Raw genomic sequence first — 144179 nt, 5'->3', positions numbered from 1 at the left:
ATGGGGTCTTAATAAACTTGTCTTTTACCTTTTCCAGTGTCCGTGCCAACTTCTATACTAAGGTGTTAGAGAGTTTAGCAGAGTATGAAGGCCTGATTTGAACCCAACACCACAATTCTTGCACGCTTTGGCCTCGATACTAATGAAATACAAGATCCCCCTAAAAGGCACAGCGATCAGAGCACTTATCTGCCACGTACTCGCACTACTGCTTTTTCACGGATGGACTGGTGTCGTCTTTCCACCTTGTAAGCATTAATTTCATCTCCATTCAAAGCTATTAAATGAACCTGTGAAAGACAAGTCTTGCTCTACTCCCCTTGTCTGCCTTAATTGTTCTTGCTTATTCCTATTGAAGTAAAGGGAAAAACGACCAAAGACAAAATGCAAACAGAAAAAAAAACCACCAAGATGCAACACAGAAGCCAGACTTTAAATGTCAACGGTCACTTCATTAAACAATCTCAGAGAAAACTCTGAATGCAAATCTTACTAGGTAAACAAAAGACTCTAGAACCTCATGCCTTCATTAGGAGGCAAATGTAAAAAAATGTACCTACTTCACGCATCAATATCTGTGCTCCAAACAGCTCTTTATTGTTAACTGGTGAAGTTAACACAATACCACGAGGCTGTGAACAGAAAAGACTGGACAGGTTGTGACCCCCGCACCTCTCCCCAAGCTCAAACCTATCCCCAGGGAGAAACCTTCCCAACAAAGTTCCAGCTTCACACTATTTTCCAAGCAGACAGGCTGAGCTTCACACTATTATCCAAACAGACAGGCTGGCAATTGTAACCCTATCCCAAAAATTAGGTACTTATCTGGACACGTGTCGCAAGCCGACTCACTGCCACCACTCAAAGCTCTTTAGATCAATGCCATTAACTCAGGTTATATAGATGTGTGACAAGTAGCCCATTCAATTTGGTCGTCTCTCCACTACAGATCATAAGTGCATGGATGCAACTCAAATAAGCAGAGACTATTTTATTCCAGAGTATCATTGTGGCACACCATTACGAGGCATTCAAAAGGTGGTCCTTTTCATGTAGCCTGTTCAGAATAGAAAAAAAAAGCACACACAACATACAAAGCAAAAGCACATTTAACCACCACATGCATTTTGTGACCCAACCAATCCACTCTACTACCCTTAACTGTATTAGAAAGGTGCTAGAAAGCAAGCCACACAATAAAGCCACTCAAAATTACATTTCGCATTCTTTTGCACGACTACTCAATTTTGACAAACACAAATTGCCAGACATTGTTGCAATTTACTTCAAAGCGGACTCTATTCACTTGTATCTTTAGGCTATCCATCATTTAGAGAATTATTACACTTGCTACATGCAAATTACGCAAACCTTCTGATAATATAGCTCTTGCGTGACACATTTGCAGGACAAAAATCAGCAGTTTTTAATTCGGATTACCTTCTATTAACATTTACCTCATCTCTTACGAGTGCTGCTTTCTCATCCAAGAGCTGTAATCGTGCAGTGTGCTTTGTAGAATCCAATCCTGTCTGAAGCAAAGAGTTGCACACAGACTAATCCATTCACAGTAGTAACTCTCAACCACTTTTTTCCACGTATCCATTCAAACGACTGATGGTGAAGTGAATTTAACTTAATGCTTTAAGAATGTAGATTTGATGCACTCGTTACTTTCCTTTTGATTAATTCTACTTGTGCGATCCTGACCAAGCACACGCATTTTTTTAGTGAACATTTCTCATACTGCTTATACAGTCACGCCACTGTTCGCTGCAAACTCCAACCACTGCATATTTGGAACTGAGTGATATTTGATTTGAATTGGTCTCACATTGATCCAGAATTCCATTCTGCTTGCATCATGTTATCTGGTTGCAAAGTTTTGGTTGCAAAATTCTCTCCCATTAGCCTCTTCGTGGTCTTGTTTGGAGCTCCAATGCCTGCTCTGAAAAATGTCTCAACAAGAGAAAGTTTTGGCCGCCCATCCCCATAGTAGGCAAGGGCAAATCCCTCCCCAACATCACAAATGTTCAATTGTTTATTATCTTGGTTGGCTCAAAAAGGCACACTATTTCGCTAAAGAGAAAAGCATCCTTCACAATTCCAGCCAATTTTGAAACAATCCATCATCTGCAGACTTCATGAAAATGAATTAGTTGAAAATACAACAGACCTGAACTACACCTGCTTGTCCCTTCAGAAGTCTCCTTATTTGGGCTGCTGCTTTATAGAGGATACCACTTTTTCAAGTTCCTGCTATGGGTAGAAAAATAAGACAACTCCTCCAACTCTAGCCGGGATCATTCTTGCACGCTTTGGCCTTGATACTAATGAAATACAAGATCCCCCTAAAAGGCACAGCGATCAGAGCACTTATCTGCCACGTACTCGCACTACTGCTTTTTCACGGATGGACTGGTGTCGTCTTTCCACCTTGTAAGCATCATTTTCATCTCCATTAAAAGCTATTAAATGAACCTGTGAAAGACAAGTCTTGCTCTACTCCCCTTGTCTGCCTTAATTGTTCTTGCTTATTCCTATTGAAGTAAAGGGAAAAACGACCAAAGACAAAATGCAAACAGACAAAAAAAACACCAAGATGCAACACAGAAGCCAGACAATAAATGTCAACGGTCACTTTATTAAACAATCTCAGAGAAAACTCTGAATGCAAATCTTACTAGGTAAACAAAATACTCTAGAACCTCATGCCTTCATTAGGAGGCAAATGTAAAAAATGTACCTACTTCACGCATCAATATCTGTGCTCCAAACAGCTCTTTATTGTTAACTGGTGAAGTTAACACAATACCACGAGGCTGTGAACAGAAAAGACTGGACAGGTTGTGACCCCCGCACCTCTCCCCAAGCTCAAACCTATCCCCAGGGAGAAACCTTCCCAACAAAGTTCCAGCTTCACACTATTTTCCAAGCAGACAGGCTGAGCTTCACACTATTATCCAAACAGACAGGCTGGCAATTGTAACCCTATCCCAAAAATTAGGTACTTATCTGGACACGTGTCGCAAGCCGACTCACTGCCACCACTCAAAGCTCTTTAGATCAATGCCATTAACTCAGGTTATATAGATGTGTGACAAGTAGCCCATTCAATTTGGTCGTCTCTCCACTACAGATCGTAAGTGCATGGATGCAACTCAAATAAGCAGAGACTATTTTATTCCAGAGTATCATTGTGGCACACCATTACGAGGCATTCAAAAGGTGGTCCTTTTCATGTAGCCTGTTCAGAATAGAAAAAAAAAGCACACACAACATACAAAGCAAAAGCACATTTAACCACCACATGCATTTTGTGACCCAACCAATCCACTCTACTACCCTTAACTGTATTAGAAAGGTGCTAGAAAGCAAGCCACTCAAAATTACATTTTGCATTCTTTTGCACGACTACTCAATTTTGACAAACACAAATTGCCAGACATTGTTGCAATTTACTTCAAAGCGGACTCGATTCACATGTGCCTTTAGGCTATCCATCATTCAGAGAATTATTACACTTGCTACATGCAAATTACGCAAACCTTCTGATAATATAGCTCTTGCTTGACACATTTGCAGCACAAAAATCAGCAGTTTTTAATTCGGATTACCTTCTATTAACATTTACCTCATCTCTTACGAGTGCTGCTTTCTCATCCAAGAGCTGTAATCGTGCAGTGTGCTTTGTAGAATCCAATCCTGTCTGAAGCAAAGAGTTGCACACAGACTAATCCATTCACAGTAGTAACTCTCAACCACTTTTTTCCACGTATCCATTCAAACGACTGATGGTGAAGTGAATTTAACTCAATGCTTTAAGAATGTAGATTTGATGCACTCGTTACTTTCCTTTTGATTAATTCTACTTGTGCGATCGTGACCAAGCACACGCATTTTTTTAGTGAACATTTCTCATACTGCTTATACAGTCACGCCACTGTTCGCTGCAAACTCCAACCACTGCATATTTGGAACTGAGTGATATTTGATTTGAATTGGTCTCACATTGATCCAGAATTCCATTCTGCTTGCATCATGTTATCTGGTTGCAAAGTTTTGGTTGCAAAATTCTCTCCCATTAGCCTCTTCGTGGTATTGTTTGGAGCTCCAATGCCTGCTCTGAAAAATGTCTCAACAAGAGAAAGTTTTGGCCGCCCATCCTTATAGTAGGCAAGGGCAAATCCCTCCCCAACATCACAAATGTTCAATTGTTTATTATCTTGGTTGGCTCAAAAAGGCACACTATTTCGCTAAAGAGAAAAGCATCCTTCACAATTCCAGCCAATTTTGAAACAATCCATCATCTGCAGACTTCATGAAAATGAATTAGTTGAAAATACAACAGACCTGAACTACACCTGCTTGTCCCTTCAGAAGTCTCCTTATTTGGGCTGCTGCTTTATAGAGGATACCACTTTTTCAAGTTCCTGCTATGGGTAGAAAAATAAGACAACTCCTCCAACTCTAGCCGGGATCATTCTTGCACGCTTTGGCCTCGATACTAATGAAATACAAGATCCCCCTAAAAGGCACAGCGATCAGAGCACTTATCTGCCACGTACTCGCACTACTGCTTTTTCACGGATGGACTGGTGTCGTCTTTCCACCTTGTAAGCATCATTTTCATCTCCATTCAAAGCTATTAAATGAACCTGTGAAAGACAAGTCTTGCTCTACTCCCCTTGTCTGCCTTAATTGTTCTTGCTTATTCCTATTGAAGTAAAGGGAAAAACGACCAAAGACAAAATGCAAACAGACAAAAAAACCACCAAGATGCAACACAGAAGCCAGACAATAAATGTCAACGGTCACTTCATTAAACAATCTGAGAAAACTCTGAATGCAAATCTTACTAGGTAAACAAAAGACTCTAGAACCTCATGCCTTCATTAGGAGGCAAATGTAAAAAATGTACCTACTTCACGCATCAATATCTGTGCTCCAAACAGCTCTTTATTGTTAACTGGTGAAGTTAACACAATCCCACGAGGCTGTGAACAGAAAAGACTGGACAGGTTGTGACCCCCGCACCTCTCCCCAAGCTCAAACCTATCCCCAGGGAGAAACCTTCCCAACAAAGTTCCAGCTTCACAGTATTTTCCAAGCAGACAGGCTGAGCTTCACACTATTATCCAAACAGACAGGCTGGCAATTGTAACCCTATCCCAAAAATTAGGTACTTATCTGGACACGTGTCGCAAGCCGACTCACTGCCACCACTCAAAGCTCTTTAGATCAATGCCATTAACTCAGGTTATATAGATGTGTGACAAGTAGCCCATTCAATTTGGTCGTCTCTCCACTACAGATCGCAAGTGCATGGATGCAACTCAAATAAGCAGAGACTATTTTATTCCAGAGTATCATTGTGGCACACCATTACGAGGCATTCAAAAGGTGGTCCTTTTAATGTAGCCTGTTCAGAATAGAAAAAAAAAAGCACACACAACATACAAAGCAAAAGCACATTTAACCTCCACATGCATTTTGTGACCCAACCAATCCACTCTACTACCCTTAACTGTATTAGAAAGGTGCTAGAAAGCAAGCCACACAATAAAGCCACTCAAAATTACATTTTGCATTCTTTTGCACGACTACTCAATTTTGACAAACACAAATTGCCAGACATTGTTGCAATTTACTTCAAAGCGGACTCGATTCACTTGTGCCTTTAGGCTATCCATCATTCAGAGAATTATTACACTTGCTACATGCAAATTACGCAAACCTTCTGATAATATAGCTCTTGCTTGACACATTTGCAGGACAAAAATCAGCAGTTTTTAATTCGGATTACCTTCTATTAACATTTACCTCATCTCTTACGAGTGCTGCTTTCTCATCCAAGAGCTGTAATCGTGCAGTGTGCTTTGTAGAATCCAATCCTGTCTGAAGCAAAGAGTTGCACACAGACTAATCCATTCACAGTAGTAACTCTCAACCACTTTTTTCCACGTATCCATTCAAACGACTGATGGTGAAGTGAATTTAACTCAATGCTTTAAGAATGTAGATTTGATGCACTCGTTACTTTCCTTTTGATTAATTCTACTTGTGCGATCGTGACCAAGCACACGCATTTTTTTAGTGAACATTTCTCATACTGCTTATACAGTCACGCCACTGTTCGCTGCAAACTCCAACCACTGCATATTTGGAACTGAGTGATATTTGATTTGAATTGGTCTCACATTGATCCAGAATTCCATTCTGCTTGCATCATGTTATCTGGTTGCAAAGTTTTGGTTGCAAAATTCTCTCCCATTAGCCTCTTCGTGGTCTTGTTTGGAGCTCCAATGCCTGCTCTGAAAAATGTATCAACAAGAGAAAGTTTTGGCCACCCATCCCCATAGTAGGCAAGGGCAAATCCCTCCCCAACATCACAAATGTTCAATTGTTTATTATCTTGGTTGGCTCAAAAAGGCACACTATTTCGCTAAAGAGAAAAGCATCCTTCACAATTCCAGCCAATTTTGAAACAATTCATCATCTGCAGACTTCATGAAAATGAATTAGTTGAAAATACAACAGACCTGAACTACACCTGCTTGTCCCTTCAGAAGTCTCCTTATTTGGGCTGCTGCTTTATAGAGGATACCACTTTTTCAAGTTCCTGCTATGGGTAGAAAAATAAGACAACTCCTCCAACTCTAGCCGGGATCATTCTTGCACGCTTTGGCCTCGATACTAATGAAATACAAGATCCCCCTAAAAGGCACAGCGATCAGAGCACTTATCTGCCACGTACTCGCACTACTGCTTTTTCACGGATGGACTGGTGTCGTCTTTCCACCTTGTAAGCATCATTTTCATCTCCATTCAAAGCTATTAAATGAACCTGTGAAAGACAAGTCTTGCTCTACTCCCCTTGTCTGCCTTAATTGTTCTTGCTTATTCCTATTGAAGTAAAGGGAAAAACGACCAAAGACAAAATGCAAACAGAAAAAAAACCCACCGAGATGCAACACAGAAGCCAGACATTAAATGTCAACGGTCACTTCATTAAACAATCTCAGAGAAAACTCTGAATGCAAATCTTACTAGGTAAACAAAATACTCTAGAACCTCATGCCTTCATTAGGAGGCAAATGTAAAAAATGTACCTACTTCACGCATCAATATCTGTGCTCCAAACAGCTCTTTATTGTTAACTGGTGAAGTTAACACAATCCCACGAGGCTGTGAACAGAAAAGACTGGACAGGTTGTGACCCCCGCACCTCTCCCCAAGCTCAAACCTATCCCCAGGGAGAAACCTTCCCAACAAAGTTCCAGCTTCTTACTATTTTCCAAGCAGACAGGCTGAGCTTCACACTATTATCCAAACAGACAGGCTGGCAATTGTAACCCTATCCCAAAAATTAGGTACTTATCTGGACACGTGTCGCAAGCCGACTCACTGCCACCACTCAAAGCTCTTTAGATCAATGCCATTAACTCAGGTTATATAGATGTGTGACAAGTAGCCCATTCAATTTGGTCGTCTCTCCACTACAGATCGTAAGTGCATGGATGCAACTCAAATAAGCAGAGACTATTTTATTCCAGAGTCTCATTGTGGCACACCATTACGAGGCATTCAAAAGGTGGTCCTTTTCATGTAGCCTGTTCAGAATAGAAAAAAAAAAGCACACACAACATACAAAGCAAAAGCACATTTAACCACCACATGCATTTTGTGACCCAACCAATCCACTCTACTACCCTTAACTGTATTAGAAAGGTGCTAGAAAGCAAGCCACACAATAAAGCCACTCAAAATTACATTTTGCATTCTTTTGCACGACTACTCAATTTTGACAAACACAAATTGCCAGACATTGTTGCAATTTACTTCAAAGCGGACTCGATTCACTTGTGCCTTTAGGCTATCCATCATTCAGAGAATTATTACACTTGCTACATGCAAATTACGCAAACCTGATAATATAGCTCTTGCTTGACACATTTGCAGCACAAAAATCAGCAGTTTTTAATTCGGATTACCTTCTATTAACATTTACCTCATCTCTTACGAGTGCTGCTTTCTCATCCAAGAGCTGTAATCGTGCAGTGTGCTTTGTAGAATCCAATCCTGTCTGAAGCAAAGAGTTGCACACAGACTAATCCATTCACAGTAGTAACTCTCAACCACTTTTTTCCACGTATCCATTCAAACGACTGATGGTGAAGTGAATTTAACTCAATGCTTTAAGAATGTAGATTTGATGCACTCGTTACTTTCCTTTTGATTAATTCTACTTGTGCGATCGTGACCAAGCACACGCATTTTTTTAGTGAACATTTCTCATACTGCTTATACAGTCACGCCACTGTTCGCTGCAAACTCCAACCACTGCATATTTGGAACTGAGTGATATTTGATTTGAATTGGTCTCACATTGATCCAGAATTCCATTCTGCTTGCATCATGTTATCTGGTTGCAAAGTTTTGGTTGCAAAATTCTCTCCCATTAGCCTCTTCGTGGTATTGTTTGGAGCTCCAATGCCTGCTCTGAAAAATGTCTCAACAAGAGAAAGTTTTGGCCGCCCATCCTTATAGTAGGCAAGGGCAAATCCCTCCCCAACATCACAAATGTTCAATTGTTTATTATCTTGGTTGGCTCAAAAAGGCACACTATTTCGCTAAAGAGAAAAGCATCCTTCACAATTCCAGCCAATTTTGAAACAATCCATCATCTGCAGACTTCATGAAAATGAATTAGTTGAAAATACAACAGACCTGAACTACACCTGCTTGTCCCTTCAGAAGTCTCCTTATTTGGGCTGCTGCTTTATAGAGGATACCACTTTTTCAAGTTCCTGCTATGGGTAGAAAAATAAGACAACTCCTCCAACTCTAGCCGGGATCATTCTTGCACGCTTTGGCCTCGATACTAATGAAATACAAGATCCCCCTAAAAGGCACAGCGATCAGAGCACTTATCTGCCACGTACTCGCACTACTGCTTTTTCACGGATGGACTGGTGTCGTCTTTCCACCTTGTAAGCATCATTTTCATCTCCATTCAAAGCTATTAAATGAACCTGTGAAAGACAAGTCTTGCTCTACTCCCCTTGTCTGCCTTAATTGTTCTTGCTTATTCCTATTGAAGTAAAGGGAAAAACGACCAAAGACAAAATGCAAACAGACAAAAAAAACACCAAGATGCAACACAGAAGCCAGACAATAAATGTCAACGGTCACTTTATTAAACAATCTCAGAGAAAACTCTGAATGCAAATCTTACTAGGTAAACAAAATACTCTAGAACCTCATGCCTTCATTAGGAGGCAAATGTAAAAAATGTACCTACTTCACGCATCAATATCTGTGCTCCAAACAGCTCTTTATTGTTAACTGGTGAAGTTAACACAATACCACGAGGCTGTGAACAGAAAAGACTGGACAGGTTGTGACCCCCGCACCTCTCCCCAAGCTCAAACCTATCCCCAGGGAGAAACCTTCCCAACAAAGTTCCAGCTTCACACTATTTTCCAAGCAGACAGGCTGAGCTTCACACTATTATCCAAACAGACAGGCTGGCAATTGTAACCCTATCCCAAAAATTAGGTACTTATCTGGACACGTGTCGCAAGCCGACTCACTGCCACCACTCAAAGCTCTTTAGATCAATGCCATTAACTCAGGTTATATAGATGTGTGACAAGTAGCCCATTCAATTTGGTCGTCTCTCCACTACAGATCGTAAGTGCATGGATGCAACTCAAATAAGCAGAGACTATTTTATTCCAGAGTATCATTGTGGCACACCATTACGAGGCATTCAAAAGGTGGTCCTTTTCATGTAGCCTGTTCAGAATAGAAAAAAAAAAGCACACACAACATACAAAGCAAAAGCACATTTAACCACCACATGCATTTTGTTACCCAACCAATCCACTCTACTACCCTTAACTGTATTAGAAAGGTGCTAGAAAGCAAGCCACACAATAAAGCCACTCAAAATTACATTTTGCATTCTTTTGCACGACTACTCAATTTTGACAAACACAAATTGCCAGACATTGTTGCAATTTACTTCAAAGCGGACTCGATTCACATGTGCCTTTAGGCTATCCATCATTCAGAGAATTATTACACTTGCTACATGCAAATTACGCAAACCTTCTGATAATATAGCTCTTGCTTGACACATTTGCAGCACAAAAATCAGCAGTTTTTAATTCGGATTACCTTCTATTAACATTTACCTCATCTCTTACGAGTGCTGCTTTCTCATCCAAGAGCTGTAATCGTGCAGTGTGCTTTGTAGAATCCAATCCTGTCTGAAGCAAAGAGTTGCACACAGACTAATCCATTCACAGTAGTAACTCTCAACCACTTTTTTCCACGTATCCATTCAAACGACTGATGGTGAAGTGAATTTAACTCAATGCTTTAAGAATGTAGATTTGATGCACTCGTTACTTTCCTTTTGATTAATTCTACTTGTGCGATCGTGACCAAGCACACGCATTTTTTTAGTGAACATTTCTCATACTGCTTATACAGTCACGCCACTGTTCGCTGCAAACTCCAACCACTGCATATTTGGAACTGAGTGATATTTGATTTGAATTGGTCTCACATTGATCCAGAATTCCATTCTGCTTGCATCATGTTATCTGGTTGCAAAGTTTTGGTTGCAAAATTCTCTCCCATTAGCCTCTTCGTGGTCTTGTTTGGAGCTCCAATGCCTGCTCTGAAAAATGTCTCAACAAGAGAAAGTTTTGGCCGCCCATCCCCATAGTAGGCAAGGGCAAATCCCTCCCCAACATCACAAATGTTCAATTGTTTATTATCTTGGTTGGCTCAAAAAGGCACACTATTTCGCTAAAGAGAAAAGCATCCTTCACAATTCCAGCCAATTTTGAAACAATCCATCATCTGCAGACTTCATGAAAATGAATTAGTTGAAAATACAACAGACCTGAACTACACCTGCTTGTCCCTTCAGAAGTCTCCTTATTTGGGCTGCTGCTTTATAGAGGATACCACTTTTTCAAGTTCCTGCTATGGGTAGAAAAATAAGACAACTCCTCCAACTCTAGCCGGGATCATTCTTGCACGCTTTGGCCTCGATACTAATGAAATACAAGATCCCCCTAAAAGGCACAGCGATCAGAGCACTTATCTGCCACGTACTCGCACTACTGCTTTTTCACGGATGGACTGGTGTCGTCTTTCCACCTTGTAAGCATCATTTTCATCTCCATTCAAAGCTATTAAATGAACCTGTGAAAGACAAGTCTTGCTCTACTCCCCTTGTCTGCCTTAATTGTTCTTGCTTATTCCTATTGAAGTAAAGGGAAAAACGACCAAAGACAAAATGCAAACAGACAAAAAAAACACCAAGATGCAACACAGAAGCCAGACAATAAATGTCAACGGTCACTTCATTAAACAATCTCAGAGAAAACTCTGAATGCAAATCTTACTAGGTAAACAAAAGACTCTAGAACCTCATGCCTTCATTAGGAGGCAAATGTAAAAAATGTACCTACTTCACGCATCAATATCTGTGCTCCAAACAGCTCTTTATTGTTAACTGGTGAAGTTAACACAATCCCACGAGGCTGTGAACAGAAAAGACTGGACAGGTTGTGACCCCCGCACCTCTCCCCAAGCTCAAACCTATCCCCAGGGAGAAACCTTCCCAACAAAGTTCCAGCTTCACACTATTTTCCAAGCAGACAGGCTGAGCTTCACACTATTATCCAAACAGACAGGCTGGCAATTGTAACCCTATCCCAAAAATTAGGTACTTATCTGGACACGTGTCGCAAGCCGACTCACTGCCACCACTCAAAGCTCTTTAGATCAATGCCATTAACTCAGGTTATATAGATGTGTGACAAGTAGCCCATTCAATTTGGTCGTCTCTCCACTACAGATCGTAAGTGCATGGATGCAACTCAAATAAGCAGAGACTATTTTATTCCAGAGTATCATTGTGGCACACCATTACAAGGCATTCAAAAGGTGGTCCTTTTCATGTAGCCTGTTCAGAATAGAAAAAAAAAAGCACACACAACATACAAAGCAAAAGCACATTTAACCACCACATGCATTTTGTTACCCAACCAATCCACTCTACTACCCTTAACTGTATTAGAAAGATGCTAGAAAGCAAGCCACACAATAAAGCCACTCAAAATTACATTTTGCATTCTTTTGCACGACTACTCAATTTTGACAAACACAAATTGCCAGACATTGTTGCAATTTACTTCAAAGCGGACTCGATTCACATGTGCCTTTAGGCTATCCATCATTCAGAGAATTATTACACTTGCTACATGCAAATTACGCAAACCTTCTGATAATATAGCTCTTGCTTGACACATTTGCAGCACAAAAATCAGCAGTTTTTAATTCGGATTACCTTCTATTAACATTTACCTCATCTCTTACGAGTGCTGCTTTCTCATCCAAGAGCTGTAATCGTGCAGTGTGCTTTGTAGAATCCAATCCTGTCTGAAGCAAAGAGTTGCACACAGACTAATCCATTCACAGTAGTAACTCTCAACCACTTTTTTCCACGTATCCATTCAAACGACTGATGGTGAAGTGAATTTAACTCAATGCTTTAAGAATGTAGATTTGATGCACTCGTTACTTTCCTTTTGATTAATTCTACTTGTGCGATCGTGACCAAGCACACGCATTTTTTTAGTGAACATTTCTCATACTGCTTATACAGTCACGCCACTGTTCGCTGCAAACTCCAACCACTGCATATTTGGAACTGAGTGATATTTGATTTGAATTGGTCTCACATTGATCCAGAATTCCATTCTGCTTGCATCATGTTATCTGGTTGCAAAGTTTTGGTTGCAAAATTCTCTCCCATTAGCCTCTTCGTGGTATTGTTTGGAGCTCCAATGCCTGCTCTGAAAAATGTCTCAACAAGAGAAAGTTTTGGCCGCCCATCCTTATAGTAGGCAAGGGCAAATCCCTCCCCAACATCACAAATGTTCAATTGTTTATTATCTTGGTTGGCTCAAAAAGGCACACTATTTCGCTAAAGAGAAAAGCATCCTTCACAATTCCAGCCAATTTTGAAACAATCCATCATCTGCAGACTTCATGAAAATGAATTAGTTGAAAATACAACAGACCTGAACTACACCTGCTTGTCCCTTCAGAAGTCTCCTTATTTGGGCTGCTGCTTTATAGAGGATACCACTTTTTCAAGTTCCTGCTATGGGTAGAAAAATAAGACAACTCCTCCAACTCTAGCCGGGATCATTCTTGCACGCTTTGGCCTCGATACTAATGAAATACAAGATCCCCCTAAAAGGCACAGCGATCAGAGCACTTATCTGCCACGTACTCGCACTACTGCTTTTTCACGGATGGACTGGTGTCGTCTTTCCACCTTGTAAGCATCATTTTCATCTCCATTCAAAGCTATTAAATGAACCTGTGAAAGACAAGTCTTGCTCTACTCCCCTTGTCTGCCTTAATTGTTCTTGCTTATTCCTATTGAAGTAAAGGGAAAAACGACCAAAGACAAAATGCAAACAGACAAAAAAACCACCAAGATGCAACACAGAAGCCAGACAATAAATGTCAACGGTCACTTCATTAAACAATCTGAGAAAACTCTGAATGCAAATCTTACTAGGTAAACAAAAGACTCTAGAACCTCATGCCTTCATTAGGAGGCAAATGTAAAAAATGTACCTACTTCACGCATCAATATCTGTGCTCCAAACAGCTCTTTATTGTTAACTGGTGAAGTTAACACAATCCCACGAGGCTGTGAACAGAAAAGACTGGACAGGTTGTGACCCCCGCACCTCTCCCCAAGCTCAAACCTATCCCCAGGGAGAAACCTTCCCAACAAAGTTCCAGCTTCACAGTATTTTCCAAGCAGACAGGCTGAGCTTCACACTATTATCCAAACAGACAGGCTGGCAATTGTAACCCTATCCCAAAAATTAGGTACTTATCTGGACACGTGTCGCAAGCCGACTCACTGCCACCACTCAAAGCTCTTTAGATCAATGCCATTAACTCAGGTTATATAGATGTGTGACAAGTAGCCCATTCAATTTGGTCGTCTCTCCACTACAGATCGCAAGTGCATGGATGCAACTCAAATAAGCAGAGACTATTTTATTCCAGAGTATCATTGTGGCACACCATTACGAGGCATTCAAAAGGTGGTCCTTTTCATGTAGCCTGTTCAGAATAGAAAAAAAAAAGCACACACAACATACAAAGCAAAAGCACATTTAACCTCCACATGCATTTTGTGACCCAACCAATCCACTCTACTACCCTTAACTGTATTAGAAAGGTGCTAGAAAGCAAGCCACACAATAAAGCCACTCAAAATTACATTTTGCATTCTTTTGCACGACTACTCAATTTTGACAAACACAAATTGCCAGACATTGTTGCAATTTACTTCAAAGCGGACTCGATTCACTTGTGCCTTTAGGCTATCCATCATTCAGAGAATTATTACACTTGCTACATGCAAATTACGCAAACCTTCTGATAATATAGCTCTTGCTTGACACATTTGCAGGACAAAAATCAGCAGTTTTTAATTCGGATTACCTTCTATTAACATTTACCTCATCTCTTACGAGTGCTGCTTTCTCATCCAAGAGCTGTAATCGTGCAGTGTGCTTTGTAGAATCCAATCCTGTCTGAAGCAAAGAGTTGCACACAGACTAATCCATTCACAGTAGTAACTCTCAACCACTTTTTTCCACGTATCCATTCAAACGACTGATGGTGAAGTGAATTTAACTCAATGCTTTAAGAATGTAGATTTGATGCACTCGTTACTTTCCTTTTGATTAATTCTACTTGTGCGATCGTGACCAAGCACACGCATTTTTTTAGTGAACATTTCTCATACTGCTTATACAGTCACGCCACTGTTCGCTGCAAACTCCAACCACTGCATATTTGGAACTGAGTGATATTTGATTTGAATTGGTCTCACATTGATCCAGAATTCCATTCTGCTTGCATCATGTTATCTGGTTGCAAAGTTTTGGTTGCAAAATTCTCTCCCATTAGCCTCTTCGTGGTCTTGTTTGGAGCTCCAATGCCTGCTCTGAAAAATGTATCAACAAGAGAAAGTTTTGGCCACCCATCCCCATAGTAGGCAAGGGCAAATCCCTCCCCAACATCACAAATGTTCAATTGTTTATTATCTTGGTTGGCTCAAAAAGGCACACTATTTCGCTAAAGAGAAAAGCATCCTTCACAATTCCAGCCAATTTTGAAACAATTCATCATCTGCAGACTTCATGAAAATGAATTAGTTGAAAATACAACAGACCTGAACTACACCTGCTTGTCCCTTCAGAAGTCTCCTTATTTGGGCTGCTGCTTTATAGAGGATACCACTTTTTCAAGTTCCTGCTATGGGTAGAAAAATAAGACAACTCCTCCAACTCTAGCCGGGATCATTCTTGCACGCTTTGGCCTCGATACTAATGAAATACAAGATCCCCCTAAAAGGCACAGCGATCAGAGCACTTATCTGCCACGTACTCGCACTACTGCTTTTTCACGGATGGACTGGTGTCGTCTTTCCACCTTGTAAGCATCATTTTCATCTCCATTCAAAGCTATTAAATGAACCTGTGAAAGACAAGTCTTGCTCTACTCCCCTTGTCTGCCTTAATTGTTCTTGCTTATTCCTATTGAAGTAAAGGGAAAAACGACCAAAGACAAAATGCAAACAGAAAAAAAACCCACCGAGATGCAACACAGAAGCCAGACATTAAATGTCAACGGTCACTTCATTAAACAATCTCAGAGAAAACTCTGAATGCAAATCTTACTAGGTAAACAAAATACTCTAGAACCTCATGCCTTCATTAGGAGGCAAATGTAAAAAATGTACCTACTTCACGCATCAATATCTGTGCTCCAAACAGCTCTTTATTGTTAACTGGTGAAGTTAACACAATCCCACGAGGCTGTGAACAGAAAAGACTGGACAGGTTGTGACCCCCGCACCTCTCCCCAAGCTCAAACCTATCCCCAGGGAGAAACCTTCCCAACAAAGTTCCAGCTTCTTACTATTTTCCAAGCAGACAGGCTGAGCTTCACACTATTATCCAAACAGACAGGCTGGCAATTGTAACCCTATCCCAAAAATTAGGTACTTATCTGGACACGTGTCGCAAGCCGACTCACTGCCACCACTCAAAGCTCTTTAGATCAATGCCATTAACTCAGGTTATATAGATGTGTGACAAGTAGCCCATTCAATTTGGTCGTCTCTCCACTACAGATCGTAAGTGCATGGATGCAACTCAAATAAGCAGAGACTATTTTATTCCAGAGTCTCATTGTGGCACACCATTACGAGGCATTCAAAAGGTGGTCCTTTTCATGTAGCCTGTTCAGAATAGAAAAAAAAAAGCACACACAACATACAAAGCAAAAGCACATTTAACCACCACATGCATTTTGTGACCCAACCAATCCACTCTACTACCCTTAACTGTATTAGAAAGGTGCTAGAAAGCAAGCCACACAATAAAGCCACTCAAAATTACATTTTGCATTCTTTTGCACGACTACTCAATTTTGACAAACACAAATTGCCAGACATTGTTGCAATTTACTTCAAAGCGGACTCGATTCACTTGTGCCTTTAGGCTATCCATCATTCAGAGAATTATTACACTTGCTACATGCAAATTACGCAAACCTGATAATATAGCTCTTGCTTGACACATTTGCAGCACAAAAATCAGCAGTTTTTAATTCGGATTACCTTCTATTAACATTTACCTCATCTCTTACGAGTGCTGCTTTCTCATCCAAGAGCTGTAATCGTGCAGTGTGCTTTGTAGAATCCAATCCTGTCTGAAGCAAAGAGTTGCACACAGACTAATCCATTCACAGTAGTAACTCTCAACCACTTTTTTCCACGTATCCATTCAAACGACTGATGGTGAAGTGAATTTAACTCAATGCTTTAAGAATGTAGATTTGATGCACTCGTTACTTTCCTTTTGATTAATTCTACTTGTGCGATCGTGACCAAGCACACGCATTTTTTTAGTGAACATTTCTCATACTGCTTATACAGTCACGCCACTGTTCGCTGCAAACTCCAACCACTGCATATTTGGAACTGAGTGATATTTGATTTGAATTGGTCTCACATTGATCCAGAATTCCATTCTGCTTGCATCATGTTATCTGGTTGCAAAGTTTTGGTTGCAAAATTCTCTCCCATTAGCCTCTTCGTGGTATTGTTTGGAGCTCCAATGCCTGCTCTGAAAAATGTCTCAACAAGAGAAAGTTTTGGCCGCCCATCCTTATAGTAGGCAAGGGCAAATCCCTCCCCAACATCACAAATGTTCAATTGTTTATTATCTTGGTTGGCTCAAAAAGGCACACTATTTCGCTAAAGAGAAAAGCATCCTTCACAATTCCAGCCAATTTTGAAACAATCCATCATCTGCAGACTTCATGAAAATGAATTAGTTGAAAATACAACAGACCTGAACTACACCTGCTTGTCCCTTCAGAAGTCTCCTTATTTGGGCTGCTGCTTTATAGAGGATACCACTTTTTCAAGTTCCTGCTATGGGTAGAAAAATAAGACAACTCCTCCAACTCTAGCCGGGATCATTCTTGCACGCTTTGGCCTCGATACTAATGAAATACAAGATCCCCCTAAAAGGCACAGCGATCAGAGCACTTATCTGCCACGTACTCGCACTACTGCTTTTTCACGGATGGACTGGTGTCGTCTTTCCACCTTGTAAGCATCATTTTCATCTCCATTCAAAGCTATTAAATGAACCTGTGAAAGACAAGTCTTGCTCTACTCCCCTTGTCTGCCTTAATTGTTCTTGCTTATTCCTATTGAAGTAAAGGGAAAAACGACCAAAGACAAAATGCAAACAGAAAAAAAACCACCAAGATGCAACACAGAAGCCAGACAAATGTCAACGGTCACTTCATTAAACAATCTCAGAGAAAACTCTGAATGCAAATATTACTAGGTAAACAAAAGACTCTAGAACCTCATGCCTTCATTAGGAGGCAAATGTAAAAAATGTACCTACTTCACGCATCAATATCTGTGCTCCAAACAGCTCTTTATTGTTAACTGGTGAAGTTAACACAATACCACGAGGCTGTGAACAGAAAAGACTGGACAGGTTGTGACCCCCGCACCTCTCCCCAAGCTCAAACCTATCCCCAGGGAGAAACCTTCCCAACAAAGTTCCAGCTTCACACTATTTTCCAAGCAGACAGGCTGAGCTTCACACTATTATCCAAACAGACAGGCTGGCAATTGTAACCCTATCCCAAAAATTAGGTACTTATCTGGACACGTGTCGCAAGCCGACTCACTGCCACCACTCAAAGCTCTTTAGATCAATGCCATTAACTCAGGTTATATAGATGTGTGACAAGTAGCCCATTCAATTTGGTCGTCTCTCCACTACAGATCATAAGTGCATGGATGCAACTCAAATAAGCAGAGACTATTTTATTCCAGAGTATCATTGTGGCACACCATTACGAGGCATTCAAAAGGTGGTCCTTTTCATGTAGCCTGTTCAGAATAGAAAAAAAAAGCACACACAACATACAAAGCAAAAGCACATTTAACCACCACATGCATTTTGTGACCCAACCAATCCACTCTACTACCCTTAACTGTATTAGAAAGGTGCTAGAAAGCAAGCCACACAATAAAGCCACTCAAAATTACATTTCGCATTCTTTTGCACGACTACTCAATTTTGACAAACACAAATTGACAGACATTGTTGCAATTTACTTCAAAGCGGACTCGATTCACTTGTGCCTTTAGGCTATCCATCATTCAGAGAATTATTACACTTGCTACATGCAAATTACGCAAACCTTCTGATAATATAGCTCTTGCTTGACACATTTGCAGGACAAAAATCAGCAGTTTTTAATTCGGATTACCTTCTATTAACATTTACCTCAACTCTTACGAGTGCTGCTTTCTCATCCAAGAGCTGTAATCGTGCAGTGTGCTTTGTAGAATCCAATCCTGTCTGAAGCAAAGAGTTGCACACAGACTAATCCATTCACAGTAGTAACTCTCAACCACTTTTTTCCACGTATCCATTCAAACGACTGATGGTGAAGTGAATTTAACTCAATGCTTTAAGAATGTAGATTTGATGCACTCGTTACTTTCCTTTTGATTAATTCTACTTGTGCGATCCTGACCAAGCACACGCATTTTTTTAGTGAACATTTCTCATACTGCTTATACAGTCACGCCACTGTTCGCTGCCACTGTTCGCTGCAAACTCCAACCACTGCATATTTGGAACTGAGTGATATTTGATTTGAATTGGTCTCACATTGATCCAGAATTCCATTCTGCTTGCATCATGTTATCTGGTTGCAAAGTTTTGGTTGCAAAATTCTCTCCCATTAGCCTCTTCGTGGTCTTGTTTGGAGCTCCAATGCCTGCTCTGAAAAATGTCTCAACAAGAGAAAGTTTTGGCCGCCCATCCTTATAGTAGGCAAGGGCAAATCCCTCCCCAACATCACAAATGTTCAATTGTTTATTATCTTGGTTGGCTCAAAAAGGCACACAATTTCGCTAAAGAGAAAAGCATCCTTCACAATTCCAGCCAATTTTGAAACAATCCATCATCTGCAGACTTCATGAAAATGAATTAGTTGAAAATACAACAGACCTGAACTACACCTGCTTGTCCCTTCAGAAGTCTCCTTATTTGGGCTGCTGCTTTATAGACGATACCACTTTTTCAAGTTCCTGCTATGGGTAGAAAAATAAGACAACTCCTCCAACTCTAGCCGGGATCATTCTTGCACGCTTTGGCCTCGATACTAATGAAATACAAGATCCCCCTAAAAGGCACAGCGATCAGAGCACTTATCTGCCACGTACTCGCACTACTGCTTTTTCACGGATGGACTGGTGTCGTCTTTCCACCTTGTAAGCATCATTTTCATCTCCATTCAAAGCTATTAAATGAACCTGTGAAAGACAAGTCTTGCTCTACTCCCCTTGTCTGCCTTAATTGTTCTTGCTTATTCCTATTGAAGTAAAGGGAAAAACGACCAAAGACAAAATGCAAACAGAAAAAAAACCACCAAGATGCAACACAGAAGCCAGACAATAAATGTCAACGGTCACTTCATTAAACAATCTCAGAGAAAACTCTGAATGCAAATCTTACTAGGTAAACAAAAGACTCTAGAACCTCCTGCCTTCATTAGGAGGCAAATGTAAAAAATTTACCTACTTCACGCATCAATATCTGTGCTCCAAACAGCTCTTTATTGTTAACTGGTGAAGTTAACACAATCCCACGAGGCTGTGAACAGAAAAGACTGGACAGGTTGTGACCCCCGCACCTCTCCCCAAGCTCAAACCTATCCCCAGGGAGAAACCTTCCCAACAAAGTTCCAGCTTCACACTATTTTCCAAGCAGACAGGCTGAGCTTCACACTATTATCCAAACAGACAGGCTGGCAATTGTAACCCTATCCCAAAAATTAGGTACTTATCTGGACACGTGTCGCAAGCCGACTCACTGCCACCACTCAAAGCTCTTTAGATCAATGCCATTAACTCAGGTTATATAGATGTGTGACAAGTAGCCCATTCAATTTGGTCGTCTCTCCACTACAGATCGTAAGTGCATGGATGCAACTCAAATAAGCAGAGACTATTTTATTCCAGAGTATCATTGTGGCACACCATTACGAGGCATTCAAAAGGTGGTCCTTTTCATGTAGCCTGTTCAGAATAGAAAAAAAAAAGCACACACAACATACAAAGCAAAAGCACATTTAACCACCACATGCATTTTGTTACCCAACCAATCCACTCTACTACCCTTAACTGTATTAGAAAGGTGCTAGAAAGCAAGCCACACAATAAAGCCACTCAAAATTACATTTTGCATTCTTTTGCACGACTACTCAATTTTGACAAACACAAATTGCCAGACATTGTTGCAATTTACTTCAAAGCGGACTCGATTCACATGTGCCTTTAGGCTATCCATCATTCAGAGAATTATTACACTTGCTACATGCAAATTACGCAAACCTTCTGATAATATAGCTCTTGCTTGACACATTTGCAGCACAAAAATCAGCAGTTTTTAATTCGGATTACCTTCTATTAACATTTACCTCATCTCTTACGAGTGCTGCTTTCTCATCCAAGAGCTGTAATCGTGCAGTGTGCTTTGTAGAATCCAATCCTGTCTGAAGCAAAGAGTTGCACACAGACTAATCCATTCACAGTAGTAACTCTCAACCACTTTTTTCCACGTATCCATTCAAACGACTGATGGTGAAGTGAATTTAACTCAATGCTTTAAGAATGTAGATTTGATGCACTCGTTACTTTCCTTTTGATTAATTCTACTTGTGCGATCGTGACCAAGCACACGCATTTTTTTAGTGAACATTTCTCATACTGCTTATACAGTCACGCCACTGTTCGCTGCAAACTCCAACCACTGCATATTTGGAACTGAGTGATATTTGATTTGAATTGGTCTCACATTGATCCAGAATTCCATTCTGCTTGCATCATGTTATCTGGTTGCAAAGTTTTGGTTGCAAAATTCTCTCCCATTAGCCTCTTCGTGGTCTTGTTTGGAGCTCCAATGCCTGCTCTGAAAAATGTCTCAACAAGAGAAAGTTTTGGCCGCCCATCCCCATAGTAGGCAAGGGCAAATCCCTCCCCAACATCACAAATGTTCAATTGTTTATTATCTTGGTTGGCTCAAAAAGGCACACTATTTCGCTAAAGAGAAAAGCATCCTTCACAATTCCAGCCAATTTTGAAACAATCCATCATCTGCAGACTTCATGAAAATGAATTAGTTGAAAATACAACAGACCTGAACTACACCTGCTTGTCCCTTCAGAAGTCTCCTTATTTGGGCTGCTGCTTTATAGAGGATACCACTTTTTCAAGTTCCTGCTATGGGTAGAAAAATAAGACAACTCCTCCAACTCTAGCCGGGATCATTCTTGCACGCTTTGGCCTCGATACTAATGAAATACAAGATCCCCCTAAAAGGCACAGCGATCAGAGCACTTATCTGCCAGGTACTCGCACTACTGCTTTTTCACGGATGGACTGGTGTCGTCTTTCCACCTTGTAAGCATCAATTTCATCTCCATTCAAAGCTATTAAATGAACCTGTGAAAGACAAGTCTTGCTCTACTCCCCTTGTCTGCCTTAATTGTTCTTGCTTATTCCTATTGAAGTAAAGGGAAAAACGACCAAAGACAAAATGCAAACAGACAAAAAAAACACCAAGATGCAACACAGAAGCCAGACAATAAATGTCAACGGTCACTTTATTAAACAATCTCAGAGAAAACTCTGAATGCAAATCTTACTAGGTAAACAAAATACTCTAGAACCTCATGCCTTCATTAGGAGGCAAATGTAAAAAATGTACCTACTTCACGCATCAATATCTGTGCTCCAAACAGCTCTTTATTGTTAACTGGTGAAGTTAACACAATACCACGAGGCTGTGAACAGAAAAGACTGGACAGGTTGTGACCCCCGCACCTCTCCCCAAGCTCAAACCTATCCCCAGGGAGAAACCTTCCCAACAAAGTTCCAGCTTCACACTATTTTCCAAGCAGACAGGCTGAGCTTCACACTATTATCCAAACAGACAGGCTGGCAATTGTAACCCTATCCCAAAAATTAGGTACTTATCTGGACACGTGTCGCAAGCCGACTCACTGCCACCACTCAAAGCTCTTTAGATCAATGCCATTAACTCAGGTTATATAGATGTGTGACAAGTAGCCCATTCAATTTGGTCGTCTCTCCACTACAGATCGTAAGTGCATGGATGCAACTCAAATAAGCAGAGACTATTTTATTCCAGAGTATCATTGTGGCACACCATTACGAGGCATTCAAAAGGTGGTCCTTTTCATGTAGCCTGTTCAGAATAGAAAAAAAAAGCACACACAACATACAAAGCAAAAGCACATTTAACCACCACATGCATTTTGTTACCCAACCAATCCACTCTACTACCCTTAACTGTATTAGAAAGGTGCTAGAAAGCAAGCCACACAATAAAGCCACTCAAAATTACATTTTGCATTCTTTTGCACGACTACTCAATTTTGACAAACACAAATTGCCAGACATTGTTGCAATTTACTTCAAAGCGGACTCGATTCACATGTGCCTTTAGGCTATCCATCATTCAGAGAATTATTACACTTGCTACATGCAAATTACGCAAACCTTCTGATAATATAGCTCTTGCTTGACACATTTGCAGCACAAAAATCAGCAGTTTTTAATTCGGATTACCTTCTATTAACATTTACCTCATCTCTTACGAGTGCTGCTTTCTCATCCAAGAGCTGTAATCGTGCAGTGTGCTTTGTAGAATCCAATCCTGTCTGAAGCAAAGAGTTGCACACAGACTAATCCATTCACAGTAGTAACTCTCAACCACTTTTTTCCACGTATCCATTCAAACGACTGATGGTGAAGTGAATTTAACTCAATGCTTTAAGAATGTAGATTTGATGCACTCGTTACTTTCCTTTTGATTAATTCTACTTGTGCGATCGTGACCAAGCACACGCATTTTTTTAGTGAACATTTCTCATACTGCTTATACAGTCACGCCACTGTTCGCTGCAAACTCCAACCACTGCATATTTGGAACTGAGTGATATTTGATTTGAATTGGTCTCACATTGATCCAGAATTCCATTCTGCTTGCATCATGTTATCTGGTTGCAAAGTTTTGGTTGCAAAATTCTCTCCCATTAGCCTCTTCGTGGTATTGTTTGGAGCTCCAATGCCTGCTCTGAAAAATGTCTCAACAAGAGAAAGTTTTGGCCGCCCATCCTTATAGTAGGCAAGGGCAAATCCCTCCCCAACATCACAAATGTTCAATTGTTTATTATCTTGGTTGGCTCAAAAAGGCACACTATTTCGCTAAAGAGAAAAGCATCCTTCACAATTCCAGCCAATTTTGAAACAATCCATCATCTGCAGACTTCATGAAAATGAATTAGTTGAAAATACAACAGACCTGAACTACACCTGCTTGTCCCTTCAGAAGTCTCCTTATTTGGGCTGCTGCTTTATAGAGGATACCACTTTTTCAAGTTCCTGCTATGGGTAGAAAAATAAGACAACTCCTCCAACTCTAGCCGGGATCATTCTTGCACGCTTTGGCCTCGATACTAATGAAATACAAGATCCCCCTAAAAGGCACAGCGATCAGAGCACTTATCTGCCACGTACTCGCACTACTGCTTTTTCACGGATGGACTGGTGTCGTCTTTCCACCTTGTAAGCATCATTTTCATCTCCATTCAAAGCTATTAAATGAACCTGTGAAAGACAAGTCTTGCTCTACTCCCCTTGTCTGCCTTAATTGTTCTTGCTTATTCCTATTGAAGTAAAGGGAAAAACGACCAAAGACAAAATGCAAACAGACAAAAAAAACACCAAGATGCAACACAGAAGCCAGACAATAAATGTCAACGGTCACTTCATTAAACAATCTCAGAGAAAACTCTGAATGCAAATCTTACTAGGTAAACAAAAGACTCTAGAACCTCATGCCTTCATTAGGAGGCAAATGTAAAAAATGTACCTACTTCACGCATCAATATCTGTGCTCCAAACAGCTCTTTATTGTTAACTGGTGAAGTTAACACAATCCCACGAGGCTGTGAACAGAAAAGACTGGACAGGTTGTGACCCCCGCACCTCTCCCCAAGCTCAAACCTATCCCCAGGGAGAAACCTTCCCAACAAAGTTCCAGCTTCACAGTATTTTCCAAGCAGACAGGCTGAGCTTCACACTATTATCCAAACAGACAGGCTGGCAATTGTAACCCTATCCCAAAAATTAGGTACTTATCTGGACACGTGTCGCAAGCCGACTCACTGCCACCACTCAAAGCTCTTTAGATCAATGCCATTAACTCAGGTTATATAGATGTGTGACAAGTAGCCCATTCAATTTGGTCGTCTCTCCACTACAGATCGCAAGTGCATGGATGCAACTCAAATAAGCAGAGACTATTTTATTCCAGAGTATCATTGTGGCACACCATTACGAGGCATTCAAAAGGTGGTCCTTTTCATGTAGCCTGTTCAGAATAGAAAAAAAAAAGCACACACAACATACAAAGCAAAAGCACATTTAACCTCCACATGCATTTTGTGACCCAACCAATCCACTCTACTACCCTTAACTGTATTAGAAAGGTGCTAGAAAGCAAGCCACACAATAAAGCCACTCAAAATTACATTTTGCATTCTTTTGCACGACTACTCAATTTTGACAAACACAAATTGCCAGACATTGTTGCAATTTACTTCAAAGCGGACTCGATTCACTTGTGCCTTTAGGCTATCCATCATTCAGAGAATTATTACACTTGCTACATGCAAATTACGCAAACCTTCTGATAATATAGCTCTTGCTTGACACATTTGCAGGACAAAAATCAGTAGTTTTTAATTCGGATTACCTTCTATTAACATTTACCTCATCTCTTACGAGTGCTGCTTTCTCATCCAAGAGCTGTAATCGTGCAGTGTGCTTTGTAGAATCCAATCCTGTCTGAAGCAAAGAGTTGCACACAGACTAATCCATTCACAGTAGTAACTCTCAACCACTTTTTTCCACGTATCCATTCAAACGACTGATGGTGAAGTGAATTTAACTCAATGCTTTAAGAATGTAGATTTGATGCACTCGTTACTTTCCTTTTGATTAATTCTACTTGTGCGATCGTGACCAAGCACACGCATTTTTTTAGTGAACATTTCTCATACTGCTTATACAGTCACGCCACTGTTCGCTGCAAACTCCAACCACTGCATATTTGGAACTGAGTGATATTTGATTTGAATTGGTCTCACATTGATCCAGAATTCCATTCTGCTTGCATCATGTTATCTGGTTGCAAAGTTTTGGTTGCAAAATTCTCTCCCATTAGCCTCTTCGTGGTCTTGTTTGGAGCTCCAATGCCTGCTCTGAAAAATGTATCAACAAGAGAAAGTTTTGGCCACCCATCCCCATAGTAGGCAAGGGCAAATCCCTCCCCAACATCACAAATGTTCAATTGTTTATTATCTTGGTTGGCTCAAAAAGGCACACTATTTCGCTAAAGAGAAAAGCATCCTTCACAATTCCAGCCAATTTTGAAACAATTCATCATCTGCAGACTTCATGAAAATGAATTAGTTGAAAATACAACAGACCTGAACTACACCTGCTTGTCCCTTCAGAAGAAAACAAGTTACTTACCTGTAACTTTGGTTCCCCAGTATTGGTAACTTTCATAGATTCCCATGCTTTGTATCATTCCCCGTCGTCGGAATGGGAGCCTCGGTAGTATAAAAAATCATAGAAACAAAAGAGAAACCTAGGCCTAGGCCTCATCTCATTTTGTATTCTATCCACCTCTTTTTGTGAAAAAGAGACCAAACTTTTGCCAGGACCAATCAGAGCAGCCTCACCCTCTAGAACCTTCCTGAGAGAGCTCAGAGCCTCAGATTTTCGTAGCCGTTGTGCAAACAGCCACTAACTCTGTAAAAGGATGAGCTTTCCCAGGGGAGGTGGGCGGGCGCATGGGAATCTATGAAAGTTACCAATACTGGGGAACCAAAGTTACAGGTAAGTAACTTGTTTTCTTGCCCCAGTATTGGAACTTTCATAGATTCCCATGCTTTGTATCAGAATAGCTAGCAGTACAGCACCATGAACACATTTTGTAAATACATGGCATCACATAACCATAGAAAAATACATAAAGTACAGTAAAAACAAACAAAATGTGCTCACCAGGATGGAGGGATCGTAGGGAAAGCTCACCTCTCAATGAAACAGATTACGCAGGACTGCCTGGCCAACAGCCGCATCATCTCGTCCTGCAGAATCCAGGCAGTAGTGTTTCGTGAAGGTATGAGTACTGCTCCACGTTGCTGCCCTGCAGATGTCTTTAATGGCAACTCCCGAAAAGAGAGCTACAGATGAAGCCACCGACCTCGTGGAATGTGCACGGACTCTGCCGTCCAGCGGCTTGCCCGCTTCCTGATGACAGAATTGAATCGCACTGGAGATCCAGCGGGAAATGCCAGTCTTTGCCAAAGGCAACCCCTTACGAGGTGCACTGTAGGACACAAACAACTGAGTAGACTTCCGAAAGGGACGTGTGCGCTCCAAGTAAAACTTTAAGCACCGTTGAATGTCCAAAGAATGGAGCGTACGCTCCGCAGGTGTAGAAGGATGTGGAAAAAATGTTTTCAGAATCACCGGTTCATTCAAGTGGAACTCAGATGGCACTTTCGGGATGAATTTGGGATTAGTCCGAAGAACCAGACCTTGTTTAGTAAATTGCAGGAATGGATGCACTATGGAGAGTGCCTGAAGCTCACTCACTCGTCTAGCCGATGTTAGAGCTAAGAGGAGTGCTAGTTTCCAGGAGAGGAACTTTAAGTCTGCCTTGTGAACCGGCTCGAACGGAGCTTTCATGAGTTGAGCCAAGACAAGGTTGAGCTGCCACACTGGTGGAGGAGGACGAACTGGCGGATACATCCGGAATAGGCCCTTCAAGAATTGTTTAACCACCCTAGAGGACCATAAGGAAGGACCTGCCGAACCGCGTCGAAACCTTGATATGGCCGCTAGATGCACCTTTACTGATGAATGTGCCAAACCAGACTTAGCCAGAGATAGCAAATACGGCAGCAACTGATGAGGTTGGGAAGTGTAAGGATGGAGACCTTCCCGTTGACACCACAAGCAGAATCTCTTCCATTTTGCCGTGTACGTCTTGTTGGTACTTGGTGCTCTGGCATGAGCCAAGACCTCTCTGCATTCTTGAGACAAAGCTAGATGACTGAATTCTCTGTGTTCAGGAGCCACGCCGTCAAGTGGAGGGATCTCGGATCCGGGTGGAAAACCTGTCCCTGACTCCTGGACAAGAGGGACGGAATGGGCCTCAAGTGAATTGGAGGAGCTTGGGAGAGTCGCAGCAGTTCTGTGTACCAGAATTGTCTGGGCCACGCTGGAGCAATTAGAATCATCCTGCAGGGTTCCGCCTTCATTTTCTTGAGAACTCGAGGAATGAGGGGAATGGGAGGAAAAGCGTAAAAGAACGCGCTGTACCAGGCCATCGAAAGAGCGTTCCCTAGGGACCCCCGATGGTGAACCTTGCTTGCGTAGAACCGGCATTTGGCGTTCTCCGGCGAAGCAAAGAGGTCGATGGTCGGCATCCCCCAAACTGAGAACACTCCGTCGAGAATGGATTGATTCAACTCCCACTCGTGAGTCACTTCCGTCTGGCGACTCAAGGCGTCCGCCTTGACATTGAGAGTTCCCGCCAAGTGCTCGGCTCTCAGAGTGATGTTGTTGTGAATTGCGAAATCCCAAATCCGTTGAGCTTCTGCGGACAGAGTCTGCGATTTGGTGCCTCCTTGTTTGTTTACATAGTGCATGGCCGTCGTATTGTCCGTCCGGACCAGCACTGAGCGATTGCCCACTCTGGGTAGAAAAGCTTGCAAGGCCAACCGAATGGCTGTCAGCTCCAGGAAATTGATATGGCACTGCCGCTGTCCTGGACTCCAATGGCCACTGACTTGAAGCTCTCGGAGCACTGCACCCCAGCCTTCCAACGAGGCGTCCGTGGTCATCACCATGGGTGAAGGAGAAATCCTGAATGTTAGGCCTTGGGCGAGATTGCTTTTCTGAAGCCACCATTCGCTCGCTGTTCTCATTGCTGATGTTACGACAACCCTGTCGTCGAACGACCCCTCTGCTTGGCGCCATTGCTTGTCCAGCTCCTCCTGTAGAGGACGCATCCTTAGCCTGCAATGCGGTACTAATGGTATGCAGGAGGACATCGATCCGAGAAGGGATTTGTATTGGCGGACCGATAGGACCTTGCTGCGGCAGAGTAGTTGAGCCGAAACCATCAATTTTTGTTGTCGCTCTTCTGAGGGACGAGCCGTACAATGCGTGGTGTCCAGTACGGACCCCAGGAATCTTGCAGATTTGGAAGGCAGGAGGACTGACTTGTGTTCGTTCAACTGAAGGCCCAGGCAGCGGAACAAATGGAGGCAAGTAGACACGGCTTGCGAAGCGTCCTGGAAAGATGGTGCCTTGACGAGCCAGTCGTCCAAGTAAGGGAAAACTTCGAGAGATTGTCGTCGAAGGAAAGCTGCCACCGGTGCCAATACTTTGGTGAACACTCTCGGTGCCGATCGAAGGCCGAATGGAAGCACTTTGAACTGGAAATGGCTCTTTCCCACTGTAAAGCGAAGGTATTGTCTGTGAGCTGGGTGTATTGGAATATGGAAATATGCGTCCTCTAAATCCAGCGACGCCAAGTAGTCGCCTGGATTTAAGAGAGGAAGAATTTCCTGGAGAGTGACCATCCTGAAGGAGAGCTTTACGAGATAGGTGTTGAGCTCCCGAAGATCGAGGATGGGACGCCAAGTGTCTTTCGTCTTCCGCACTAGGAAGAATCTTGAATAGAACCCCCGGCCCCTCTGAGAGAGCGGGACCGGTTCTATTGCTCCTTTGAGGAACAACTGGTGGGCTTCTAGATGTAGTAATCCTAGATGTCCTGAGCGGATGGCGCCCGGAGCTCGTGTTGGAGGAAAGTCGTGAAACTCCAACGTATGGCCACTCTTCACTATGTTGAGGACCCATTGGTCCGATGTTATTGACATCCAACTGTCCAGACAAAGGGATATCCTGCCCCCCACTGATGTGATCGGGAGGGGAGGAACAGCAGGTAGAGCCGGGAGGCCGCTATTGTCGTTTGGTGTTGTCACGGCCTTGTCGCTGTTGACGGCCTCGCGGAGGGTTGCGAGAGAAAGATGCTGATTGCCCTTGTCGCTGATTCGAGTAATTGGGTTTATATGACTGGGAAGACTGCGAGGAAAAACGTTGTTGGTTTCCTCTGTAAGATGTAAATCCTCTCCCTCGTGCGCCCCTAAAGGGGACCTTGCGGTAGGTGAGAGAGCCCAAGGACTTTGCTGTGTCTGTGTCCTTCTTAATATTCTGTAGGGTATCATCCACATGCTTCCCGAACAGCATCTCCCCATCAAAAGGGAGGTCTAGGACTCTGTTCTGGACCTCCTGACGAAACCAGGTGGCCTTCAGCCAACCCTGACGCCGTAAGACGGCGGAGCCGGCCAAGGCCCGGAAGGCCGTGGAAGCAATGTCCATTGCGCAGTCAATCACTTCTGCAGACGATTTCTCTCCTTCCGCCAGCACCTTCTTGGCGTCCTCCTTAGTGGGCTCAGGTAATAGGTCCACGAAGGGTTCCATGTCGCACCACATCTGGCGGTCGTAACGGCCTAAGATGGCAAGGGCATTCGCCGCTCTAACCAGTAAGCTGGCCATAGAGGAAAATCGTTTTCCAACATTATCCAGACGTCTGCCGTCTTTGTCCGGAGGAGTGGTCAACGGTGTGGACGGATTCTTTGACTTGCTTTGTGCCGCCTGAGAAATCACCGAGTCAGGCTTTGGCTGACCAATAAGGCAAGCTGGACTGCCTTCAGGAGCTTTATATTTCTTCTCCAGTCTGGGGAGGACTGGAATCACCGTGGCAGGACTCTGCATGATCTTCATGCCCTCCTCCCATACATGCTCTATAATGGGAATAGATTTGACAGAGCGTTGGTGTTGTTCCTTAAAGTCATAAAGGAAACATTCCGATTCCTCTCTTGAAATAGGTAGTCCAAACCTCTTAGCAGCCCGTTCCATCAGATGATGAAAACCCCCTATATCCACCGGAGGGGAGATGGAAGTGTCACGACCAGCAGCATTTGGGTCTTGCGGGTCAATGTCCCCCTGATCCGGGTCAGGGTCCTGTAAAGGATCCATCAAGGGATCCACTGGAACAACCTCCTCATCCGAAGAGGTATCCTGATGGGCATCGGGCAGTGGTACGGGATCTGGTGTGGGAACCCGGGCCAAAGGTGTCACTGGCGGTGGTGTGGAGGGTACCACCGGAACACTAGTAGCCGGCTGCACTTGCGGCTGTGGTGGAAGTGGAAAAAACGTAGTCTGTCCGGAAGGGTCTGACGGAAACCTTTTACGATAATCCTGAAGCATGTCCTGAAGATCCGAAATGAGAGAGGAGGGCATGGCTACCATGCCTTGTCCCAAACTCGGCGGATGTCGCTCTTCCACAACATAAGGATGTAGTTGTTGGCCACCTGCCTGGTCGAAATACTCCTCCGTGTCCGTCTCCTGCAACTTTACGTTCAAGTCCGAGGGACTATAGGCAGGTCCATAATTGTCCTGAAACTCATCCTCGTCAGACTCATCATCTAACAGCATTGTCGGTAGATGGGAAGAGACTCGTCGCGGAGACGTCATCTCCGGCGTGATTTTCATTCTCTGAACTGGAAAATGCAATTTTTGGACCGTCGACGGTCTCGTCGACGACGCCGTCGTCGTCGGAGCATCAGTTACTGTAACCGTCGACTGCACCACAGCCTTCGTCGACACAATCCTCGTCGTCGATGGGACCACCGTCGACGGTCTCGTCGACGAACTCGTCGTCATTATCATCGTCGTCGACGTGGAAGCCGTCGTCGTCGACGTCGTCGACGTAGTCTTCGTCGTCGTTGCGGCCGTCGACAGCGGCCTGCTAGTCGTCGTCGACGTGGAAGCGATCATCGTCGACGAGCTCGGAACCTTGAACGTCGACGAAGTCGTCGTCGTGGACACCACTACCGTCGACGAGCCCGTCGACGGAGCCACAGAAACAGCGGGAACTTTAGCCAAAGTCACAGCCGTCGACGTACCTGGTGTTCTCGTCGTCGACGGACGCTGTTTTTTCTCCGGCCCAGATCCTGACGTGCCAGTAGAGTGTTTATCACTGGGCTTGATCTTTTTGGACGGAGGAGAAAGGATCACCACCTCCTTTTTGTCCTTTAAGGCTGGCACCACTGCTGTAGCCTGTCCCTGCCTCTCCTTTACACTTTCGTGAGGAGATTGAAGGGGACCAGCCCTCTCAGACCTGTCAGAGATCTTGTGAGGGGCTTTAAGAGGGGGCTCAGATGTCGAAGAACCAGGGGGAGACCTACCCCTCTTCTTTGATCTTTGCGAGGAAGCAGCAGACACGGAATCCTCCTCATCCGAAGAGAGCACCTCCTTGCGTGTCTTCATCTTCTGAAGCCAGGTAAGTAGCCGGCCTTCTCTGTCCCGAAGAGTCTTGTTCGAGAAAGTCCTGCAGATCTTGCAGTCTGTGGCCTTGTGGTCAGGATATAAGCAATAGATGCAATTATCGTGCTTATCCTCCACAAAAAGACGTTTTTTGCCACAAGAGGCACAGGACCTGAATAAGGCCTTCTTCTCCTTGTCAGACATGACGATTTGAAGCAGAAACTTGAAGAAATAAGTAGAAAAACAGTGAAAACTGAGCAGAGCTCAGTGGAGACTCCCTAGCACAACGTGCGGTAGAAAAATCTGAGGCTCTGAGCTCTCTCAGGAAGGTTCTAGAGGGTGAGGCTGCTCTGATTGGTCCTGGCAAAAGTTTGGTCTCTTTTTCACAAAAAGAGGTGGATAGAATACAAAATGAGATGAGGCCTAGGCCTAGGTTTCTCTTTTGTTTCTATGATTTTTTATACTACCGAGGCTCCCATTCCGACGACGGGGAATGATACAAAGCATGGGAATCTATGAAAGTTCCAATACTGGGGCAAGTCTCCTTATTTGGGCTGCTGCTTTATAGAGGATACCACTTTTTCAAGTTCCTGCTATGGGTAGAAAAATAAGACAACTCCTCCAACTCTAGCCGGGATCATTCTTGCACGCTTTGGCCTCGATACTAATGAAATACAAGATCCCCCTAAAAGGCACAGCGATCAGAGCACTTATCTGCCACGTACTCGCACTACTGCTTTTTCACGGATGGACTGGTGTCGTCTTTCCACCTTGTAAGCATCATTTTCATCTCCATTCAAAGCTATTAAATGAACCTGTGAAAGACAAGTCTTGCTCTACTCCCCTTGTCTGCCTTAATTGTTCTTGCTTATTCCTATTGAAGTAAAGGGAAAAACGACCAAAGACAAAATGCAAACAGAAAAAAAACCCACCAAGATGCAACACAGAAGCCAGACATTAAATGTCAACGGTCACTTCATTAAACAATCTCAGAGAAAACTCTGAATGCAAATCTTACTAGGTAAACAAAATACTCTAGAACCTCATGCCTTCATTAGGAGGCAAATGTAAAAAATGTACCTACTTCACGCATCAATATCTGTGCTCCAAACAGCTCTTTATTGTTAACTGGTGAAGTTAACACAATCCCACGAGGCTGTGAACAGAAAAGACTGGACAGGTTGTGACCCCCGCACCTCTCCCCAAGCTCAAACCTATCCCCAGGGAGAAACCTTCCCAACAAAGTTCCAGCTTCTTACTATTTTCCAAGCAGACAGGCTGAGCTTCACACTATTATCCAAACAGACAGGCTGGCAATTGTAACCCTATCCCAAAAATTAGGTACTTATCTGGACACGTGTCGCAAGCCGACTCACTGCCACCACTCAAAGCTCTTTAGATCAATGCCATTAACTCAGGTTATATAGATGTGTGACAAGTAGCCCATTCAATTTGGTCATCTCTCCACTACAGATCGTAAGTGCATGGATGCAACTCAAATAAGCAGAGACTATTTTATTCCAGAGTCTCATTCTGGCACACCATTACGAGGCATTCAAAAGGTGGTCCTTTTCATGTAGCCTGTTCAGAATAGAAAAAAAAAAAGCACACACAACATACAAAGCAAAAGCACATTTAACCACCACATGCATTTTGTGACCCAACCAATCCACTCTACTACCCTTAACTGTATTAGAAAGGTGCTAGAAAGCAAGCCACACAATAAAGCCACTCAAAATTACATTTTGCATTCTTTTGCACGACTACTCAATTTTGACAAACACAAATTGCCAGACATTGTTGCAATTTACTTCAAAGCGGACTCGATTCACTTGTGCCTTTAGGCTATCCATCATTCAGAGAATTATTACACTTGCTACATGCAAATTACGCAAACCTGATAATATAGCTCTTGCTTGACACATTTGCAGCACAAAAATCAGCAGTTTTTAATTCGGATTACCTTCTATTAACATTTACCTCATCTCTTACGAGTGCTGCTTTCTCATCCAAGAGCTGTAATCGTGCAGTGTGCTTTGTAGAATCCAATCCTGTCTGAAGCAAAGAGTTGCACACAGACTAATCCATTCACAGTAGTAACTCTCAACCACTTTTTTCCACGTATCCATTCAAACGACTGATGGTGAAGTGAATTTAACTCAATGCTTTAAGAATGTAGATTTGATGCACTCGTTACTTTCCTTTTGATTAATTCTACTTGTGCGATCGTGACCAAGCACACGCATTTTTTTAGTGAACATTTCTCATACTGCTTATACAGTCACGCCACTGTTCGCTGCAAACTCCAACCACTGCATATTTGGAACTGAGTGATATTTGATTTGAATTGGTCTCACATTGATCCAGAATTCCATTCTGCTTGCATCATGTTATCTGGTTGCAAAGTTTTGGTTGCAAAATTCTCTCCCATTAGCCTCTTCGTGGTATTGTTTGGAGCTCCAATGCCTGCTCTGAAAAATGTCTCAACAAGAGAAAGTTTTGGCCGCCCATCCTTATAGTAGGCAAGGGCAAATCCCTCCCCAACATCACAAATGTTCAATTGTTTATTATCTTGGTTGGCTCAAAAAGGCACACTATTTCGCTAAAGAGAAAAGCATCCTTCACAATTCCAGCCAATTTTGAAACAATCCATCATCTGCAGACTTCATGAAAATGAATTAGTTGAAAATACAACAGACCTGAACTACACCTGCTTGTCCCTTCAGAAGTCTCCTTATTTGGGCTGCTGCTTTATAGAGGATACCACTTTTTCAAGTTCCTGCTATGGGTAGAAAAATAAGACAACTCCTCCAACTCTAGCCGGGATCATTCTTGCACGCTTTGGCCTCGATACTAATGAAATACAAGATCCCCCTAAAAGGCACAGCGATCAGAGCACTTATCTGCCACGTACTCGCACTACTGCTTTTTCACGGATGGACTGGTGTCGTCTTTCCACCTTGTAAGCATCATTTTCATCTCCATTCAAAGCTATTAAATGAACCTGTGAAAGACAAGTCTTGCTCTACTCCCCTTGTCTGCCTTAATTGTTCTTGCTTATTCCTATTGAAGTAAAGGGAAAAACGACCAAAGACAAAATGCAAACAGACAAAAAAAACACCAAGATGCAACACAGAAGCCAGACAATAAATGTCAACGGTCACTTCATTAAACAATCTCAGAGAAAACTCTGAATGCAAATCTTACTAGGTAAACAAAAGACTCTAGAACCTCATGCCTTCATTAGGAGGCAAATGTAAAAAATGTACCTACTTCACGCATCAATATCTGTGCTCCAAACAGCTCTTTATTGTTAACTGGTGAAGTTAACACAATCCCACGAGGCTGTGAACAGAAAAGACTTGACAGGTTGTGACCCCCGCACCTCTCCCCAAGCTCAAACCTATCCCCAGGGAGAAACCTTCCCAACAAAGTTCCAGCTTCACAGTATTTTCCAAGCAGACAGGCTGAGCTTCACACTATTATCCAAACAGACAGGCTGGCAATTGTAACCCTATCCCAAAAATTAGGTACTTATCTGGACACGTGTCGCAAGCCGACTCACTGCCACCACTCAAAGCTCTTTAGATCAATGCCATTAACTCAGGTTATATAGATGTGTGACAAGTAGCCCATTCAATTTGGTCGTCTCTCCACTACAGATCGCAAGTGCATGGATGCAACTCAAATAAGCAGAGACTATTTTATTCCAGAGTATCATTGTGGCACACCATTACGAGGCATTCAAAAGGTGGTCCTTTTCATGTAGCCTGTTCAGAATAGAAAAAAAAAAGCACACACAACATACAAAGCAAAAGCACATTTAACCTCCACATGCATTTTGTGACCCAACCAATCCACTCTACTACCCTTAACTGTATTAGAAAGGTGCTAGAAAGCAAGCCACACAATAAAGCCACTCAAAATTACATTTTGCATTCTTTTGCACGACTACTCAATTTTGACAAACACAAATTGCCAGACATTGTTGCAATTTACTTCAAAGCGGACTCGATTCACTTGTGCCTTTAGGCTATCCATCATTCAGAGAATTATTACACTTGCTACATGCAAATTACGCAAACCTTCTGATAATATAGCTCTTGCTTGACACATTTGCAGGACAAAAATCAGCAGTTTTTAATTCGGATTACCTTCTATTAACATTTACCTCATCTCTTACGAGTGCTGCTTTCTCATCCAAGAGCTGTAATCGTGCAGTGTGCTTTGTAGAATCCAATCCTGTCTGAAGCAAAGAGTTGCACACAGACTAATCCATTCACAGTAGTAACTCTCAACCACTTTTTTCCACGTATCCATTCAAACGACTGATGGTGAAGTGAATTTAACTCAATGCTTTAAGAATGTAGATTTGATGCACTCGTTACTTTCCTTTTGATTAATTCTACTTGTGCGATCGTGACCAAGCACACGCATTTTTTTAGTGAACATTTCTCATACTGCTTATACAGTCACGCCACTGTTCGCTGCAAACTCCAACCACTGCATATTTGGAACTGAGTGATATTTGATTTGAATTGGTCTCACATTGATCCAGAATTCCATTCTGCTTGCATCATGTTATCTGGTTGCAAAGTTTTGGTTGCAAAATTCTCTCCCATTAGCCTCTTCGTGGTCTTGTTTGTAGCTCCAATGCCTGCTCTGAAAAATGTCTCAACAAGAGAAAGTTTTGGCCACCCATCCCCATAGTAGGCAAGGGCAAATCCCTCCCCAACATCACAAATGTTCAATTGTTTATTATCTTGGTTGGCTCAAAAAGGCACACTATTTCGCTAAAGAGAAAAGCATCCTTCACAATTCCAGCCAATTTTGAAACAATTCATCATCTGCAGACTTCATGAAAATGAATTAGTTGAAAATACAACAGACCTGAACTACACCTGCTTGTCCCTTCAGAAGTCTCCTTATTTGGGCTGCTGCTTTATAGAGGATACCACTTTTTCAAGTTCCTGCTATGGGTAGAAAAATAAGACAACTCCTCCAACTCTAGCCGGGATCATTCTTGCACGCTTTGGCCTCGATACTAATGAAATACAAGATCCCCCTAAAAGGCACAGCGATCAGAGCACTTATCTGCCACGTACTCGCACTACTGCTTTTTCACGGATGGACTGGTGTCGTCTTTCCACCTTGTAAGCATCATTTTCATCTCCATTCAAAGCTATTAAATGAACCTGTGAAAGACAAGTCTTGCTCTACTCCCCTTGTCTGCCTTAATTGTTCTTGCTTATTCCTATTGAAGTAAAGGGAAAAACGACCAAAGACAAAATGCAAACAGAAAAAAAACCACCAAGATGCAACACAGAAGCCAGACAAATGTCAACGGTCACTTCATTAAACAATCTCAGAGAAAACTCTGAATGCAAATATTACTAGGTAAACAAAAGACTCTAGAACCTCATGCCTTCATTAGGAGGCAAATGTAAAAAATGTACCTACTTCACGCATCAATATCTGTGCTCCAAACAGCTCTTTATTGTTAACTGGTGAAGTTAACACAATACCACGAGGCTGTGAACAGAAAAGACTGGACAGGTTGTGACCCCCGCACCTCTCCCCAAGCTCAAACCTATCCCCAGGGAGAAACCTTCCCAACAAAGTTCCAGCTTCACACTATTTTCCAAGCAGACAGGCTGAGCTTCACACTATTATCCAAACAGACAGGCTGGCAATTGTAACCCTATCCCAAAAATTAGGTACTTATCTGGACACGTGTCGCAAGCCGACTCACTGCCACCACTCAAAGCTCTTTAGATCAATGCCATTAACTCAGGTTATATAGATGTGTGACAAGTAGCCCATTCAATTTGGTCGTCTCTCCACTACAGATCATAAGTGCATGGATGCAACTCAAATAAGCAGAGACTATTTTATTCCAGAGTATCATTGTGGCACACCATTACGAGGCATTCAAAAGGTGGTCCTTTTCATGTAGCCTGTTCAGAATAGAAAAAAAAAGCACACACAACATACAAAGCAAAAGCACATTTAACCACCACATGCATTTTGTGACCCAACCAATCCACTCTACTACCCTTAACTGTATTAGAAAGGTGCTAGAAAGCAAGCCACACAATAAAGCCACTCAAAATTACATTTCGCATTCTTTTGCACGACTACTCAATTTTGACAAACACAAATTGACAGACATTGTTGCAATTTACTTCAAAGCGGACTCGATTCACTTGTGCCTTTAGGCTATCCATCATTCAGAGAATTATTACACTTGCTACATGCAAATTACGCAAACCTTCTGATAATATAGCTCTTGCTTGACACATTTGCAGGACAAAAATCAGCAGTTTTTAATTCGGATTACCTTCTATTAACATTTACCTCAACTCTTACGAGTGCTGCTTTCTCATCCAAGAGCTGTAATCGTGCAGTGTGCTTTGTAGAATCCAATCCTGTCTGAAGCAAAGAGTTGCACACAGACTAATCCATTCACAGTAGTAACTCTCAACCACTTTTTTCCACGTATCCATTCAAACGACTGATGGTGAAGTGAATTTAACTCAATGCTTTAAGAATGTAGATTTGATGCACTCGTTACTTTCCTTTTGATTAATTCTACTTGTGCGATCCTGACCAAGCACACGCATTTTTTTAGTGAACATTTCTCATACTGCTTATACAGTCACGCCACTGTTCGCTGCCACTGTTCGCTGCAAACTCCAACCACTGCATATTTGGAACTGAGTGATATTTGATTTGAATTGGTCTCACATTGATCCAGAATTCCATTCTGCTTGCATCATGTTATCTGGTTGCAAAGTTTTGGTTGCAAAATTCTCTCCCATTAGCCTCTTCGTGGTCTTGTTTGGAGCTCCAATGCCTGCTCTGAAAAATGTCTCAACAAGAGAAAGTTTTGGCCGCCCATCCTTATAGTAGGCAAGGGCAAATCCCTCCCCAACATCACAAATGTTCAATTGTTTATTATCTTGGTTGGCTCAAAAAGGCACACTATTTCGCTAAAGAGAAAAGCATCCTTCACAATTCCAGCCAATTTTGAAACAATCCATCATCTGCAGACTTCATGAAAATGAATTAGTTGAAAATACAACAGACCTGAACTACACCTGCTTGTCCCTTCAGAAGTCTCCTTATTTGGGCTGCTGCTTTATAGACGATACCACTTTTTCAAGTTCCTGCTATGGGTAGAAAAATAAGACAACTCCTCCAACTCTAGCCGGGATCATTCTTGCACGCTTTGGCCTCGATACTAATGAAATACAAGATCCCCCTAAAAGGCACAGCGATCAGAGCACTTATCTGCCACGTACTCGCACTACTGCTTTTTCACGGATGGACTGGTGTCGTCTTTCCACCTTGTAAGCATCATTTTCATCTCCATTCAAAGCTATTAAATGAACCTGTGAAAGACAAGTCTTGCTCTACTCCCCTTGTCTGCCTTAATTGTTCTTGCTTATTCCTATTGAAGTAAAGGGAAAAACGACCAAAGACAAAATGCAAACAGACAAAAAAAACACCAAGATGCAACACAGAAGCCAGACAATAAATGTCAACGGTCACTTCATTAAACAATCTCAGAGAAAACTCTGAATGCAAATCTTACTAGGTAAACAAAAGACTCTAGAACCTCCTGCCTTCATTAGGAGGCAAATGTAAAAAATTTACCTACTTCACGCATCAATATCTGTGCTCCAAACAGCTCTTTATTGTTAACTGGTGAAGTTAACACAATCCCACGAGGCTGTGAACAGAAAAGACTGGACAGGTTGTGACCCCCGCACCTCTCCCCAAGCTCAAACCTATCCCCAGGGAGAAACCTTCCCAACAAAGTTCCAGCTTCACACTATTTTCCAAGCAGACAGGCTGAGCTTCACACTATTATCCAAACAGACAGGCTGGCAATTGTAACCCTATCCCAAAAATTAGGTACTTATCTGGACACGTGTCGCAAGCCGACTCACTGCCACCACTCAAAGCTCTTTAGATCAATGCCATTAACTCAGGTTATATAGATGTGTGACAAGTAGCCCATTCAATTTGGTCGTCTCTCCACTACAGATCGTAAGTGCATGGATGCAACTCAAATAAGCAGAGACTATTTTATTCCAGAGTATCATTGTGGCACACCATTACGAGGCATTCAAAAGGTGGTCCTTTTCATGTAGCCTGTTCAGAATAGAAAAAAAAAAGCACACACAACATACAAAGCAAAAGCACATTTAACCACCACATGCATTTTGTGACCCAACCAATCCACTCTACTACCCTTAACTGTATTAGAAAGGTGCTAGAAAGCAAGCCACACAATAAAGCCACTCAAAATTACATTTTGCATTCTTTTGCACGACTACTCAATTTTGACAAACACAAATTGCCAGACATTGTTGCAATTTACTTCAAAGCGGACTCGATTCACTTGTGCCTTTAGGCTATCCATCATTCAGAGAATTATTACACTTGCTACATGCAAATTACGCAAACCTTCTGATAATATAGCTCTTGCTTGACACATTTGCAGGACAAAAATCAGCAGTTTTTAATTCAGATTACCTTCTATTAACATTTACCTCATCTCTTACGAGTGCTGCTTTCTCATCCAAGAGCTGTAATCGTGCAGTGTGCTTTGTAGAATCCAATCCTGTCTGAAGCAAAGAGTTGCACACAGACTAATCCATTCACAGTAGTAACTCTCAACCACTTTTTTCCACTTATCCATTCAAACGACTGATGGTGAAGTGAATTAAACTCAATGCTTTAAGAATGTAGATTTGATGCACTCGTTACTTTCCTTTTGATTAATTCTACTTGTGCGATCGTGACCAAGCACACGCATTTCTTTAGTGAACATTTCTCATACAGCTTATACAGTCACGCCACTGTTCGCTGCAAACTCCAACCACTGCATATTTGGAACTGAGTGATATTTGATTTGAATTGGTCTCACATTGATCCAGAATTCCATTCTGCTTGCATCATGTTATCTGGTTGCAAAGTTTTGGTTGCAAAATTCTCTCCCATTAGCCTCTTCGTGGTCTTGTTTGGAGCTCCAATGCCTGCTCTGAAAAATGTCTCAACAAGAGAAAGTTTTGGCCGCCCATCCTTATAGTAGGCAAGGGCAAATCCCTCCCCAACATCACAAATGTTCAATTGTTTATTATCTTGGTTGGCTCAAAAAGGCACACTATTTCGCTAAAGAGAAAAGCATCCTTCACAATTCCAGCCAATTTTGAAACAATCCATCATCTGCAGACTTCATGAAAATGAATTAGTTGAAAATACAACAGACCTGAACTACACCTGCTTGTCCCTTCAGAAGTCTCCTTATTTGGGCTGCTGCTTTATAGACGATACCACTTTTTCAAGTTCCTGCTATGGGTAGAAAAATAAGACAACTCCTCCAACTCTAGCCGGGATCATTCTTGCACGCTTTGGCCTCGATACTAATGAAATACAAGATCCCCCTAAAAGGCACAGCGATCAGAGCACTTATCTGCCACGTACTCGCACTACTGCTTTTTCACGGATGGACTGGTGTCGTCTTTCCACCTTGTAAGCATCATTTTCATCTCCATTCAAAGCTATTAAATGAACCTGTGAAAGACAAGTCTTGCTCTACTCCCCTTGTCTGCCTTAATTGTTCTTGCTTATTCCTATTGAAGTAAAGGGAAAAACGACCAAAGACAAAATGCAAACAGACAAAAAAAACACCAAGATGCAACACAGAAGCCAGACAATAAATGTCAACGGTCACTTCATTAAACAATCTCAGAGAAAACTCTGAATGCAAATCTTACTAGGTAAACAAAAGACTCTAGAACCTCCTGCCTTCATTAGGAGGCAAATGTAAAAAATTTACCTACTTCACGCATCAATATCTGTGCTCCAAACAGCTCTTTATTGTTAACTGGTGAAGTTAACACAATCCCACGAGGCTGTGAACAGAAAAGACTGGACAGGTTGTGACCCCCGCACCTCTCCCCAAGCTCAAACCTATCCCCAGGGAGAAACCTTCCCAACAAAGTTCCAGCTTCACACTATTTTCCAAGCAGACAGGCTGAGCTTCACACTATTATCCAAACAGACAGGCTGGCAATTGTAACCCTATCCCAAAAATTAGGTACTTATCTGGACACGTGTCGCAAGCCGACTCACTGCCACCACTCAAAGCTCTTTAGATCAATGCCATTAACTCAGGTTATATAGATGTGTGACAAGTAGCCCATTCAATTTGGTCGTCTCTCCACTACAGATCGTAAGTGCATGGATGCAACTCAAATAAGCAGAGACTATTTTATTCCAGAGTATCATTGTGGCACACCATTACGAGGCATTCAAAAGGTGGTCCTTTTCATGTAGCCTGTTCAGAATAGAAAAAAAAAAGCACACACAACATACAAAGCAAAAGCACATTTAACCACCACATGCATTTTGTGACCCAACCAATCCACTCTACTACCCTTAACTGTATTAGAAAGGTGCTAGAAATCAAGCCACACAATAAAGCCACTCAAAATTACATTTTGCATTCTTTTGCACGACTACTCAATTTTGACAAACACAAATTGCCAGACATTGTTGCAATTTACTTCAAAGCGGACTCGATTCACTTGTGCCTTTAGGCTATCCATCATTCAGAGAATTATTACACTTGCTACATGCAAATTACGCAAACCTTCTGATAATATAGCTCTTGCTTGACACATTTGCAGGACAAAAATCAGCAGTTTTTAATTCAGATTACCTTCTATTAACATTTACCTCATCTCTTACGAGTGCTGCTTTCTCATCCAAGAGCTGTAATCGTGCAGTGTGCTTTGTAGAATCCAATCCTGTCTGAAGCAAAGAGTTGCACACAGACTAATCCATTCACAGTAGTAACTCTCAACCACTTTTTTCCACTTATCCATTCAAACGACTGATGGTGAAGTGAATTAAACTCAATGCTTTAAGAATGTAGATTTGATGCACTCGTTACTTTCCTTTTGATTAATTCTACTTGTGCGATCGTGACCAAGCACACGCATTTCTTTAGTGAACATTTCTCATACAGCTTATACAGTCACGCCACTGTTCGCTGCAAACTCCAACCACTGCATATTTGGAACTGAGTGATATTTGATTTGAATTGGTCTCACATTGATCCAGAATTCCATTCTGCTTGCATCATGTTATCTGGTTGCAAAGTTTTGGTTGCAAAATTCTCTCCCATTAGCCTCTTCGTGGTCTTGTTTGGAGCTCCAATGCCTGCTCTGAAAAATGTCTCAACAAGAGAAAGTTTTAGCCGCCCATCCCCATAGTAGGCACGGGCAAATCCCTCCCCAACATCACAAATGTTCAATTGTTTATTATCTTGGTTGGCTCAAAAAGGCACACTATTTCGCTAAAGAGAAAAGCATCCTTCACAATTCCAGCCAATTTTGAAACAATCCATCATCTGCAGACTTCATGAAAATGAATTAGTTGAAAATACAACAGACCTGAACTACACCTGCTCGTCCCTTCAGAAGTCTCCTTATTTGGGCTGCTGCTTTATAGAGGATACCACTTTTTCAAGTTCCTGCTATGGGTAGAAAAATAAGACAACTCCTCCAACTCTAGCCGGGATCATTCTTGCACGCTTTGGCCTCGTTACTAATGGAATACAAGATCCCCCTAAAAGGCACAGCGATCAGAGCACTTATCTGCCACATACTCGCACTACTGCTTTTTCACGGATGGACTGGTGTCGTCTTTCCACCTTGTAAGCATCATTTTCATCTCCATTCAAAGCTATTAAATGAACCTGTGAAAGACGAGTCTTGCTCTACTCCCCTTGTCTGCCTTAATTGTTCTTGCTTATTCCTATTGAAGTAAAGGGAAAAACGACCAAAGACAAAATGCAAACAGAAAAAAACCCACCAAGATGCAACACAGAAGCCAGACAAATGTCAACGGTCACTTCATTAAACAATCTCAGAGAAAACTCTGAATGCAAATCTTACTAGGTAAACAAAAGACTCTAGAACCTCATGCCTTCATTAGGAGGCAAATGTAAAAAATGTACCTACTTCACGCATCAATATCTGTGCTCCAAACAGCTCTTTATTGTTAACTGGTGAAGTTAACACAATACCACGAGGCTGTGAACAGAAAAGACTGGACAGGTTGTGACCCCCGCACCTCTCCCCAAGCTCAAACCTATCCCCAGGGAGAAACCTTCCCAACAAAGTTCCAGCTTCACACTATTTTCCAAGCAGACAGGCTGAGCTTCACACTATTATCCAAACAGACAGGCTGGCAATTGTAACCCTATCCCAAAAATTAGGTACTTATCTGGACACGTGTCGCAAGCCGACTCACTGCCACCACTCAAAGCTCTTTAGAACAATGCCATTAACTCAGGTTATATAGATGTGTGACAAGTAGCCCATTCAATTTGGTCGTCTCTCCACTACAGATCATAAGTGCATGGATGCAACTCAAATAAGCAGAGACTATTTTATTCCAGAGTATCATTGTGGCACACCATTACGAGGCATTCAAAAGGTGGTCCTTTTCATGTAGCCTGTTCAGAATAGAAAAAAAAAGCACACACAACATACAAAGCAAAAGCACATTTAACCACCACATGCATTTTGTGACCCAACCAATCCACTCTACTACCCTTAACTGTATTAGAAAGGTGCTAGAAAGCAAGCCACACAATAAAGCCACTCAAAATTACATTTCGCATTCTTTTGCACGACTACTCAATTTTGACAAACACAAATTGCCAGACATTGTTGCAATTTACTTCAAAGCGGACTCGATTCACTTGTGCCTTTAGGCTATCCATCATTCAGAGAATTATTACACTTGCTACATGCAAATTACGCAAACCTTCTGATAATATAGCTCTTGCTTGACACATTTGCAGGACAATCAGCAGTTTTTAATTCGGATTACCTTCTATTAACATTTACCTCAACTCTTACGAGTGCTGCTTTCTCATCCAAGAGCTGTAATCGTGCAGTGTGCTTTGTAGAATCCAATCCTGTCTGAAGCAAAGAGTTGCACACAGACTAATCCATTCACAGTAGTAACTCTCAACCACTTTTTTCCACGTATCCATTCAAACGACTGATGGTGAAGAAAACAAGTTACTTACCTGTAACTTCAGTTATCCAGTATTGGTATCTTTCATAGATTCACATGCCTGAATCATTCCCCGTCGTCGAGGCGGGAGTCCCACGGTAAATAAAAAAGCAGTGCCAAAAGCACTTTGCAGTAGTAGGCCCTAGAAAAAAGGCCTGAGGCCTATATTATAGTAGCCTATCTACCTCCTTATGCTAAAAGACCCAAAGTCTTTGCTCCAACCAATCAGCTCACAGCACCCTCTAGAACCTTCCCTGCAGAGCCAGCTCTCCTCAGATTTTCGTAGCACAAGTGGGAACAAGTATCCCAAACTAAGAGAACTGACTCTCCGGGGAGGAGGGTGGGTTGCATGTGAATCTATGAAAGATACCAATACTGGATAACTGAAGTTACAGGTAAGTAACTTGTTTTCTTATCCAGTATTGGGGTATCTTTCATAGATTCACATGCCTGAATCAGAATAGCAAGCAGTAAGCCAGGCAAAGTCGGTTGCGGATGGTGGGAGACTTATTGCAGTGCACCCCCATGAGTGTATCGTCAACAACCAACAAACGCTTAGAGATTGAACCATTACTACATCACGTTCAAGTTCAACATTGACATTACTCATTTTCTTTCTGGAAAGAAATCTTAGGCATCATACAACAAAAACACAACATGTTAAATGCTTTCATATATATATAAATACAATCTAATAAAAGCATATACTTTAAATGAAATAAGTGAACATCAGTACCTGAACATACTCCTTATGGAAACAGGTGACGTAAAACAGCTTGACCTACTGCCGCATCATCCTGATTTGCTGATTGTAGGCAGTAGTGTCTTGTAAACGTGTGGACATTCTTCCATGTCGCAGCACGGCAAATGTTCTCAAGCGTCACTCCTGCAAATAAAGCCGCAGACGCTGCTACAGCTCTTGTGGAGTGAGATCGAACAGACCTTGTCAATGGTCGATTAGCCTTGACGTGGCAGAATTGAATCGCGGATGCGATCCATCTGGAAATTGTGGCTTTAGTGACCGCTTTCCCCAAAGTATTTTGACCATAAGCCACAAACAATTGATCTGATCTTCTCAAAGTTTTGGTTCTCTGAAGATAGAATTTTAAGCATCTCTTGATGTCTAAAGAATGCAATGTCTTTTCAGCCGGGGTTGACGGGTTTGGAAAGAAAACTTTCAGCTTTACAGGTTCATTTAAATGAAACTGGGAAGGCACTTTCGGTATGAATGTTGGATTTGTTCGTAAAGTGACATAGTCCTGGGAGAAATGCAAAAAGGGCTCCTTTATAGTGAAAGCTTGAATTTCTCCCACTCTTCTTGCGGAAGTTAGCGCCAATAATAAAGCAACCTTCCATGTTAAGAACTTGAGGTCGGCTCTATGGATAGGCTCGAACGGATGTTTCATCAGTTGTGATAGAACCGTGTTGAGCTCCCATTCCGGTGGTGAGGGCTTGACTGGTGGATAAGCCCGGAACAGACCTCTCATAAATTGCTTGATTAGCGATGAAGAGCAGAGTGACTGAGCATTGGTCCTCTTTCTGTACCTGGATAAAGCCGCTAAGTGGACCTTTATTGATGAAAAAGAAAGGCCAGATTGCGCTAAGTGTAATAAATAGGGCAATATCTTTTCTGCCGGTGCCTCTATAGGGTGCAAAGCACTAGAGATGCACCATGCGCAAAAATGAATATGCTACTTACCAGTATGCATCTGTTCTTGGCATGTAGGGCTGCTAACATTCATATCTTAGCATTAGATCGCCGCCTAGTGTTGGGCTCGGATGATTGCACATTGTTGTCCTGGAAGAGTCTTCGAAGTATCCTGAGATAGGTGGCTCCTCCCCTGGACTACAGTGCGCATGGGCATCGGCTCCATCCCCAGATTGTTTTTCGCCATTGTGGCAGAAGATGGAGTGAAAGTGTAAAGGATGTCCATGCTAATGAATAAATACAATAGTATATCTGCAGCTGCGACAGGCACCGGGGAGGAGGGCGGGCGATATGAATGTTAGCAGCCCTACATGCCAAGAACAGATGCATACTGGTAAGTAGCATATTCAGTTCGAGGCATGTGGGCTGCTAAATTCATATCTTAGCATAGAATACATAGCAGTCCCTCCATCAGCGGCGGTTGCCCGTGCCAGCTGCAGAAACCTGAAAAAGTGTTTTGAGAACAGCCTGTCCTACAGCAGCTTGCTGTTTGGAATGCACATCAACACAGTAGTGTTTTGTGAAGGTGTGTGGTGTGACCCACGTGGCTGCTCTGCAAATGTCCTCCAAAGGAATGTTCCCCAGGAAAGCCATGGATGCCCCCAGTTTGCGCGTGGAGTGCGCCCTGGGGGGTATTGTTAAAGTGCGCTTCGCTTTCTGATAACATATCTGGATGCACTTAACAATCCACCTGGCTATCCCTGCCTTGGAGATTGGGTTGCCTTTGTGTTGTGGTGCGAAGGCAACAAAGAGTTGCTTTGTCTTTCGAAAGTGTTGTGTCCTGTCTATGTAGTACATCAACGCCCTTCGTACATCTAAGGTATGGAGCATCCTTTCCGCCACCGTTTGCGGGTTTTGAAAGAATGCTGGTAAGTCAATGGTCTGATTTAGATGAAACTGTGACACCACCTTAGGAAGGAATTTAGGGTTAGTGCGTAGCACTACCCTATTTGGGTGAATTTGAATTAATGGCTCTTGTATTGTGAGCGCTTGCAGCTCACTGACACGCCTCAGAGACGTAATAGCTATAAGAAAGGCCACTTTCCACGTAAGGAATTGGAGCTCACACGAGTGCAGTGGCTCAAATGGTGGTCCCATCAGTCTGGTGAGAACGACGTTGAGGTTCCACACCGGAGCTGGTGGTGTCCTTGGGGGAATGACTCTCTTCAGACCTTCAAGGAAGGCTTTAATGGCGGGCACTCTGAAGACAGAGAGGTGCTGCCTGTTCTGAAGATAAGCCGCTATGGCTGATAGATGTATCCTAATGGAAGTGTACGCCAGATTGCACTTGTAGAGATGTAGCAGATAGCAGATGATGTTGGGGATAGATGCATCTAGTGGGTTGATGTCATTGGACGTACAGTAGATGACAAAACGCTTCCACTTAGCAGCATAGCATGCTCTAGTAGTTGGTTTCCTCGCCTCCTTGATGATACTCATGCATTCTGGAGGTAGGTTAAGGTATCCAAACTCTAGGACTTCAGGAGCCAGATCGCCAGGTTGAGCTGTTGTGGATCTGGATGCTGAATGTCTCCATGGTTCTGCGTCAAAAGACTGGGCGTGAGGCGCAGTCTTTGATGCGGCACCACTGAGAGCTCGAGGAACGTGGTGTACCAAGCCTGGCGTGCCCACGTTGGAGCAACCAGGATGAGAGTCATGGAGTGCTGCCTTAGCTTTCTTGCGACCAGCGGTATTAGAGGGGCTGGCGGAAAAGCGTACGCAAATTTGCCTGACCAGTTCATCCATATCGCATTCCCCTGCGACTGTGGGTGAGGGAACCTGGCGGCAAAGAGTCGGCATTTTGCGTTCTCCTTTGTGGCAAACAGGTCTATCTCCGGATGACCCCACTGCTGGAAGTACGGGTGGAGAACAGAAGGGTGTATCTCCCACTCGTGCATCTGATGGCTGTATCTGCTGAGCAGATCCGCCATCTGATTGTCCTTTCCTGGGAGGTGTTCTGCCATGAGGAAAATGTTCCTCTGAATGGCCCACTTCCACATGCTCTGAGCCAGATGAGACAGCTGTGGCGAGTGGGTGCCTCCCTGCTTTTGAATGTAGTACATCGCGGTCATGTTGTCCGTCCGGACTAGCACGACCTTGTTGCTCAGATGTACAATGAAGGACTTGAGCGCCATGAAGATTGCCATCAGTTCCAGATAGTTGATGTGCATCTTCTGTTGCTGCGTCGTCCATAGTCCCTGCACTGTGTAAGTGAGCACATGAGCTCCCCATCCCTGGAGAGATGCGTCCGTTGTCAGGATAATCTGCGGCACAGGCTCTTGGAACAGTCGGCCCTTGCAAAGGTTGTGTGGAGTCCACCAATGCAGAGAGTCGTATGCCCGACTGGTAACCAACACTAGGTCTGTCAATTGCCCACGAGCCTGTGTCCACTGATTCGCTAAGCACTCCTGGAGCGGGCGCATATGCAACCGTGCGTGAGGGACTATGAAGATGCAGGAGGCCATCATGCCTATCAACTGCATGAACACTCTCGCTGGCAGGGAGTGTCGTGGTCTGAATCGTTGGATCAGCGACTGAATGCTGTCGATTCTGACTTGGTTTGGCTGAGCCATGGCTGTCAGGGTGTTGATCGTAGCACCCAGGAACTGCCGGACATGTGCCGGCTGAAGATGCGATTTTGGGTAGTTCAGGGAGAAACCCAGATCGTGAAGCAGGCGAATTGTAGTCGACATGTCTGCGGCGCACTGTTGCTCTGACTTGGCTTGTACGAGCCAGTCGTCTAGGTATGGGTAGACATGGATATTCTGCCTCCTGAGGTGCGCCGCCACTGTCGCTAGACACTTGGTGAACACCCTCGGGCTGTTGTGACTCCGAAGGGTAGGACTTTGAACTGGTAGTGCCTGCCTTGAATAGTGAACCTGAGGTATTTCCTGTGTGACGGGTGTAGTGGAATGTGGAAATAAGCATCCTTGAGATCTAAGGTTGCTAAGAAGTCTCCCTGGTTTAGCAAGGGAAGAATCTGCTGCAGTGTAAGCATGTGGAAATGTTCCGATAGTATGTACAGGTTGAGGGGACGTAGATCGAGAATGGGCCTGAGAGAACCGTCCTTCTTTGGAATAAGGAAGTACAGGGAATATACCCCTGTGCCTTCCTCCCCCACCGGCACGAGCTCGATTGCGCCTTTTTGCAGCATCGCCACCACTTCCTGCTGCAATAAGTGCAAGTGCTCTGCGGACATAGGCCTTTGCCTTGGTGGGATGTTGGGTGGAGTGGATTTCAACTCTAGGCAATAACCATACTGGACTAGTTGTCGCACCCACCTGTCTGTGGTGATGTTTCTCCAGACGGGCAGGAACTGCTGCAGTCTCCCCCCGACAGGTGTTAGGTGGTCGGGGGGCAGTGACAGAGAGTCACTGTTTGCTTGGAGTAGAGGCGCGGGAGCTGTTGTTTCCTCTGCCGCGACCTCTGTTGCTGTTATTCCTGTAACCTCCCTTGTTCTGTTTAGTGAACGAGGATTGCGCCCCACCTTTGGAGAACTGGGATTGTTGACCCATCTGTCCTCTGGTGACGCCACGTGCACCTGAGCGACGAAAATTGCTGCCACGAAACTGTTGGGACTGTAGGGCCCCCATAGACTTAGCAGTTTCTGTGTCTTTCTTTATTTTCTCTAGGGTGGTGTCAACATCCGGACCAAACAGACTATCAGGATTGACTGGCTGATTAAGAATTGTTGTCTGAATATCCTGCTTAAACCCTGAGATGCGGAGCCACGCTTGTCTTCTCAGCATAACGCTAGTGTTGATAGCCCTAGCAGCTGTGTCCGCAGCGTCAAGTGCACACTTGATGGCTGCGTTTGATATTAGCTTTCCTTCCTCAATAAGCATTTTGGTGCCTTCTTGGAACTGTGGGGGCAGGTGTTGTATAACCTGTTCTAGGGTGTCGTAGTGCGCCCTATCGTAACGCGCCAGGAGCGCCTGTGTATTGGCTATGCGCCAAAAGTTTGCTGCCTGTGCAGCTACTCTTTTGCCTCCTGCCTCTAGCACTTTGGACTCCTTATCCGGGGGAGGAGCTTCACCCGTTGTCTGGGAGTTGGCACGTTTCCTGGCATTGGCAACCACAAGAGAGTCCAGTGGCAATTGTCCCCGGATGTAGGCGGGGTCCGCAGGTGCAGGCCTGTACTTCTTTTCAATGCGAGGGTTGACCACTCTCGCCCTCGTAGGCTCCTTAAAAATGTCCCCAGCATGTTTGAGGACACCTTTCAGCATAGGAAGTGTTTTTACTGTCCTTTCAGATATTGCAAAGGTGTCGAAAAGGAAGTCTTCCTCAACCGGGTCGGCATGCATGTCCACATCATGATTGGCCGCCGCCCTTTCAATTAGTGCATGAAATCCTGCTGAGTCCTCAGTCGGGGATGCACGTGCATTAAAGGTCTGCGGGTCTTGGCCCACACCTTGGGTGTTCTGGTCACCAGTGTCATCGTATGAATCCGGTTGTACATCAGGTTCATCGATAGGGAAATTGTACTGCTCATCCTCATCATACCCCTCACCCACAGAGTGTTCTGGGGAGGGAGTGGGGCTCCGTCTTGGAGGAGGCTGGATCGGTTCCGTGAGGCCTGAGGCGTCAAGGGGCACCCTCTTTTTCTTCAGTGGGATGATGTAGGAGTCCACCGGCTCAGAAGTGATCTTCCTTTTATAGAGTGTCAGCTTGCCGGTGGCAGCATCGATGAAACGCTCTGAATCGTCTTCCGATTCGAGTACACGGCGTGGAAGAGGGTCAGCCAGCGAGGAACCCTGTTTCGGAGCCGATTTCGTCGAAAACGCTTTCGGCGCCTCCTTAGGTGGCAAGAGAAAGAGGAGTTTTCCAGAAGGCTTTGCCGGAGTGTCCTTTTGCGGCTGCGGTGATGGCATCGGAGCCGATGGAGCAAAGGCTTTCTCCCTGATCCACTGCAGTGACTCCGCAATGGGGGACGGTACACTGCCAGTGGGTTTCGTCGCCGACAAGGATGCTTTGAGCGGTCCCTCGGATCCGACTTCTTCGTGGGCCTTGTGCGTTTTGGGCGCGGAAACCGTCTTCGGCACCTCCGATTCCTGAGGCCGGGGCGCAGACTTCTTGTGCGTAGCCTCTTTGGAGCCGACCTTGGCGGGCTTGGACGGCGCCGTAGCCGCTGATCCGTGCCGACCATCTTTCTTGGAGGCCCCTTCCTCGGGCGTCGGTTTCGATTTTGGAGCATCGGAATCGACAGACTTCCTCGGCTTCTGCGGACCGGAGGTCGACGGAGCCGATGGGGCGACGGGCACCGATTTCTTCACTGGCACGGCAGCCATCTTAGGGACACTCGAGTCCTTAGGTTTCAGTTTCGATTTCGGGTCGGCCATTTTAGGTGTTGACGACCCCGATGGTTTCAGTTTCGGTTTCGAAACAGCGTGCCCAGCAAGTGAGTCCGTAGCCGGGCCTGAAGGCGGGGCTGTGGCTTGCGGCAACGGGTCCTGGGTAAGGCCGACAGGCGATCCCGTGTCCCGGTCGGTATCTTCGTAACCTTCAGGGCAGAGCTCGTCCCCCGAGCTGTCTGCCGCGGCCCCATAAATCTCATCGTCGTCTCCTACCTCTTCGACGTATTCGAGGACTTGACCCGCGACTCCGTCGTCGTCTCCCGGATCCGCCTCGACCTCCGTCTGTGATGGGGAGATTTGTAGATGGTGACCCTGGACCTCTTCTTCCTGGTCGCCGAAGATGTTCTCCGGATCCGGGGCCGCTTGCCTAGCTTCCAAGCGCACCGCGCGCCGAAGCTTGAGAGTTTTCTTGGAGCGGAACTGTGCACAGGCCTTGCACTTGCCGTCGTCGTGGTCCGGCGAAAGGCACTTGTTACACACGGGGTGTAGATCGATGTGTGGGTACTTGGACCCACAGAGCGGGCAGTACTTAAACGGGCTCCGCTCCATGTCCGTAAAGGCTTGCAGTCGTGTCGCGATGAGAAGGCCTCAAAGTTCAGAGAGCGAAGAAAACTCCGCTTATTCCGGCTCCAAGAGACGGAAGACTCGAGACCGTGCGCAGACAATACCGACGCAAGAAAATCGAGGCCTTTTGGCCGCTAAAAGGTAGTTTTACTTGGTTCCGACAGTAAGACGTCGAGACCACATCCGAACCCAATGGCGGAAAAAAACAATCTGGGGATGGAGCCGATGCCCATGCGCACTGTAGTCCAGGGGAGGAGCCACCTATCTCAGGATACTTCGAAGACTCTTCCAGGACAACAATGTGCAATCATCCGAGCCCAACACTAGGCGGCGATCTAATGCTAAGATATGAATTTAGCAGCCCACATGCCTCGAACCGCTTCCACTTGAGACGATAAGTCTTTAATGTACTCTGGGCTCTTGCCTTCTCTAGAATGTCCCGGCATTCCTGAGGAATTTGAAGATGCTCAAATTCTAAGAAGTTAGGAGCCATGCGTGCAATTTCAGTGATTGAGGATCTGGGTGAAGTACCTGACCCTCGTTGCGTGATAGTAGCTTCGGAACTACCCGCAGCTTGATCGGTGGCTCCTGAGAAAGTAGCATGAGTTCCTGAAACCAATACTGGCGAGGCCACTTGGGAGCAATGAGGAGAAGGCGACAACTCTCCACTTTCATTTTGCGCACCACTCGTGGAATCAGAGGGATCGGAGGGAAAGCGTATGCATATGTCCCTGACCATCGCATCGAAAGGGCATTCCCCCTTGACCCCTGTTGAGGATACCTGCTGGCGTAGTACCGGCATTTCTTGTTCTGTTGGGTCGCAAATAGGTCCAACCTGGGTTTGCCCCATCTCTGAAACACATAGTTCAACTGGCCGTTGTCCAGTTCCCACTCGTGGCACTCTGACAAAGTTCTGCTCAGTTTGTCTGCCAAGGTGTTGTAGAGGCCTCTGACATGCTCCACTTTGAGGGTTATGTTGTGAACTGTTAACCACCTCCATAGCTCTTGGGCTTGTTTGGATAGTGTTGCCGATCTCGTTCCTCCCTGCTTGTTGATATAAAACATGCTTGTGGTGTTGTCCGTTCTGACTAAGACCGAGGATTCCACTATCCTGGGGAGGAACGCTTGAAGAGACAGACAAATGGCTTTCAGCTCTAGGCTGTTGATGTGGCATCTCTTGTCTTGCTGAGACCATCGTCCCTGCACTTGCAGTTCCTGGAGGTGACCACCCCAACCCTCCATGGACGCATCCGTTGTAAGAATAAAATCCGGAGGATTCTGCAAGAATGGAAGCCCCTGCTCCAGATTGCTGATCTGAGACCACCATTGGAGTGCGTGTACCATCCTGTTGGTGACTGTGATGGTGTCCTCGAATGAACCTGTCGCTTGATGCAATTGACAGTTTAGCTCCTCTTGCAGCGGTCGCATCTTTAGACGCACCAATGGAATGAGGTTGATGGCTGAAGAACACATCCCCAGAAGTGATGCATATAGGCGAACTGAAAGTGACTTTCTTCTTGCCAGCTTTCTGGCTAACGCCTGCAGACGGAGTTGTCTCTCTCGAGACAAGGATGCCTTGCATTCCACCGTGTCTAGGCAAGCTCCTAGGAACAACAGGCTTTGTTCCGGATGCATATGAGACTTGGTTTTGTTGATTGTGAGGCCTAGCGATGCGAAGAGATTGCAGCATGCCGTAATGTCGGCTCTCACTTTGGCTTCTGATGGACCTTTGACTAGCCAGTCGTCCAAATACGGGAAGACCTGCACTTTTGCTGCCCGAAGAGCTGCTGCCACCGGGGCCAGGCACTTCGTGAAAATCCTTGGGGCCGACTTGAGGCCGAATGGGAGAACTTTGAATTGATAATGGGCGCCTGCCACAGTGAAACGGAGGTACTTCCGATGGTTTGGGTGGATTGGGATGTGGAAGTATGCGTCTTCCATGTCCAAGGAGGCCATGTAATCTCCCTCGTTGAGGCAACTGAGAATGTCCGAGAGGGTGACCATTCGAAATCCCTGCTTCTTGAGATATTTGTTCAGATTGCGCAGGTCTAGGATCGGTCGCCATTCCCCGGTTTTCTTTTTTACGAGGAAAAAACGGGAATAGAAACCCGTCCCTCTCTGATGGATTGGAACCTTCTCTACTGCGTTCTTGAGTAGCATAGCTTGAACCTCCTTGAACAATAGGTGAAGACGAGGGGGAGGGGGGCCCCTGGGCGGAGTTGGTGGAGGTTTGGTGATGAACTCTAGGGTGTGACCATGTTGGATCAAGTCTAACACCCACCGATCCGATGTTATATTCTGCCATTGTTGTTGAAAAGCAGATATTTTCGCGCCCACGGGAAGGTAAGGGGTTGGAGGTGGCGCCCAATTGCTCTCACTGTTTCTTGTGACTGTCTCGTCCTTGGTTGTTTGCGCGCCTTCTTCCTCCTTGACGAGAGAAACCAGCCGATCCAGATTGTCTGTAAGCAGACTGGTAGTTTTGACGGTATTGTGGTTGATACTGTCTGCCTTGTTGGTAATAACTTCCCCTGGAAGAATAACCTCGTCCTCTAGCTCCTCTGAACGCACCTCTTTTATATTGTAAGGATCCTAGCGACTTTGCGGTATCCGTGTCAGTTTTAATCGTCTGGAGAGCCTCATCGACATGTTTTCCAAAGAGAGACTTTCCGTCATAAGCCATGTCCAGAATTTTCAACTGAACCTCCGGACGAAACGTAGTGGCTTTTAACCACCCTTGACGTCTCAGGACGGCTGCTCCAGCCAACTGCCTGAAGTTCGTATTCGCCATATCTAGAGCGCAGTCGATGGATTCTTCCGCTGCCCGCTCTCCTTCCATTAAAACTTTCCTGGCTTCTTGCCTTGAGTCCTCTGGCAATAGCTCTATGAATCTAGCCATCTCCGACCACATTTGGCGATCGTAGCGTCCAATAATCGCCATTGAATTTGCTATCCTGATGGATGCTGCAGCCATAGTGGAGAACTTCTTCCCAATAAGGTCTAATCTTCGTCCCTCTTTATCTGGTGGAGTAGAAATAGGGGTAGCTGGGTTCTTTGACCTTTGCTGCGCCGCTTGAGAAATTACCGAATCCGGGCGTGGATGGCCAATAAGACACGCCGGACTAGAAAGCGGGGCACGATATTTCTTTTCTATTCTGGGTAACACAGCAGGCACAGATGCAGGGTTTTCCATTATCTTTATGCCTTCCTTCCAAATAAACTCAATTATGGGAATGGCTCTAGATATCTTCCTTGTTTCCTCTTTAAAGTCATGGAGAAAACACTCCGTTTGCTCCACTGTAACAGGGAGCTTAAACCTGGTTGATGCCCTCTGCATCAGGTTGTGAAAACCACCTACATCTTCAGGCGGTGAATCTGAAGGTTGTGGAGTCGGAGGGGACGGCATGGGTATAACATATTCATCCCATGGGTCCGATGAAGGAATGTTAGGCAACTCTCCATCTTCTACCTCCTCTTCTGATGATGAATCCAGAGGTTGTGGAGGCAAGACCGGTTGCGTAGTGTCCACAATTGGAGAAGCCGGTGGCTGTTGCCGAGGAGGAGCTACCGTGTCAGATTGAGGTACTTGCGGAGGAAAACGCTGTTTGTAATCCGCCAGCATAGCCTGTAAATCCTGTATCAAATTAGGCGGCAACTGAGTGACTTCCGGGACTCTAGGCCTTCTCTGATGATCCAATGAATGAGGCACTATGATATCCCCTTGGTAATAGTGCTCAGCGTATGAATCCTCCTCATCATCATCTTGGCACTTGATGACAAGCTCGGATGGATGACGTGCCACACCAAAAGCACCCTCATCATCATCATCCTCATAGTCATCTTCTTCATCGTCCGCATAGGTTTCCAGAAGATGAGAAGGCATAAGTGGAGATATGTATGAACCTTGTTGCCTCTTAAAAGACACTAGTTGAAAGTTTTTTGTCGCTATTGGCGTACAAAAGGCCTGATTCCCAGTGGCAGGTCTTAATAAAGCTGGTTCCATCGACCTTGATGACCCCGGAGACCAAGGCGCATCCATTTGTTGAAAAGATGTCGTCGTCGACGGATTTATCGTCGACGAGATCGACGACGAGGGCATCGTCGACGATAGGCTTGCCGTCGACGGGGCTGTCGTCGACGGGCTGGACGTCGACGGGACAATCGTCGATGGACTCGTCGTCGATGGAGCCACCGTCGACGGGACGGTCGTCGACGAGGCAACCAATGACGGGCTCGTCGTCGACGGGATAGACGTTGATGCTTTCTTCGTCGACGAGGCAGTCGTCGACGGCGGCGTCGCCGACTTCGTCGACGGGCTCTTCTTAGATGACGAGTTTTTTGATGATGACGACGTCTTCGTCGACGAGTCGTCTACGAGAGTTCTTTTTGTCACGATACTGATTTTAGTAGACACAATAGGTGTAGTGATAGACGTAGTGGATATCATGTCCATAGAAGAAGAGGTTGAAGTGGAGACAGTGGTAACTGGAGAGGAGACAGTAGAAGTCTTACTCACTGTTTTCTTTGCCGGATCGTTGGTGGCTGAGGCTCCAGAGACAGAATGTTTGGATCTCTGTGAAGAGCCTGAAGTAGAGTGGGAGGCCTTAACATGCTTTCTCCCCTCACTTATCTTATCCTCTTGAGACCTCGCCCTCTTGCTAGAGGTAGAGGCTCTGTCATCATCATCCTTGGAAGAGGATTTAAGCCACAAAAGGACTCTGGCCTCCCTATCCCTTAAGGTCTTGGCAGGGAAGGTAACACAGATCTTACAGGTCTTTGCCTCATGCTTGGGATATAGGCAATAAATGCAGTCCTTGTGTAAGTCATCCACATGGACCCTCTTCTTCTCACATGTTCTGCAGGGTCTGAACAAGGCCTTCTTGTCAGACATCTTGAAGCTCTGAAGAAAAAACTGAGTCAAGACTCAGGGAGACTCCCTTCCACACGACGTGCGGTGAAAATCTGAGGAGAGCTGGCTCTGCAGGGAAGGTTCTAGAGGGTGCTGTGAGCTGATTGGTTGGAGCAAAGACTTTGGGTCTTTTAGCATAAGGAGGTAGATAGGCTACTATAATATAGGCCTCAGGCCTTTTTTCTAGGGCCTACTACTGCAAAGTGCTTTTGGCACTGCTTTTTTATTTACCGTGGGACTCCCGCCTCGACGACGGGGAATGATTCAGGCATGTGAATCTATGAAAGATACCCCAATACTGGATAAGTGAATTTAACTCAATGCTTTAAGAATGTAGATTTGATGCACTCGTTACTTTCCTTTTGATTAATTCTACTTGTGCGATCCTGACCAAGCACACGCATTTTTTTAGTGAACATTTCTCATACTGCTTATACAGTCACGCCACTGTTCGCTGCCACTGTTCGCTGCAAACTCCAACCACTGCATATTTGGAACTGAGTGATATTTGTTTGAATTGGTCTCACATTGATCCAGAATTCCATTCTGCTTGCATCATGTTATCTGGTTGCAAAGTTTTGGTTGCAAAATTCTCTCCCATTAGCCTCTTCGTGGTCTTGTTTGGAGCTCCAATGCCTGCTCTGAAAAATGTCTCAACAAGAGAAAGTTTTGGCCGCCCATCCCCATAGTAGGCAAGGGCAAATCCCTCCCCAACATCACAAATGTTCAATTGTTTATTATCTTGGTTGGCTCAAAAAGGCACACTATTTCGCTAAAGAGAAAAGCATCCTTCACAATTCCAGCCAATTTTGAAACAATCCATCATCTGCAGACTTCATGAAAATGAATTAGTTGAAAATACAACAGACCTGAACTACACCTGCTTGTCCCTTCAGAAGTCTCCTTATTTGGGCTGCTGCTTTATAGAGGATACCACTTTTTCAAGTTCCTGCTATGGGTAGAAAAATAAGACAACTCCTCCAACTCTAGCCGGGATCATTCTTGCACGCTTTGGCCTCAATACTAATGAAATACAAGATCCCCCTAAAAGGCACAGCGATCAGAGCACTTATCTGCCACGTACTCGCACTACTGCTTTTTCACGGATGGACTGGTGTCGTCTTTCCACCTTGTAAGCATCATTTTCATCTCCATTCAAAGCTATTAAATGAACCTGTGAAAGACAAGTCTTGCTCTACTCCCCTTGTCTGCCTTAATTGTTCTTGCTTATTCCTATTGAAGTAAAGGGAAAAACGACCAAAGACAAAATGCAAACAGACAAAAAAAACACCAAGATGCAACACAGAAGCCAGACAATAAATGTCAACGGTCACTTCATTAAACAATCTCAGAGAAAACTCTGAATGCAAATCTTACTAGGTAAACAAAAGACTCTAGAACCTCATGCCTTCATTAGGAGGCAAATGTAAAAAATTTACCTACTTCACGCATCAATATCTGTGCTCCAAACAGCTCTTTATTGTTAACTGGTGAAGTTAACACAATCCCACGAGGCTGTGAACAGAAAAGACTGGACAGGTTGTGACCCCCGCACCTCTCCCCAAGGTCAAACCTATCCCCAGGGAGAAACCTTCCCAACAAAGTTCCAGCTTCACACTATTTTCCAAGCAGACAGGCTGAGCTTCACACTATTATCCAAACAGACAGGCTGGCAATTGTAACCCTATCCCAAAAATTAGGTACTTATCTGGACACGTGTCGCAAGCCGACTCACTGCCACCACTCAAAGCTCTTTAGATCAATGCCATTAACTCAGGTTATATAGATGTGTGACAAGTAGCCCATTCAATTTGGTCGTCTCTCCACTACAGATCGTAAGTGCATGGATGCAACTCAAATAAGCAGAGACTATTTTATTCCAGAGTATCATTGTGGCACACCATTACGAGGCATTCAAAAGGTGGTCCTTTTCATGTAGCCTGTTCAGAATAGAAAAAAAAAAGCACACACAAAGCAAAAGCACATTTAACCACCACATGCATTTTGTGACCCAACCAATCCACTCTACTACCCTTAACTGTATTAGAAAGGTGCTAGAAAGCAAGCCACACAATAAAGCCACTCAAAATTACATTTTGCATTCTTTTGCACGACTACTCAATTTTGACAAACACAAATTGCCAGACATTGTTGCAATTTACTTCAAAGCGGACTTGATTCACTTGTGCCTTTAGGCTATCCATCATTCAGAGAATTATTACACTTGCTACATGCAAATTACGCAAACCTTCTGATAATATAGCTCTTGCTTGACACATTTGCAGCACAAAAATCAGCAGTTTTTAATTCGGATTACCTTCTATTAACATTTACCTCATCTCTTACGAGTGCTGCTTTCTCATCCAAGAGCTGTAATCGTGCAGTGTGCTTTGTAGAATCCAATCCTGTCTGAAGCAAAGAGTTGCACACAGACTAATCCATTCACAGTAGTAACTCTCAACCACTTTTTTCCACGTATCCATTCAAACGACTGATGGTGAAGTGAATTTAACTCAATGCTTTAAGAATGTAGATTTGATGCACTCGTTACTTTCCTTTTGATTAATTCTACTTGTGCGATCGTGACCAAGCACACGCATTTTTTTAGTGAACATTTCTCATACTGCTTATACAGTCACGCCACTGTTCGCTGCAAACTCCAACCACTGCATATTTGGAACTGAGTGATATTTGATTTGAATTGGTCTCACATTGATCCAGAATTCCATTCTGCTTGCATCATGTTATCTGGTTGCAAAGTTTTGGTTGCAAAATTCTCTCCCATTAGCCTCTTCGTGGTCTTGTTTGGAGCTCCAATGCCTGCTCTGAAAAATGTCTCAACAAGAGAAAGTTTTGGCCACCCATCCCCATAGTAGGCAAGGGCAAATCCCTCCCCAACATCACAAATGTTCAATTGTTTATTATCTTGGTTGGCTCAAAAAGGCACACTATTTCGCTAAAGAGAAAAGCATCCTTCACAATTACAGCCAATTTTGAAACAATCCATCATCTGCAGACTTCATGAAAATGAATTAGTTGAAAATACAACAGACCTGAACTACACCTGCTTGTCCCTTCAGAAGTCTCCTTATTTGGGCTGCTGCTTTATAGAGGATACCACTTTTTCAAGTTCCTGCTATGGGTAGAAAAATAAGACAACTCCTCCAACTCTAGCCGGGATCATTCTTGCACGCTTTGGCCTCGATACTAATGAAATACAAGATCCCCCTAAAAGGCACAGCGATCAGAGCACTTATCTGCCACATACTCGCACTACTGCTTTTTCACGGATGGACTGGTGTCCTCTTTCCACCTTGTAAGCATCAATTTCATCTCCATTCAAAGCTATTAAATGAACCTGTGAAAGACAAGTCTTGCTCTACTCCCCTTGTCTGCCTTAATTGTTCTTGCTTATTCCTATTGAAGTAAAGGGAAAAACGACCAAAGACAAAATGCAAACAGAAAAAAAAACCACCAAGATGCAACACAGAAGCCAGACATTAAATGTCAACGGTCACTTCATTAAACAATCTCAGAGAAAACTCTGAATGCAAATCTTACTAGGTAAACAAAAGACTCTAGAACCTCATGCCTTCATTAGGAGCCAATGTAAAAAAATGTACCTACTTCACGCATCAATATCTGTGCTCCAAACAGCTCTTTATTGTTAACTGGTTAAGTTAACACAATACCACGAGGCTGTGAACAGAAAAGACTGGACAGGTTGTGACCCCCGCACCTCTCCCCAAGCTCAAACCTATCCCCAGGGAGAAACCTTCCCAACAAAGTTCCAGCTTCACACTATTTTCCAAGCAGACAGGCTGAGCTTCACACTATTATCCAAACAGACAGGCTGGCAATTGTAACCCTATCCCAAAAATTAGGTACTTATCTGGACACGTGTCGCAAGCCGACTCACTGCCACCACTCAAAGCTCTTTAGATCAATGCCATTAACTCAGGTTATATAGATGTGTGACAAGTAGCCCATTCAATTTGGTCGTCTCTCCACTACAGATCATAAGTGCATGGATGCAACTCAAATAAGCAGAGACTATTTTATTCCAGAGTATCATTGTGGCACACCATTACGAGGCATTCAAAAGGTGGTCCTTTTCATGTAGCCTGTTCAGAATAGAAAAAAAAGCACACACAACATACAAAGCAAAAGCACATTTAACCACCACATGCATTGTGACCCAACCAATCCACTCTACTACCCTTAACTGTATTAGAAAGGTGCTAGAAAGCAAGCCACACAATAAAGCCACTCAAAATTACATTTCGCATTCTTTTGCACGACTACTCAATTTTGACAAACACAAATTGCCAGACATTGTTGCAATTTACTTCAAAGCGGACTCGATTCACTTGTATCTTTAGGCTATCCATCATTTAGAGAATTATTACACTTGCTACATGCAAATTACGCAAACCTTCTGATAATATAGCTCTTGCTTGACACATTTGCAGGACAAAAATCAGCAGTTTTTAATTCGGATTACCTTCTATTAACATTTACAGTCACGCCACTGTTCGCTGCAAACTCCAACCACTGCATATTTGGAACTGAGTGATATTTGATTTGAATTGGTCTCACATTGATCCAGAATTCCATTCTGCTTGCATCATGTTATCTGGTTGCAAAGTTTTGGTTGCAAAATTCTCTCCCATTAGCCTCTTCGTGGTCTTGTTTGGAGCTCCAATGCCTGCTCTGAAAAATGTCTCAACAAGAGAAAGTTTTGGCCGCCCATCCCCATAGTAGGCAAGGGCAAATCCCTCCCCAACATCACAAATGTTCAATTGTTTATTATCTTGGTTGGCTCAAAAAGGCACACTATTTCGCTAAAGAGAAAAGCATCCTTCACAATTCCAGCCAATTTTGAAACAATCCATCATCTGCAGACTTCATGAAAATGAATTAGTTGAAAATACAACAGACCTGAACTACACCTGCTCGTCCCTTCAGAAGTCTCCTTATTTGGGCTCCTGCTTTATAGAGGATACCACTTTTTCAAGTTCCTGCTATGGGTAGAAAAATAAGACAACTCCTCCAACTCTAGCCGGGATCATTCTTGCACGCTTTGGCCTCGATACTAATGAAATACAAGATCCCCCTAAAAGGCACAGCGATCAGAGCACTTATCTGGCACGTACTCGCACTACTGCTTTTTCACGGATGGACTGGTGTCGTCTTTCCACCTTGTAAGCATCATTTTCATCTCCATTCAAAGCTATTAAATGAACCTGTGAAAGACAAGTCTTGCTCTACTCCCCTGGTCTGCCTTAATTGTTCTTGCTTATTCCTATTGAAGTAAAGGGAAAAACGACCAAAGACAAAATGCAAACAGACAAAAAAACCACCAAGATGCAACACAGAAGCCAGACAATAAATGTCAACGGTCACTTCATTAAACAATCTCAGAGAAAACTCTGAATGCAAATCTTACTAGGTAAACAAAAGACTCTAGAACCTCATGCCTTCATTAGGAGGCAAATGTAAAAAATTTACCTACTTCACGCATCAATATCTGTGCTCCAAACAGCTCTTTATTGTTAACTGGTGAAGTTAACACAATCCCACGAGGCTGTGAACAGAAAAGACTGGACAGGTTGAGACCCCGCACCTCTCCCCAAGCTCAAACCTATCCCCAGGGAGAAACCTTCCCAACAAAGTTCCAGCTTCACACTATTTTCCAAGCAGACAGGCTGAGCTTCACACTATTATCCAAACAGACAGGCTGGCAATTGTAACCCTATCCCAAAAATTAGGTACTTATCTGGACACGTGTCGCAAGCCGACTCACTGCCACCACTCAAAGCTCTTTAGATCAATGCCATTAACTCAGGTTATATAGATGTGTGACAAGTAGCCCATTCAATTTGGTCGTCTCTCCACTACAGATCGTAAGTGCATGGATGCAACTCAAATAAGCAGACTATTTTATTCCAGAGTATCATTGTGGCACACCATTACGAGGCATTCAAAAGGTGGTCCTTTTCATGTAGCCTGTTCAGAATAGAAAAAAAAAAGCACACACAAAGCAAAAGCACATTTAACCACCACATGCATTTTGTGACCCAACCAATCCACTCTATTACCCTTAACTGTATTAGAAAGGTGCTAGAAAGCAAGCCACACAATAAAGCCACTCAAAATTACATTTTGCATTCTTTTGCACGACTACTCAATTTTGACAAACACAAATTGCCAGACATTGTTGCAATTTACTTCAAAGCGGACTTGATTCACTTGTGCCTTTAGGCTATCCATCATTCAGAGAATTATTACACTTGCTACATGCAAATTACGCAAACCTTCTGATAATATAGCTCTTGCTTGACACATTTGCAGCACAAAAATCAGCAGTTTTTAATTCGGATTACCTTCTATTAACATTTACCTCATCTCTTACGAGTGCTGCTTTCTCATCCAAGAGCTGTAATCGTGCAGTGTGCTTTGTAGAATCCAATCCTGTCTGAAGCAAAGAGTTGCACACAGACTAATCCATTCACAGTAGTAACTCTCAACCACTTTTTTCCACGTATCCATTCAAACGACTGATGGTGAAGTGAATTTAACTCAATGCTTTAAGAATGTAGATTTGATGCACTCGTTACTTTCCTTTTGATTAATTCTACTTGTGCGATCGTGACCAAGCACACGCATTTTTTTAGTGAACATTTCTCATACTGCTTATACAGTCACGCCACTGTTCGCTGCAAACTCCAACCACTGCATATTTGGAACTGAGTGATATTTGATTTGAATTGGTCTCACATTGATCCAGAATTCCATTCTGCTTGCATCATGTTATCTGGTTGCAAAGTTTTGGTTGCAAAATTCTCTCCCATTAGCCTCTTCGTGGTCTTGTTTGGAGCTCCAATGCCTGCTCTGAAAAATGTCTCAACAAGAGAAAGTTTTGGCCACCCATCCCCATAGTAGGCAAGGGCAAATCCCTCCCCAACATCACAAATGTTCAATTGTTTATTATCTTGGTTGGCTCAAAAAGGCACACTATTTCGCTAAAGAGAAAAGCATCCTTCACAATTACAGCCAATTTTGAAACAATCCATCATCTGCAGACTTCATGAAAATGAATTAGTTGAAAATACAACAGACCTGAACTACACCTGCTTGTCCCTTCAGAAGTCTCCTTATTTGGGCTGCTGCTTATGGGTAGAAAAATAAGACAACTCCTCCAACTCTAGCCGGGATCATTCTTGCACGCTTTGGCCTCGATACTAATGAAATACAAGATCCCCCTAAAAGGCACAGCGATCAGAGCACTTATCTGCCACATACTCGCACTACTGCTTTTTCACGGATGGACTGGTGTCCTCTTTCCACCTTGTAAGCATCAATTTCATCTCCATTCAAAGCTATTAAATGAACCTGTGAAAGACAAGTCTTGCTCTACTCCCCTTGTCTGCCTTAATTGTTCTTGCTTATTCCTATTGAAGTAAAGGGAAAAACGACCAAAGACAAAATGCAAACAGAAAAAAAACCCACCAAGATGCAACACAGAAGCCAGACATTAAATGTCAACGGTCACTTCATTAAACAATCTCAGAGAAAACTCTGAATGCAAATCTTACTAGGTAAACAAAAGACTCTAGAACCTCATGCCTTCATTAGGAGCCAATGTAAAAAAATGTACCTACTTCACGCATCAATATCTGTGCTCCAAACAGCTCTTTATTGTTAACTGGTTAAGTTAACACAATACCACGAGGCTGTGAACAGAAAAGACTGGACAGGTTGTGACCCCCGCACCTCTCCCCAAGCTCAAACCTATCCCCAGGGAGAAACCTTCCCAACAAAGTTCCAGCTTCACACTATTTTCCAAGCAGACAGGCTGAGCTTCACACTATTATCCAAACAGACAGGCTGGCAATTGTAACCCTATCCCAAAAATTAGGTACTTATCTGGACACGTGTCGCAAGCCGACTCACTGCCACCACTCAAAGCTCTTTAGATCAATGCCATTAACTCAGGTTATATAGATGTGTGACAAGTAGCCCATTCAATTTGGTCGTCTCTCCACTACAGATCATAAGTGCATGGATGCAACTCAAATAAGCAGAGACTATTTTATTCCAGAGTATCATTGTGGCACACCATTACGAGGCATTCAAAAGGTGGTCCTTTTCATGTAGCCTGTTCAGAATAGAAAAAAAAGCACACACAACATACAAAGCAAAAGCACATTTAACCACCACATGCATTGTGACCCAACCAATCCACTCTACTACCCTTAACTGTATTAGAAAGGTGCTAGAAAGCAAGCCACACAATAAAGCCACTCAAAATTACATTTCGCATTCTTTTGCACGACTACTCAATTTTGACAAACACAAATTGCCAGACATTGTTGCAATTTACTTCAAAGCGGACTCGATTCACTTGTATCTTTAGGCTATCCATCATTTAGAGAATTATTACACTTGCTACATGCAAATTACGCAAACCTTCTGATAATATAGCTCTTGCTTGACACATTTGCAGGACAAAAATCAGCAGTTTTTAATTCGGATTACCTTCTATTAACATTTACAGTCACGCCACTGTTCGCTGCAAACTCCAACCACTGCATATTTGGAACTGAGTGATATTTGATTTGAATTGGTCTCACATTGATCCAGAATTCCATTCTGCTTGCATCATGTTATCTGGTTGCAAAGTTTTGGTTGCAAAATTCTCTCCCATTAGCCTCTTCGTGGTCTTGTTTGGAGCTCCAATGCCTGCTCTGAAAAATGTCTCAACAAGAGAAAGTTTTGGCCGCCCATCCCCATAGTAGGCAAGGGCAAATCCCTCCCCAACATCACAAATGTTCAATTGTTTATTATCTTGGTTGGCTCAAAAAGGCACACTATTTCGCTAAAGAGAAAAGCATCCTTCACAATTCCAGCCAATTTTGAAACAATTCATCATCTGCAGACTTCATGAAAATGAATTAGTTGAAAATACAACAGACCTGAACTACACCTGCTTGTCCCTTCAGAAGTCTCCTTATTTGGGCTGCTGCTTTATAGAGGATACCACTTTTTCAAGTTCCTGCTATGGGTAGAAAAATAAGACAACTCCTCCAACTCTAGCCGGGATCATTCTTGCACGCTTTGGCCTCGATACTAATGAAATACAAGATCCCCCTAAAAGGCACAGCGATCAGAGCACTTATCTGCCACGTACTCGCACTACTGCTTTTTCACGGATGGACTGGTGTCGTCTTTCCACCTTGTAAGCATCATTTTCATCTCCATTCAAAGCTATTAAATGAACCTGTGAAAGACAAGTCTTGCTCTACTCCCCTTGTCTGCCTTAATTGTTCTTGCTTATTCCTATTGAAGTAAAGGGAAAAACGACCAAAGACAAAATGCAAACAGACAAAAAAAACACCAAGATGCAACACAGAAGCCAGACAATAAATGTCAACGGTCACTTCATTAAACAATCTCAGAGAAAACTCTGAATGCAAATCTTACTAGGTAAACAAAAGACTCTAGAACCTCATGCCTTCATTAGGAGGCAAATGTAAAAAATGTACCTACTTCACGCATCAATATCTGTGCTCCAAACAGCTCTTTATTGTTAACTGGTGAAGTTAACACAATCCCACGAGGCTGTGAACAGAAAAGACTGGACAGGTTGTGACCCCCGCACCTCTCCCCAAGCTCAAACCTATCCCCAGGGAGAAACCTTCCCAACAAAGTTCCAGCTTCACAGTATTTTCCAAGCAGACAGGCTGAGCTTCACACTATTATCCAAACAGACAGGCTGGCAATTGTAACCCTATCCCAAAAATTAGGTACTTATCTGGACACGTGTCGCAAGCCGACTCACTGCCACCACTCAAAGCTCTTTAGATCAATGCCATTAACTCAGGTTATATAGATGTGTGACAAGTAGCCCATTCAATTTGGTCGTCTCTCCACTACAGATCATAAGTGCATGGATGCAACTCAAATAAGCAGAGACTATTTTATTCCAGAGTATCATTGTGGCACACCATTACGAGGCATTCAAAAGGTGGTCCTTTTCATGTAGCCTGTTCAGAATAGAAAAAAAAGCACACACAACATACAAAGCAAAAGCACATTTAACCACCACATGCATTGTGACCCAACCAATCCACTCTACTACCCTTAACTGTATTAGAAAGGTGCTAGAAAGCAAGCCACACAATAAAGCCACTCAAAATTACATTTCGCATTCTTTTGCACGACTACTCAATTTTGACAAACACAAATTGCCAGACATTGTTGCAATTTACTTCAAAGCGGACTCGATTCACTTGTATCTTTAGGCTATCCATCATTTAGAGAATTATTACACTTGCTACATGCAAATTACGCAAACCTTCTGATAATATAGCTCTTGCTTGACACATTTGCAGGACAAAAATCAGCAGTTTTTAATTCGGATTACCTTCTATTAACATTTACAGTCACGCCACTGTTCGCTGCAAACTCCAACCACTGCATATTTGGAACTGAGTGATATTTGATTTGAATTGGTCTCACATTGATCCAGAATTCCATTCTGCTTGCATCATGTTATCTGGTTGCAAAGTTTTGGTTGCAAAATTCTCTCCCATTAGCCTCTTCGTGGTCTTGTTTGGAGCTCCAATGCCTGCTCTGAAAAATGTCTCAACAAGAGAAAGTTTTGGCCGCCCATCCCCATAGTAGGCAAGGGCAAATCCCTCCCCAACATCACAAATGTTCAATTGTTTATTATCTTGGTTGGCTCAAAAAGGCACACTATTTCGCTAAAGAGAAAAGCATCCTTCACAATTCCAGCCAATTTTGAAACAATTCATCATCTGCAGACTTCATGAAAATGAATTAGTTGAAAATACAACAGACCTGAACTACACCTGCTTGTCCCTTCAGAAGTCTCCTTATTTGGGCTGCTGCTTTATAGAGGATACCACTTTTTCAAGTTCCTGCTATGGGTAGAAAAATAAGACAACTCCTCCAACTCTAGCCGGGATCATTCTTGCACGCTTTGGCCTCGATACTAATGAAATACAAGATCCCCCTAAAAGGCACAGCGATCAGAGCACTTATCTGCCACGTACTCGCACTACTGCTTTTTCACGGATGGACTGGTGTCGTCTTTCCACCTTGTAAGCATCATTTTCATCTCCATTCAAAGCTATTAAATGAACCTGTGAAAGACAAGTCTTGCTCTACTCCCCTTGTCTGCCTTAATTGTTCTTGCTTATTCCTATTGAAGTAAAGGGAAAAACGACCAAAGACAAAATGCAAACAGACAAAAAAAACACCAAGATGCAACACAGAAGCCAGACAATAAATGTCAACGGTCACTTCATTAAACAATCTCAGAGAAAACTCTGAATGCAAATCTTACTAGGTAAACAAAAGACTCTAGAACCTCATGCCTTCATTAGGAGGCAAATGTAAAAAATTTACCTACTTCACGCATCAATATCTGTGCTCCAAACAGCTCTTTATTGTTAACTGGTGAAGTTAACACAATACCACGAGGCTGTGAACAGAAAAGACTGGACAGGTTGTGACCCCCGCACCTCTCCCCAAGCTCAAACCTATCCCCAGGGAGAAACCTTCCCAACAAAGTTCCAGCTTCACACTATTTTCCAAGCAGACAGGCTGAGCTTCACACTATTATCCAAACCGACAGGCTGGCAATTGTAACCCTATCCCAAAAATTAGGTACTTATCTGGACACGTGTCGCAAGCCGACTCACTGCCACCACTCAAAGCTCTTTAGATCAATGCCATTAACTCAGGTTATATAGATGTGTGACAAGTAGCCCATTCAATTTGGTCGTCTCTCCACTACAGATCGTAAGTGCATGGATGCAACTCAAATAAGCACAGACTATTTTATTCCAGAGTATCATTGTGGCACACCATTACGAGGCATTCAAAAGGTGGTCCTTTTCATGTAGCCTGTTCAGAATAGAAAAAAAAAAGCACACACAACATACAAAGCAAAAGCACATTTAACCACCACATGCATTTTGTGACCCAACCAATCCACTCTACTACCCTTAACTGTATTAGAAAGGTGCTAGAAAGCAAGCCACACAATAAAGCCACTCAAAATTACATTTTGCATTCTTTTGCACGACTACTCAATTTTGACAAACACAAATTGCCAGACATTGTTGCAATTTACTTCAAAGCGGACTCGATTCACTTGTGCCTTTAGGCTATCCATCATTCAGAGAATTATTACACTTGCTACATGCAAATTACGCAAACCTTCAGGTAACATAGCTCTTGCTTGACACATTTGCAGCACAAAAATCAGCAGTTTTTAATTCGGATTACCTTCTATTAACATTTACCTCATCTCTTACGAGTGCTGCTTTCTCATCCAAGAGCTGTAATCGTGCAGTGTGCTTTGTAGAATCCAATCCTGTCTGAAGCAAAGAGTTGCACACAGACTAATCCATTCACAGTAGTAACTCTCAACCACTTTTTTCCACGTATCCATTCAAACGACTGATGGTGAAGTGAATTTAACTCAATGCTTTAAGAATGTAGATTTGATGCACTCGTTACTTTCCTTTTGATTAATTCTACTTGTGCGATCGTGACCAAGCACACGCATTTTTTTAGTGAACATTTCTCATACTGCTTATACAGTCACGCCACTGTTCGCTGCAAACTCCAACCACTGCATATTTGGAACTGAGTGATATTTGATTTGAATTGGTCTCACATTGATCCAGAATTCAATTCTGCTTGCATAATGTTATCTGGTTGCAATGTTTTGGTTGCAAAATTCTCTCCCATTAGCCTCGTCGTGGTCTTGTTTGGAGCTCCAATGCCTGCTCTGAAAAATGTCTCAACAAGAGAAAGTTTTGGCCGCCCATCCCCATAGTAGGCAAGGGCAAATCCCTCCCCAACATCACAAATGTTCAATTGTTTATTATCTTGGTTGGCTCAAAAAGGCACACTATTTCGCTAAAGAGAAAAGCATCCTTCACAATTCCAGCCAATTTTGAAACAATCCATCATCTGCAGACTTCATGAAAATGAATTAGTTGAAAATACAACAGACCTGAACTACACCTGCTCGTCCCTTCAGAAGTCTCCTTATTTGGGCTCCTGCTTTATAGAGGATACCACTTTTTCAAGTTCCTGCTATGGGTAGAAAAATAAGACAACTCCTCCAACTCTAGCCGGGATCATTCTTGCACGCTTTGGCCTCGATACTAATGAAATACAAGATCCCCCTAAAAGGCACAGCGATCAGAGCACTTATCTGCCACGTACTCGCACTACTGCTTTTTCACGGATGGACTGGTGTCGTCTTTCCACCTTGTAAGCATCATTTTCATCTCCATTCAAAGCTATTAAATGAACCTGTGAAAGACAAGTCTTGCTCTACTCCCCTTGTCTGCCTTAATTGTTCTTGCTTATTCCTATTGAAGTAAAGGGAAAAACGACCAAAGACAAAATGCAAACAGACAAACACCAAGATGCAACACAGAAGCCAGACAATAAATGTCAACGGTCACTTCATTAAACAATCTCAGAGAAAACTCTGAATGCAAATCTTACTAGGTAAACAAAAGACTCTAGAACCTCATGCCTTCATTAGGAGGCAAATGTAAAAAATTTACCTACTTCACGCATCAATATCTGTGCTCCAAACAGCTCTTTATTGTTAACTGGTGAAGTTAACACAATCCCACGAGGCTGTGAACAGAAAAGACTGGACAGGTTGTGACCCCGCACCTCTCCCCAAGCTCAAACCTATCCCCAGGGAGAAACCTTCCCAACAAAGTTCCAGCTTCACACTATTTTCCAAGCAGACAGGCTGAGCTTCACACTATTATCCAAACAGACAGGCTGGCAATTGTAACCCTATCCCAAAAATTAGGTACTTATCTGGACACGTGTCGCAAGCCGACTCACTGCCACCACTCAAAGCTCTTTAGATCAATGCCATTAACTCAGGTTATATAGATGTGTGACAAGTAGCCCATTCAATTTGGTCGTCTCTCCACTACAGATCGTAAGTGCATGGATGCAACTCAAATAAGCAGAGACTATTTTATTCCAGAGTATCATTGTGGCACACCATTACGAGGCATTCAAAAGGTGGTCCTTTTCATGTAGCCTGTTCAGAATAGAAAAAAAAAAGCACACACAAAGCAAAAGCACATTTAACCACCACATGCATTTTGTGACCCAACCAATCCACTCTACTACCCTTAACTGTATTAGAAAGGTGCTAGAAAGCAAGCCACACAATAAAGCCACTCAAAATTACATTTTGCATTCTTTTGCACGACTACTCAATTTTGACAAACACAAATTGCCAGACATTGTTGCAATTTACTTCAAAGCGGACTTGATTCACTTGTGCCTTTAGGCTATCCATCATTCAGAGAATTATTACACTTGCTACATGCAAATTACGCAAACCTTCTGATAATATAGCTCTTGCTTGACACATTTGCAGCACAAAAATCAGCAGTTTTTAATTCGGATTACCTTCTATTAACATTTACCTCATCTCTTACGAGTGCTGCTTTCTCATCCAAGAGCTGTAATCGTGCAGTGTGCTTTGTAGAATCCAATCCTGTCTGAAGCAAAGAGTTGCACACAGACTAATCCATTCACAGTAGTAACTCTCAACCACTTTTTTCCACGTATCCATTCAAACGACTGATGGTGAAGTGAATTTAACTCAATGCTTTAAGAATGTAGATTTGATGCACTCGTTACTTTCCTTTTGATTAATTCTACTTGTGCGATCGTGACCAAGCACACGCATTTTTTTAGTGAACATTTCTCATACTGCTTATACAGTCACGCCACTGTTCGCTGCAAACTCCAACCACTGCATATTTGGAACTGAGTGATATTTGATTTGAATTGGTCTCACATTGATCCAGAATTCCATTCTGCTTGCATCATGTTATCTGGTTGCAAAGTTTTGGTTGCAAAATTCTCTCCCATTAGCCTCTTCGTGGTCTTGTTTGGAGCTCCAATGCCTGCTCTGAAAAATGTCTCAACAAGAGAAAGTTTTGGCCACCCATCCCCATAGTAGGCAAGGGCAAATCCCTCCCCAACATCACAAATGTTCAATTGTTTATTATCTTGGTTGGCTCAAAAAGGCACACTATTTCGCTAAAGAGAAAAGCATCCTTCACAATTACAGCCAATTTTGAAACAATCCATCATCTGCAGACTTTATGAAAATGAATTAGTTGAAAATACAACAGACCTGAACTACACCTGCTTGTCCCTTCAGAAGTCTCCTTATTTGGGCTGCTGCTTTATAGAGGATACCACTTTTTCAAGTTCCTGCTATGGGTAGAAAAATAAGACAACTCCTCCAACTCTAGCCGGGATCATTCTTGCACGCTTTGGCCTCGATACTAATGAAATACAAGATCCCCCTAAAAGGCACAGCGATCAGAGCACTTATCTGCCACATACTCGCACTACTGCTTTTTCACGGATGGACTGGTGTCCTCTTTCCACCTTGTAAGCATCAATTTCATCTCCATTCAAAGCTATTAAATGAACCTGTGAAAGACAAGTCTTGCTCTACTCCCCTTGTCTGCCTTAATTGTTCTTGCTTATTCCTATTGAAGTAAAGGGAAAAACGACCAAAGACAAAATGCAAACAGAAAAAAAAACCACCAAGATGCAACACAGAAGCCAGACATTAAATGTCAACGGTCACTTCATTAAACAATCTCAGAGAAAACTCTGAATGCAAATCTTACTAGGTAAACAAAAGACTCTAGAACCTCATGCCTTCATTAGGAGCCAATGTAAAAAAATGTACCTACTTCACGCATCAATATCTGTGCTCCAAACAGCTCTTTATTGTTAACTGGTTAAGTTAACACAATACCACGAGGCTGTGAACAGAAAAGACTGGACAGGTTGTGACCCCCGCACCTCTCCCCAAGCTCAAACCTATCCCCAGGGAGAAACCTTCCCAACAAAGTTCCAGCTTCACACTATTTTCCAAGCAGACAGGCTGAGCTTCACACTATTATCCAAACAGACAGGCTGGCAATTGTAACCCTATCCCAAAAATTAGGTACTTATCTGGACACGTGTCGCAAGCCGACTCACTGCCACCACTCAAAGCTCTTTAGATCAATGCCATTAACTCAGGTTATATAGATGTGTGACAAGTAGCCCATTCAATTTGGTCGTCTCTCCACTACAGATCATAAGTGCATGGATGCAACTCAAATAAGCAGAGACTATTTTATTCCAGAGTATCATTGTGGCACACCATTACGAGGCATTCAAAAGGTGGTCCTTTTCATGTAGCCTGTTCAGAATAGAAAAAAAAGCACACACAACATACAAAGCAAAAGCACATTTAACCACCACATGCATTGTGACCCAACCAATCCACTCTACTACCCTTAACTGTATTAGAAAGGTGCTAGAAAGCAAGCCACACAATAAAGCCACTCAAAATTACATTTCGCATTCTTTTGCACGACTACTCAATTTTGACAAACACAAATTGCCAGACATTGTTGCAATTTACTTCAAAGCGGACTCGATTCACTTGTATCTTTAGGCTATCCATCATTTAGAGAATTATTACACTTGCTACATGCAAATTACGCAAACCTTCTGATAATATAGCTCTTGCTTGACACATTTGCAGGACAAAAATCAGCAGTTTTTAATTCGGATTACCTTCTATTAACATTTACAGTCACGCCACTGTTCGCTGCAAACTCCAACCACTGCATATTTGGAACTGAGTGATATTTGATTTGAATTGGTCTCACATTGATCCAGAATTCCATTCTGCTTGCATCATGTTATCTGGTTGCAAAGTTTTGGTTGCAAAATTCTCTCCCATTAGCCTCTTCGTGGTCTTGTTTGGAGCTCCAATGCCTGCTCTGAAAAATGTCTCAACAAGAGAAAGTTTTGGCCGCCCATCCCCATAGTAGGCAAGGGCAAATCCCTCCCCAACATCACAAATGTTTAATTGTTTATTATCTTGGTTGGCTCAAAAAGGCACACTATTTCGCTAAAGAGAAAAGCATCCTTCACAATTCCAGCCAATTTTGAAACAATTCATCATCTGCAGACTTCATGAAAATGAATTAGTTGAAAATACAACAGACCTGAACTACACCTGCTTGTCCCTTCAGAAGTCTCCTTATTTGGGCTGCTGCTTTATAGAGGATACCACTTTTTCAAGTTCCTGCTATGGGTAGAAAAATAAGACAACTCCTCCAACTCTAGCCGGGATCATTCTTGCACGCTTTGGCCTCGATACTAATGAAATACAAGATCCCCCTAAAAGGCACAGCGATCAGAGCACTTATCTGCCACGTACTCGCACTACTGCTTTTTCACGGATGGACTGGTGTCGTCTTTCCACCTTGTAAGCATCATTTTCATCTCCATTCAAAGCTATTAAATGAACCTGTGAAAGACAAGTCTTGCTCTACTCCCCTTGTCTGCCTTAATTGTTCTTGCTTATTCCTATTGAAGTAAAGGGAAAAACGACCAAAGACAAAATGCAAACAGACAAAAAAAACACCAAGATGCAACACAGAAGCCAGACAATAAATGTCAACGGTCACTTCATTAAACAATCTCAGAGAAAACTCTGAATGCAAATCTTACTAGGTAAACAAAATACTCTAGAACCTCATGCCTTCATTAGGAGGCAAATGTAAAAAATGTACCTACTTCACGCATCAATATCTGTGCTCCAAACAGCTCTTTATTGTTAACTGGTGAAGTTAACACAATACCACGAGGCTGTGAACAGACTGGACAGGTTGTGACCCCCGCACCTCTCCCCAAGCTCAAACCTATCCCCAGGGAGAAACCTTCCCAACAAAGTTCCAGCTTCACACTATTTTTCAAGCAGACAGGCTGAGCTTCACACTATTATCCAAACAGACAGGCTGGCAATTGTAACCCTATCCCAAAAATTAGGTACTTATCTGGACACGTGTCGCAAGCCGACTCACTGCCACCACTCAAAGCTCTTTAGATCAATGCCATTAACTCAGGTTATATAGATGTGTGACAAGTAGCCCATTCAATTTGGTCGTCTCTCCACTACAGATCGTAAGTGCATGGATGCAACTCAAATAAGCAGAGACTATTTTATTCCAGAGTATCATTGTGGCACACCATTACGAGGCATTCAAAAGGTGGTCCTTTTCATGTAGCCTGTTCAGAATAGAAAAAAAAAGCACACACAACATACAAAGCAAAAGCACATTTAACCACCACATGCATTTTGTGACCCAACCAATCCACTCTACTACCCTTAACTGTATTAGAAAGGTGCTAGAAAGCAAGCCACACAATAAAGCCACTCAAAATTACATTTTGCATTCTTTTGCACGACTACTCAATTTTAACAAACACAAATTGCCAGACATTGTTGCAATTTACTTCAAAGCGGACTCGATTCACTTGTGCCTTTAGGCTATCCATCATTCAGAGAATTATTACACTTGCTACATGCAAATTACGCAAACCTTCAGGTAACATAGCTCTTGCTTGACACATTTGCAGCACAAAAATCAGCAGTTTTTAATTCGGATTACCTTCTATTAACATTTACCTCATCTCTTACGAGTGCTGCTTTCTCATCCAAGAGCTGTAATCGTGCAGTGTGCTTTGTAGAATCCAATCCTGTCTGAAGCAAAGAGTTGCACACAGACTAATCCATTCACAGTAGTAACTCTCAACCACTTTTTTCCACGTATCCATTCAAGCGACTGATGGTGAAGTGAATTTAACTCAATGCTTTAAGAATGTAGATTTGATGCACTCGTTACTTTCCTTTTGATTAATTCTACTTGTGCGATCGTGACCAAGCACACGCATTTTTTTAGTGAACATTTCTCATACTGCTTATACAGTCACGCCACTGTTCGCTGCAAACTCCAACCACTGCATATTTGGAACTGAGTGATATTTGATTTGAATTGGTCTCACATTGATCCAGAATTCCATTCTGCTTGCATCATGTTATCTGGTTGCAAAGTTTTGGTTGCAAAATTCTCTCCCATTAGCCTCGTCGTGGTCTTGTTTGGAGCTTCAATGCCTGCTCTGAAAAATGTCTCAACAAGAGAAAGTTTTGGCCGCCCATCCCCATAGTAGGCAAGGGCAAATCCCTCCCCAACATCACAAATGTTCAATTGTTTATTATCTTGGTTGGCTCAAAAAGGCACACTATTTCGCTAAAGAGAAAAGCATCCTTCACAATTCCAGCCAATTTTGAAACAATCCATCATCTGCAGACTTCATGAAAATGAATTAGTTGAAAATACAACAGACCTGAACTACACCTGCTCGTCCCTTCAGAAGTCTCCTTATTTGGGCTCCTGCTTTATAGAGGATACCACTTTTTCAAGTTCCTGCTATGGGTAGAAAAATAAGACAACTCCTCCAACTCTAGCCGGGATCATTCTTGCACGCTTTGGCCTCGATACTAATGAAATACAAGATCCCCCTAAAAGGCACAGCGATCAGAGCACTTATCTGCCACGTACTCGCACTACTGCTTTTTCACGGATGGACTGGTGTCGTCTTTCCACCTTGTAAGCATCATTTTCATCTCCATTCAAAGCTATTAAATGAACCTGTGAAAGACAAGTTTTGCTCTACTCCCCTGGTCTGCCTTAATTGTTCTTGCTTATTCCTATTGAAGTAAAGGGAAAAACGACCAAAGACAAAATGCAAACAGACAAAAAAAACACCAAGATGCAACACAGAAGCCAGACAATAAATGTCAACGGTCACTTCATTAAACAATCTCAGAGAAAACTCTGAATGCAAATCTTACTAGGTAAACAAAAGACTCTAGAACCTCATGCCTTCATTAGGAGGCAAATGTAAAAAATTTACCTACTTCACGCATCAATATCTGTGCTCCAAACAGCTCTTTATTGTTAACTGGTGAAGTTAACACAATCCCACGAGGCTGTGAACAGAAAAGACTGGACAGGTTGTGACCCCGCACCTCTCCCCAAGCTCAAACCTATCCCCAGGGAGAAACCTTCCCAACAAAGTTCCAGCTTCACACTATTTTCCAAGCAGACAGGCTGAGCTTCACACTATTATCCAAACAGACAGGCTGGCAATTGTAACCCTATCCCAAAAATTAGGTACTTATCTGGACACGTGTCGCAAGCCGACTCACTGCCACCACTCAAAGCTCTTTAGATCAATGCCATTAACTCAGGTTATATAGATGTGTGACAAGTAGCCCATTCAATTTGGTCGTCTCTCCACTACAGATCGTAAGTGCATGGATGCAACTCAAATAAGCAGAGACTATTTTATTCCAGAGTATCATTGTGGCACACCATTACGAGGCATTCAAAAGGTGGTCCTTTTCATGTAGCCTGTTCAGAATAGAAAAAAAAAAGCACACACAAAGCAAAAGCACATTTAACCACCACATGCATTTTGTGACCCAACCAATCCACTCTATTACCCTTAACTGTATTAGAAAGGTGCTAGAAAGCAAGCCACACAATAAAGCCACTCAAAATTACATTTTGCATTCTTTTGCACGACTACTCAATTTTGACAAACACAAATTGCCAGACATTGTTGCAATTTACTTCAAAGCGGACTTGATTCACTTGTGCCTTTAGGCTATCCATCATTCAGAGAATTATTACACTTGCTACATGCAAATTACGCAAACCTTCTGATAATATAGCTCTTGCTTGACACATTTGCAGCACAAAAATCAGCAGTTTTTAATTCGGATTACCTTCTATTAACATTTACCTCATCTCTTACGAGTGCTGCTTTCTCATCCAAGAGCTGTAATCGTGCAGTGTGCTTTGTAGAATCCAATCCTGTCTGAAGCAAAGAGTTGCACACAGACTAATCCATTCACAGTAGTAACTCTCAACCACTTTTTTCCACGTATCCATTCAAACGACTGATGGTGAAGTGAATTTAACTCAATGCTTTAAGAATGTAGATTTGATGCACTCGTTACTTTCCTTTTGATTAATTCTACTTGTGCGATCGTGACCAAGCACACGCATTTTTTTAGTGAACATTTCTCATACTGCTTATACAGTCACGCCACTGTTCGCTGCAAACTCCAACCACTGCATATTTGGAACTGAGTGATATTTGATTTGAATTGGTCTCACATTGATCCAGAATTCCATTCTGCTTGCATCATGTTATCTGGTTGCAAAGTTTTGGTTGCAAAATTCTCTCCCATTAGCCTCTTCGTGGTCTTGTTTGGAGCTCCAATGCCTGCTCTGAAAAATGTCTCAACAAGAGAAAGTTTTGGCCACCCATCCCCATAGTAGGCAAGGGCAAATCCCTCCCCAACATCACAAATGTTCAATTGTTTATTATCTTGGTTGGCTCAAAAAGGCACACTATTTCGCTAAAGAGAAAAGCATCCTTCACAATTACAGCCAATTTTGAAACAATCCATCATCTGCAGACTTCATGAAAATGAATTAGTTGAAAATACAACAGACCTGAACTACACCTGCTTGTCCCTTCAGAAGTCTCCTTATTTGGGCTGCTGCTTATGGGTAGAAAAACAAGACAACTCCTCCAACTCTAGCCGGGATCATTCTTGCACGCTTTGGCCTCGATACTAATGAAATACAAGATCCCCCTAAAAGGCACAGCGATCAGAGCACTTATCTGCCACATACTCGCACTACTGCTTTTTCACGGATGGACTGGTGTCCTCTTTCCACCTTGTAAGCATCAATTTCATCTCCATTCAAAGCTATTAAATGAACCTGTGAAAGACAAGTCTTGCTCTACTCCCCTTGTCTGCCTTAATTGTTCTTGCTTATTCCTATTGAAGTAAAGGGAAAAACGACCAAAGACAAAATGCAAACAGAAAAAAAAACCACCAAGATGCAACACAGAAGCCAGACATTAAATGTCAACGGTCACTTCATTAAACAATCTCAGAGAAAACTCTGAATGCAAATCTTACTAGGTAAACAAAAGACTCTAGAACCTCATGCCTTCATTAGGAGCCAATGTAAAAAAATGTACCTACTTCACGCATCAATATCTGTGCTCCAAACAGCTCTTTATTGTTAACTGGTTAAGTTAACACAATACCACGAGGCTGTGAACAGAAAAGACTGGACAGGTTGTGACCCCCGCACCTCTCCCCAAGCTCAAACCTATCCCCAGGGAGAAACCTTCCCAACAAAGTTCCAGCTTCACACTATTTTCCAAGCAGACAGGCTGAGCTTCACACTATTATCCAAACAGACAGGCTGGCAATTGTAACCCTATCCCAAAAATTAGGTACTTATCTGGACACGTGTCGCAAGCCGACTCACTGCCACCACTCAAAGCTCTTTAGATCAATGCCATTAACTCAGGTTATATAGATGTGTGACAAGTAGCCCATTCAATTTGGTCGTCTCTCCACTACAGATCATAAGTGCATGGATGCAACTCAAATAAGCAGAGACTATTTTATTCCAGAGTATCATTGTGGCACACCATTACGAGGCATTCAAAAGGTGGTCCTTTTCATGTAGCCTGTTCAGAATAGAAAAAAAAGCACACACAACATACAAAGCAAAAGCACATTTAACCACCACATGCATTGTGACCCAACCAATCCACTCTACTACCCTTAACTGTATTAGAAAGGTGCTAGAAAGCAAGCCACACAATAAAGCCACTCAAAATTACATTTCGCATTCTTTTGCACGACTACTCAATTTTGACAAACACAAATTGCCAGACATTGTTGCAATTTACTTCAAAGCGGACTCGATTCACTTGTATCTTTAGGCTATCCATCATTTAGAGAATTATTACACTTGCTACATGCAAATTACGCAAACCTTCTGATAATATAGCTCTTGCTTGACACATTTGCAGGACAAAAATCAGCAGTTTTTAATTCGGATTACCTTCTATTAACATTTACAGTCACGCCACTGTTCGCTGCAAACTCCAACCACTGCATATTTGGAACTGAGTGATATTTGATTTGAATTGGTCTCACATTGATCCAGAATTCCATTCTGCTTGCATCATGTTATCTGGTTGCAAAGTTTTGGTTGCAAAATTCTCTCCCATTAGCCTCTTCGTGGTCTTGTTTGGAGCTCCAATGCCTGCTCTGAAAAATGTCTCAACAAGAGAAAGTTTTGGCCGCCCATCCCCATAGTAGGCAAGGGCAAATCCCTCCCCAACATCACAAATGTTCAATTGTTTATTATCTTGGTTGGCTCAAAAAGGCACACTATTTCGCTAAAGAGAAAAGCATCCTTCACAATTCCAGCCAATTTTGAAACAATTCATCATCTGCAGACTTCATGAAAATGAATTAGTTGAAAATACAACAGACCTGAACTACACCTGCTTGTCCCTTCAGAAGTCTCCTTATTTGGGCTGCTGCTTTATAGAGGATACCACTTTTTCAAGTTCCTGCTATGGGTAGAAAAATAAGACAACTCCTCCAACTCTAGCCGGGATCATTCTTGCACGCTTTGGCCTCGATACTAATGAAATACAAGATCCCCCTAAAAGGCACAGCGATCAGAGCACTTATCTGCCACGTACTCGCACTACTGCTTTTTCACGGATGGACTGGTGTCGTCTTTCCACCTTGTAAGCATCATTTTCATCTCCATTCAAAGCTATTAAATGAACCTGTGAAAGACAAGTCTTGCTCTACTCCCCTTGTCTGCCTTAATTGTTCTTGCTTATTCCTATTGAAGTAAAGGGAAAAACGACCAAAGACAAAATGCAAACAGACAAAAAAAACACCAAGATGCAACACAGAAGCCAGACAATAAATGTCAACGGTCACTTCATTAAACAATCTCAGAGAAAACTCTGAATGCAAATCTTACTAGGTAAACAAAAGACTCTAGAACCTCATGCCTTCATTAGGAGGCAAATGTAAAAAATTTACCTACTTCACGCATCAATATCTGTGCTCCAAACAGCTCTTTATTGTTAACTGGTGAAGTTAACACAATACCACGAGGCTGTGAACAGAAAAGACTGGACAGGTTGTGACCCCCGCACCTCTCCCCAAGCTCAAACCTATCCCCAGGGAGAAACCTTCCCAACAAAGTTCCAGCTTCACACTATTTTCCAAGCAGACAGGCTGAGCTTCACACTATTATCCAAACAGACAGGCTGGCAATTGTAACCCTATCCCAAAAATTAGGTACTTATCTGGACACGTGTCGCAAGCCGACTCACTGCCACCACTCAAAGCTCTTTAGATCAATGCCATTAACTCAGGTTATATAGATGTGTGACAAGTAGCCCATTCAATTTGGTCGTCTCTCCACTACAGATCGTAAGTGCATGGATGCAACTCAAATAAGCACAGACTATTTTATTCCAGAGTATCATTGTGGCACACCATTACGAGGCATTCAAAAGGTGGTCCTTTTCATGTAGCCTGTTCAGAATAGAAAAAAAAAAGCACACACAACATACAAAGCAAAAGCACATTTAACCACCACATGCATTTTGTGACCCAACCAATCCACTCTACTACCCTTAACTGTATTAGAAAGGTGCTAGAAAGCAAGCCACACAATAAGCCACTCAAAATTACATTTTGCATTCTTTTGCACGACTACTCAATTTTGACAAACACAAATTGCCAGACATTGTTGCAATTTACTTCAAAGCGGACTCGATTCACTTGTGCCTTTAGGCTATCCATCATTCAGAGAATTATTACACTTGCTACATGCAAATTACGCAAACCTTCAGGTAACATAGCTCTTGCTTGACACATTTGCAGCACAAAAATCAGCAGTTTTTAATTCGGATTACCTTCTATTAACATTTACCTCATCTCTTACGAGTGCTGCTTTCTCATCCAAGAGCTGTAATCGTGCAGTGTGCTTTGTAGAATCCAATCCTGTCTGAAGCAAAGAGTTGCACACAGACTAATCCATTCACAGTAGTAACTCTCAACCACTTTTTTCCACGTATTCATTCAAGCGACTGATGGTGAATTGAATTTAACTCAATGCTTTAAGAATGTAGATTTGATGCACTCGTTACTTTCCTTTTGATTAATTCTACTTGTGCGATCGTGACCAAGCACACGCATTTTTTTAGTGAACATTTCTCATACTGCTTATACAGTCACGCCACTGTTCGCTGCAAACTCCAACCACTGCATATTTGGAACTGAGTGATATTTGATTTGAATTGGTCTCACATTGATCCAGAATTCCATTCTGCTTGCATCATGTTATCTGGTTGCAAAGTTTTGGTTGCAAAATTCTCTCCCATTAGCCTCGTCGTGGTCTTGTTTGGAGCTCCAATGCCTGCTCTGAAAAATGTCTCAACAAGAGAAAGTTTTGGCCGCCCATCCCCATAGTAGGCAAGGGCAAATCCCTCCCCAACATCACAAATGTTCAATTGTTTATTATCTTGGTTGGCTCAAAAAGGCACACTATTTCGCTAAAGAGAAAAGCATCCTTCACAATTCCAGCCAATTTTGAAACAATCCATCATCTGCAGACTTCATGAAAATGAATTAGTTGAAAATACAACAGACCTGAACTACACCTGCTCGTCCCTTCAGAAGTCTCCTTATTTGGGCTCCTGCTTTATAGAGGATACCACTTTTTCAAGTTCCTGCTATGGGTAGAAAAATAAGACAACTCCTCCAACTCTAGCCGGGATCATTCTTGCACGCTTTGGCCTCGATACTAATGAAATACAAGATCCCCCTAAAAGGCACAGCGATCAGAGCACTTATCTGCCACGTACTCGCACTACTGCTTTTTCACGGATGGACTGGTGTCGTCTTTCCACCTTGTAAGCATCATTTTCATCTCCATTCAAAGCTATTAAATGAACCTGTGAAAGACAAGTCTTGCTCTACTCCCCTTGTCTGCCTTAATTGTTCTTGCTTATTCCTATTGAAGTAAAGGGAAAAACGACCAAAGACAAAATGCAAACAGACAAAAAAAACACCAAGATGCAACACAGAAGCCAGACAATAAATGTCAACGGTCACTTCATTAAACAATCTCAGAGAAAACTCTGAATGCAAATCTTACTAGGTAAACAAAAGACTCTAGAACCTCATGCCTTCATTAGGAGGCAAATGTAAAAAATTTACCTACTTCACGCATCAATATCTGTGCTCCAAACAGCTCTTTATTGTTAACTGGTGAAGTTAACACAATCCCACGAGGCTGTGAACAGAAAAGACTGGACAGGTTGTGACCCCCGCACCTCTCCCCAAGCTCAAACCTATCCCCAGGGAGAAACCTTCCCAACAAAGTTCCAGCTTCACACTATTTTCCAAGCAGACAGGCTGAGCTTCACACTATTATCCAAACAGACAGGCTGGCAATTGTAACCCTATCCCAAAAATTAGGTACTTATCTGGACACGTGTCGCAAGCCGACTCACTGCCACCACTCAAAGCTCTTTAGATCAATGCCATTAACTCAGGTTATATAGATGTGTGACAAGTAGCCCATTCAATTTGGTCGTCTCTCCACTACAGATCGTAAGTGCATGGATGCAACTCAAATAAGCAGACTATTTTATTCCAGAGTATCATTGTGGCACACCATTACGAGGCATTCAAAAGGTGGTCCTTTTCATGTAGCCTGTTCAGAATAGAAAAAAAAAAGCACACACAAAGCAAAAGCACATTTAACCACCACATGCATTTTGTGACCCAACCAATCCACTCTATTACCCTTAACTGTATTAGAAAGGTGCTAGAAAGCAAGCCACACAATAAAGCCACTCAAAATTACATTTTGCATTCTTTTGCACGACTACTCAATTTTGACAAACACAAATTGCCAGACATTGTTGCAATTTACTTCAAAGCGGACTTGATTCACTTGTGCCTTTAGGCTATCCATCATTCAGAGAATTATTACACTTGCTACATGCAAATTACGCAAACCTTCTGATAATATAGCTCTTGCTTGACACATTTGCAGCACAAAAATCAGCAGTTTTTAATTCGGATTACCTTCTATTAACATTTACCTCATCTCTTACGAGTGCTGCTTTCTCATCCAAGAGCTGTAATCGTGCAGTGTGCTTTGTAGAATCCAATCCTGTCTGAAGCAAAGAGTTGCACACAGACTAATCCATTCACAGTAGTAACTCTCAACCACTTTTTTCCACGTATCCATTCAAACGACTGATGGTGAAGTGAATTTAACTCAATGCTTTAAGAATGTAGATTTGATGCACTCGTTACTTTCCTTTTGATTAATTCTACTTGTGCGATCGTGACCAAGCACACGCATTTTTTTAGTGAACATTTCTCATACTGCTTATACAGTCACGCCACTGTTCGCTGCAAACTCCAACCACTGCATATTTGGAACTGAGTGATATTTGATTTGAATTGGTCTCACATTGATCCAGAATTCCATTCTGCTTGCATCATGTTATCTGGTTGCAAAGTTTTGGTTGCAAAATTCTCTCCCATTAGCCTCTTCGTGGTCTTGTTTGGAGCTCCAATGCCTGCTCTGAAAAATGTCTCAACAAGAGAAAGTTTTGGCCACCCATCCCCATAGTAGGCAAGGGCAAATCCCTCCCCAACATCACAAATGTTCAATTGTTTATTATCTTGGTTGGCTCAAAAAGGCACACTATTTCGCTAAAGAGAAAAGCATCCTTCACAATTACAGCCAATTTTGAAACAATCCATCATCTGCAGACTTCATGAAAATGAATTAGTTGAAAATACAACAGACCTGAACTACACCTGCTTGTCCCTTCAGAAGTCTCCTTATTTGGGCTGCTGCTTATGGGTAGAAAAATAAGACAACTCCTCCAACTCTAGCCGGGATCATTCTTGCACGCTTTGGCCTCGATACTAATGAAATACAAGATCCCCCTAAAAGGCACAGCGATCAGAGCACTTATCTGCCACATACTCGCACTACTGCTTTTTCACGGATGGACTGGTGTCCTCTTTCCACCTTGTAAGCATCAATTTCATCTCCATTCAAAGCTATTAAATGAACCTGTGAAAGACAAGTCTTGCTCTACTCCCCTTGTCTGCCTTAATTGTTCTTGCTTATTCCTATTGAAGTAAAGGGAAAAACGACCAAAGACAAAATGCAAACAGAAAAAAAACCCACCAAGATGCAACACAGAAGCCAGACATTAAATGTCAACGGTCACTTCATTAAACAATCTCAGAGAAAACTCTGAATGCAAATCTTACTAGGTAAACAAAAGACTCTAGAACCTCATGCCTTCATTAGGAGCCAATGTAAAAAAATGTACCTACTTCACGCATCAATATCTGTGCTCCAAACAGCTCTTTATTGTTAACTGGTTAAGTTAACACAATACCACGAGGCTGTGAACAGAAAAGACTGGACAGGTTGTGACCCCCGCACCTCTCCCCAAGCTCAAACCTATCCCCAGGGAGAAACCTTCCCAACAAAGTTCCAGCTTCACACTATTTTCCAAGCAGACAGGCTGAGCTTCACACTATTATCCAAACAGACAGGCTGGCAATTGTAACCCTATCCCAAAAATTAGGTACTTATCTGGACACGTGTCGCAAGCCGACTCACTGCCACCACTCAAAGCTCTTTAGATCAATGCCATTAACTCAGGTTATATAGATGTGTGACAAGTAGCCCATTCAATTTGGTCGTCTCTCCACTACAGATCATAAGTGCATGGATGCAACTCAAATAAGCAGAGACTATTTTATTCCAGAGTATCATTGTGGCACACCATTACGAGGCATTCAAAAGGTGGTCCTTTTCATGTAGCCTGTTCAGAATAGAAAAAAAAGCACACACAACATACAAAGCAAAAGCACATTTAACCACCACATGCATTGTGACCCAACCAATCCACTCTACTACCCTTAACTGTATTAGAAAGGTGCTAGAAAGCAAGCCACACAATAAAGCCACTCAAAATTACATTTCGCATTCTTTTGCACGACTACTCAATTTTGACAAACACAAATTGCCAGACATTGTTGCAATTTACTTCAAAGCGGACTCGATTCACTTGTATCTTTAGGCTATCCATCATTTAGAGAATTATTACACTTGCTACATGCAAATTACGCAAACCTTCTGATAATATAGCTCTTGCTTGACACATTTGCAGGACAAAAATCAGCAGTTTTTAATTCGGATTACCTTCTATTAACATTTACAGTCACGCCACTGTTCGCTGCAAACTCCAACCACTGCATATTTGGAACTGAGTGATATTTGATTTGAATTGGTCTCACATTGATCCAGAATTCCATTCTGCTTGCATCATGTTATCTGGTTGCAAAGTTTTGGTTGCAAAATTCTCTCCCATTAGCCTCTTCGTGGTCTTGTTTGGAGCTCCAATGCCTGCTCTGAAAAATGTCTCAACAAGAGAAAGTTTTGGCCGCCCATCCCCATAGTAGGCAAGGGCAAATCCCTCCCCAACATCACAAATGTTCAATTGTTTATTATCTTGGTTGGCTCAAAAAGGCACACTATTTCGCTAAAGAGAAAAGCATCCTTCACAATTCCAGCCAATTTTGAAACAATTCATCATCTGCAGACTTCATGAAAATGAATTAGTTGAAAATACAACAGACCTGAACTACACCTGCTTGTCCCTTCAGAAGTCTCCTTATTTGGGCTGCTGCTTTATAGAGGATACCACTTTTTCAAGTTCCTGCTATGGGTAGAAAAATAAGACAACTCCTCCAACTCTAGCCGGGATCATTCTTGCACGCTTTGGCCTCGATACTAATGAAATACAAGATCCCCCTAAAAGGCACAGCGATCAGAGCACTTATCTGCCACGTACTCGCACTACTGCTTTTTCACGGATGGACTGGTGTCGTCTTTCCACCTTGTAAGCATCATTTTCATCTCCATTCAAAGCTATTAAATGAACCTGTGAAAGACAAGTCTTGCTCTACTCCCCTTGTCTGCCTTAATTGTTCTTGCTTATTCCTATTGAAGTAAAGGGAAAAACGACCAAAGACAAAATGCAAACAGACAAAAAAAACACCAAGATGCAACACAGAAGCCAGACAATAAATGTCAACGGTCACTTCATTAAACAATCTCAGAGAAAACTCTGAATGCAAATCTTACTAGGTAAACAAAAGACTCTAGAACCTCATGCCTTCATTAGGAGGCAAATGTAAAAAATGTACCTACTTCACGCATCAATATCTGTGCTCCAAACAGCTCTTTATTGTTAACTGGTGAAGTTAACACAATCCCACGAGGCTGTGAACAGAAAAGACTGGACAGGTTGTGACCCCCGCACCTCTCCCCAAGCTCAAACCTATCCCCAGGGAGAAACCTTCCCAACAAAGTTCCAGCTTCACAGTATTTTCCAAGCAGACAGGCTGAGCTTCACACTATTATCCAAACAGACAGGCTGGCAATTGTAACCCTATCCCAAAAATTAGGTACTTATCTGGACACGTGTCGCAAGCCGACTCACTGCCACCACTCAAAGCTCTTTAGATCAATGCCATTAACTCAGGTTATATAGATGTGTGACAAGTAGCCCATTCAATTTGGTCGTCTCTCCACTACAGATCATAAGTGCATGGATGCAACTCAAATAAGCAGAGACTATTTTATTCCAGAGTATCATTGTGGCACACCATTACGAGGCATTCAAAAGGTGGTCCTTTTCATGTAGCCTGTTCAGAATAGAAAAAAAAGCACACACAACATACAAAGCAAAAGCACATTTAACCACCACATGCATTGTGACCCAACCAATCCACTCTACTACCCTTAACTGTATTAGAAAGGTGCTAGAAAGCAAGCCACACAATAAAGCCACTCAAAATTACATTTCGCATTCTTTTGCACGACTACTCAATTTTGACAAACACAAATTGCCAGACATTGTTGCAATTTACTTCAAAGCGGACTCGATTCACTTGTATCTTTAGGCTATCCATCATTTAGAGAATTATTACACTTGCTACATGCAAATTACGCAAACCTTCTGATAATATAGCTCTTGCTTGACACATTTGCAGGACAAAAATCAGCAGTTTTTAATTCGGATTACCTTCTATTAACATTTACAGTCACGCCACTGTTCGCTGCAAACTCCAACCACTGCATATTTGGAACTGAGTGATATTTGATTTGAATTGGTCTCACATTGATCCAGAATTCCATTCTGCTTGCATCATGTTATCTGGTTGCAAAGTTTTGGTTGCAAAATTCTCTCCCATTAGCCTCTTCGTGGTCTTGTTTGGAGCTCCAATGCCTGCTCTGAAAAATGTCTCAACAAGAGAAAGTTTTGGCCGCCCATCCCCATAGTAGGCAAGGGCAAATCCCTCCCCAACATCACAAATGTTCAATTGTTTATTATCTTGGTTGGCTCAAAAAGGCACACTATTTCGCTAAAGAGAAAAGCATCCTTCACAATTCCAGCCAATTTTGAAACAATTCATCATCTGCAGACTTCATGAAAATGAATTAGTTGAAAATACAACAGACCTGAACTACACCTGCTTGTCCCTTCAGAAGTCTCCTTATTTGGGCTGCTGCTTTATAGAGGATACCACTTTTTCAAGTTCCTGCTATGGGTAGAAAAATAAGACAACTCCTCCAACTCTAGCCGGGATCATTCTTGCACGCTTTGGCCTCGATACTAATGAAATACAAGATCCCCCTAAAAGGCACAGCGATCAGAGCACTTATCTGCCACGTACTCGCACTACTGCTTTTTCACGGATGGACTGGTGTCGTCTTTCCACCTTGTAAGCATCATTTTCATCTCCATTCAAAGCTATTAAATGAACCTGTGAAAGACAAGTCTTGCTCTACTCCCCTTGTCTGCCTTAATTGTTCTTGCTTATTCCTATTGAAGTAAAGGGAAAAACGACCAAAGACAAAATGCAAACAGACAAAAAAAACACCAAGATGCAACACAGAAGCCAGACAATAAATGTCAACGGTCACTTCATTAAACAATCTCAGAGAAAACTCTGAATGCAAATCTTACTAGGTAAACAAAAGACTCTAGAACCTCATGCCTTCATTAGGAGGCAAATGTAAAAAATTTACCTACTTCACGCATCAATATCTGTGCTCCAAACAGCTCTTTATTGTTAACTGGTGAAGTTAACACAATACCACGAGGCTGTGAACAGAAAAGACTGGACAGGTTGTGACCCCCGCACCTCTCCCCAAGCTCAAACCTATCCCCAGGGAGAAACCTTCCCAACAAAGTTCCAGCTTCACACTATTTTCCAAGCAGACAGGCTGAGCTTCACACTATTATCCAAACCGACAGGCTGGCAATTGTAACCCTATCCCAAAAATTAGGTACTTATCTGGACACGTGTCGCAAGCCGACTCACTGCCACCACTCAAAGCTCTTTAGATCAATGCCATTAACTCAGGTTATATAGATGTGTGACAAGTAGCCCATTCAATTTGGTCGTCTCTCCACTACAGATCGTAAGTGCATGGATGCAACTCAAATAAGCACAGACTATTTTATTCCAGAGTATCATTGTGGCACACCATTACGAGGCATTCAAAAGGTGGTCCTTTTCATGTAGCCTGTTCAGAATAGAAAAAAAAAAGCACACACAACATACAAAGCAAAAGCACATTTAACCACCACATGCATTTTGTGACCCAACCAATCCACTCTACTACCCTTAACTGTATTAGAAAGGTGCTAGAAAGCAAGCCACACAATAAAGCCACTCAAAATTACATTTTGCATTCTTTTGCACGACTACTCAATTTTGACAAACACAAATTGCCAGACATTGTTGCAATTTACTTCAAAGCGGACTCGATTCACTTGTGCCTTTAGGCTATCCATCATTCAGAGAATTATTACACTTGCTACATGCAAATTACGCAAACCTTCAGGTAACATAGCTCTTGCTTGACACATTTGCAGCACAAAAATCAGCAGTTTTTAATTCGGATTACCTTCTATTAACATTTACCTCATCTCTTACGAGTGCTGCTTTCTCATCCAAGAGCTGTAATCGTGCAGTGTGCTTTGTAGAATCCAATCCTGTCTGAAGCAAAGAGTTGCACACAGACTAATCCATTCACAGTAGTAACTCTCAACCACTTTTTTCCACGTATCCATTCAAACGACTGATGGTGAAGTGAATTTAACTCAATGCTTTAAGAATGTAGATTTGATGCACTCGTTACTTTCCTTTTGATTAATTCTACTTGTGCGATCGTGACCAAGCACACGCATTTTTTTAGTGAACATTTCTCATACTGCTTATACAGTCACGCCACTGTTCGCTGCAAACTCCAACCACTGCATATTTGGAACTGAGTGATATTTGATTTGAATTGGTCTCACATTGATCCAGAATTCAATTCTGCTTGCATAATGTTATCTGGTTGCAATGTTTTGGTTGCAAAATTCTCTCCCATTAGCCTCGTCGTGGTCTTGTTTGGAGCTCCAATGCCTGCTCTGAAAAATGTCTCAACAAGAGAAAGTTTTGGCCGCCCATCCCCATAGTAGGCAAGGGCAAATCCCTCCCCAACATCACAAATGTTCAATTGTTTATTATCTTGGTTGGCTCAAAAAGGCACACTATTTCGCTAAAGAGAAAAGCATCCTTCACAATTCCAGCCAATTTTGAAACAATCCATCATCTGCAGACTTCATGAAAATGAATTAGTTGAAAATACAACAGACCTGAACTACACCTGCTCGTCCCTTCAGAAGTCTCCTTATTTGGGCTCCTGCTTTATAGAGGATACCACTTTTTCAAGTTCCTGCTATGGGTAGAAAAATAAGACAACTCCTCCAACTCTAGCCGGGATCATTCTTGCACGCTTTGGCCTCGATACTAATGAAATACAAGATCCCCCTAAAAGGCACAGCGATCAGAGCACTTATCTGCCACGTACTCGCACTACTGCTTTTTCACGGATGGACTGGTGTCGTCTTTCCACCTTGTAAGCATCATTTTCATCTCCATTCAAAGCTATTAAATGAACCTGTGAAAGACAAGTCTTGCTCTACTCCCCTTGTCTGCCTTAATTGTTCTTGCTTATTCCTATTGAAGTAAAGGGAAAAACGACCAAAGACAAAATGCAAACAGACAAACACCAAGATGCAACACAGAAGCCAGACAATAAATGTCAACGGTCACTTCATTAAACAATCTCAGAGAAAACTCTGAATGCAAATCTTACTAGGTAAACAAAAGACTCTAGAACCTCATGCCTTCATTAGGAGGCAAATGTAAAAAATTTACCTACTTCACGCATCAATATCTGTGCTCCAAACAGCTCTTTATTGTTAACTGGTGAAGTTAACACAATCCCACGAGGCTGTGAACAGAAAAGACTGGACAGGTTGTGACCCCGCACCTCTCCCCAAGCTCAAACCTATCCCCAGGGAGAAACCTTCCCAACAAAGTTCCAGCTTCACACTATTTTCCAAGCAGACAGGCTGAGCTTCACACTATTATCCAAACAGACAGGCTGGCAATTGTAACCCTATCCCAAAAATTAGGTACTTATCTGGACACGTGTCGCAAGCCGACTCACTGCCACCACTCAAAGCTCTTTAGATCAATGCCATTAACTCAGGTTATATAGATGTGTGACAAGTAGCCCATTCAATTTGGTCGTCTCTCCACTACAGATCGTAAGTGCATGGATGCAACTCAAATAAGCAGAGACTATTTTATTCCAGAGTATCATTGTGGCACACCATTACGAGGCATTCAAAAGGTGGTCCTTTTCATGTAGCCTGTTCAGAATAGAAAAAAAAAAGCACACACAAAGCAAAAGCACATTTAACCACCACATGCATTTTGTGACCCAACCAATCCACTCTACTACCCTTAACTGTATTAGAAAGGTGCTAGAAAGCAAGCCACACAATAAAGCCACTCAAAATTACATTTTGCATTCTTTTGCACGACTACTCAATTTTGACAAACACAAATTGCCAGACATTGTTGCAATTTACTTCAAAGCGGACTTGATTCACTTGTGCCTTTAGGCTATCCATCATTCAGAGAATTATTACACTTGCTACATGCAAATTACGCAAACCTTCTGATAATATAGCTCTTGCTTGACACATTTGCAGCACAAAAATCAGCAGTTTTTAATTCGGATTACCTTCTATTAACATTTACCTCATCTCTTACGAGTGCTGCTTTCTCATCCAAGAGCTGTAATCGTGCAGTGTGCTTTGTAGAATCCAATCCTGTCTGAAGCAAAGAGTTGCACACAGACTAATCCATTCACAGTAGTAACTCTCAACCACTTTTTTCCACGTATCCATTCAAACGACTGATGGTGAAGTGAATTTAACTCAATGCTTTAAGAATGTAGATTTGATGCACTCGTTACTTTCCTTTTGATTAATTCTACTTGTGCGATCGTGACCAAGCACACGCATTTTTTTAGTGAACATTTCTCATACTGCTTATACAGTCACGCCACTGTTCGCTGCAAACTCCAACCACTGCATATTTGGAACTGAGTGATATTTGATTTGAATTGGTCTCACATTGATCCAGAATTCCATTCTGCTTGCATCATGTTATCTGGTTGCAAAGTTTTGGTTGCAAAATTCTCTCCCATTAGCCTCTTCGTGGTCTTGTTTGGAGCTCCAATGCCTGCTCTGAAAAATGTCTCAACAAGAGAAAGTTTTGGCCACCCATCCCCATAGTAGGCAAGGGCAAATCCCTCCCCAACATCACAAATGTTCAATTGTTTATTATCTTGGTTGGCTCAAAAAGGCACACTATTTCGCTAAAGAGAAAAGCATCCTTCACAATTACAGCCAATTTTGAAACAATCCATCATCTGCAGACTTTATGAAAATGAATTAGTTGAAAATACAACAGACCTGAACTACACCTGCTTGTCCCTTCAGAAGTCTCCTTATTTGGGCTGCTGCTTTATAGAGGATACCACTTTTTCAAGTTCCTGCTATGGGTAGAAAAATAAGACAACTCCTCCAACTCTAGCCGGGATCATTCTTGCACGCTTTGGCCTCGATACTAATGAAATACAAGATCCCCCTAAAAGGCACAGCGATCAGAGCACTTATCTGCCACATACTCGCACTACTGCTTTTTCACGGATGGACTGGTGTCCTCTTTCCACCTTGTAAGCATCAATTTCATCTCCATTCAAAGCTATTAAATGAACCTGTGAAAGACAAGTCTTGCTCTACTCCCCTTGTCTGCCTTAATTGTTCTTGCTTATTCCTATTGAAGTAAAGGGAAAAACGACCAAAGACAAAATGCAAACAGAAAAAAAAACCACCAAGATGCAACACAGAAGCCAGACATTAAATGTCAACGGTCACTTCATTAAACAATCTCAGAGAAAACTCTGAATGCAAATCTTACTAGGTAAACAAAAGACTCTAGAACCTCATGCCTTCATTAGGAGCCAATGTAAAAAAATGTACCTACTTCACGCATCAATATCTGTGCTCCAAACAGCTCTTTATTGTTAACTGGTTAAGTTAACACAATACCACGAGGCTGTGAACAGAAAAGACTGGACAGGTTGTGACCCCCGCACCTCTCCCCAAGCTCAAACCTATCCCCAGGGAGAAACCTTCCCAACAAAGTTCCAGCTTCACACTATTTTCCAAGCAGACAGGCTGAGCTTCACACTATTATCCAAACAGACAGGCTGGCAATTGTAACCCTATCCCAAAAATTAGGTACTTATCTGGACACGTGTCGCAAGCCGACTCACTGCCACCACTCAAAGCTCTTTAGATCAATGCCATTAACTCAGGTTATATAGATGTGTGACAAGTAGCCCATTCAATTTGGTCGTCTCTCCACTACAGATCATAAGTGCATGGATGCAACTCAAATAAGCAGAGACTATTTTATTCCAGAGTATCATTGTGGCACACCATTACGAGGCATTCAAAAGGTGGTCCTTTTCATGTAGCCTGTTCAGAATAGAAAAAAAAGCACACACAACATACAAAGCAAAAGCACATTTAACCACCACATGCATTGTGACCCAACCAATCCACTCTACTACCCTTAACTGTATTAGAAAGGTGCTAGAAAGCAAGCCACACAATAAAGCCACTCAAAATTACATTTCGCATTCTTTTGCACGACTACTCAATTTTGACAAACACAAATTGCCAGACATTGTTGCAATTTACTTCAAAGCGGACTCGATTCACTTGTATCTTTAGGCTATCCATCATTTAGAGAATTATTACACTTGCTACATGCAAATTACGCAAACCTTCTGATAATATAGCTCTTGCTTGACACATTTGCAGGACAAAAATCAGCAGTTTTTAATTCGGATTACCTTCTATTAACATTTACAGTCACGCCACTGTTCGCTGCAAACTCCAACCACTGCATATTTGGAACTGAGTGATATTTGATTTGAATTGGTCTCACATTGATCCAGAATTCCATTCTGCTTGCATCATGTTATCTGGTTGCAAAGTTTTGGTTGCAAAATTCTCTCCCATTAGCCTCTTCGTGGTCTTGTTTGGAGCTCCAATGCCTGCTCTGAAAAATGTCTCAACAAGAGAAAGTTTTGGCCGCCCATCCCCATAGTAGGCAAGGGCAAATCCCTCCCCAACATCACAAATGTTTAATTGTTTATTATCTTGGTTGGCTCAAAAAGGCACACTATTTCGCTAAAGAGAAAAGCATCCTTCACAATTCCAGCCAATTTTGAAACAATTCATCATCTGCAGACTTCATGAAAATGAATTAGTTGAAAATACAACAGACCTGAACTACACCTGCTTGTCCCTTCAGAAGTCTCCTTATTTGGGCTGCTGCTTTATAGAGGATACCACTTTTTCAAGTTCCTGCTATGGGTAGAAAAATAAGACAACTCCTCCAACTCTAGCCGGGATCATTCTTGCACGCTTTGGCCTCGATACTAATGAAATACAAGATCCCCCTAAAAGGCACAGCGATCAGAGCACTTATCTGCCACGTACTCGCACTACTGCTTTTTCACGGATGGACTGGTGTCGTCTTTCCACCTTGTAAGCATCATTTTCATCTCCATTCAAAGCTATTAAATGAACCTGTGAAAGACAAGTCTTGCTCTACTCCCCTTGTCTGCCTTAATTGTTCTTGCTTATTCCTATTGAAGTAAAGGGAAAAACGACCAAAGACAAAATGCAAACAGACAAAAAAAACACCAAGATGCAACACAGAAGCCAGACAATAAATGTCAACGGTCACTTCATTAAACAATCTCAGAGAAAACTCTGAATGCAAATCTTACTAGGTAAACAAAATACTCTAGAACCTCATGCCTTCATTAGGAGGCAAATGTAAAAAATGTACCTACTTCACGCATCAATATCTGTGCTCCAAACAGCTCTTTATTGTTAACTGGTGAAGTTAACACAATACCACGAGGCTGTGAACAGACTGGACAGGTTGTGACCCCCGCACCTCTCCCCAAGCTCAAACCTATCCCCAGGGAGAAACCTTCCCAACAAAGTTCCAGCTTCACACTATTTTTCAAGCAGACAGGCTGAGCTTCACACTATTATCCAAACAGACAGGCTGGCAATTGTAACCCTATCCCAAAAATTAGGTACTTATCTGGACACGTGTCGCAAGCCGACTCACTGCCACCACTCAAAGCTCTTTAGATCAATGCCATTAACTCAGGTTATATAGATGTGTGACAAGTAGCCCATTCAATTTGGTCGTCTCTCCACTACAGATCGTAAGTGCATGGATGCAACTCAAATAAGCAGAGACTATTTTATTCCAGAGTATCATTGTGGCACACCATTACGAGGCATTCAAAAGGTGGTCCTTTTCATGTAGCCTGTTCAGAATAGAAAAAAAAAGCACACACAACATACAAAGCAAAAGCACATTTAACCACCACATGCATTTTGTGACCCAACCAATCCACTCTACTACCCTTAACTGTATTAGAAAGGTGCTAGAAAGCAAGCCACACAATAAAGCCACTCAAAATTACATTTTGCATTCTTTTGCACGACTACTCAATTTTAACAAACACAAATTGCCAGACATTGTTGCAATTTACTTCAAAGCGGACTCGATTCACTTGTGCCTTTAGGCTATCCATCATTCAGAGAATTATTACACTTGCTACATGCAAATTACGCAAACCTTCAGGTAACATAGCTCTTGCTTGACACATTTGCAGCACAAAAATCAGCAGTTTTTAATTCGGATTACCTTCTATTAACATTTACCTCATCTCTTACGAGTGCTGCTTTCTCATCCAAGAGCTGTAATCGTGCAGTGTGCTTTGTAGAATCCAATCCTGTCTGAAGCAAAGAGTTGCACACAGACTAATCCATTCACAGTAGTAACTCTCAACCACTTTTTTCCACGTATCCATTCAAGCGACTGATGGTGAAGTGAATTTAACTCAATGCTTTAAGAATGTAGATTTGATGCACTCGTTACTTTCCTTTTGATTAATTCTACTTGTGCGATCGTGACCAAGCACACGCATTTTTTTAGTGAACATTTCTCATACTGCTTATACAGTCACGCCACTGTTCGCTGCAAACTCCAACCACTGCATATTTGGAACTGAGTGATATTTGATTTGAATTGGTCTCACATTGATCCAGAATTCCATTCTGCTTGCATCATGTTATCTGGTTGCAAAGTTTTGGTTGCAAAATTCTCTCCCATTAGCCTCGTCGTGGTCTTGTTTGGAGCTTCAATGCCTGCTCTGAAAAATGTCTCAACAAGAGAAAGTTTTGGCCGCCCATCCCCATAGTAGGCAAGGGCAAATCCCTCCCCAACATCACAAATGTTCAATTGTTTATTATCTTGGTTGGCTCAAAAAGGCACACTATTTCGCTAAAGAGAAAAGCATCCTTCACAATTCCAGCCAATTTTGAAACAATCCATCATCTGCAGACTTCATGAAAATGAATTAGTTGAAAATACAACAGACCTGAACTACACCTGCTCGTCCCTTCAGAAGTCTCCTTATTTGGGCTCCTGCTTTATAGAGGATACCACTTTTTCAAGTTCCTGCTATGGGTAGAAAAATAAGACAACTCCTCCAACTCTAGCCGGGATCATTCTTGCACGCTTTGGCCTCGATACTAATGAAATACAAGATCCCCCTAAAAGGCACAGCGATCAGAGCACTTATCTGCCACGTACTCGCACTACTGCTTTTTCACGGATGGACTGGTGTCGTCTTTCCACCTTGTAAGCATCATTTTCATCTCCATTCAAAGCTATTAAATGAACCTGTGAAAGACAAGTTTTGCTCTACTCCCCTGGTCTGCCTTAATTGTTCTTGCTTATTCCTATTGAAGTAAAGGGAAAAACGACCAAAGACAAAATGCAAACAGACAAAAAAAACACCAAGATGCAACACAGAAGCCAGACAATAAATGTCAACGGTCACTTCATTAAACAATCTCAGAGAAAACTCTGAATGCAAATCTTACTAGGTAAACAAAAGACTCTAGAACCTCATGCCTTCATTAGGAGGCAAATGTAAAAAATTTACCTACTTCACGCATCAATATCTGTGCTCCAAACAGCTCTTTATTGTTAACTGGTGAAGTTAACACAATCCCACGAGGCTGTGAACAGAAAAGACTGGACAGGTTGTGACCCCGCACCTCTCCCCAAGCTCAAACCTATCCCCAGGGAGAAACCTTCCCAACAAAGTTCCAGCTTCACACTATTTTCCAAGCAGACAGGCTGAGCTTCACACTATTATCCAAACAGACAGGCTGGCAATTGTAACCCTATCCCAAAAATTAGGTACTTATCTGGACACGTGTCGCAAGCCGACTCACTGCCACCACTCAAAGCTCTTTAGATCAATGCCATTAACTCAGGTTATATAGATGTGTGACAAGTAGCCCATTCAATTTGGTCGTCTCTCCACTACAGATCGTAAGTGCATGGATGCAACTCAAATAAGCAGAGACTATTTTATTCCAGAGTATCATTGTGGCACACCATTACGAGGCATTCAAAAGGTGGTCCTTTTCATGTAGCCTGTTCAGAATAGAAAAAAAAAAGCACACACAAAGCAAAAGCACATTTAACCACCACATGCATTTTGTGACCCAACCAATCCACTCTATTACCCTTAACTGTATTAGAAAGGTGCTAGAAAGCAAGCCACACAATAAAGCCACTCAAAATTACATTTTGCATTCTTTTGCACGACTACTCAATTTTGACAAACACAAATTGCCAGACATTGTTGCAATTTACTTCAAAGCGGACTTGATTCACTTGTGCCTTTAGGCTATCCATCATTCAGAGAATTATTACACTTGCTACATGCAAATTACGCAAACCTTCTGATAATATAGCTCTTGCTTGACACATTTGCAGCACAAAAATCAGCAGTTTTTAATTCGGATTACCTTCTATTAACATTTACCTCATCTCTTACGAGTGCTGCTTTCTCATCCAAGAGCTGTAATCGTGCAGTGTGCTTTGTAGAATCCAATCCTGTCTGAAGCAAAGAGTTGCACACAGACTAATCCATTCACAGTAGTAACTCTCAACCACTTTTTTCCACGTATCCATTCAAACGACTGATGGTGAAGTGAATTTAACTCAATGCTTTAAGAATGTAGATTTGATGCACTCGTTACTTTCCTTTTGATTAATTCTACTTGTGCGATCGTGACCAAGCACACGCATTTTTTTAGTGAACATTTCTCATACTGCTTATACAGTCACGCCACTGTTCGCTGCAAACTCCAACCACTGCATATTTGGAACTGAGTGATATTTGATTTGAATTGGTCTCACATTGATCCAGAATTCCATTCTGCTTGCATCATGTTATCTGGTTGCAAAGTTTTGGTTGCAAAATTCTCTCCCATTAGCCTCTTCGTGGTCTTGTTTGGAGCTCCAATGCCTGCTCTGAAAAATGTCTCAACAAGAGAAAGTTTTGGCCACCCATCCCCATAGTAGGCAAGGGCAAATCCCTCCCCAACATCACAAATGTTCAATTGTTTATTATCTTGGTTGGCTCAAAAAGGCACACTATTTCGCTAAAGAGAAAAGCATCCTTCACAATTACAGCCAATTTTGAAACAATCCATCATCTGCAGACTTCATGAAAATGAATTAGTTGAAAATACAACAGACCTGAACTACACCTGCTTGTCCCTTCAGAAGTCTCCTTATTTGGGCTGCTGCTTATGGGTAGAAAAACAAGACAACTCCTCCAACTCTAGCCGGGATCATTCTTGCACGCTTTGGCCTCGATACTAATGAAATACAAGATCCCCCTAAAAGGCACAGCGATCAGAGCACTTATCTGCCACATACTCGCACTACTGCTTTTTCACGGATGGACTGGTGTCCTCTTTCCACCTTGTAAGCATCAATTTCATCTCCATTCAAAGCTATTAAATGAACCTGTGAAAGACAAGTCTTGCTCTACTCCCCTTGTCTGCCTTAATTGTTCTTGCTTATTCCTATTGAAGTAAAGGGAAAAACGACCAAAGACAAAATGCAAACAGAAAAAAAAACCACCAAGATGCAACACAGAAGCCAGACATTAAATGTCAACGGTCACTTCATTAAACAATCTCAGAGAAAACTCTGAATGCAAATCTTACTAGGTAAACAAAAGACTCTAGAACCTCATGCCTTCATTAGGAGCCAATGTAAAAAAATGTACCTACTTCACGCATCAATATCTGTGCTCCAAACAGCTCTTTATTGTTAACTGGTTAAGTTAACACAATACCACGAGGCTGTGAACAGAAAAGACTGGACAGGTTGTGACCCCCGCACCTCTCCCCAAGCTCAAACCTATCCCCAGGGAGAAACCTTCCCAACAAAGTTCCAGCTTCACACTATTTTCCAAGCAGACAGGCTGAGCTTCACACTATTATCCAAACAGACAGGCTGGCAATTGTAACCCTATCCCAAAAATTAGGTACTTATCTGGACACGTGTCGCAAGCCGACTCACTGCCACCACTCAAAGCTCTTTAGATCAATGCCATTAACTCAGGTTATATAGATGTGTGACAAGTAGCCCATTCAATTTGGTCGTCTCTCCACTACAGATCATAAGTGCATGGATGCAACTCAAATAAGCAGAGACTATTTTATTCCAGAGTATCATTGTGGCACACCATTACGAGGCATTCAAAAGGTGGTCCTTTTCATGTAGCCTGTTCAGAATAGAAAAAAAAGCACACACAACATACAAAGCAAAAGCACATTTAACCACCACATGCATTGTGACCCAACCAATCCACTCTACTACCCTTAACTGTATTAGAAAGGTGCTAGAAAGCAAGCCACACAATAAAGCCACTCAAAATTACATTTCGCATTCTTTTGCACGACTACTCAATTTTGACAAACACAAATTGCCAGACATTGTTGCAATTTACTTCAAAGCGGACTCGATTCACTTGTATCTTTAGGCTATCCATCATTTAGAGAATTATTACACTTGCTACATGCAAATTACGCAAACCTTCTGATAATATAGCTCTTGCTTGACACATTTGCAGGACAAAAATCAGCAGTTTTTAATTCGGATTACCTTCTATTAACATTTACAGTCACGCCACTGTTCGCTGCAAACTCCAACCACTGCATATTTGGAACTGAGTGATATTTGATTTGAATTGGTCTCACATTGATCCAGAATTCCATTCTGCTTGCATCATGTTATCTGGTTGCAAAGTTTTGGTTGCAAAATTCTCTCCCATTAGCCTCTTCGTGGTCTTGTTTGGAGCTCCAATGCCTGCTCTGAAAAATGTCTCAACAAGAGAAAGTTTTGGCCGCCCATCCCCATAGTAGGCAAGGGCAAATCCCTCCCCAACATCACAAATGTTCAATTGTTTATTATCTTGGTTGGCTCAAAAAGGCACACTATTTCGCTAAAGAGAAAAGCATCCTTCACAATTCCAGCCAATTTTGAAACAATTCATCATCTGCAGACTTCATGAAAATGAATTAGTTGAAAATACAACAGACCTGAACTACACCTGCTTGTCCCTTCAGAAGTCTCCTTATTTGGGCTGCTGCTTTATAGAGGATACCACTTTTTCAAGTTCCTGCTATGGGTAGAAAAATAAGACAACTCCTCCAACTCTAGCCGGGATCATTCTTGCACGCTTTGGCCTCGATACTAATGAAATACAAGATCCCCCTAAAAGGCACAGCGATCAGAGCACTTATCTGCCACGTACTCGCACTACTGCTTTTTCACGGATGGACTGGTGTCGTCTTTCCACCTTGTAAGCATCATTTTCATCTCCATTCAAAGCTATTAAATGAACCTGTGAAAGACAAGTCTTGCTCTACTCCCCTTGTCTGCCTTAATTGTTCTTGCTTATTCCTATTGAAGTAAAGGGAAAAACGACCAAAGACAAAATGCAAACAGACAAAAAAAACACCAAGATGCAACACAGAAGCCAGACAATAAATGTCAACGGTCACTTCATTAAACAATCTCAGAGAAAACTCTGAATGCAAATCTTACTAGGTAAACAAAAGACTCTAGAACCTCATGCCTTCATTAGGAGGCAAATGTAAAAAATTTACCTACTTCACGCATCAATATCTGTGCTCCAAACAGCTCTTTATTGTTAACTGGTGAAGTTAACACAATACCACGAGGCTGTGAACAGAAAAGACTGGACAGGTTGTGACCCCCGCACCTCTCCCCAAGCTCAAACCTATCCCCAGGGAGAAACCTTCCCAACAAAGTTCCAGCTTCACACTATTTTCCAAGCAGACAGGCTGAGCTTCACACTATTATCCAAACAGACAGGCTGGCAATTGTAACCCTATCCCAAAAATTAGGTACTTATCTGGACACGTGTCGCAAGCCGACTCACTGCCACCACTCAAAGCTCTTTAGATCAATGCCATTAACTCAGGTTATATAGATGTGTGACAAGTAGCCCATTCAATTTGGTCGTCTCTCCACTACAGATCGTAAGTGCATGGATGCAACTCAAATAAGCACAGACTATTTTATTCCAGAGTATCATTGTGGCACACCATTACGAGGCATTCAAAAGGTGGTCCTTTTCATGTAGCCTGTTCAGAATAGAAAAAAAAAAGCACACACAACATACAAAGCAAAAGCACATTTAACCACCACATGCATTTTGTGACCCAACCAATCCACTCTACTACCCTTAACTGTATTAGAAAGGTGCTAGAAAGCAAGCCACACAATAAGCCACTCAAAATTACATTTTGCATTCTTTTGCACGACTACTCAATTTTGACAAACACAAATTGCCAGACATTGTTGCAATTTACTTCAAAGCGGACTCGATTCACTTGTGCCTTTAGGCTATCCATCATTCAGAGAATTATTACACTTGCTACATGCAAATTACGCAAACCTTCAGGTAACATAGCTCTTGCTTGACACATTTGCAGCACAAAAATCAGCAGTTTTTAATTCGGATTACCTTCTATTAACATTTACCTCATCTCTTACGAGTGCTGCTTTCTCATCCAAGAGCTGTAATCGTGCAGTGTGCTTTGTAGAATCCAATCCTGTCTGAAGCAAAGAGTTGCACACAGACTAATCCATTCACAGTAGTAACTCTCAACCACTTTTTTCCACGTATTCATTCAAGCGACTGATGGTGAATTGAATTTAACTCAATGCTTTAAGAATGTAGATTTGATGCACTCGTTACTTTCCTTTTGATTAATTCTACTTGTGCGATCGTGACCAAGCACACGCATTTTTTTAGTGAACATTTCTCATACTGCTTATACAGTCACGCCACTGTTCGCTGCAAACTCCAACCACTGCATATTTGGAACTGAGTGATATTTGATTTGAATTGGTCTCACATTGATCCAGAATTCCATTCTGCTTGCATCATGTTATCTGGTTGCAAAGTTTTGGTTGCAAAATTCTCTCCCATTAGCCTCGTCGTGGTCTTGTTTGGAGCTCCAATGCCTGCTCTGAAAAATGTCTCAACAAGAGAAAGTTTTGGCCGCCCATCCCCATAGTAGGCAAGGGCAAATCCCTCCCCAACATCACAAATGTTCAATTGTTTATTATCTTGGTTGGCTCAAAAAGGCACACTATTTCGCTAAAGAGAAAAGCATCCTTCACAATTCCAGCCAATTTTGAAACAATCCATCATCTGCAGACTTCATGAAAATGAATTAGTTGAAAATACAACAGACCTGAACTACACCTGCTCGTCCCTTCAGAAGTCTCCTTATTTGGGCTCCTGCTTTATAGAGGATACCACTTTTTCAAGTTCCTGCTATGGGTAGAAAAATAAGACAACTCCTCCAACTCTAGCCGGGATCATTCTTGCACGCTTTGGCCTCGATACTAATGAAATACAAGATCCCCCTAAAAGGCACAGCGATCAGAGCACTTATCTGCCACGTACTCGCACTACTGCTTTTTCACGGATGGACTGGTGTCGTCTTTCCACCTTGTAAGCATCATTTTCATCTCCATTCAAAGCTATTAAATGAACCTGTGAAAGACAAGTCTTGCTCTACTCCCCTTGTCTGCCTTAATTGTTCTTGCTTATTCCTATTGAAGTAAAGGGAAAAACGACCAAAGACAAAATGCAAACAGACAAAAAAAACACCAAGATGCAACACAGAAGCCAGACAATAAATGTCAACGGTCACTTCATTAAACAATCTCAGAGAAAACTCTGAATGCAAATCTTACTAGGTAAACAAAAGACTCTAGAACCTCATGCCTTCATTAGGAGGCAAATGTAAAAAATTTACCTACTTCACGCATCAATATCTGTGCTCCAAACAGCTCTTTATTGTTAACTGGTGAAGTTAACACAATCCCACGAGGCTGTGAACAGAAAAGACTGGACAGGTTGTGACCCCCGCACCTCTCCCCAAGCTCAAACCTATCCCCAGGGAGAAACCTTCCCAACAAAGTTCCAGCTTCACACTATTTTCCAAGCAGACAGGCTGAGCTTCACACTATTATCCAAACAGACAGGCTGGCAATTGTAACCCTATCCCAAAAATTAGGTACTTATCTGGACACGTGTCGCAAGCCGACTCACTGCCACCACTCAAAGCTCTTTAGATCAATGCCATTAACTCAGGTTATATAGATGTGTGACAAGTAGCCCATTCAATTTGGTCGTCTCTCCACTACAGATCGTAAGTGCATGGATGCAACTCAAATAAGCAGAGACTATTTTATTCCAGAGTATCATTGTGGCACACCATTACGAGGCATTCAAAAGGTGGTCCTTTTCATGTAGCCTGTTCAGAATAGAAAAAAAAAAGCACACACAACATACAAAGCAAAAGCACATTTAACCACCACATGCATTTTGTGACCCAACCAATCCACTCTACTACCCTTAACTGTATTAGAAAGGTGCTAGAAAGCAAGCCACACAATAAAGCCACTCAAAATTACATTTTGCATTCTTTTGCACGACTACTCAATTTTGACAAACACAAATTGCCAGACATTGTTGCAATTTACTTCAAAGCGGACTCGATTCACTTGTGCCTTTAGGCTATCCATCATTCAGAGAATTATTACACTTGCTACATGCAAATTACGCAAACCTTCTGATAATATAGCTCTTGCTTGACACATTTGCAGCACAAAAATCAGCAGTTTTTAATTCGGATTACCTTCTATTAACATTTACCTCATCTCTTACGAGTGCTGCTTTCTCATCCAAGAGCTGTAATCATGCAGTGTGCTTTGTATAATCCAATCCTGTCTGAAGCAAAGAGTTGCACACAGACTAATCCATTCACAGTAGTAACTCTCAACCACTTTTTTCCACGTATCCATTCAAACGACTGATGGTGAAGTGAATTTAACTCAATGCTTTAAGAATGTAGATTTGACGCACTCGTTACTTTCCTTTTGATTAATTCTACTTGTGCGATCGTGACCAAGCACACGCATTTTTTAGTGAACATTTCTCATACTGCTTATACAGTCACGCCACTGTTCGCTGCAAACTCCAACCACTGCATATTTGGAACTGAGTGATATTTGATTTGAATTGGTCTCACATTGATCCAGAATTCCATTCTGCTTGCATCATGTTATCTGGTTGCAAAGTTTTGGTTGCAAAATTCTCTCCCATTAGCCTCTTCGTGGTCTTGTTTGGAGCTCCAATGCCTGCTCTGAAAAATGTCTCAACAAGAGAAAGTTTTGGCCGCCCATCCCCATAGTAGGCAAGGGCAAATCCCTCCCCAACATCACAAATGTTCAATTGTTTATTATCTTGGTTGGCTCAAAAAGGCACACTATTTCGCTAAAGAGAAAAGCATCCTTCACAATTCCAGCCAATTTTGAAACAATTCATCATCTGCAGACTTCATGAAAATGAATTAGTTGAAAATACAACAGACCTGAACTACACCTGCTTGTCCCTTCAGAAGTCTCCTTATTTGGGCTGCTGCTTTATAGAGGATACCACTTTTTCAAGTTCCTGCTATGGGTAGAAAAATAAGACAACTCCTCCAACTCTAGCCGGGATCATTCTTGCACGCTTTGGCCTCGATACTAATGAAATACAAGATCCCCCTAAAAGGCACAGCGATCAGAGCACTTATCTGCCACGTACTCGCACTACTGCTTTTTCACGGATGGACTGGTGTCGTCTTTCCACCTTGTAAGCATCATTTTCATCTCCATTCAAAGCTATTAAATGAACCTGTGAAAGACAAGTCTTGCTCTACTCCCCTTGTCTGCCTTAATTGTTCTTGCTTATTCCTATTGAAGTAAAGGGAAAAACGACCAAAGACAAAATGCAAACAGACAAAAAAAACACCAAGATGCAACACAGAAGCCAGACAATAAATGTCAACGGTCACTTCATTAAACAATCTCAGAGAAAACTCTGAATGCAAATCTTACTAGGTAAACAAAATACTCTAGAACCTCATGCCTTCATTAGGAGGCAAATGTAAAAAATTTACCTACTTCACGCATCAATATCTGTGCTCCAAACAGCTCTTTATTGTTAACTGGTGAAGTTAACACAATACCACGAGGCTGTGAACAGAAAAGACTGGACAGGTTGTGACCCCCGCACCTCTCCCCAAGCTCAAACCTATCCCCAGGGAGAAACCTTCCCAACAAAGTTCCAGCTTCACACTATTTTCCAAGCAGACAGGCTGAGCTTCACACTATTATCCAAACAGACAGGCTGGCAATTGTAACCCTATCCCAAAAATTAGGTACTTATCTGGACACGTGTCGCAAGCCGACTCACTGCCACCACTCAAAGCTCTTTACATCAATGCCATTAACTCAGGTTATATAGATGTGTGACAAGTAGCCCATTCAATTTGGTCGTCTCTCCACTACAGATCGTAAGTGCATGGATGCAACTCAAATAAGCACAGACTATTTTATTCTAGAGTATCATTGTGGCACACCATTACGAGGCATTCAAAAGGTGGTCCTTTTCATGTAGCCTGTTCAGAATAGAAAAAAAAAAAGCACACACAACATACAAAGCAAAAGCACATTTAACCACCACATGCATTTTGTGACCCAACCAATCCACTCTACTACCCTTAACTGTATTAGAAAGGTGCTAGAAAGCAAGCCACACAATAAAGCCACTCAAAATTACATTTTGCATTCTTTTGCACGACTACTCAATTTTGACAAACACAAATTGCCAGACATTGTTGCAATTTACTTCAAAGCGGACTCGATTCACTTGTGCCTTTAGGCTATCCATCATTCAGAGAATTATTACACTTGCTACATGCAAATTACGCAAACCTTCTGATAATATAGCTCTTGCTTGACACATTTGCAGCACAAAAATCAGCAGTTTTTAATTCGGATTACCTTCTATTAACATTTACCTCATCTCTTACGAGTGCTGCTTTCTCATCCAAGAGCTGTAATCATGCAGTGTGCTTTGTAGAATCCAATCCTGTCTGAAGCAAAGAGTTGCACACAGACTAATCCATTCACAGTAGTAACTCTCAACCACTTTTTTCCACGTATCCATTCAAACGACTCATGGTGAAGTGAATTTAACTCAATGCTTTAAGAATGTAGATTTGACGCACTCGTTACTTTCCTTTTGATTAATTCTACTTGTGCGATCGTGACCAAGCACACGCATTTTTTAGTGAACATTTCTCATACTGCTTATACAGTCACGCCACTGTTCGCTGCAAACTCCAACCACTGCATATTTGGAACTGAGTGATATTTGATTTGAATTGGTCTCACATTGATCCAGAATTCCATTCTGCTTGCATCATGTTATCTGGTTGCAAAGTTTTGGTTGCAAAATTCTCTCCCATTAGCCTCTTCGTGGTCTTGTTTGGAGCTCCAATGCCTGCTCTGAAAAATGTCTCAACAAGAGAAAGTTTTGGCCGCCCATCCCCATAGTAGGCAAGGGCAAATCCCTCCCCAACATCACAAATGTTCAATTGTTTATTATCTTGGTTGGCTCAAAAAGGCACACTATTTCGCTAAAGAGAAAAGCATCCTTCACAATTCCAGCCAATTTTGAAACAATTCATCATCTGCAGACTTCATGAAAATGAATTAGTTGAAAATACAACAGACCTGAACTACACCTGCTTGTCCCTTCAGAAGTCTCCTTATTTGGGCTGCTGCTTTATAGAGGATACCACTTTTTCAAGTTCCTGCTATGGGTAGAAAAATAAGACAACTCCTCCAACTCTAGCCGGGATCATTCTTGCACGCTTTGGCCTCGATACTAATGAAATACAAGATCCCCCTAAAAGGCACAGCGATCAGAGCACTTATCTGCCACGTACTCGCACTACTGCTTTTTCACGGATGGACTGGTGTCGTCTTTCCACCTTGTAAGCATCATTTTCATCTCCATTCAAAGCTATTAAATGAACCTGTGAAAGACAAGTCTTGCTCTACTCCCCTTGTCTGCCTTAATTGTTCTTGCTTATTCCTATTGAAGTAAAGGGAAAAACGACCAAAGACAAAATGCAAACAGACAAAAAAAACACCAAGATGCAACACAGAAGCCAGACAATAAATGTCAACGGTCACTTCATTAAACAATCTCAGAGAAAACTCTGAATGCAAATCTTACTAGGTAAACAAAATACTCTAGAACCTCATGCCTTCATTAGGAGGCAAATGTAAAAAATTTACCTACTTCACGCATCAATATCTGTGCTCCAAACAGCTCTTTATTGTTAACTGGTGAAGTTAACACAATACCACGAGGCTGTGAACAGAAAAGACTGGACAGGTTGTGACCCCCGCACCTCTCCCCAAGCTCAAACCTATCCCCAGGGAGAAACCTTCCCAACAAAGTTCCAGCTTCACACTATTTTCCAAGCAGACAGGCTGAGCTTCACACTATTATCCAAACAGACAGGCTGGCAATTGTAACCCTATCCCAAAAATTAGGTACTTATCTGGACACGTGTCGCAAGCCGACTCACTGCCACCACTCAAAGCTCTTTAGATCAATGCCATTAACTCAGGTTATATAGATGTGTGACAAGTAGCCCATTCAATTTGGTCGTCTCTCCACTACAGATCGTAAGTGCATGGATGCAACTCAAATAAGCACAGACTATTTTATTCTAGAGTATCATTGTGGCACACCATTACGAGGCATTCAAAAGGTGGTCCTTTTCATGTAGCCTGTTCAGAATAGAAAAAAAAAAAGCACACACAACATGCAAAGCAAAAGCACATTTAACCACCACATGCATTTTGTGACCCAACCAATCCACTCTACTACCCTTAACTGTATTAGAAAGGTGCTAGAAAGCAAGCCACACAATAAAGCCACTCAAAATTACATTTTGCATTCTTTTGCACGACTACTCAATTTTGACAAACACAAATTGCCAGACATTGTTGCAATTTACTTCAAAGCGGACTCGATTCACTTGTGCCTTTAGGCTATCCATCATTCAGAGAATTATTACACTTGCTACATGCAAATTACGCAAACCTTCTGATAATATAGCTCTTGCTTGACACATTTGCAGCACAAAAATCAGCAGTTTTTAATTCGGATTACCTTCTATTAACATTTACCTCATCTCTTACGAGTGCTGCTTTCTCATCCAAGAGCTGTAATCATGCAGTGTGCTTTGTAGAATCCAATCCTGTCTGAAGCAAAGAGTTGCACACAGACTAATCCATTCACAGTAGTAACTCTCAACCACTTTTTTCCACGTATCCATTCAAACGACTGATGGTGAAGTGAATTTAACTCAATGCTTTAAGAATGTAGATTTGACGCACTCGTTACTTTCCTTTTGATTAATTCTACTTGTGCGATCGTGACCAAGCACACGCATTTTTTAGTGAACATTTCTCATACTGCTTATACAGTCACGCCACTGTTCGCTGCAAACTCCAACCACTGCATATTTGGAACTGAGTGATATTTGATTTGAATTGGTCTCACATTGATCCAGAATTCCATTCTGCTTGCATCATGTTATCTGGTTGCAAAGTTTTGGTTGCAAAATTCTCTCCCATTAGCCTCTTCGTGGTCTTGTTTGGAGCTCCAATGCCTGCTCTGAAAAATGTCTCAACAAGAGAAAGTTTTGGCCGCCCATCCCCATAGTAGGCAAGGGCAAATCCCTCCCCAACATCACAAATGTTCAATTGTTTATTATCTTGGTTGGCTCAAAAAGGCACACTATTTCGCTAAAGAGAAAAGCATCCTTCACAATTCCAGCCAATTTTGAAACAATCCATCATCTGCAGACTTCATGAAAATGAATTAGTTGAAAATACAACAGACCTGAACTACACCTGCTTGTCCCTTCAGAAGTCTCCTTATTTGGGCTGCTGCTTTATAGAGGATACCACTTTTTCAAGTTCCTGCTATGGGTAGAAAAATAAGACAACTCCTCCAACTCTAGCCGGGATCATTCTTGCACGCTTTGGCCTCGATACTAATGAAATACAAGATCCACCTAAAAGGCACATCGATCAGAGCACTTATCTGCCACATACTCGCACTACTGCTTTTTCACGGATGGACTGGTGTCCTCTTTCCACCTTGTAAGCATCAATTTCATCTCCATTCAAAGCTATTAAATGAACCTGTGAAAGACAAGTCTTGCTCTACTCCGCTTGTCTGCCTTAATTGTTCTTGCTTATTCCTATTGAAGTAAAGGGAAAAACGACCAAAGACAAAATGCAAACAGAAAAAAAACCCACCAAGATGCAACACAGAAGCCAGACATTAAATGTCAACGGTCACTTCATTAAACAATCTCAGAGAAAACTCTGAATGCAAATCTTACTAGGTAAACAAAAGACTCTAGAACCTCATGCCTTCATTAGGAGCCAATGTAAAAAAATGTACCTACTTCACGCATCAATATCTGTGCTCCAAACAGCTCTTTATTGTTAACTGGTTAAGTTAACACAATACCACGAGGCTGTGAACAGAAAAGACTGGACAGGTTGTGACCCCCGCACCTCTCCCTAAGCTCAAACCTATCCCCAGGGAGAAACCTTCCCAACAAAGTTCCAGCTTCACACTATTTTCCAAGCAGACAGGCTGAGCTTCACACTATTATCCAAACAGACAGGCTGGCAATTGTAACCCTATCCCAAAAATTAGGTACTTATCTGGACACGTGTCGCAAGCCGACTCACTGCCACCACTCAAAGCTCTTTAGATCAATGCCATTAACTCAGGTTATATAGATGTGTGACAAGTAGCCCATTCAATTTGGTCGTCTCTCCACTACAGATCATAAGTGCATGGATGCAACTCAAATAAGCAGAGACTATTTTATTCCAGAGTATCATTGTGGCACACCATTACGAGGCATTCAAAAGGTGGTCCTTTTCATGTAGCCTGTTCAGAATAGAAAAAAAAGCACACACAACATACAAAGCAAAAGCACATTTAACCACCACATGCATTGTGACCCAACCAATCCACTCTACTACCCTTAACTGTATTAGAAAGGTGCTAGAAAGCAAGCCACACAATAAAGCCACTCAAAATTACATTTCGCATTCTTTTGCACGACTACTCAATTTTGACAAACACAAATTGCCAGACATTGTTGCAATTTACTTCAAAGCGGACTCGATTCACTTGTATCTTTAGGCTATCCATCATTTAGAGAATTATTACACTTGCTACATGCAAATTACGCAAACCTTCTGATAATATAGCTCTTGCTTGACACATTTGCAGGACAAAAATCAGCAGTTTTTAATTCGGATTACCTTCTATTAACATTTACAGTCACGCCACTGTTCGCTGCAAACTCCAACCACTGCATATTTGGAACTGAGTGATATTTGATTTGAATTGGTCTCACATTGATCCAGAATTCCATTCTGCTTGCATCATGTTATCTGGTTGCAAAGTTTTGGTTGCAAAATTCTCTCCCATTAGCCTCTTCGTGGTCTTGTTTGGAGCTCCAATGCCTGCTCTGAAAAATGTTAAACAAGAGAAAGTTTTGGCCGCCCATCCCCATAGTAGGCAAGGGCAAATCCCTCCCCAACATCACAAATGTTCAATTGTTTATTATCTTGGTTGGCTCAAAAAGGCACACTATTTCGCTAAAGAGAAAAGCATCCTTCACAATTCCAGCCAATTTTGAAACAATTCATCATCTGCAGACTTCATGAAAATGAATTAGTTGAAAATACAACAGACCTGAACTACACCTGCTTGTCCCTTCAGAAGTCTCCTTATTTGGGCTGCTGCTTTATAGAGGATACCACTTTTTCAAGTTCCTGCTATGGGTAGAAAAATAAGACAACTCCTCCAACTCTAGCCGGGATCATTCTTGCACGCTTTGGCCTCGATACTAATGAAATACAAGATCCCCCTAAAAGGCACAGCGATCAGAGCACTTATCTGCCACGTACTCACACTACTGCTTTTTCACGGATGGACTGGTGTCGTCTTTCCACCTTGTAAGCATCATTTTCATCTCCATTCAAAGCTATTAAATGAACCTGTGAAAGACAAGTCTTGCTCTACTCCCCTTGTCTGCCTTAATTGTTCTTGCTTATTCCTATTGAAGTAAAGGGAAAAACGACCAAAGACAAAATGCAAACAGACAAAAAAAACACCAAGATGCAACACAGAAGCCAGACAATAAATGTCAACGGTCACTTCATTAAACAATCTCAGAGAAAACTCTGAATGCAAATCTTACTAGGTAAACAAAATACTCTAGAACCTCATGCCTTCATTAGGAGGCAAATGTAAAAAATTTACCTACTTCACGCATCAATATCTGTGCTCCAAACAGCTCTTTATTGTTAACTGGTGAAGTTAACACAATACCACGAGGCTGTGAACAGAAAAGACTGGACAGGTTGTGACCCCCGCACCTCTCCCCAAGCTCAAACCTATCCCCAGGGAGAAACCTTCCCAACAAAGTTCCAGCTTCACACTATTTTCCAAGCAGACAGGCTGAGCTTCACACTATTATCCAAACAGACAGGCTGGCAATTGTAACCCTATCCCAAAAATTAGGTACTTATCTGGACACGTGTCGCAAGCCGACTCACTGCCACCACTCAAAGCTCTTTACATCAATGCCATTAACTCAGGTTATATAGATGTGTGACAAGTAGCCCATTCAATTTGGTCGTCTCTCCACTACAGATCGTAAGTGCATGGATGCAACTCAAATAAGCACAGACTATTTTATTCTAGAGTATCATTGTGGCACACCATTACGAGGCATTCAAAAGGTGGTCCTTTTCATGTAGCCTGTTCAGAATAGAAAAAAAAAAAGCACACACAACATACAAAGCAAAAGCACATTTAACCACCACATGCATTTTGTGACCCAACCAATCCACTCTACTACCCTTAACTGTATTAGAAAGGTGCTAGAAAGCAAGCCACACAATAAAGCCACTCAAAATTACATTTTGCATTCTTTTGCACGACTACTCAATTTTGACAAACACAAATTGCCAGACATTGTTGCAATTTACTTCAAAGCGGACTCGATTCACTTGTGCCTTTAGGCTATCCATCATTCAGAGAATTATTACACTTGCTACATGCAAATTACGCAAACCTTCTGATAATATAGCTCTTGCTTGACACATTTGCAGCACAAAAATCAGCAGTTTTTAATTCGGATTACCTTCTATTAACATTTACCTCATCTCTTACGAGTGCTGCTTTCTCATCCAAGAGCTGTAATCATGCAGTGTGCTTTGTAGAATCCAATCCTGTCTGAAGCAAAGAGTTGCACACAGACTAATCCATTCACAGTAGTAACTCTCAACCACTTTTTTCCACGTATCCATTCAAACGACTGATGGTGAAGTGAATTTAACTCAATGCTTTAAGAATGTAGATTTGACGCACTCGTTACTTTCCTTTTGATTAATTCTACTTGTGCGATCGTGACCAAGCACACGCATTTTTTAGTGAACATTTCTCATACTGCTTATACAGTCACGCCACTGTTCGCTGCAAACTCCAACCACTGCATATTTGGAACTGAGTGATATTTGATTTGAATTGGTCTCACATTGATCCAGAATTCCATTCTGCTTGCATCATGTTATCTGGTTGCAAAGTTTTGGTTGCAAAATTCTCTCCCATTAGCCTCTTCGTGGTCTTGTTTGGAGCTCCAATGCCTGCTCTGAAAAATGTCTCAACAAGAGAAAGTTTTGGCCGCCCATCCCCATAGTAGGCAAGGGCAAATCCCTCCCCAACATCACAAATGTTCAATTGTTTATTATCTTGGTTGGCTCAAAAAGGCACACTATTTCGCTAAAGAGAAAAGCATCCTTCACAATTCCAGCCAATTTTGAAACAATTCATCATCTGCAGACTTCATGAAAATGAATTAGTTGAAAATACAACAGACCTGAACTACACCTGCTTGTCCCTTCAGAAGTCTCCTTATTTGGGCTGCTGCTTTATAGAGGATACCACTTTTTCAAGTTCCTGCTATGGGTAGAAAAATAAGACAACTCCTCCAACTCTAGCCGGGATCATTCTTGCACGCTTTGGCCTCGATACTAATGAAATACAAGATCCCCCTAAAAGGCACAGCGATCAGAGCACTTATCTGCCACGTACTCGCACTACTGCTTTTTCACGGATGGACTGGTGTCGTCTTTCCACCTTGTAAGCATCATTTTCATCTCCATTCAAAGCTATTAAATGAACCTGTGAAAGACAAGTCTTGCTCTACTCCCCTTGTCTGCCTTAATTGTTCTTGCTTATTCCTATTGAAGTAAAGGGAAAAACGACCAAAGACAAAATGCAAACAGACAAAAAAAACACCAAGATGCAACACAGAAGCCAGACAATAAATGTCAACGGTCACTTCATTAAACAATCTCAGAGAAAACTCTGAATGCAAATCTTACTAGGTAAACAAAATACTCTAGAACCTCATGCCTTCATTAGGAGGCAAATGTAAAAAATTTACCTACTTCACGCATCAATATCTGTGCTCCAAACAGCTCTTTATTGTTAACTGGTGAAGTTAACACAATACCACGAGGCTGTGAACAGAAAAGACTGGACAGGTTGTGACCCCCGCACCTCTCCCCAAGCTCAAACCTATCCCCAGGGAGAAACCTTCCCAACAAAGTTCCAGCTTCACACTATTTTCCAAGCAGACAGGCTGAGCTTCACACTATTATCCAAACAGACAGGCTGGCAATTGTAACCCTATCCCAAAAATTAGGTACTTATCTGGACACGTGTCGCAAGCCGACTCACTGCCACCACTCAAAGCTCTTTAGATCAATGCCATTAACTCAGGTTATATAGATGTGTGACAAGTAGCCCATTCAATTTGGTCGTCTCTCCACTACAGATCGTAAGTGCATGGATGCAACTCAAATAAGCACAGACTATTTTATTCTAGAGTATCATTGTGGCACACCATTACGAGGCATTCAAAAGGTGGTCCTTTTCATGTAGCCTGTTCAGAATAGAAAAAAAAAAAGCACACACAACATACAAAGCAAAAGCACATTTAACCACCACATGCATTTTGTGACCCAACCAATCCACTCTACTACCCTTAACTGTATTAGAAAGGTGCTAGAAAGCAAGCCACACAATAAAGCCACTCAAAATTACATTTTGCATTCTTTTGCACGACTACTCAATTTTGACAAACACAAATTGCCAGACATTGTTGCAATTTACTTCAAAGCGGACTCGATTCACTTGTGCCTTTAGGCTATCCATCATTCAGAGAATTATTACACTTGCTACATGCAAATTACGCAAACCTTCTGATAATATAGCTCTTGCTCGACACATTTGCAGGACAAAAATCAGCAGTTTTTCATTCGGATTACCTTCTATTAACATTTACCTCATCTCTTACGAGTGCTGCTTTCTCATCCAAGAGCTGTAATCGTGCAGTGTGCTTTGTAGAATCCAATCCTGTCTGAAGCAAAGAGTTGCACACAGACTAATCCATTCACAGTAGTAACTCTCAACCACTTTTTTCCACGTATCCATTCAAACGACTGATGGTGAAGTGAATTTAACTCAATGCTTTAAGAATGTAGATTTGATGCACTCGTTACTTTCCTTTTGATTAATTCTACTTGTGCGATCGTGACCAAGCACACGCATTTTTTTAGTGAACATTTCTCATACTGCTTATACAGTCACGCCACTGTTCGCTGCAAACTCCAACCACTGCATATTTGGAACTGAGTGATATTTGATTTGAATTGGTCTCACATTGATCCAGAATTCCATTCTGCTTGCATCATGTTATCTGGTTGCAAAGTTTTGGTTGCAAAATTCTCTCCCATTAGCCTCTTCGTGGTCTTGTTTGGAGCTCCAATGCCTGCTCTGAAAAATGTCTCAACAAGAGAAAGTTTTGGCCACCCATCCCCATAGTAGGCAAGGGCAAATCCCTCCCCAACATCACAAATGTTCAATTGTTTATTATCTTGGTTGGCTCAAAAAGGCACACTATTTCGCTAAAGAGAAAAGCATCCTTCACAATTACAGCCAATTTTGAAACAATCCATCATCTGCAGACTTCATGAATTCATTAACATTAATTAGTTGAAAATAGACTTGCACTATATGTCCGACTGGGCAATCTCACCACGCAGCACTAATCAAGTGGTGCGATTCCAAGAAAGACATTCTCAAATGCACGAAGAGCAATGCTTACTTTGCTTCTCTTTATTGTCATGTGCTTTTGGTACAACAGAGACCCCCCCGTGTTTGACTAGTGACTTTCTTTCTGTTTATTGAATTAGGCTTATTACAGCATGTGAAGTGACTGAAATACGTTCCCATCTCCAGATTTTTAAATAATTTACGGGGAGACAGTATGTACAAGTGTACATGTATGTACATGCTTAGCGCTTGGACGCCTCAGGGCAGCTATGTGCGCTCTAGAAATCTGAATTCATTCATTCATTCACAAGTGTTTTCATAACCACAGGAAGAATATAAAGTGATTTACGTCGCCTTCATGGGATGCATTGACATATTTACACAGGCGAATCATTTTTAAATTGGGTATGGATAAAATCAAAGCCATTTTCCAAATCTTTCTATTGGTGCGTCTCAGTAGCAATATTACATACATTTATACATTTGAATCCTTTTAGTTCAATACACACACTAGATGCCTGCAGTACTCTATAGACTGGTTTTATTGCCAGATACCACTTTTCTGTACATTTGATAAACAATGTGTGCCTCTGAGTGAGCTATGAAGACCACGGTAATGGTAGTAGCACTTAGTCCAGTTCTTATGTAGATTAGTACAATTGGTTTTTTATTTCAGTATAATTTGTGTTAACTATTTGTTCACTATTCCTTTGTTTGTACGTAGCACCATCTATCCAGGTTCTGACGTAAGCCCTGACACCAGGTGGGCCATGACGGGTGAAACATGTTGACTTTTTGTTTTGTCTCACGTGCAGTTTAAATCCATACTGCAGGTGCGCTGTTTTTAATCCAGACAGTGAGAACACACTAATAAAGCACGTAGGCCTTCCCACCAAGAGAATCCCAGATGAACCATGCCATTATTGGTGGGGGAGGGATTACGTCCTGAAAAGGATACCGTAACAGATATTTCTGTGTCATTTTCTCAGTATCTCTGTCCTGAAAAGGATCCCTCCACAGATATTTCTGTGTAATTTTCTCAGTATCTCTGACTATTTTATTTGCCGTTCACTTCAGACTCAAGGATTTCGGTGTTATATTTGCTTTACTGCATTTCATTTCTGAAGGGCATCAAACTTTGTTGTAGCCTTTTGACTTTAGTCTTAACTACCACCAACGCATTTATTTTTTTTAATTCCTTTTCAATGCACCAAATCTCATTATTGCTGTCACTACTAACTAATGCTGAACTGTGGAGCTACCTGTAGACGCATTAAGAGCCATATAAAGCTGCCCGAGCAACCCATCCAAAAATGCTACTTCATGTAGAGTTGGGGGTTCTGTTGAGGGATAATGTACATAAAGAAGGCCTTATTGGCAAGATCTGTGCGGTTCCGAGGCTACCCCCAGAATACATTTCCAGTAAATTCCACCTAATCATCTAGCAAATGAAATAGGACTGCGCTAACAAGGTTGATCTACTACAGGGCGACATCCCCTTCAGATACAGTTTGCATGAGTGCCAGGTACAGGCTGGGCATAATTTTAGAATGGATGATTCTTTTAAGTCTTCTGCAAATGATGTAACAGAGGAAATAGTTTGCTCCAAGATGGCTACCTTGAACATCAACTTTACCACTCACTCAACTAATTCCAAGGTTTTTCAGATGCTCGACATGCCCATGCATTGGGGGTCAATGCAGTAAAATAAGTTTACCTTACTTTTCATGAAGTCAATGTTTTCTCTTAGCATGAAGTTAAAAGTCAGTTATACCAAATTGGGTGCAGGCAATTGCTGGCTGAAGTCTGTGGCTAAAACGTTAATTCATTTGCCCCCTCACAACCTAGTCACCATTGGCGGTACTCTCCACGAATTGGTCCTGAAGTGTCACTTAATAGGGGCTACTTCAATTTACTGATAGTGGAGGCCCATGACACAAATGAGTTTTGAAAGTACTTGAATGTAGGTTGAATCATATGGGTTTGTTGGGGGCACAGAACGGGCAGGTCTGGATTACAAGAATGCTGTTTTGCAGCCATATTGAACTGATACATATTTAGGGTTTTCTGGTTATTCAGACTCCGTTTGGGGTGGTTTGCGTACTATTTTAGGTGCAGAATTCACGGATAACTCAACCTTGAGACGCCTTCTATGAGAAGGTGATGACCAAGAGGTTTAAACTGCTCCCCACAAAAGGCATGGACAGTGGGTTCAAGTCACCCAGTATTTAATACAACATTCCACGTTTTTATTAACCCAGTCCGATGCCAACTTTGCTAAGCAGACTATGTTGCTTCAGTCCTCAAGTGGCAAACTTAATTTGTGCCACTTAAAGTTCATGATCAGGTATTTCGTAAAGCGCTGACTGGAGGTGCTGACAGTAGGAATGAGTGGGCTACGGGGGAACGGTGGGCACACAGCCATGCCTTGAGCTTTTTCCTAAAGCTAGGTTTCTCTTCCAGCACTCTCAGCCCAAGGGGCCAACCATTCCAGAGTTTTGGAATCGGATATGAATCTATTTCCCCACCTTCAATGCTTAGTTCTCGAGGTTCTTAGGGTGGGTTTACGTATTGTAATTCATTTATTATTTTAAAAGTTTTATATAGCGCTGGCTAGACCCAGAGGTATTAGAGCGCTTTACGTGAGCATCAGATCATAGTTACAGGTTACATCGGTACAAAGGTTACACAATTAGAGCATGGCAACATAGTTACTTGTAAGGTCGAGATAAACAATAAGCACAAGAAGGTGAGAGAGATTCGAGGGGAGGGGGGGTTGGAGTAGGGGAAGTAGACAGATAATGAAGGTGGGGGAGGGTCAGAGACACAGCATGGGGGAGAAGAGGGGAAGGGTGACGGGGACACAAAACGGTAGACTAGTCAAGGCAACGTTCAAAGTGCAGTAAGCTGTGATCCCAGGGAGGGGATGAGGGTGGACAAGGGAAGGGGGGGTTCAAGGAAGAGTGAAGGTGGTAAACAGGGATAGGAAGTGACGAGGAGGAAGGGCAAGTAAGGCTGATAAAGAGAGGGCAGATGCATCTAGGGTAGGACAGATGTGGCCAGTAGAGGAGAACAGATAGGGGGATTAGGGTGCCCAGTATTTATTGAGGAGATGTAGTTTGAGTTCTATTGTGAAGCTAGAGTAGGAAGGGTTGCAGCGAAGGTCAACTTGAAGGGCATTCCAAATGCAAGGAGCATTGCGGAAAAGGATAGTGACTGAGTGGTTTTCTTTTTATAGAAGGGGAGGGATAAGAAGGAGGGCGTTAGTACTTCTCAAGAAACGGGAGCAGCTGGCTTTAGGGAGTTTGTTAGCGAGATAGGTCGGAGTGTTCTGATGGAGAATTTTGTGTGTAATGCAGGCTGTTTTTTAAGTGGACCTACCTTCAATGGGGAGCCATTTAAGGGTTTTATGGGCAGGGGAGATGTGGTCGAATCGCTTGCAGTCTGTGGTAAGCCCAGCTGCAAGGTAAAGCACAGATTGAAGAGGTGCTAGGTGGATCGTGGGAGAACGGGATTGCCATAGTCGATGCGAGAAAGAACAAGGGATTGGACTGCTAGTTTGAACTCATCAATAGGGATGAAGGGCTTAATTTTCTTAAGGTGGCGGAGAGTGAAGAGAGCTCCTTTGGCAGAATTGTTGAGGTGTACCTTGAGGGTTAGGAGGTCGTCAAGGGAGATCCCCTAGTGATTTGACTAAGGGGAACAAAGATAAGGAGCAGTTGAGGGCATTAAGGTCTGGGATCCAATTCTGAATGGGGAGCTGCTTATTTTTATGGGGAAAAAGAATAATTTCAGTTTTTTAGGGTTGAGTTTGAGGTGGTTAATGAGTGTTGAGGTGAAGGATGTCAGCATGAGTTTTAATCTTATAATAGAGTTGGGTGTCATAGGCGTAGAGATGGTAGTTGATCCCGGCTTGTTTAAGGAGTGTGAGGGGTTCCATGAAAAGGTTAAAGAAAGAGGGAGGATGGATCCTTGTAAAAAAACTTTTTTGACCCGTGGCTCCCTTGACCTAATTGGCAGTTGGCCGTGGCTCCCCACCATTTTTTTACCTGCGCACCAGGGTGCGCTCACTTTGGGAACCACTGCCATAGCCCATTGGCTGAGTTCATGCACTTATTTGTTTCCATTGAAAGCATTGAATATTACCACTGTGGTTAAGTGGAGTTATCACTACCTTCAGTAAAATGTATAGGTTGCACACAGTCTTGTCCCAACGGAGAACTGTTGGTTCTGGCTTCTACTTTAGAAAACCTGGGAGACATGGCCCCAAGCCACCAACTCAGGTGCGGCAGAATGCCCTCCACAGTTACGTGAGCAGGAAGGCTCATCGTGATGGGTCCAGCAGTGAACGTGGCAGTCCACCCCAGCCGCTTTTGTTTATTGCACCATTGGTGCAGGCGGACACCCCAAGCGGATCGGTCTTTACTCCGTCATACCACCAGAATTGTAATAGAGTGGATGGATGACCAGGTTGCCAGGCGGGAAGACTGCCCACTCCATTGAGGTCCCACCAACATCTTAATCAGGCCCTAAGTCTGCCATAAATCTGCAGAAAGCTGTTGGAAACGGTTCCATAAAGTTGTGGATGAAAAAGACTTCATTCACTAAACCACATATTGTGCTGCGATTCTTACTCTGTAAGAGAACATGCTTGGCATTCTGTTCATTGGAACAGTGATATGAAGTACATCATTACAGCTCCTAAACATTAATGTTAAGTGACAACGATCCAGGCTCCTCGATGAGGCGCATGGAAGTTCCTTGCTCGTGGCATCGGAAATCGAAACGCTTTTTTGGCAAGTAGCACGCAACTCCGGAACCCATAAGGATTAGTGGTGAATTAGTATAGTGCAATACAAAATTTGAAAAGTGGACATGCTAGTTTGTTATTTCGATTGAAAAGTATAGCAAACGGATAGAAGAGTGAAGGCTTTGGACTTTTTCTTCTTTTATTTTGGGGGGTCATTGCAGAGGTGGGAGAGTTGGGATAAGAAACAGGGCTGTGGAGGGTGTAGAGTAAAAAGAGGTGTCAGGTGGTGCAAGAAGGGGGAGAGTCTAGAAAGGCGCATATTGGGATCACAGTAGTGGTATGGTGTTGGGGATGAACGAGAGTAGAGGTAGAAGATATATTGAGTGGTATAGGGTAGTGCATTGGATATGCTTTATTAGAAGTATATATAGATCCTAAATTTATAGATGCATAAAGTAAGTACGTATACATAAAGCTATTGATAGAGGTATAGGGTGAGGAATAGGGTAGTGCATATATTTTTTTGTAGGAAAATATATAGATCCAAGCACATGGAAGGTATATAGATGCATATTAGATTAAAGATGCATTTGATAAACTGGTTTTGAAGTGTTGTACTTGAAAATGTATTTAACAATTATTCTACGTTAATACAAAGCAATACACATATATAGGTACTGCCCTATAGTTCAAATAAGTGCTTATATACATAGGGATATGCTGTATATCTATGCCTATCTTAAGAATCTAGTAGGTACATAAGGGGATGCCAGACCTATAATTTCAAGAGGACCCCCTGCTATGTATTGCTTTATGTGCCAGGCAGAGGTTTAAACTGGATCCTTAAAATAGGCAGCATGTTTGAAGGACACTTTTACAGATTAGCAGGTTGGGATTTTGTTAAGTAGCCTTGCAGCCACATTTGATACAACCTGTTTTTGTTACATATTTTGTTAACACCAGTTAAAGGGAATTGCCATAATACAAGCAGACAAGAGGGATTAAATCACAATTTGTCTTAGATGTTCCAAGATAAACACTAAAATACTTCTATTGTTTTAAGTAAGCAAAAGCATTTAGCAGAAAGCGGTTTTGCTTGAAGGTCCAGATTAGTGCTTTATCCATCCACATGCCTAAATTCTTTATGGGAGGGTTGGGGACAGGATGATTTCCCATACCACTCTGCCAACTGAGCACAGGCCTTAGCTAATGATTGTGGGAAACACCATCCTTGTCTGTCTTGTCGCTGTTTAATTTTAAACAGCAACTAGCCTTGGAATTCAACACTTTTTCTAGACTTGGCACTAGTTGACGAGGTTCCAAGCTTGGGTCATTCGCTAAGGAGACCACTAGCTGCATGCCACCCACGTAGGGAGACTAACTATAGACAACCGAAAACTCATCTTCAATTTGCCAATGGGCGCATATTAACATTTAGCAAAGTAGAGCTGAGTGACGAGGACTGCAGCAACCTATATATAGTTGGCGATTTATATGATTTGAAAACATCTACTTTTTAGAAAGGAAGTGAGCAACTCCAGCTCTTGATCTTAACTTCCCCAAGCCTTTTTTATTTATCAGAACTGTTTATGGTATTGAAGGCCGCACTCTAGGAGCATGGTTGGAGCTTGGGACGACAAGAGGTAGCAGCAAAAGGAACGTGGCAGTTAAGCCACTTTTTTAATCATTGGGAGGCCTTCATTGCCCTGGCATGTGAAAAACGATTTAATCTGGCAGAGGATCCATGGATAAAGTGGGCACACCGGAAAGTGGCACCTTGATATTTCCCAATACACTAGTGAGTTTCTAGGAAAATGCAAAGCAGGATGTGTACACCAAAGACAACCCTATGAGGCAGACTTGAAAGGTACTAAGCAAAAGGAGGTGCAAGGGCAGCACCACCTTGAAGCAGAGGTCAACGTAAAATTCAACTGTGTAGGATTAACTGGATGGTGGAGGACAAGCCAAGCACGATCTCACTGCAATTAAGGCCAACAGGGGAGCCAAATCCCCACCAACAAACGTCTGGTCTTAATGCTGCTTCTTGGTTTTTGGATTTGCATTAAGGAAATAGATATTAAGTAGCAGCTGGAATTGAACCCATTTCTCCGCCATACAATCTCCTCCACTGATTCCTTCAAAAAGGAAGTGACAAAATCATAATGCTTAATTCCTGCCCTAATAGGCCTTGGCATTTAGACTTATTACTGCCCTCTATTCGCCGTCTTGATTACTTTTGACATGGTTATATACCTGGAAATAACATGGTTAGCATGCGTTACACATACATATGTTAGAATGTTCCTCACCCAATACTGTATCCGCCCTACCCTTATGTAGAGTTCTGATACCTACAGGCACGCGCCTTGCAGAATTATGTAGCGGATGTTTGGCTTCCAAGACCTGTATCCCTCTTACCCAAAATTGTGAAGCATTCGGATACTTGCAAGGGTCACGTTCGCACTTTTTAAAAATACTCTACGATCCCAATTCACAACTGATTTTGCAATATTTCCCATGCCACCCGCCAAATAGCAGGACTGACAAATCCCAGACATTCACCCCAAGTGTTTATTTTAAACGTATGCCATTGCAAACACGTAAGGCTGCACAGTAAGTGGTCATTTGGGGTCGCTAGTAACTCGACCTAGTACGCATACTTCAGCAGCCTAAACTCCTGTTCACAGCACCAGTAAAAGGTGGCATTCTTACCTACACCAGCTGCTTCCATCTGCAGCAACAGGTATCCCATCCATGTGTTTTGGTGAGTACACGATTTTGCACAAGTTTCCAAGTTCATGAGACCAAGAAACTGGCTGAAGGCGCCCTTCTCCAAGCCACGAGACCAACTATTATGCAGGCAGAGGGCACAGCACTGCCGAATCCAAAAAAGACATGTCGAGTTACTTTCAGCCTTGAAGAACTATTAGTGTAAGCACAACCAGCACTTGTAAATGTGTGTAACATGCAAATGTATACCCTAACTTTCAACCCTCCCTCTGCTCTTAAACAGTTGGCAAAATAACCGAGTCTGAAAATGTGGAATCAACTTTAGTTTCGTTGACGTTTCCGTGAAGTGAGTTTATTTTTGTGGCATGCGGTTGGCTGGGGATGACCGCAAATGCGTCACTTAATTTTTAGGAACCATTGAACTATGAGCTAGAAACAAAATTTTATTTCAGTGTGTGGAAATCTATTTGCTGTAGTCAACGAAAACGGCATAATTCCATCGACACAGCCCAAACATAAAAATCACCGTTATAATGTGCTGTATTCACCAAAAATCTTAAATTGCAATGCAACTTGATAGGCATCAAAGATCCAAGCAGATTTACCGCTCATAAACCCACGAGTTAGTTTGTTCGACCAGTCACAGGTTCAAATCCCGGCAGGTCTTATCAGGCTTTCATCAGAGGTCGATAATGTATCGCTGAATCAGATTATGCCGCATTTGATAGAACCCATTGGCAGATTTTAACTAAATGTTTTTAGCTCAAACGGTTCCTGAAAATGCAGTGACCGTGTTGCTGCGCAGTGATCGGGCCCGCTAAATGCCCCACCCCTGGTTGAAGGGCAATCCGAGAACACGTTGACACTAGTGTAGCCTCACCTAGGGATATAGCTCCCCAGCAATTCTATTTTTAAACCAGTCGAGAATTAAGGCTAGTCTCAGCGTCAATTTTAAATCTCCTACTGCCACAACATGCTCAACTCCTAAACATGAAGCTACTGAAACCGCCTGAAGAGCTCGTTTGGTGTATGCCCCACCTTACAGTGGATGAGGGGTTTTATATTACACAAACAAGTGCCCGAAACATTAACCACCAGGTGAACTTTAAGTGAATTCCACATTTTCAGACTAGAGCATATTATTGTGCATACGAGTTTATGTACCCCTTTAAATCCAGTCTCTTTGTGTTCACTTAGGATTCACTATTCATGTGCCATTGCAGTGTCTACAAGCAAAGAATCCCATTACGGCACCTAAAGGATCTGAAGTCAGCACCAGCTTGTTTCAAAACCCTGCATTTCGTTTATGCTAAATAAAAACAAGCGGGAACTAACTTAACCCACAGGGTGTTAGCACTAGGCCTATAAGGCCATAATTGTTTAATTACTATATGGGCACGAGTGAGACGCCAGGGGTAAATGTAGAGTTAAACAGCACGGGACACACCAACACGAGTGAAGACTCGAGTGTCAGCATGCCCGGCATTGACCAGAACGCATTGGGGTGAACTGAGTAACACCATGAACCGTGCTCCCCATTTATTGTAAACTTAAGGTACTGAACCTACAACGCTGCACTTATGTTCTTACTTTTGCCTACCCAGCACTACCGCGGGCACGTGATCTTATACAAATGTTTGATCTTAAATTTGATGTAAAATGCATTTAAACTGAGACTCCCATGCACATGGCAATTCAAATGATTCTGTCAACTCCTTATGTAGACATTCTGCTCGCCTTGGTCTTTTATCAAAAGGCTGAAAACAAGTGCGGTTTACCTGTGGTGGAAGCATGCACGTGGTTTGGGCATGGTCACCTGTCTACTTGCAGTATAATGTGAAATAACCTCACTTTACATGCCGCGTTTGGACAGCACGAGGACGATTCCTTTGATATTGGTTATTTCCTAAAAGAAAGGATCAAGAGTTGAAAGCGCGCAGCTTACAGCGGCCTCCATTTCAATTAAACGGAGCGATAACAGCAGCTTTACCTCGTTCGTCGCGTGCAAAGAGCCACAGCTGCCAGACGCACTATACAAGTGTGGATCTACTGGCGAGTGTCCAACGCCTTTGGTTAGCCACTTCCATTAAGGGAGAACATAAAGTAAGGTTTAGAAATTCAACTAATGAAACCAGAAATGCATTAGGGTGGAGACGATCCAAGAGTTTTTTTTATCAACCTGACCTTTTGACATATGATTGTTCAGCATTAGGATAAATCGCCAGCTGTTGGAACCAAGAAAGAAAAAACGTTAAAACCACCAAGAACTGGCAGCGCCAGTTATATTATTTAATCCTATTACCACTGGAGGACTAGTTTGAAGTTTTGTTTGCACACCTATCCAGCATACAATTAAGGTAACCACATCAATTATCTGCATACCCTCACCCAAAAAACAAGCTCTGTACCGCATTTCAAAGTACCAATTTTTTTTTATTTGTTTCAAATTGCAACCTCAGCAAAACAGTGCAAATCATACATATGGAAAAGACATTTCTTAGCTTGAAGTATACACCGCAAAAAAATACAAATACAAAAATATTAAAAAGCTGCAAATGCGATGCATTTATTTTCAACATATCTGGATAATAAAGTCTGAAAGGTCGGTGAATTTCTAATGTGGGGGGGGGGGCGGTTAGCCACCATTACATCAGGGGTTGCGGAGGGCGCAAAAGTGGTTTTGGTTTGGATATCGTACTAGTAGGCCAAGTAAAGGGTTGAGCTTAAATACTAGGGGGCAGATTTATAAGCTCCTTGCGCGTCATTTTAACGTGGGAAGTGACGCACAAGGGGCTTGTATATCTGTCCTTAGGGGATTTTACAACGAAAGTGACTCCGCCTGATTCATCAAGCTAAATTGCACTCGCAAAGGGCAAGATTCTCAGAATCTTGCCTTTTGCAAGTGCAATTTTTGCATTTGGGATTCATCATCCCAAATGCAAAATTCGCTATTTAAGAATTTGCACATTTGCGAAGAATTGAATTTAAGGAATCTCTATTTGAGATTCCTTAAATGCAATTCATGAAGCATTTTAAAATTGCGAAAATGCAATTTTGGCCGCTATTTACCGAGAGGTCAGACCTCTCGGTAAATACAAAAACTTAGAAAAATGCTTTTAAAAGCATTTTTTTAAGTTGCATGTTGCACACATGTGTGCGCAACACCTCTTTCAATTTGCATTTAAGGGGTGCTACAGGGTGTCCTTTGGACACCCCAGGCACCCTTTAAATCGCTATCTTATTTGCGAGTAGCAAATTGCTAATCGCAAATAAGGAATACTCCCCATTCATTCCCATGGGGAGTTATTCCTTATTTGCGATTAGCAATTTGCTACTCGCAAATAAGGAATGTGTAGGAATCGCTATTTATTTAGCAATTCCTACATGAATACCGTTTTGCGAGTCCTTAATAGCGATTCGCTATGAATCGCTATTAGGGGCTCGCAAAACGGCCTGTTGATGAATAAGGCTGTCTGTGTCTAACTTTAAAGCTCGGGAACATGACATATTTACAACATGTCGCATCTGTGCTTTGCAGGCACACTTGAACCATGGCGCAAGGGTGCCTGCATCATGGGATTGTTTTAGTGCAGGAAGGGGCACCTTACTGCACAAAGACAATGAATACAGGCATTTTCCTTGTTCAATGCGTGCTGTAGAATGCGGAACGCTTTGAAAGAGGAAAAAACTAGAGTGGACACATTTTTATTTCCACATAACGTTTCGACGTATTCCAGATTTAATATTCCTCATAAATCTGGACGTGTCTCGTTTCATTGATGTTGCGTGCGAACAGCCTAAACACCCATGAACACCAGTTTCACGCCGTCCTGCGTGTAAAGGGGCTGTATTTACAATGACAGAAAAGCCACGCAGGGCGGCTTTTCATGTCCTTGTTAAATATGGATTAAATAGGTAACCAGTGCGTCATTTTATACTTTCAGTTTAAAATGCCTGCCTTTCTAAAAAGTCTGTACCCAGTTTCCAACTACACCAATGCAAAAATAACCTAGAGCTTAGAATAAATTGTATTAAATTGGAAATACAGATCGTTACGCATAAAGGTTTAGGTGGGGAGACTGAATAGTACCACTTAACTTTTGTAAAGATGTGTCCAGACGTTCTTGGTCAGCAGAAGCATTTCAGTCCAACAGACTGCCCAGTCAGCTACAGCCTACCGAGATTAGTTCTCCTAAAGCAGGCATGGCCGCGTTTAGCTTTCCTGTAAACAGCAAATGTTGTTTAGAGCAGGTTTATCAACCCCCCCCCCCCCCGCTATCCCCACCACCACTATGGATGAGTGAACCCCTGCAGTATTATGGTTTAACCTACGCTAAGGTTCCCAGCGAAGTATGTGAAACAACCCCTACTCAACCTTCCACTCTGTTCCTATACCGGGCTTGGTTTTCACAAAAGGTAGATCGTAATGGTGCAACAAAGATCCTAAAAAGAAAAAGCATACATGTTTAAGTAACTATTGGTTGAATGATCATATATTACCATTCAAGTACAATTAACATTCTTTTCCAAGTCAGCCCTTCTATATCCGCGCACGAGTATAAATGTGGGTTTTAAAAAGTAGTGCTAGCAATGAAGTTTCTGTACCCAGCCACAAAGTACTTTAGAGGCAAGAGTCTTGCCCTATAGAGGAACATTTTTACCGACTATTATTTATACTTAACACCTTCAGAACACCCACCCAAAGATATACAGATCAAATTTAAACAAAACCGTGACAACAGCCGCTTCCAAATTGTTCGCAGGAAATCGTGTCAAGTGGGATCAGGGAACAGCCCAGGGTGTGCTTTTTTAAGTCCAACTCGCCACCGATCAGCAGGGCACACAGTTCATCGTATGACATTGTGAAGACCAGGCATGAGGAAAGAGTCCATTAAAAGTTCGTGTCATTCCGAGAGCCATTAACAACTGTCCATGTGAGCTCCGATGTTTAAGTCCAAAGCTGCAGATTTGTAGTTTCCGCTTCTGGCTGCCGAGGATTCCTTGTCCGGATGAGGTCCGTCGAGCTGGCCCTGCACTGCTTCAGCCCAGGGTGGAACTGACTAAGATGTACAGATTTATAGCAACCCCCTACGCGTCACTGCGCCACATCCGGCCTACGTGACAAAGCCCCAGAGTGCAACCGACAAAGAACAGACTTTCAGCAACCCCTACCAACGCGCGTCACTGCGCCACACCCGACGAAGCTACAGAGTGCAACTAAGAACGCTTTCAGCAACCCCTACCAACGCGCGTCACTGCGCCACACCCGGCATACGTGACAAAGCCCCAGAGTGCAACTAAGAACACTTTCAGCAACCCCTACCAACGCGCGTCACTGCGCCACACCCGGCATACGTGACAAAGCCCCAGAGTGCAACTAAGAACACTTTCAGCAACCCCTACCAACGCGCGTCACTGCGCCACACCCGGCATACGTGACAAAGCCCCAGAGTGCAACTAAGAACACTTTCAGCAACCCCTACCAACGCGCGTCACTGCGCCACACCCGACAAAGCCCCAGAGTGCAACTAAGAACACTTTCAGCAACCCCTACCAACGCGCGTCACTGCGCCACACCCGAGTCCCAGAGTGCATCACGGCGGAGGGTGTGGCCGCCTCTGCCGCACTGCGGAAAACCAGCGCCGCCATCTTGTCTGCGCCCCCCCTCCCCGCGGGGACCGCAGCGGGCCATCGTTTACCCTACGCTGCACAGCCGACACCCCTTCTCATTGCATGACTCCGCTCATTTCAGCCCTCCGACACCCCGTATTACCTCCGCTTCGTCCCAGGGCCGCCCGATGCCACGGGTGCGGCCGCCATTTCACGCATCACTACATACAGCGCGTGTACGCATCGAAGACCGCATCTCCCTATCACCCACCGCCATTTTGTTTACTTAAATGGCGAGAAAACCAACGCCATGAAATCGCCGAAGCCGGTTGTATCCATCCATTCTCACGCTAGATATTTGAGGCCCTCGCCATTGCTTCAGTGGCAAGGGCGCCATTTTGACCAACGGAGGCGCCATTTTGTGCTGCGCCGGTCACCCTGCTGAGTCACGGCCGCCATTTTGTGCTGCGCCTCGGAACGCGCGGCCGCCATTTCACGACTCGTAGAACACTCTGGACGCCCCCGCTTTAAACCTCTAAAGAATCTCTGCGGTTAGCTTAGAAGAGGCCTCGTAACTCGCTGTAACTGCGCCCCGCCTACAAACTTGGCCTTAACCGCCCGGCGGTGGATTCCGCGGCCGACATTTTCGAGCCTTCCCCCCCCCCCCCCGGGTCGCGCCGGAAGACGCCGCAGCCGCTCTAACGCCTTTTGCCGATACTAACGGACCCTCCGCGCGGTAAAAACTCGACGCCCTGAACAAGAGACATTCAAGGGCGAAGAGACACCGGTAGATTCGCACAAAACACCGACTCCTTACAGCAAGCTGGACCGACACCTTTCCCTATGAAAAGGAAACCTGGAGGGCGCTCCCAGCTCCTACACAAGCGCAGCTTTACCACACTTGGGTTCAAGACGCGCCCTACCGCGAAATTCACTCTTATTGAATAAAACATCTTAACTAGCATAAAAACATACTACAGAAAACATCTCGTTCAGGGATCCTTAAGGCGCGCCCTCGCCTGCCCAACGCTTATAATCAGCCCTTGACAAAACACACTAACAAACAACCGCGACTAAACTGCTCCCGCTGGACCTTTCTTCCCATCCATTTGCATCTAAGCGACTACCTGCTCCCGCTGGGCCTCCTCCCATCCAACTGCATCCCACCGTTGATCTTCTATGAAATGCACCTCTTTCAATGCAAGCGTATATATACATTCGAAAATGTGTCTCCTTCCGCAGAAAATAGTCCCTGAAGGAAGCCGATGATTTGACACTGCTTTAGAAGAGCGGCCGCGCCCCGTTGTGCAATTGGACGAAGGACCGTTGGCAGCGCGCGGAGGGATATGGTGCACAGCATGAGAGCGGTGACGCCTGTTTTGTTGAATAACTGTGTGATGACGCACGGGCTCGTGACCAGGATGGCACCAGCCCAAGCACAAACGTGTTGTCCATAGCTAGAACACCTTAAAGCAATGAAACAAGCACTGGCAAAACCAATGTTAGCTTCATCAGTAGTAGCCAAGTTTATACATGCCAACATTTTAGAGCAGGGAAGTGGGAGATTTTTTTTGTTTAAAAATGGAGAATGTATTTTACTTTATCGACTTCGAACTAAGCAGAGCCAAATCTGCCTAAATCGGGTCGATTGGTATGTGAGGTGACACAGAGGTGCAACTAAAGCCAAATTTCATTGGGTAAGAAAATATTTCGGGGGGGGAGGGGGTAATTCGTTGAGCAATAGGCAGAGTGGGGATGCAGGGGCCCTAAGAAGGTGTGAAAAAACAACAACGCCTCATTAACAAGAAAATGGTCTTTTAAAGACTTGTGAAGTGCTTGGGTGGGCTGTGTGTGTGCCCAGCAAGCTGTCTCAGCCCGGGCTGCCACACTCGATGGGGGGGGCTGAAGCCCTTTCAGCCCAATGGGCGTTGCGCGCCTGAGGTGACAATACCAGTCCTGTCAAGCGTCACGCAACAGGTGTGACACTCATCCGCATCACCGCACTGAAATGCATGGTCACGCATTTTCCACCTGTGCCAGGCCACTCCTGTGCCCGGGCTCTCAGCCTCTCTCTGCTGTTCTGAGAGAGGTTCTGCTCAGCCCGAGTGCTTAGAAAGTTAATCCGACTACAGCTCTCAGCTCTGTAGTGGCTGAGAGCGGCGCGCTGCTACAATGTATCAGTCTCTGCCAGGAGCTGCCAGGCTGCTGTCCGACTCTGCCCTGGAAACTAGAATGCGCAATTGGTGCGGCGCCGGCCGCGACTACTACCTACTAGTCTCACTCCTCAACACAGTCTGCAGGGGGCGGGCTGCCCTCTAGGTGAGTGGATTACTGCAGCTCAGAGCTGTCAATCACCGCTGCGGCCTCTGCCTGACAGCAATGCCGCTGCTTGCACCAGTCAGACCTCCTGTGCTTTGTTGGCTAAATACGTATAACGCTGGCCGCCGGCGAATTGTTATTTTCCGATCCACTGCCTGGCCGAAGGAGAGCTATGCTAGGGTGCCGCTGGCAGGCTCATAGTCATTTAGTGCTACAACAAAATGTATCTTATTTTTGAGATGATTCCCCGCCGGGCGCTGTGCGGCCGTCAGACACCATGACTCCAGGGCTGGGCCCAGTCCGTTTTTTTTATTCAAGTGGCCGGATATAGATGTGTCTGGGACGTCACGTCCTACTGCCAGAGTGCAGTGGGAAGTTTGAGAGAAAGGCCATCGCGCCGTGGGGCCTCACTGGTTTGCGGGTGGTGCTCGGCTATCTCGGAGCTGCTGTCTGCTTGCAGGGGCCCCCATGCTGTGGCCTTCTGATGGCTGCCGGCGCCGCATGCTGTGAATGTGATTTTGCCGAGCCGAATGAGGAAGAGTGCAGTGGAGTGAACGACGTGGGACTCAGTGTCTCCTACCCCGCATGCCCCCTATCTCCTTGCTATATGCTGATATTTATTTTTCACTCTCTTCTGAAGTTTGCCCTGGGTAAGTAGTGATGAAAAAATCAAAGCTGTGTATTAATTATTTACCGTACAAGCCAAGTTAATCTTAAAACCATATACAGTGAAAAGGTATAAGAGAATGACCTCCTGGCCCCAAGGGAAGGGTTCCAGTTCTAGGAATAGGATTAATCATTTTTTCTCAATATCCTTTCGGCTGGTGAAATGGAATATTATGCGCCGGGTCTGAAGTGTTCATTTTTCGTAATATGCCGTTTTACAATTTGTTTGAGTTAATGTCAGTCACAGCCTGAGTAGGAGTGATCTGTCACAATAACTCCACAGTAAGGTTCGTGCATTAACGCGCGTCCAGGCTCATCAGAACTCACAACAGGGACAGTCAGCCAGCTCTAAGGCTGGCGGCAGTTTGAAAGGAAATGATTACAGTGGGGGAGGGAATGGGGGGAGTTGGAATCATCACGGCCTGAGCTGGCACTAGTGCTGCTGTGTCCGATGTCACGCTGCCTCCCTGCCCTTACATTTTTTCCTCTCACTCTCTCCTACGCACCACGGTTTGCACCACACAGTTTTTCTTGTGCCTTGAGAAGACACAGGGCCTCAGAGTTCGAGAACTCACTTACCTCCGGCCCTGTGTGCTGGCAATCATTGTTTAAAAACAGCACACAATATGCACAATCAGGTAAAACGGTGAGGCCCCCCTCGAGCTCTTCTCCTGCCACGCCTGGGGATCTTCAGTGGACTCTTTCTAAGTCCTTGCTGCTGTGTCCTCACGTTACCCCACGCTCAAACCATCACCAAGAACGCACAGAAATTCAGCTCTGCATTTACCCGGTGCCCGTCACTGCACCTGTACCTGTGTACATTCTGATCCTAATCTTTCTGGCTGCAGTCTTAGTTACATACAATTTTTTAGGAGCCACGTTGTGGAGCGATCCCTCATTTGGTGACATAAGTTGAAGTCACACAGCATTTACTAAATGGTTTTAATTGGCCCGCACCAGTTCAGGCAAATACTGAATTCACACTCCTTTGCTGAACCTTGATCCGAAGACGGCGTTTCTGTTTTACCCCAGGCTCTTTCTCCCACGCCTCGCGGAACCCGCTGCGCGGGTCCCGCTTCGCTGCCTACCTGCCTGACTCTGCGGTGGTTCCTGTGTCTAGCTGCTCCTGTGGGGTCCTGAGAGGCGGTGAGGCGGCAGGGCTGCGAGCGCGACCCGGGACTCGCTTTCCCAGGAGTCCCTGGGTCTCCGGCCGAGTCACCTGGCCCCGCTCTCCCTGACCGCCCCGCCCCAGCTGCCCAGGTGAAAAGGAGAGAAGGGAATCTTGCCTGTGGAACACTCCTTTGCTGAACCTTGATCCGAAGACGGCGTTTCTGTTTTACCCCAGGCTCTTTCTCCCACGCCTCGCGGAACCCGCTGCGCGGGTCCCGCTTCGCTGCCTACCTGCCTGACTCTGCGGTGGTTCCTGTGTCTAGCTGCTCCTGTGGGGTCCTGAGAGGCGGTGAGGCGGCAGGGCTGCGAGCGCGACCCGGGACTCGCTTTCCCAGGAGTCCCTGGGTCTCCGGCCGAGTCACCTGGCCCCGCTCTCCCTGACCGCCCCGCCCCAGCTGCCCAGGTGAAAAGGAGAGAAGGGAATCTTGCCTGTGGAACACTCCTTTGCTGAACCTTGATCCGAAGACGGCGTTTCTGTTTTACCCCAGGCTCTTTCTCCCACGCCTCGCGGAACCCGCTGCGCGGGTCCCGCTTCGCTGCCTACCTGCCTGACTCTGCGGTGGTTCCTGTGTCTAGCTGCTCCTGTGGGGTCCTGAGAGGCGGTGAGGCGGCAGGGCTGCGAGCGCGACCCGGGACTCGCTTTCCCAGGAGTCCCTGGGTCTCCGGCCGAGTCACCTGGCCCCGCTCTCCCTGACCGCCACGCCCCACCCCGCCCTATAGGTTTGGGACTATAAATTTGGAAACACCTCGCTGCGCGGGAGCGCCCGGGGCTAAGCCCGGGCAAAGGGCGGGCCCTCTGTGGCCCTCCGTGGCCTGCAGTGCCTGGTCTGGGCGCACCCTATTTAGTACTCTGTATTATAGCCTCGTATTTATTGCTACAGTTATTTCCTGATTGAAGTTATTTGGGGTTATTTTTATTTTGGGTAGCCCATTTGTTTGCCTTGTGTTTTCTGTTATCCTTGGGACATCTGTTGTGCTATTTTAGTATTTTCTGTTTTCTTTTTATATATCCTGCTAGAGATGTCCACACGTAAAACTAGGAGCCAGAGAGCTGGAAACGTTAAAACGAAAAAAGTAATTGGTACCTTAGATAATTTTATTTCCCGAACAAACTCTTTGATAGACCAGGGCATTTCTTTAATGGAAAGGAGGGTATCATTGGATCTTGCACACGCAAAAAGATCTTCATTGGGCAACATTGCAATGATACATTCACCGCCGCAAAGTATGACTAATCTTGTTGTTACTTCTGCTGGGAAGCCCAACAATGATACTATTCCCGCCAATTGCCAATCACTATCTCTTACCAACGTCCCCGCTATGACTACACTACCCCCTAATATCCCCCATGCTCCCGTGACAGTTAATCATGATGTTATTGACTCATCTATGACGGTTGGGTCCGACACTATTATGTCAACTTCAAATGTCGTGAACCCAACAAATTTTCCTATAGACAATTCTGCCATAACTTTTCAAGGGTCTATGGGTTCTAATTCCGGGGGGGACAATATAGGTGTGGCGACAGTAAATGATGGGACTCTCCAGACACCCATTGATTATACTGAGTCTGATCCTTTAGATTCCACCCCTCATTTACTATCCCTAGGGGTTCCAGGCGATATAACCCATGATAGCAGCCTGGCAAGTATTCTGGATATTAGCGGAAGCAATGACTCATCAACTAATTCAGGAGACGGGCTTGACTCTTTAATGGAGTCTATGTCCAGTTTATTAAAATCCTTGCTTTCGCCTCTGGAGAATAGGCTCTCTAACATAGAACATCAATTAGCTACTATTCTTGCGTTACAAGATCCTAGGCTGATTACCCCTGGCCCTTCTATTCCGGTGGTCTCACCGCCTGTTACTAATACTGGGATTGTTGTTTCCAATCAAACTATGGGAAGCATACCGGCTCCCACAATTATCCCTCCAGCTTCCTCTTTACCGGCAACTAACACAGTGAATAATATCAAACCCTCCACTTCTACATGTTCGAGTGCAGCGAATAGAAATGTAGTTAGCAAAAAGATCCCTAAGAACCCAGCTCCCATTATTCCCCAGTCACAGCCCAGAAAAACCACTCTGCGACGTAACATCAATCTACCACCAGATGCTTGTCCGTATGTGGTTGTTCTGACAGGGATTCCTGAGCTGCCAATGTCCACCTCTGAGCCTTTTTGGGCGATCAAAAATAAAATATGCCACTGGCTCGACAAAAATTACCCTCCACCACCCAGCCTAAACAAGAATATACTTATGGTAGAACGGGCACCATGGGTAGGTGGGAAGAAGAAAAGTATAAAGGGTGATTGTGTCGCTATCACGTTTGAGGACCCACGACTTGTAGAATTTATTTGCTCTACTCCTCCCTGTGATAGCAAGTCAGTGGTGTCAGCCAAGCCCTTGTCCTTTTTTTATATGCAAGATGGCTATGAGGATGCTAGATGGAGTTGGATGAGGCCTGCTAGGAAAGGATTGGGTAGAGGAGGAACACACCAGAATCTGCAACAATGGGGAATGCCTGTAGAGGAAGGATGGAACTTAGTCGACAGGAGGAGGGGGCACCAGTGGAAGGGGGAAAGACAGTTTAATGGAGAAGGGTGGGGCCCACAGCTCAATTACCCCTTATTCCCATGTTATAATCGATTTAGTGGGCTGGAAGAAGTGGATGGACCACCATCCCAGTGTATAGAAGATGACAAGGGCTGTGGGGTACCTTCTCCCGTAGAGTGTGATTCTATTGTTGCTACAAGAGAGGAAGTACCTGTCCAGGATAGTATTATTCCAGATCCCTTGTCAGGGGGTGTTGATACTCAGGCCGCCCTGGATACATCTATGCGGTACCCCTCCCCTGTTAAAATTCTGTCCTGGAACATAGCTGGCTTAAAGAAAAACTTGCCCGATCCGGAGTGGAATAATTTTGTAGAAGATTTCCATATCTGTATGTTCCAGGAAACCTGGTGTGTAGAGCCAGAACATAAACAGGGCTATTCTACATTCTTTGTCCCTGCTACGCAGTCTGGGAGGGGGCGCCCATCGGGGGGTTTAATTATATGGATTAGGATAGCTTTAAACTGTAAGACTACTGTTAATTATGTCCCCTGTAAGGATATTCTCCATATAACTGTTAAAAGGCAGTCAGCCAGGAATGCTTTTGAAATTTTTTGTATTTATGCCAGGGGGCTCCCAGGGGGTCAACTGTCTCCAACACTGGAGCTGTTAGACAACATGCTTTCAGCCCTCCCCTCTAAATCCTCAGTATTAGTGGGAGGTGATTTTAATTGTACATTTGAGCCTCTTGAGGAGGATGAATTCTTGGGCTCTTTTAACAAGTCAGGAAACCAGTTAATTCCATCCTTATCTTTGGCCCCAATCAAGAAGTGGTCGGCTCGAGCCATTCAGTTGAATGCCCTGGTGTCTGCATATGACCTATGTGCCTTAAATGGCCGCACTACATCTGATCGCATGGGCGCCATGACCTTCAATCGAATTGGCTGCCCGTCTAGGATTGACTACATCCTTTTGGATGTATGGTCATGGGCCAATTTGGTTGATATGGAGGTCAGACAGAGGATTGATAGCGACCATAATCCCCTCTGCATGGGTATGTTCTGGGGAGATAATACTGGTGAGGAGGTCCAAAATGAGTTGATTACTAAAGACCTAGTCCCTTCTAACTGTAATCGTAGGATAAAATGGGATGTGGTTAGGTGTAATGAGGAGACACTTGAGAATATCAGGGTTCTAGTTTCGGCTGCTTCATCCGCCCTGGTGCCAATGAATCAAATTTCATCTCAGCATCAGGGGTCAGTGCTGGCAACTAAGTATAAAGACCTAATAGGGGAGATCAGTATGTTTTTTTCTAAAAAAAAACAAGGGATGCCACTTGTCAAAATGCATGGAAAAAAGGGGAACCCCTGGTATACTGCCTCCTGTAGAGGGAAAAGAAAAGAAATCTCGCTAGCCATTAAAAACAAGGATGCCCCAGCCGCTAGATTAGCTAGAAATGACTATCGCATTAGTATTAGGAAAGCTAAAAAAGATTGGGAAGAGGAACATTGGCAGGCTTTAAAAGAAGCGGCTCTTGGGAAAAATGCCATGGTATTTTGGAAACTGATTAACGTCATCGATAGACGAGGCGCTGAGCCTATTCCAAACCATATAACTGAGTCCCAATGGTATTCCCACTTCTCGAATCTATACGGCGTAGGCTCCTTGGAAGCTGCGCCAGCATCCCCTTTAATAGGTACCAATTGTTTGGCCCATCAGTATGAGGACTCTATAGACGTATTGTTTTCGCCTCGTGAGGTACAGGAGGCCATCCTTAAAATAAAACCGGGTAAGGCACCTGGACCGGACGGAATACCGGGTGATTTATTGAAGTCTAACCCATTGGTTTGGGCTGTTTTTATTGTAAATGTTTTGAACCTCATCCAGTTAGGCCAGCAAGTACCGGATTCATGGAAGGGTGCTGAAGTTGTTACGGTTTTTAAAAAGGGTGAGAGAGAGGACCCTGCCAACTACAGACCAATTAGTTTAATTGATGTTATTCAAAAAGTAGTTGGTAGGGTAATTGTAAATAGGATTGAGGGCTGGCTTATGGAAGAAAATATTTTGTCCCACTTCCAAGCTGGATTCAGAAGCAATGTTGGGGCCATTGATCAAGTTTTCAGATTTTGTGCAGTTTTTTGGAAAACAGTGTCAATAGCCAGAGGGAGCCTTTACCTGGCTTTTATTGACCTTAAAACTGCTTTTGACGTAATACCCCGTGTTAAACTTTGGAGTGTTCTACGGGATATGGGGTTCCCATCCTATCTGCTAAATCTTATCATTAAACTCCATGAGGGTACTTATGCGAAGATACGATGGGGGGCACAGGGACAACTCACTAAGAGTATACCTGTTAATAGAGGGGTGCGGCAGGGGTGTGTGATGGCCCCTACTTTATTCTCCCTTTTTATAAATGGGGTGGTGAAACATCTGAATGAGACAGCGGCCGACGCCCCCATTGTGGCCGGGGAGAAAACGCCATCCCTCCTCTTTGCCGACGACACCCTTCTCTTATCCAAAACCCCCACAGGCCTTCAAACCCTTCTTGATCAGTTTAGTGTTTTTTGTCAGGAACGGGGACTTACAATAAACACAACTAAAACTAAACTAATGGTTATGACCGCCAAGAAGAAATACAGGAATATCCATTTGTCCTTGAATGGATCCCCTTTAGAGGTGGTCGATGAGTTTGATTACCTGGGTGTTAGGATTAATAATCATTTGAAATGGGAACCCCATATATGTAAAATGGTTTTAAATCTTAAAAGGGTTTCCGGCACTATTTTAAAAAACCAACGTCTCTCTGTAAGTAGGCCAGTTGCACCTGCCTTATCAGTTTATGAGGGAAAAGCAATTGCCGCAGCTGTTTATGGCTCGGAACTGTGGGGCAATGAGAATACCAACGACCACGTCCGATCAGAGAATAAGTTTATGAGGGACTTGGTGTCGCTTCCATCCTCTACCCCACTCAAACCTTTATTTTTAGACCTAGGCAGAAAGTCTATTCGGGACTTCCTTCAGCTCCGTCCCCTTTTATATTGGGTCCGTTTGAGGAGGACCCCCGAATTAGGTAACTATGCCCTAGTGTTAGATGAAATGCTAAAATTAAACACTGCAGGCAAAATAAAGTGGCTAAATGCTTTAAAAAATCTTGTAGTAAGTGTGGGTTTAAGCGACGCTTGGGTATCCCAATCACCTCCACCAAAACAAGTGGTGAAAAAATTATATTGGGATTGGATAGAGGCCAAGGCGCTACAGAACCCAAATTGGGGACATTTGACCGAGACTTTTTTGTCCCATAAATGTACCCTAAAATTGGAATTGTTTTTGGATTTTATTCAGATCCCTCGAGAAAGGACTTTATATCTTAAATTTAGACATGGAACATTGCCCCTCAAAACTGTTACATCTAGATGGAACAAGAGGAGGGAAGAGGATACAATGTGTCCAGGTTGTATAAATCCCAAGGAATCATTGGGCCACTTTCTTTTTGCCTGTAAGGCATACATCCTACCTAGGAAGAAATGGTTAAAACCAGTGCTAAAGAATCTTGGTATTAGAGATTATAAATTAGCTTTGCGTATTCTTAGCTCTGACACCTCTTCCATGGTTGTTGTTTGTGGGGTTGCAAAGTTTTTATCATGTGCCTGGATTATTAGGACTAAGATTTTAAAAAATGCTCATCAAGTCAATTTTTCCACATAACTCTTAGATGTATTTTTGTAAATAATGAACTGTTTTATAATTATGTTTGTATTGTATGTTTGTACTTTTTATGATACATGTGTCGAATAAAAGTATAATGACTTGACTTGACTTGAATTCACAAACCTGAACTGAAATCCATGGACCACAACAGTCAAATGTGCATATCCAATTCCGTCAGTTGCAGTTCAGTTGAAACTAAACTAAGGGAGCAGTGTGAGCATGTTTTAATGAAATGGAGGTAGTGCACCAGTGTAAAGGTTGGCGTGATTTGCAGTGCTTCTGGTCAGTGGTGACGGACCCGTCCAGTCGTCCCACAATAACATATTACTTTCAGCAGGGTCATCAGCACAGCTTTGTCTAGCTTTCTGTGAGAGCCCTGCTGTGGTGTGATGTGTGCAGAGGATATGTTGTAATCATTTTTGCTGTCACTGAGTCTAGGGGTCGTTGTTATAAAAAATAATGCTGCCTGCTGTGAGTGACCTGTGTACCTCAGTTTATTAGTGCTACTAACTTGTTGCCCAATCAATGTCCATGCCTGTCTGCAGCGGCGTTCACAAGTCAGCTGTGTTGACTCTTAATTTTAAATTTAGGCAGCTCATCTGTCACTCCCTCTTTGTGCCTGCAGCCTGGGTGTCCCCCTTATGAGCATGGGAGGCATGGTAGGGCGGAGAGAGTGCCTCAGAACTCAAGGAGGGTTGGAGGTGCCGGGGATCATTGGTGTTAGGTGCTTAGAAGCAGAGCACCTCACACATTTACACCTGTAGTACGAGGCTGCACCTGCTTTCTGTGCCTACAACCCGGGTGTCCCCTTAGGATTGTGAGGCATAGTACGGCAAACTCAGGGAGACAGAAGGCTGGAGGTCCTGTGGGGTCGGTGAAGGGAGGTGCTTAGAAGCAAAACACCTCGCACATTCACACCTAAGTGCCGTTCCATTTCTGGTGCTTTACAGCAGTTTTAAGATCTTAGAGTTTTCATTCCTCAAATGAGTGCAATATCTGATATATGTATGTATGTTTCCCTAGTCTTCATGGCTTCCTTTTGCTTGCGAGAAGTGTCACTCATAGTCGTTGAAATGTCACTCATAATTTCACTGAAATTATACAAATGTCACACATAGCAATCTGAAACCTTGGCAGCTATGCAATACACATTTCATTTTTGGCGGTTTAATAACATAGAGAAAACAAAAATGGAGTTCTAAAATTCTATTTTTTTGTATGTCCTTTGTAATACTGCCCAAAATAAAATGTTGAGGCCAGTCACAGGCTCTACCCCCCCTCCAGAATTAATTAACAAGCATTGGTAACTCCAATAGGTCTTGCCCAACGGCAATCTCATACATGCTAACATTTTGGAAGAGGAAAGTGAGACATTTAAACAAATAAAGAACGTAATGGATTTCCCCCATTGACCTCTGTTGAAGCATAGGCAACTTCAGATGGGAGACAGCCAAAATAAAGCAGTGTTTGGCTTCAACAATCAGAAGTTTTCCTCCTGAATCATGTCTGTTGGCAAGTATGCAATCAAGTGGGGGTAGAGAACAAAGGTGGGTGTTAGTTACCAGGATAGTAATAAAAAACAGACACTTTGAAGCAGCCCATGCTATCCGTCTCATGGTACTTTTTTCCCTTCTGTTGGTTGAATGGGAATACAAAACAAGCATTTGCAATGCAATAGGTCTCGCATTATAAAAGTATGACCTGTTGGCATTGCTAACAATAATGCAACACTAGCAGCTCAAAGATTCAGTATTGTGAGACCTATTGCATTGCAATTGTTTTTTTTTATACAGCACACACTTGAGTGAAAGGTGTGTATTTATGTTGCATTGAGTACAGTGTAATTATGTTTTGTGTTATTATGTGGCTGTTAGACCTGGGGTTACCAGTCCACATAGGGTAGACTGGCACAGTGTGAAAAGACCTATCCCAAGGCAATTGTGTTATACTTGCATCACACCTCGCAGTATCCCAATGCCCAACCACTAAAAAGGAAACACCACACGTGTTTAGAAAAGTAGAAAATCTTTATATTCTCTTTTTAGTTAGTTTCAGGCATTTCTCTTAGTTACAAAATCAGTATCACATTTACAGTTATGATATTGCTTTGAGGTTACTAGCTTTTGTACACTTTCCCAATTTTCATAGACCTATGGTTCCCGGGCAAATGTTGCTCAGTCAAAACATTTCTTTTAGCAGACTAGATCCTTTCAGCTTTAAAAGCTATAATACAACATCCTGGTAAAGATGAGAACGTTTCTACGTAAGGCAAATTGCGTACTCTAGCTCAATATTATCTTTGGAATGAAAAACAGTTTGACTTCAGTTTTACATTTCAGTGGTATCTAACATTTCAAATTCACAATGGCCCCTCCTGAAGTGTAGTTACTAGTTTACAGAGGACCTCACAGTTCGAGTATCTAGACAGGCAGGGTAACCCTGCAGGTGCGTGATTTCCTTTGCTCTAGTCCTGTTATCTCACCAGCTCCGGTGAGGTTATGCCGTTGTTATAACTTCCCCACTTCTCCGCTTGTTCTCAGAATGCCGGGAGGTTTATTAATTCCCCCAGCCCAGCTGAAGGTTTCACAAGTCACTCTCCTTTCCTCCCACGTTGACAGCCCCGTTAGTTGGTCTATATAGTGCCGGTAATTGGGAGTAACCCGACTCTCTCTCCACTCTCACTCAACTCCGGAGGCACTAGCGAGGCCCTCTCAGCCCCAGGGGCCCCGCACGTTCCTCACAATCTTACCGGGTATAATCAGTCTCCTCCCGGACAGTTCGCTCCGTCACGCTACCTATTCCGGTCACGTGTTAGCAGCACGCTGCAGACTCTCCTCAGCTGACGGGGCCGGAGCTACGCTGCCGCTTCTTCCGCATTCTTGACAACTACGCGGCCCGCCCTCGCCTCAGGCGTCAAAGAGGCGGGTGCTAAAGTAGGCCAGCCTTTCCCAAACTTCCGCCCCCTTCTCCTGGGTTCACTCCTGCTGACTCTCGCTGAGCTCCGCGATGCCTCTTTTCAGCTATCACTGTCCTGCCGGCCTCAAACCGGGTCCTCCCCGCTCTTCTCAACAAGGGGCCCCTGAAGCAAACACAACAGTCTGGTATCGAGGACTCCAGCAGACAACCACTGCCAGGTAAGACTCTTTACGGGATCATATGGGCACCAAGTACCCCTGGAAATAGTGGCGGTGAATTCTCAGTCCTCACACCCACTCTTGAGGAAGCAGCTCGGGTAGGGCCATGAGAGGAAGGATGGGGGAAAGTAAGTCGGACAGTCTCTCCAAACTCAGTTGTTTCTCTGAAATATTCCCTGGTCATTAGTCGACAGCTCCCACCAGGTGGCTCAATGACGCTTCACTCAGGAGCACTACCCGGGGGTTCTGTGAGCTAAGGGCGATAACCAGTGGTAGGGCTTAGTCAGTAGATAGAGGGTGACGTCCTCAAATAGAGCAGCTGGCCCAGGGGTCAATCTAGCCCTACACAGCGCGCCTTCCTCCCTACACTACCGCTTCACTCCTCAACCTCGCCCTGGTCATTCTTCACTCCACTCCCCAAAATGGCTGCCCACGTTCTGGCCTTTTATAGGCTGGATCCTGGCTATCAGAATCAGCCGGAAGGTTCTAGAGCCTTGCACCAACACCCTCCACTAAAATTAAATTAAATGAGTGACACAGCTGTGCAGACAGACTAGTGACCGCTGAGTTTGGTGTGCCCTTGATCTCTGCCTCACTCAGAGCACTGCAGGCATCAGGTCTCGGCCCTGTGTGCAGAAGGCCTCAAACTGTCCAGCTGTTAGTGCACTACCTTTTTGGCAGCAGGTCT

General features: G+C 43.0%; 1 protein-coding gene across 1 annotated transcript; it reads right to left on the bottom strand.

Annotated features, from left to right (window-relative positions):
* Positions 1 to 29815: 29815 nt before the first annotated feature.
* Positions 29816 to 114902, bottom strand: LOC144784935 (uncharacterized). The gene is made up of 2 exons (XM_078664051.1): positions 114618 to 114902; positions 29816 to 32726 (listed from the first exon to the last, which is right to left on the bottom strand). Exon 2 carries the CDS (start codon positions 32387 to 32389, stop codon positions 29816 to 29818), a length of 2574 nt encoding a protein of 857 aa, XP_078520177.1. The 5' UTR covers positions 32390 to 32726; positions 114618 to 114902.
* Between the last annotated feature and the right edge of the window lie 29277 nt (positions 114903 to 144179).

Source organism: Lissotriton helveticus, chromosome 10, assembly GCF_964261635.1.
Source record: "Lissotriton helveticus chromosome 10, aLisHel1.1, whole genome shotgun sequence".
Taxonomy (NCBI): Eukaryota; Metazoa; Chordata; class Amphibia; order Caudata; family Salamandridae; genus Lissotriton; species Lissotriton helveticus.
The sequence above is the reverse complement of the archived record's forward strand: the minus strand, read 5'-3'. Positions and strand labels throughout refer to the sequence as shown.

Coding starts and splice junctions, on each gene's coding strand:
- LOC144784935 (XM_078664051.1), bottom strand. CDS start 32,389: ATGTCTGACAAGGAGAAGAAGGCCTTATTCAGGTCCTGTGCCTCTTGT.